At 42.3% G+C, this 144,179-nt stretch overlaps 2 protein-coding genes and 1 pseudogene across 4 annotated transcripts; 1 reads left to right on the top strand and 2 right to left on the bottom strand.

The window, feature by feature from the left end:
• Nucleotides 1-28,263: 28,263 nt before the first annotated feature.
• RAB2A (RAB2A, member RAS oncogene family) lies at nt 28,264-96,650 on the bottom strand. Of its 3 annotated transcripts, XM_040261276.1 has the most exons (9): nt 96,189-96,496; nt 84,274-84,329; nt 71,762-71,833; nt 62,018-62,085; nt 54,309-54,391; nt 53,789-53,881; nt 47,650-47,761; nt 31,615-31,683; nt 28,264-29,592 (listed from the first exon to the last, which is right to left on the bottom strand). In XM_040261276.1, the coding sequence occupies exons 2-9, from the start codon at nt 84,290-84,292 to the stop codon at nt 29,497-29,499; spliced, it is 612 nt and encodes a 203-aa protein (XP_040117210.1). In that variant the 5' UTR covers nt 84,293-84,329; nt 96,189-96,496; the 3' UTR covers nt 28,264-29,496. The 3 variants fall into 3 exon arrangements, with proteins under 3 accessions (XP_040117210.1, XP_040117209.1, XP_040117211.1); XM_040261275.1 differs by lacking the exon at nt 84,274-84,329 and having other exon boundaries at nt 96,189-96,650; XM_040261277.1 differs by lacking the exons at nt 84,274-84,329; nt 96,189-96,496 and adding an exon at nt 95,634-95,877.
• Nucleotides 62,175-63,573, top strand: LOC120878604 (annotated as a pseudogene).
• A 6,844-nt stretch (nt 96,651-103,494) lies between the features above and the next one.
• LOC120878804 (elongation factor 2-like) lies at nt 103,495-106,181 on the bottom strand. The gene is given in 6 exon segments (XM_040261685.1): nt 103,495-103,842; nt 103,844-104,479; nt 104,482-104,556; nt 104,558-105,345; nt 105,348-105,818; nt 105,821-106,181. Coding segments are annotated over 6 exon segments (2,679 nt in total).
• Nucleotides 106,182-144,179: the final 37,998 nt, after the last annotated feature.

Genomic DNA, 144,179 nt, shown 5'->3' with positions numbered 1-144,179 from the left:
ACAGCCTGAGGGAGGGGCCAGCACTGGCTTTCTCAGAGCTGAGCCCTTAGGAACATGTAGGATCTGTTAGACAAAGAAGAGGGAAGAAGTAGAGTGCCAGGCAGCGAGATCTGCTTGTGCAAACATCTGGACTCGAGGGAGTATAGCACTTTTGGAGGGCTGCAAAAAAAGCAGTTAAAAATGAGGTTTGTTCATGCAGAACAAGGCTGAGACATGACGAAACAGAGCTCCAAAACATGCATTAGCAGAGGCCTCCAGTGAAATGGAATGAGACATCACTCAGCATAATGTCTTCAAGGTTCATCTATGTGGCAGCACGGGTCAGAATTTCCTTCCTCTTTAAGGCTGAGTAATATTCCATTGTATGTATAGACCACATTTGTTCATCCACACATCCATGGACATTCGAGTTGTTTCCACCTTTTAGGAGCTACATTATTTGTTTTGTTCCCACCTGTGGTGGAGGCTTAATTACAGTAAAAAGATTTGGGAGACAAGTCTGCAGGGACGGGATGAAACCCAGAGAATAGGAACAGAATCCATTCCTTCTTTTTTTGCAAATGTGGCAACTGAAGTCTGAATAGCACAAAGTCCCAAAGAACTGGGGTCTTCTGACCTTCAGAGTGCTTTTTCTTCTAGTGTCATCTTTACCACAAAGCTAGTCTGAATCCAGCTGAACCTCACGACAGTCGAGAGCTACGGGTACTGCCAGATGCAGAGATCTGAAAGCTTGAGGGCAGAGGTCGGAACCCCATGGCAGGATGTCACACCTGCACAGACACAGAGCTGGAGGGACTGTTCCAGCAAAACTGTCAGCATGCTTCGGTCTCCTCTCTGTGGGACCTTCCTCTCCACCTTGGCTGTTCACATGCTCTTATGTGTCCATCTTCTTCCCTTCCTTGCTCTCAGCAGGATAAGAACCATCTCTGCTGAGCAGGTAAAAGATTATGTAGGTGTTAGCTCCCCGTTCCAGTGACACCCCTCTCAGGGAGATTTATATTTTAACAGGCAACTTCAGAAAATGGATAGTGTTAGGACCCAAGAGAATGAGACTCTGAGGGTGGAACAGTACAGGGCGAATGTAGAGTATTCATGTAGGAGATGCCTCTTCTGCTTGGTGGGGGGAGGTCCGTTAGAAACAGCGGGAAGTTGCCCACCCTGCCTCCTTCCCAGGCAGAGTGCAGGCTCATTCACAAACATCTTAAGGCTCTGTTTCTTTTCTTTCTCAGAATTCTTCCTTGAGAGAAAATACATCTTGTGTTTATTTAACCATCCATATCACGTGCACTATAGCTTTCTGCATGAAAGTTTTCAGTCAAACCTAGGGTAATTAACCACTGGCCAAATATTTCAAACTTGGGTGAAGGAGTCAAGTATATAGAAGTGTTTTGGTTGCCATTTTGCTACTTTATTCTCCAGGTTTATCATGGGTAATAATAACTAAATACTGTCACTGAAGAATGTCTTCCTTCTTTAGCCTTCGACAGTGAACACCAGACAAGATATACTGGGGCTTCCCTGGTTGTCCAGTGGTTAAGACTTCATGCTTCCAGTGCAGCGACCCTGTGTTCAGTCCCTGGTCTGGGAACTAGGACTCACATGAGACAACTAAGACCCAGTGCAGCCAAATAAATACATTTTTTCAAAAAAAAAAAAAGAGAGAGAGAGATGGAATCAGTCCTGAATATTCACTAGAAGGACTGATGCTGAAGCTGAAGCTCTGATATTTTGGCCACCTGATGTGAAGAACTGATTCTTTAGAAAAGACCTGATACTGGGAAAGAGTGAAGGCAGGAGGAGAAGGGGACAACAGAGGATGAGATGGCTGGACGGCATCACTAATTCGATGAACATGAGTTTGAGCAAGCTCCGGGAGCTGGTGAAGGACAGGGAAGCCTGGCGTGCTGCAGTCCATGGGGTCACAGAGAGTCGGACAAGACTGAGGAACTGAACTGAACTGAACTTTATTAACTATCTGCCTTATTTTCACTTATCCATTTTTATTAGTTTCACACACAGACATATCACCTTGCTCCTGCATTCTACATAGAGTATCACAAATTCTAGACACACCAGCATCCTCTGTACCCTTACTACAAGGATTGTTTTTTATACAGGGTGTCCCAATTTTCTCTAATATCAGCTATTACCCACCAATAAATGCAAGCATATATAAATCCTCCTTGAGGAGTCATAGTTTATGAAAAAGTAACTTATTTCCTTTATACATATACATACATATATATGTATATACATGCATATATATGTAGATACATCCATTTTATATATAGAGAGAGAGACAGAGAGAGGGGGGCTTCCCAGGTAGCGTTAGCAGTAAAGAACCTGCCTGCCAATGCAAGAACCATAAAAGATATGGGTTCAATCCCTGGGTTGGGAAGATCCCCTGGAGGAGGGCATGGCAACCCATGTGTCCACTGTCAAAAGAGTCAGACACGACTGGAGTAACTTAACATGCAACATATATATATATATAGGCTTCCCTGGTGGTTCAGACGGTAAAAAATCTGCCTGCAATGTGGGAGACCTGGGTTCAGTCCCTGGGTTTGAAAGATCCCCTGGAGGAGGAAATGGCAACCCACTCCAGCATTCTTGCCAGGAGAATCCAATGGACAGAGGAGCCTGGTGGGCTACAGTCCATGAGGTCATTCCATAGACTAACATTTTCTCTTTCATACGCACACATATATAATTCATATATAATTTTATTATTTTTGTGAAAATCAAATGTCTCCAATGACAAAGCAGAATGTGTAGGACAGTAGCAGGAACTACAAGTTATCTAGTATTTCAAGGCCTGGCAGGATACATTATCCTCACATGATCCTCACAGACACAGTGGTCAAGATAACAAATAGTTGCTTAATTTATAAATGTGGACCCTTGGTCTCAGACGTAACTTGCAGAAGGTACAAGGCTATCTGATTTAGACCTGAGTCTTTTAATTCCAAAACCCACCCTCTCTCCCCTTTGCTACCTGTTGGTCATTACTGTCTGCATATCTCTGCTGAGCTGATGGCCCAATCAGCTTGAAATCTCTGCTAAAAGCAACAAATGTAGCAAATGGCAACCTTAGATCTCAGCCTCAATGTGTGATTCTCTCAAGGAGTCACTTAACCAGGTTTGACATTTTAAAATAAGGCTGAAATGTATGTTGTTGTAGATATGCTCTTTATATTTACTTTTGTTAGGTCATGCTGTGCAGGTTTCGGGATCTTAGTTCCCCAACCAGGGATTGAACCCTCACCCTCAGCAGTGAAAATGCAGAACCTTTAAACACGGCCACTGCAGGGAATCCCCTCTTAAAAGTAGCTGTTTGTAAAAAATGTTTCACTATAAACAGTTTTTAAATAATCTTTTACCACTCTATAATTTGGAAATAAGATTTTTTTTAAGGTTTAAAAACTGAAAACCAGAACTAGCTAAAATGTAAGTAAAATATAGGATTTTTACTAAATCACAGTACATAAAATGTTTTCTAAACTCAAAATTACCCAAGCTGACATACGCAAAAGAAGCTATTTCTCTCACATTTTTTAAACCCTTACCATTTGTTTATAATAATCATTCGGTGAGTCCCATAAACAGATATGATATATGCTGAGAGAATACTTTTGTATAGAAATAGTAAATCATTATAATGCATGTTTTTTCTCCTTTAAATACTTTAAATACATTACTTGCTTTTACTTTTTTATAATTTCATTTTTTTGTTGTTATTTTACTAAAGAAATAAGCTTACCCTCCCTTCTTTTTAAAAATGTTTATTTCTTACTCAACTCCCCTCCCTTCCACCAAGGTGTAACAGAATCAACAGACTAGTTGCACAGTAATGAGAAAGCCAACAAGGATCTCCTTCAGAGTAAGGCTGTAGGGAAACAATTTGCAGTAGTTGAGATTTATTCCCCTATCCTCCCCTCCAAATATTACATCTCTCAACAAAGAATTCTTGTTGAACTTTATTGGAAAGTGTGTGGCAGGGCGGTGTTCAGAAATACTACATATCTAAACGTACATATGTTAGTATTGTGAGCTTCAAGCACAAGGAAATGAGAATTTGTTTGTTATGTGGACATTTCTTGTAAGCAAAAGAAAAATATTAGGTGTATCGGGAGTTGTTTTTTTAAAGTCAGTATCAGTAATTTCTTAACATATGGCTAATGATAATCTAAAAATAATAATAATATTAATAAACAAGGAACCAAAACTCACAGCTTAATACTCTTTCTTTCCATGCCTTCCCTCAATCATTACTGGGGCATTACTTTCAATTTAGATTCAGAGTCTGAGTGTAAAATGAGTCCATTTAACCCATTTCTGCCTATTTGCATTGAACGGCAGCCACTGGCCATGAATTTCACTTCATAAACCACACACACTATTTCTGCTGAAAGAGATTTATTGTTGTGACAAAAAAATCAGTTGGTTTAAGTAAAATCTATTGTTTTTTTTTAATGTTACTCTTATAAAGAAACCTGTAACTAAGAGAAGAGGAATTCAAAACTGAAAAACTCAGCAATATAAAATGAATCAGCCAGTAGACACCTAAGGCTATCGGTTTCCTGTGCCCCTCACTGTGTATTCTAAAAGGGTCACCCGGCTCCGACCACTACTGCCAGGATCTTCCTAGGAACTGGAAACAATGTTGAGCAGCGCACAGCCCCTGCTCTGAAGGGCAGGACGACAAGCCACCACAGGAAAGGGCTATGGTTTGTTGCAGAGGTAGGGGTGCAGTGGGCGCCCCTAATTCTTTCACACTTTGGGGAAGGAGGTGAGGAAAAGGTAGGAAGCCAGCTCTCAGAAAAGAAGGAGACTAAGGAAGGCTGCAGAAGCCAGAGCGGACTGGGCACATTTAGAGAATTTGAAAGCAGTTCAGGTAGGCTGGGACTGGGGACGGGTGGGAAGAGTGGCCGGTGGTGAGAGATCTAGCAGGAGACAGGATTAGGAGGGCCTTATAAAGAGAAGTTAAGGGGATAGGGCTTTATCCCGAGGGTGACAAACATCCCCTAAGAGATTACACGTGGGACTTTACAATAAAACATCTACGTGGCTGCAATATAGAGATGTGGGTGGGGCAAAACCCCCGGACAGGAAGATGAGTGAGCAGGTAACTACGGTAACCCAGGTGGGAGACGCCGGTGGCCTGCGCGGAGGAAGCCAGAGCAGGGCAGCAGCGACAAACAAGCGTCAAGAAGTACGGAAGTAAAGCGGACCCAGGGGTTTAATGACTCGACGATGGGGTGAGGCGCTGATGACCGAGCTGCAGCGATGCAGCTGCTGAGATGGGAGACGCGGCAGGTTTGGAGGGGAGGTGCCGAGCTCTGTGTAGAACACCCAGATGACGTTTCTGAGGCTCCCAGATTACCCACACCTGGACCTCAGGACCAGGTGAGCTAGAGTAGGACGACGCTGTGCGAGGGGACGAGACCATCGGGGGGGAGAAGGTGGCCTGGGACAGCTGCCCAGGGGGGTCCCTCCAGTGCGACCGGACAAAACTTATATTCCACTTTTTCTTGATCGCATCGAACGACAAAACATCTACGAGATTAGGTAGAGGTCATGGCTTTCATTTTGCAGGTGAGGAAAATGAGACTTCGAGGTGCAGGTTTGTTCATGTCGGCATACACCCCCTATTCTACCCTAAAAACTAACTCAGTGTGTCTTGACTGCAGAAACATACATTCTTTCTCAAATTTTCGGTAGAAGAGACTGCAGAAATTAGTTTTTAAATGCCTTTTGTTTCTTTTCCCCGCCCCCAACTCCCATGATAAAATATTGTGATCAACTTTAATAAACTTTGCCAAATATCAAAAATCTGTACCCACTCTAGAAAAACGCGGACAGAGGAAAATCTTAGGACGCATCTCACCAGTGAGTGCACAACTTCTTCAAGTTATCCGTGCTGCATAAATAAGCCCTGACAGATTCTGGCTTCACGCTCATTAACTCGGTACGTCCGTCCCTAGTTCTCTATCTCTGGGACTGGCCGGCTCGCCCTCGCCCCCGCCCCCGCCCTCTCCTCCCCCGCCTTCGGCTGCACCACCTGCTCCCGGCGCCGCCCCCCTCCCCCCTCCCGCGCCGGTTCTCACGCGCCGCCCGCGCCCCTCCCCGCCGCTCCCTCCCTTTCACTTCCGCGGAGCTGCCGAGTCGGAGCCGGTAGGCTCGGTGTCCGGCTCCCCCGCCGGTCCGCACTCCCGGGTAGCCCGCCAGCCGCCCCGCGCCGCGCCCCCCACGAAGTTCTGCCTCCCGCGCCGCCCCCCGCGAGGACTCCAGGGGCGGTCCCGGGTCGACCGCCGCTGATTGGCTGACTTCTCGGCGCCCCGCCCCCCCGTGCACGCGCAGGAGGTGGGGCGGGCCCGACGTGGGCGCGCGAAGCGCGGCCCCGAGGGCGAAGCGTCCGTGACCCGCGTGCCGAGCCCCGGCGTCCAAGCTCCGGCGACCGCGAGGTGGGGGCGGGCGGCGGCGAGGCTCACCGGGGCCGGGGGCTTACGTGGCGATGAAGCCCGCCCCTCCCTCCCCGGCAGCGGTCCCCCCAAACCGCGGCAAGCCGGGCGTCCCACAGAGTCTGGGAGCTGCCCGAGGGGCCGTCGTCGTCGCCAGCCCGGTAGCCCGGATGTCGCTGCCCCCCGCGGCGGGGCCGCCGACGCGCTCCTCGGCCCGGGAGGAGGCTCGTCTTAAAGGGACAGCGCCGCGTTCAAGCCGGAGGGGGCGGCGCGTCCTGCGCTCCGAGTGCGACCCCTGCCCCGGGGTCCGCCGCTGCGGGCCCACTGCTCCGGGCCGGGGCGCAGGCGGGGCACGGCGTCCGGACCTAGGATGGCCGTAGATGGCCGCCTGGAGGCCAGGTTTGCCTCCGACCCGAGCGTGGCCGGTGGCGCCGCGCGGGGCCGGGAGGCGGCGGCCTGTGATTGGCCGAGGCCTCCGTGAATGCAGGACATTGTCTGGTCGCGGCCGTCGCTGTCCCCGCCGCCGCCCGGGCACTGGGCAAGATGGGTGCGAGCCGGGCCTGGGCGGCCCTCAGTCCCTTCCCCGGCGGGAAGCCGGGTGGGAAACCGAACTTATACGAGGTCACGGCATCTGAACCTGGAATAAAGGCGCTGTTTCAAAGCACAAAATCATCTCCACTAGGAAATAAAAACATTTGTGTTGCCATAAAGATTTCCTTTAAGATTAAAAATATTAATTGAAAAGGGCCAATTGTTATAAAAACCGCTTAGTTTTGTCTTCAAGATCCCCTTAATTAGTATCTATGACGATTCATGTGATATTCTCTATAAAAATGTAAGCAGTATAGATGATATATACATATATATTTGTGAAATAATTCTTTTCTGTACAGTACAACTTCTCTGGGTCTTAGTTTCCTTACACGTTAAAAGAGGATACGGGGCTGGTAGATTTCCAAATTTGCTTCCATTGTTAACTGAATCCAGGAGTAAAATCCTGATACATCATCCTATGTACTGGATCATATCTCAAGGCCTGGGAATAGATGAGACCTTTTGAAGAATCCTTGAGAAGATTATAGTTCTCCTCGGACTGTCTATGAAAATAAGTGGGAGTTATTTAAGTGGAGCTGGAATCTTTTAGTGTGTAATTTTGGCATCAAGGAAAATGAGCAGTAGGGAAATGTATGGAGATGAATCAGTTATTAGCCAACTTGAAGAGCAGGGTTTACTTTCGTTCTCTGTAAGTTTTCTGGGTAATAGAATATTATAGTAGGGAACAACCGTCTTTCCTATTTTGTTTTCAGTATCAAAGCAGTCAGAAGATGGCAAAAGAGAAGACACACATGAAAAAATCGATCAGAAGAGATGTTTGGAGAGTTTTGAATAAAATTAAATCAGTATTTGCTTTAAAAAAAACTGGATAGGAAAAATTATTGCAGAGTTAAAAGCAGATACGTTGATACAAATAATATTTTGTAGCTTGAGTTTCATGCCCTTTTCAAAACTAAAAAAAAAAAAAATCAGTGTTTCCATTTAATTGAGCAATCAACAAGAATTAGAGACTTGGAAATGACAAAATGAAGGAAGGAAAGTATCCCGAAAAGAAGGTAAATTTAATGGACATGATTCATTGCAAGAGACATGACCTCATTCCTTAATAGAGGGATTTCCACTAAACCAGATTTGATGTTAAATAAATTTAGTTTACAGACTTTCCTCAAAATTATATTAATTTGATATTGCCCCCCCTTTTGGTATGGAAAAGGGAAGAGATATTGAGAAAAGAAGAAATAACAGCAAGATATTTAAACATTGTTGTAGCTTCCTCAAATGACAATTATTGCAGGCTCCTCACCCTCACCCATGGTAATAAAGAAATGAAAAAGCAAAAATCATCAGTACAAAGACTCTAGCTGTCTCCAGAAGTGAAACATGAATAACTGTGTGGATGTCTGTCAGTGAAGCAAATGTACGTTTGATAATTTAAACTTCTAGCATTTAAATTGTTGATTTTTCTAATTAAATGACTTTTACTTAAAAGTTACTAAATTTTACTAGAGATTGTCAAACAGATTGTAGTAAGTTAGAAAAGAGGAAAACAAATATATATTAATGCATATATGTGGAATCTAGAAAAATGGTATAGATGATCTTATTTGCAGAGCAGACTCAGAGACACAGGCGTGGAGAGAACAAATGTATGGATACCAAGGGGGAAGAGGCGGCTGGAAGAACTGGGGGGCTGGGATTGACATACACTATTGATACTAGGAATAAAACATAACCAATGAGAACATATGATATAGCACAGGGACCTCTGCTCTGTGGTGAATTAAATGGGAAGGAAATCTCAAAAAGAGGGGAGATTTTATATATATATATATATATATATATATATATATATATATATATATATATATAATTGATTTATTTTGCTGCACCACAGAAACTAACAGATTATAGAGCAACTATACTCCAATAATAATTTTTTAAAGTTATTAAAATTTAAAGGTTAACGTGAGTGCAATAGGTTGTTTACAATCAACACAAGCAGCAAATAATATGATACAGTCTATAAGGCATGAACTGTCTTACCAAAGAAGTTTTAGACTCTTCCAGCAAGTTTCTTCCTTCAGAGTTTTGCTTTGGTATTTGATGTGTAACTATAGGCTTGTCTGTATAGAGCAGTAAGGTTTATGGAACACTTGGTCTATGCCAAACCCTGTCCTAAGTATCTTCTTTCATCTTCACAAAAACCCTGGGAGCAGGTATAATTACCCCCATTTTAAAGATTTGGAAACTGAAGCTCTAGAGGTAGGGTAGCTTGTCCAAAGTCAGGTAGTTGGTGGGTGTAGAGCTGGGACTCAGGCCTAAAATCCTGAGTCTGCTCAAAGCTGCTGGCTCTGTCACTCACTAGATAGACTTAATTATTTCTATGAATATGATTATTCATTTTTTATGATTTCTTTCTGACAGTTATACATTTAAATACTTTTTTATTAGCCCTTTCATTCATCTTTTGGGTGACCATGTAGATACAAAATTGCCACCTGTATTTACTTTGCTACTGAAAGTCAAGCATCCCTGGCATTGTTAAAGAGAAAACACTCAGATTTCCGTCTCCTGTTCTCTTACAGACGGACATGGACATGGACAGTAGCACATGAGCAAGCCCCCTCACCGTCTGCTTTTTTGTCTTTTGTCTTTTTCTTCTCTCTTTTTCTTCTTTCAGACATACTGCTTCTCATGCTGTGTGCTAAATCTCTTCAGTCATGTCTAACTCTCTGCAACCCCATGGACTATATATAGCCCACCAGGTTCCTCTGTCCATTGGATTCTCCAGGCAAGAATACTGGAGTGGGTTGCCATTTTCTCCTCCAGGGGATCTTCCCAACCTGGCATCTCCTGCATCTGCTGCCCTGGCAGGCGAATTCTTTGACGATTCCCTTAATACCTATTGGCTTGTTAGCTACATCTAACCGGTGTCAGTCTGAGAATAGATCTAGGGTGTTCAGTTATTTAGTTAGTGTCTGAATGCTTACAAATCAGCCAGTCCTTCAGAATATAGAGAAGGGAGGAGGAATCAAGAATGCAACACAGGGACTTCCCTGGTGGTCCAGCAGTGAAGAGTCCACCTTCTAACGTAGGGGATGCAGGTTCAATTCCTGGTCGGGGAACTGAGAGCCACATGCCACAGGACAACTAAGCCCCTGTGCTGTGATAAAGAGCCTGAGTGCTGCAACTTAGACTTGATGCGGCCAAAAATAAGGAGTAGAAACATATTTTAAATAAATAAAAAGAATGCAAGACAGGAATGTGGGGGATTCAGTCACTGAGGCAAAGGGCTGTACCTTTAAGACTTTTTTCTCCTGACTTTTTTCTTCAGTCTGTACCTTTAGCTGAGAGTGGCACTTCCTTAATGACAGTCAAGGATGCAGAAGACAATCAAATGTCCTCACATTTACCTTGCTCTGTGGAGGCGCTGGTTCCATGGTTAGTGGCCATTGCTATTTTCAGCTGTAGCTCTGCCCAGGACGGGGAGAGTGGGCAGCCTGCCTCAATTCTGGCCGTCACTCATTCCAAGGGCTTGTACCAGGAGGGTTAAGAAATTAGAAATAAAATTATTCTGAAGGGGATCATTTGTGGTTCATTAATCCATGTGATTTCTGATGCTCATTATCACAGGAAATTGAGTTGACCAAGTCTGTTTAACTTTTGTGATGAAGGATCAGTGTTAGGATTTGATGTACCTGGGGGCTGAGCTGCATAAAAAGATTGTGTTCAGCTGCCCTCCACTCCCCCAAGCACCCATGGCAGCACTCCCCACTCTTCGCCCTTGGTCACCAGGCCTCCTTTGTCTCCAGTGAAATGCTGGCAGGGAAGCCCCCCAGGTGAGCAGCATGCAGGGCGGCACAGTGCCAGGCAAGCCCAACCCGCTGAGTCCCCCTGCCACCAGTGGGTGACAGGCACGGCCACCATCAGTGTCTCACCAGCTCAGATGCCCAGACAGGCAGGGGAGACCCTCTGCGGGCCCCACAGAGAATCATCTGGCTTCTTATTAGCCAGTGGTTGTCTTTTTATTTATGTGTTTGTTTGTTTTTTAACAAACGTCCATAATTAAGCTATTACTGTCTGATATTTCTCAAATCCAAGTATTAAGAAAAATATTTTACACATCACAATTGTTGTTAAATGACTAACAAGTCCCTGTGCTGTGCTTAGTCGTGTCCAACTCTTTGCAACCCCACTGACCGCAGACTGCCAGGCTCCTTCGTCCATGGGGATTCTCCAGGCAAGAATACTGGAGTGGGTTGCTATGCCCTCCTCCAGGGGATCTTCCCAACCCAGGGATCCAACCCAGGTCTCCTGCATTGCAAGCAGATTCTTTACTGTCTGAGCTGCCAAGGAAGCCCAAGAATACTGGAGTAGGTAGCCTATCCCTTCTACAGGGATAGAAGGAAGTTCCCTATGGGGGAACTTCCTGACCCAGGAATCGAACTGGGCTTTCCTTCATTGCAGCAGGATTCTTTACCAGCTGAGCTACCAGGGAAGCCCTACCTGCTCTCTCATTTCTTCCTGTCCTAGTACTTCTTAGCATTCCACATATGGCCACTGTCTTCCTGGGCTCCAGCGCACAGCCAGATTCTGGAAATGCGGCCTTCTTTCTGTGACCCGCATCCTACGCGGGGATGCTGGTCCCCGGGTGCCTTTCCTTGTCGGTGAGTCCTTTCAGTCTGCCCACACTTCTTTTTTATTTATTTATTTATTTTTGGCTGTGCTGGGTCTTCATTCCTGCATTCAGGCTTTCTCTAGTTGGAGTGAGGGGAGGCTACTATCCAGTTGTGGTGCATGGGCTTCTCATCGCGGTGACTTTTCTTGTTGCAGAGTGTGGGGTCTAGACGGTGGGCGTAACAGTTGCGGCACACAGGCTTAGTTGCTCTGCGGCATGAAGGGTCTTCCCAGACCAGGGGTCAAACCCATGTCCCTTGCGTTGCAAGGTGGCTTCTTAACTGTTGGACCACCAGGGAAGCCCCCTGCCCACACTTCTTAAAAGTCTTTCCAAAAAGCCCAAATGAGTGTGCTTCTTCTTTGCTCCGTTCTCTCCCGCCTCCCACATCCATCAGGACCTGGCCCCAACCCACTCCTCCAGTGTGGCCTGTACCTGGCCCTTTCTGTATCCTTTCTCTCTCCGACAGTAAACTCCTCCTCCTCCTCTTCCCCACATACTTGGACCCTCGAGTCCACTGCTCTTTCTGTCCCAAAGACACTATGAACACATCCTGGGCGCCTTCCACATGGGCTGTCTCTCCTGTTCACTGACCACATCACGTGTGAATTAATGTCCTGCCATTCCAAGATGGAGGTTCCCTGAAATCAAGAGACCACATTTTATTCACCTGTGTACCTTGGAGCTTCGCACAGTGTGGAACGCATGAAGAACACCAAGAAACCGCTGCTAGACCCCAGCTGTCTCCTTGATTGATCCATTCGGGATATCAGCTTTCTAGCTCTTCAAATTTTAATCACTTCAAAACTGAAGAGTCATTTATTTCAAGTATACGTATGTGTGCATGCGTAATAAGTCGCTTCAGTCGTGTCTGACTCTGTGTGACCCCATGCGCTGCCAGATTCCTCTGTCCATGAGATTCTCCAGGCAAGAATACTGTGCCTGTGAGTAGGTTGCCACGCCCTCCTCCAGGGGATCTTCCCCACCCAGGGAATGATCCCACATCTCTTTTGTTTCCTACATTGGCAGGTGGGTTCTTTACCACTAGTGTCACCTGGGAAGCCCAATTATATCTTACAATTAATATTCACATGATAGCATGCTCACACTGTACACAACAGACAGGCTCTCAAAGCTTGAGTAGATTAATATTTCTAATTCAAATGTTTAAAATTTAAGATAATTTGATTTATTAGTGGTGAGGCTTTTTATTTTTCTTTTGTAGAGCAAATAGTCATACTCTAGGTTATTTATTTTGGAAATACTACTTCTCTTACATCAGATTTACCTTAAGAAAAGTAACTCTATGTTGTACTCTACAACACTACAAGTAGATTGAACTGAGAGGTGTCATTTTACTGTAAATATAAAAATAAAGGCAACGACGTAACAGTTGTATTTTCTCTCAAGACAGCGCATCATCTGTGTGTGCTGAGCAGTTGGAGAAGGGCCGGGGCACGTGTTCCTCTGTCCCTCCCTGTACTTCTCCATCTCCAGCAGAGACGTTTTCTGTAATTGGTTTTCCACATTTGCCAAGAGTCTGTTTCCTCTTAACATTTAACATGTTTAACAGAAGTCTTGTAATAGTTCCAAAAACAATAAAACTGGTCCCAGCCATACAAATGATACACATACACAACACGTTGGTTTTTTTTTTTTTTATCATGGCTTTGGTTTTGTTCTTTTCAATAATTTTCAGTGTCAAATCATGCAACAGAAGTTAAAAGACTTCCTTCACAGTAACAAAAGCCCCCAAAGAAATGCCATCCGAGGGCTGTCTGCACAGAGGCCGTCTGGGACAGAAGGGCCTCTCACTGTTCCGCCCTTCTTCGTAATGATGAAGTGGGGTTATGGTTCAATTTAATACTGTGTCATCAGAAGGAACTAAAACTTGTTTAAGATGCATGCTTCTGATGCATTGGTAAGGCAGTCCTTACTTTGACAAAGTCCATTTCTCACACTGTCAAATGCTAACATAAAAAAGCAATGCTGTCTTCTATTTGATCCCACCCACCATCACTCCTAAGAAGGGGGTTCAAAAGTCCCTAAAACAAGTAGATGTTGGACAGGTGAAAACAGTGTAGGTTTCTTTTTCAATTATGACTTGATTGAAATATCACAAGTTGTATTATTATTAAAGCATCTTTATTTTAAGTGCTCCAAGGAGTTGGATTTAGGAAGGGCTTTGAAACCCCAGAGAGGAATCAGAGGTACTGACAAGCTGGAAACTGTGGCGCTGATAACAAAATCTCCTCGATCTCATGCAAGGGATTCTAACCCTGTCTTCATCAGTAAACTGGAATCTAAAAGATAAGACTTTGGCAATAAAAATAAATAACCCTGGAGAAGGGATGTTGTCCCCTGTCACTGCAGCAGGGAGCGTCCCAGAGCTGGCAGGGTTCTGTACGCCCTGACTCAATGCATGTCAGGGAAACCTGTTCATACATTCCCGCATCCAGCCTGGCTGTTCTCACAAGGAGCCCAAAGTTTTCTATCTGACCCCAATGGGCCGTGAACTAAAAGCCCTCTGGTACTCCAAGCCTGTTGGGAGTGACCAACAGTACAGCATCGGGGTGATCACTGGAAATGCAGAGGCTCGGGTGAACCCCGACCTGCGGAATCCGAGCCTGCATCTGAACCTGGTCCGCGGGATACCCCCCAACCTCCCAATTGAAGACCAAACAAGAGCTGGTGAGTTGGGAACCACCCCCTCTCCGCTCCCCGCCTTGGATCCTGTGGGTGCCATGTGAGCAGCCGTGGCCCAGGAGTGGGAGATTTGAGGGGGAATAATAAAGGGGTACTTACCTCACAGAGCCCCATCAATACATGGAGTTCAAATTATATCATCACTCGCAAGGTCAAAAACAAGACAAAACAAAGAATTGGCAGGCGCGCTTGTCAGCCAGTGGAGAAACATTTCAAACCTGCACCCATTTCTTAGGGTTGCTGTTTTAGCAAAGAACTGGTTGACTCTGCAAGCCCAGCTTCTTTTTTGAAGCCAAGGCGCTGGTGGGCGGGGCCGCTCCGCCCTGGGCTCTGGGCGCATGCGCGCGGCCAGGTCCAGCACAGTGGTTGGTACCCGCGGTCCTTGGCTCGCTGCCCCAGCACTCACCGCTTTGTCCTGGGTGGCACGTAGCCTCTCCTGGGGGTGTGCTTCTTCACAGGCTGTTTTCATCCTCTGGAAAAATACAGTCGTGTTGGATTAAGCTCCCCTCCCGACCCCCTAACCCTAGTGTGACCTCACATGAAAATATGCCATTTTTAAATAAGGTCACGCTCTGCCAGCCTCGGGGATGCGTAGGTGAGAATACAGGGGAGAGGGATGTGGGGGAGAGGGCAGAGCAGCCTGAAAGTCTCGCAGGGAGTCTTTCCAGCCGGACTCTATGACCGCCCCCATTTCAATCCTGTGGCCCTGGAACAAGCCCCTAGCGACCCTGACGCAGACAAAGCCTCACTTGCCACCCAGGGCCATGGGCTCCAGGATCCTGGTGGGGGGCCCACCTTGCCAGCCCGCACTGCCCCCCCAGCTGAGGAGGCCCCAGGGTGCAGGGGCACCGCCTCGTGGGGAATCATTAGAGTATAGCGACAGCGACAAGGTCGCTTAACCGCATCGCGACGCACACTTTTATTGTTCTGAGGTCCCTACACCAACCTCAGTAGTTTCAGGCTAGAGGCTGTTCACTGACTCATCAAATATTTTTTTCTTTTCCTTGGCCTCGCCATGTCACAAGTGGGATGTATTTCCCTGATGAGAGATGGAACCTGTGACCCTGCATTGGGATTGCACTGGACTGCCAGGGAATTCCCACACTCATCAGATATTTGACGCAGAGTTGGTGCAAAGCCTTGTATTCAGTGCTGCAAGATTTGAGGGTTTTGCTATTAAAAACAAACATCAAATTAAATAAATTTGGGAAATTAATCCAAGGTTGCAAATAATTTTTTAAAATTTTGCCAATTATATTTAAAAATTGCCATCATAAAAACAAGGACTTCAATTACTTTATTTTTGTTTAAAATTTGCATTTTTTTGAACAGGTGATAGGAAAAAATACTAAGTATGATCATGAAAAATAAATGTACCTCCCACAGGGGCAGACACTATTTCTTGAAAAAAGCCATTTCAACAGCAAAGAGATAGGAAGAAAATATTCTTAGAGAAAAAGAGATTTTTCAAAAAAGGAAACAGTTGGAAAAAAAATATGGATGAGTAAAAATATAAGTGGGTGAATAAAAAAGGGAAAATATATTTTTTCAATATATATTTATTTTTACAACATACTTGTATATATACAAAATATATATTTCAATACATGTTTTTACAATATGTATACGTATACATATATATTTTTTCCTTTTTTCTTCATTTTTTTTTTTACAAATATTTTTTACACTCCTCTTATGAATGAGGCATTGTTTTAGATGCAAGAGATACATCAGAGATCAAAACAGTTAAAATAGCATTCTCTGCCCTCTTGGACTTTATGTTTTGGTGAAAACTGAATCTGAAATTGAGACACAGGAGTTCAGGTAGATGAGGTTATAGGAAGAGCATGGCTCTGTGGCCAAGAGCCACCTGGTGGCCCGCGGGCCCATTAGAAGTAGCCCCCCTGACTTGCTCAGGACTCGTCAGAGCCAGGCCAGGCGGGCCAGCTGAGAGTCTTCATGTGTGGTGCTGAACAGACTTGAGAAACAGCGTCTGACAATTGGTCCAGGTGTGAGTAAAGATGCAGGAGATGGGTGTCGAGGCGGGGGTTGGAGTGATATTATGGGGCCGGGAAGAAAGTGATGTTTAATGTTTTGATGGGGTTTCTGCTCATGCAAAGAAACCAGCTAAATCTGTCTGCCATTTGCATGCTTCCTTCTTCCTTCTTCAAGCATCTGGGTGGGGCTCTAACCTAGGGAGCAGTTGAACTGTGATGATTACTAGGCTCTCCCTGTGATTCTCCCATCAGGACATCTGGTGAGAAGCATGCACCTCACCCTTCACATTTTAAAAAAATTAATAGACTTTAAAAATATATGTTTTAATTGGAGGCTAATTATTTTACAATATTACAGTGGTTTTTGCCATACATTGACATGAATCAGCCATGGGTGTAACATGTGTTCCCCATCCTGAACCTCCCTCACACCTCCCTCCCCATCCCATCCCTCAGGGTCATCCCAGTGCACCAGTCCTGAGCACCCTGTCTCATGCATCAAACCTGGACTGGAGACCTGTTTCACATATGATAGTATACATGTTTTAATGCTATTCTCTCAAATCATCCCATCCTTGCCTTCTCCCAGAGTCCAAAAGTCTGTTCTTTACATCTGTGTCTCTTTTGCTGTCTCGCATATAGGGTCATTGTTACCATCTTTCTAAATTCCATATATATGCGTTAATATACTGTACTGGTGTTTTTCTTTCTGACTTACTTCGCTCTGTATAATAGGCTCCAGTTTCATCCACCTCATTAGAACTGATTCAAACGCATTCTTTTTAACAGCTGAGTAATATTCCATTGTGTATATGTACCACAGCTTTCTTATCCATTTGTCTGCCAGTGGACATCTAGGTGGCTTCCATGTCCTGGCTATTGTAAACAGTGCTGTGGTGAACATTGGGGTACACGTGCCTCTTTCAATTCTGGTTTCCTCAGTGTGTATGCCCAGCAGTGGGATTGCTGGGTCATATGGCAGTTCTATTTCCAGTTTTTTAAGGAAATAGACTTTTTTTTTTAATAGAAAGTTTAGGTTTATAGAGAAGTTTCCATGTACTTCCTCAGCCATCCCCATATCCCCTATTAGCATCTTGAGTTAGTGTGATAAGTTGTTACAATGGCTAAATGCATACTGATATATTTATCATTAACTAAAGTCAGTGTATTGGGGGCTTCCCTGGTGGCTCAGATAGTAAAGAGTCTGCCTGCAATGCGGGAGACCTGGGTTCAATCCCTGGGTTGGGGAGATCCCCTGGAGAGGGGAATGGCAACCCACTTCAGTATTCTTGCCTGGAGAATTCCATGGACAGAGGAGTCTGGCAGGCTACAGTCCATGGGGTCAAAAAGAATTGGACATGACTGAGGAACTACTGCTACTTCAAAGTCAATGGATTACATCAGGGCTCACTCTTTGTATTGTACATTCTATGGGTTCTGATGAATGTGTAACGACATGTATCCAACATGGTAGTGTCATACAGAATAATTTCCCTGCCCTAAAAATCCCCTGTGCTCCACCTATTCATCCTTCCCTCCCCAAACCTCTGGCAATCAATGATCTGGCTCTGTAGTTTTTGCTTTTTCCATAATGTCTTATCGTTGGGACCATCCAGATATGTGGCTTTTCAGATTGTCTTCTTTCACTTAGCAATACACATTGAAAATTCTTCCAATGTTTTTCCATACTTAACAGCTCATTTCTTTTTAGCACTGAATAGTCTTCCATAGTCTGGATGTCTCATAGTTTGTGTTTCCATTAATCTATTAAAGGACATATTGGTTGCTTCTGTGTGTGTGTGTGTGTGTGTAGGTCACTCAGCTGTGTCCAACCCTTTGCGATCCCATGGACTGTGGTTCACCAGGCTCCTCTGTCCAGGGGATTTCCCAGGCAAGAATACTGGAGTGGGTTGCTATTTCCTTCTCCAGGGGATCTTCCCAACCCAGGGATCGAACCCAGGTTTCCTGCTTTGCAGGCAGATTCTTTATTGTCTGAGCCACCAGGGAAGTCTGTTCATAAAAGTGAAGTGAAGTAAAGTGAAGTCGCTCAGTTGTGTCCGACTCTTTGTGACCCTATAGACTGTAGACTATCAGGCTCCTCTGTCCATGGGATTTTCCAGGCAAGAGTGCTGGAGTGGATTGCCATTTCCTTCTCCAGGGGATCTTCTCGACCCAGGAATCAAACCTGGGTCTCTCACATTGCAGGCAGATGATTTACCGTCTGAGCCACCAGGGAAGCCCTCTAAGTTCATACATTAATGAATAAAGCTGCTATGAATATTTGTGTGTAGCGTATCTGTATGAACATAAGTTTTCAACTTATATGGGTAAATACTAAGGAGAGTTATTGCAGGATCATATGATCAGGTTATGTTTCACCGTTATGTTTTTGTTTCAAGAAATTCTTTCCTTTATATAAAATTTCAAATGCCCCAAAAAAGCAGCATCACATTTTTATCTTAAAATATTATGTTGCATGCAATCTCTTCCTTGATATGAGTGTGTCAATATTTGATATCACAACATAGAGCTAGAAATAAAATGTCCCCCTTCATCATTTTATGAGCAAGTAAATCTTTAATCTTAGGTGTTACTAAGCATTTGTATTTAATTTCTGCCACACCGTGCATCATTCAGGGTCTTAGTTCCCTGACTAGGGATCGAACCTATGCCCCGTGCAGTGGGAGCGTGGAGTCTTAATCACTGGACTGCCAGGAAAGTCCCCAGAGAACCCACCTTTACATTGTCTCAAGGTGGAAGGATGGGCCGGGGAGCCAATCAGCGCAATTTGTCTTGGTGACAGAACTAAAAGAGCCCACCTGCTGGGCAGGACACCATGTGGAAAACTCAATTAGGCCATAAGCGAGGACTCCCATAGTCATTATTTTTCAATGATTTGGATGCTAAATATGAAACAATATCTCATTATATTATCTAGTAGCATATTCATATGATGCACTCTATTTACTTGGCAAAAATGCAGTATTTGCTGCATGTTCATTTACATTGAATTGAATCAGGTGCACACTGAGTGAGTATCTGCTGTTTATTCCTCGATGACATTTCATAGCAAAAAAAAAAAAGAAAGGCTGTATTTTAGGATCATGAACCAAAAGAAGTATAGAAGAGAAAACAAATAGTCGAAAAATAAACATAAATGAGAAATGATTAAAATAAGTGGAAATCATAAAATGCCTGATTTGGTCAAATAAAAAGCAAAATGAGCAGAAATTTCCTCCCTAAAATGCACTGAATTTAAAAATGCAGAAATCAGATTAATTTTAGATTTTTGAAAACAAACTGAGCTCCTTAAACTTCTGTTTCTGGAATGAATGTCATTATCATAAAAGTCCTTGCTGCACAGATAGACATATCTTATTCCTGGATGACAGCATTTAATCTCACAAAAATGTGGATTTCTGTACCAAATTAAACTGTACATTTAAAACAATTTTAAAAAATTAAAAATTCCCCATAGAATTTTGGGAGGTTTTGAGAGATGGTGCTAACACAGAAATGTAGTCATCTGTGATATGATAAAAATGTCAGAAACAAGTCAAATACACACATAAAAACTTTTGTCTGAAGTCAAAGCAGTTAAATGGAATGAGAGAAAGAAGAACTACATAATATATGACACTGAAACTAGAGATTTTCAAGTTGCCAAAAGTGTATTTTTTAAATGAAAATTCCCGCTGTCAGTAACTGAGTACAGGAAACAGCTCTCATGGTCTGGTGGGAATACAGGAATACAAATTGGTACATTTCTGGAGGGAAATTATTTATAGAAAAGCTTTAACAAAATCTATACTATTGTTGAGTCAATGGGCATGAGTTTGAGCAAACTCCTGAAGATAGTGAAGGACAAGGAAGCCTGGTGTGCTGCAGTCCATGGGGTCACAAATAGTCGGACACGACTGAGCGACTGAACGAGAATTTCTGCCTAAGGGCGAGTGTGCCTCGTCCGGGGCAGGCCTGGGAGCTGAGGTCCTGGGAGCAGTGCTCACCTGTGAAGGAGGGGCCCTTGGCTGGGGCATGTCCTCCTGTTTCTCAGAGGGTCCCCGGTGGGCAACGAGCCTCGGGCCCCTGCAGCAGCAACACCTCTGATAACGCTGCCCATCGCAGGCATGGGGTCCTCTCCCCTTCAATTCTGCAGGTCTTCACTGTACCCCTGACATCCTCTTCCTTAAAACTCTCTTGTAACCAAATCTCTTCTTTGTGGGGTATCCAAACTTGGAGAATAGTCTCACAATTTTCTTCTTTTGTTTACATTCTCTGCAGCAAATAGATTGCACTTTAACAAGTTATAAAGGAAGGCAAAGTTTTTTGAAAAAAAAAAAAAAAAAAAGGAATTCACTGGGGACTTCCCTGGTGGTCCAGGGGTTAAGGACTTCACCTTCCAATGCAGGGGGTGTGGGTTTGATCCTTAGTTGGGAAACTGAGATCCCACATACCTGGAGGTCAGAAAGCCAAAACACAACCTGTAACATATTCAATAAAGACTTGGTCCACATCAAAAAAAAAAAAATCTTAAACGAGATAGATTGAATACATGCATTTACCTCCTCCCCAGTTAGTTAGTTATGTTGCTCAGTCGTGTCTGACTCTTTGCGACCCTGTGGACTGTAGCCCACTAGGCTTCTCTGTCCATGGGATTCTCCAGGCAAGAATACTGGAGTGGGTTGCCATTTCCTTCTCCAGGGGATTTTCCCTACCCAGGGATCGAACCCAGGTATCCTGCATTGCAGGCAGACACTTTAACCTCTGAGCCACCAGGGAAGCCTTACCTCCTCCCCAAGGTCTCAGCAAATGGCATTAAAGATAAATGGACAAGCACACAGGGCAAAAAGGAAAGGAAAGGAAATTGGCCGTGTACAAGAAATGTCCACAGTACTCTGACTGAGTAGAGGGAAGGTCTGTGAGCAGGGAGCCAGTCACTGGGGAAGGGGAGCTGGAGGCACGAGACTGGCTCCCATCATCTCCCACTGATGCTGAGCTGGGGTGCCCATCTCCATCCCTCTGAGCACAGGGTCTGGAGATGGACAGGGATGCCAGGCACCACAGAGCAGGCGAGGAGCAGGGCTGAAATCTCCAGCGAGGGGGTTATCAGAAGGGGACGGGTGGGATGGAGGATGGTTGTTTTTACCTATGCCTTCTAATACTGTTCGTCTTCCTTTTTAATTATTTATTTATTTTTGCCTGTGCTGGGTCTTCACTGCCACACAGGCTTTTCCCTAGCTGCAGCAAGTGGGGGCTGCTCTAGCTGCAGTGCTCAGGCTTCTCCCTGCAGTGGCTTCTCTTTTGGCGGAGCACAAGTCCTAGGCACGTGGGCTTCGGTAGCTGCGGCACCTGTGCTCAGTAGTTGTGGCTTGCTGGTTCTAGAGCACAGACTCAGTAGCTGCTGTGGTTCATGGGCTTAGTTGCTCTGCAGCATATGGAATCTTCCTGGACCAGGGATCAAACCCGTGCCCCTTGAATTGGCAGGCAGATTCTTATCCACTGAGCCAACAGGGTAGTCTGACTATTCATCTTTTAAAAAATCTATGTGCAAGCATCATTTTAATACTTAATAAAATGTTGAAGCCATGTTTTTGTTATTTAAATGCAGGAAAATCAGAACTAGGTTGGCGCCAAGTACTATCAGATCATCAGACTGATTCACACACACACACTTGTCCATCGTAGATGTCATCACAATAGCCACAAGGTGGAAACTGGCCAAATGCCCACCAGTGACTGAATGGACAAGCAAACTGTGGTTGATCTACTCGATGGAACAGTATTCAATCACAACCAGGAATGAAGTACTGATGCATATTACAACATGTGTGGACATCAAAAACACACTTAATGAAAAAATCGGACACAGATGGCCACATATCATATGATTTCATTTATACGAAATGTCCAGAATAGGTAGATTCACAGCCATAGGACACAGATTAAATGGTCACCAGGGGAGGGTGGAGAGGTAAGGGAGAATAACAGATGAATAGGTATAGGGTATCCTTTGGGGATCATACTGGCCTGTTCATGCCCCATGTGACCGCCAAAGCCTAGCTTCATCATAAACACAGGCGAGGCTGATTAAAGGGCCAATTGGCTCCCTTTCTTACTGTCTAAAATCCACAATCCAAAACCACATTGGTTATGGACTTAATTGTGTAGCTCCCCTCCCAAATTCGTGTTGAAATCTTAAACCCCAGTGTTTTGAGTGTGACCTCATTTGGAGATACAATCTTTACAGAAGCCATCCAGTTACAATGAGGTCATTAGGGCAGGCCTCAATCTATGACTGGTGTCCTTGTGCAAGGAAGAAGTTTGGATTCGAAGACAAACACAAAGCAATGATGATGTGAAGAGATACAGGGATGACAAGGCCATCTACAGTCCAAGGAGAGAGGCCTAGAACAACCTTCCCTCACAATCCACAAAGGGGATTAGCTCTGCTGACACCTTGACCTTGGATTTTTAAGCCTCCAGAACTGTGAGATAATGCATTTCTGTCATTTAAACCCCCAGTTAACAATCCTTTGTTATGGCAGCCCTAGCAAACTAGCAAAACCTTGTATAATGATCCTTTTTACCTTAAAAGGCACATTAGCTGCATAAACACATCACCTATCGTGTAATGGCTGGTTGCACGGAATAAACTCGCGGTCCCCTGAGACAGTAAGTTTCCAGTGGACAGGTTCCGTGAACAGGTAGTTTTGTGGCCAAAGCCCCTGACAGAACCGTCTCTGACTGCAGTCCTCAGCAAAGGCTTTCATAATTATGATTGCAAAGAGGATGCTGAATTTTAGTGCTTTAACATAAATCAGCACCAGCTTGAAAGCCAGATATGACACGAGGTATGTATATTTGTATTGGCCACTCCCAACACACACACAGGTGCATGAAAAGACACAGCCAAGGGCTCACTCTGCGGCCAGTTTCTACGTTCCTATGTGAATTCGGTATAGCAGCTCCTGGGGACTGGAATGTGGCAATTTGAATGCAAAATTGATTGTCAAATATAAGACTGCAGCGGTCTTCTCCCTAGTGACCACCTCACCCTCCAGCTAGTTGTTTTCACTCTTGTTCTGGATGCTCTGTACCTTGTTGGCAATATTCAAATGATCAAAAATGATCTCAGGATCCCAAACAACCCCTCTTGATCGGCTTGCACCCTCTTTTAATTTCTTCTCCCTTGCTTATTTTCACAACAGGAGGATGTCATTGCTGAACTTGTTTTATCTCCACTTCCACCGTCAGCATCACAATCGTAAGATCACTCTTATACACATCTGACACCTACTTCAATTTTAAATTGAATTCTGGGCTTAAGTAACATTAAAAACTGTATCTTTAATATCATATCAAGGAAGTCCTGCATTGTATCTGATTTTTCATGCAATCTCTATGTACAAATGTTTCATATTTTGAATAGCAGCCGAATGTGTAAATTATTCCAAAGCAGGAAAATGTAAAAATAATATTCTGCTTCTCTCAGGATGACTTCTACGTGTGCCACACAGTGAAGCAGGTGGTACATTTCCATGACTCCAAAGCTTCAACATGACCTTTCACCGAAGGGACACAGACAACCCGTCAAAAAATGTCTTTATTCATCAGATATAAGGGATGTATTAATTTCCTAGGGTAGCGGTAGCAGAGTGCTGCTAAGTGAAATAGCAGGAACTTATTCCTTCACAACTGTGGAGGCTCAACCCCTGAAGTCAGGAGTCGACAGGGCTGTAACCTCTCTGAAGCCACAGGGGACTCATCTGGGCTGCCAGTGGCTTGGTAGCCATCTCTCGGGCTCCTGGGTTTGAGGCTGTCTCGTCACACAGCCTTCTCCCTGTGTCTTCACATGGCCACAGTCCTGCTTTTGTATGACTTCATGTTAACTCATCAGATCTGCAGCCATCCTATTTCCAGAAAAAGACAAATTCTGAGGGACTAGGGGCTAGAACTTCAGTATATTATGGGGGCAGGGATAGGGAGCACGATTCAACCCATTGAAAGAGGATAGGGTAAACTTCACATATGTAACTTCTGAGGGCAACTCAGAAGGCAGCATTTTTGTTTGATGGATACAAATTCTTAATTACAAGAAAGTGCATACTGCACATTGTTTAGTCGCTAAGTCATATCTGACTCCTTATGATCCCATGGACTGCAGCCCGCCAGACTCCTCTGTCCATGGGATTCTCCAGGCAAGAATACTGGAGTGGGTTGCCATTTCCTTCTCCAGGGGGTCTTTCTGACCCAGGGATCGAAACTGTGTCTCCTGCATTGCAGGCAGATTCTTTACCACTGAGCAACCAGGTTAGCCCATACTGCACACAGGCACAAAGAATTATAAAGCAAGTACCCCTGTAACTCCCTTTCAGGCCAAGAAACACAACACTGCTACCCCAGAGATGCCCCGCACACCCCCTCCTTCATCAACACCCCGTCTAGGACTCATCCAGCACCCCACATTGCATCTAGTTGTCACGTTCGTCTCCTCCAATCTGTGACTGTTCCTTATCTTTCACAGCCTTGAATTTTTTCTTTGGCTATGCCACATGGCATGTGGGATCTTCCCAGATCAGGGATCAAACCTGCATCCCCTGCAGCACAAGTATGGAGTTTTGTAAATCATTGGGCCACAAGGGAAGTCCACAGCCTTGATAGTTTTGAAGCGTACTGGCCACTTACCTTGTAAGATTTTCCTCAATTTGGGTTTCCCCGTGGCTGAGGTTATACATTTTGGGCAAGAATTCCACAGCATCGTGCAGTGCGGTCATATCACTTTTCATACTATAGAGGTCCAATCATTAGTTTTTGAGTTCCTGGTACATTATGCTTGATTTTGGTTATTTTCAGAGTATGTAAAATATTACTATAGTTTTGAGTCAAACAAACATGTATATTGAAAGGCGCTACTTATTGCAAATACCCCATTCCCGTTCCTCTTTACTTGCTACTCTGAACTCAGCCATTCTCTGTAGGTAACCAGTCTCTTTAGTTTTTAGTTTATCCCTGTATTTCTTCTGCACAGATGAGCAGGTACATACATATTTTCTTCTACTGCCTTTCTTATTAAAGGATGGCAAACTGCAGACATGCTTACATGTTGCTTTTCTCACTGAACAATATATCCTGGGAATGACATGAGCGCATAGAGCTCTCCCACACACTTTATACAGCTGTGGACTGTATCTTGTGATGTTCCAGTTCACTGAATCACTATGTGTAGACATTTAGGTCATTTTCAATGGTCTTGTCATTACAGCCAATGCTGCATTGAGCAACCTTGTGCACATGGGCTTTCACACTGCTGGAAGGTATCATCCGGTATCTTCCTAGAAGTGGGAAGGCCAGGTCAACAGCTAAGTGTCTCCTGGTTCCATGGGGATTACGAGTTCCTCTCCAGAAAGGGAACATTAAGTCTGCACTTTAACCAGAACACAAGACATTTCACCGACAGAATGTGTTGTCATACTTGTATATTAAACTTCTTCCAATCTCATAGGAGAGAAATGTTATGTTTTAATTTGCACTTCTCTAATTGTTTGAAGTTTATTTTTTGGCAGCACCGTGCAGCATGTGGGACCTTAGTTCTCTGGCCAAGGGTCAAGCCTGTGTCCCCTACATTGGAAGCATGGTCTTTTTAAAATTTGGCTATGACACTTCGACACAATGGGTCTTCACTGAGCCGTGTGGGATGTAGTTCCCTGACCAAGGATCAAACCCGGGCCCCCTGTGTTGGGAGCAGAATCTTAACCAGCAACCACCAAGGAAGTTATGAGTTCTGTTTGAATTTTGAAATACATTTTAGGGGCACTTCTGTGTTTTTTTTTTTTTTTTTTTTGGTGAACTTTTTCCTAGCAGGTTTTTGTCTCTTGTCTTTCAGTTTTTAAGAGCTGACCTGATGATTTTCCAAAGCTAATGAATGAACACTAAGTATATACACTGGCACCTTATTTCCTATCCTGACTCCTAAGCAAGTGAGCCCTGTTGTCTAGTATATACCAACACGACACGAGAAACTCTACTTCTGGGGTTAGGCTCTATTCTCATTTGAATACCAAAGCACGTGTGAACTCTTTCTAAGAAACACAGGGAGGTATATAGTTAATTACATATCATGGAAGAAGGTCATCTTTTCCATTATTATGGTTTCCTTTTTGTATTATTTTTTAACTCACAGTCAAACCTTGGGTTGCCAACTTTAGTACTGTGCTTAGATGAGGCTTCACTAGCTACAAGAAAATAAATGTTTAATGTTTTCCAAAGCCAAAAAGAATTTTTGGAGTGATTAGACATTTTAGTATCATATAAATTCCTACTTTCCTATTAAGAAGAAAATTATGGACTATTTTCCTATGACAAGGCTACTTTTAAAAAGTATATATACACACGTATGTATAACCAAATCATTTTGCTGCACACCTGAAACTAAAACAATATCTAAATCAACTATCCATCAATAAAAAATTAGTAAGTGTATGAAGATACAGTTTTGCTTTCACGTATTATTTGAATTGTATATCTAATTATATGCTACTCTTTCAAAAATTTGGTCTTAATTCAGTTTTGTTAAATCCAGAAGGCAAATTATAATGCTGTCTTTATGAAGATAACCACTTTGTAATGTTACATGTTGAGATATTAAAAGTTGTATTTTTTAGTGACTGATTTTCTAGCTCTTAAAACATGTCCATGGATGCTACAAAAATTGATCAAAGATCATTTGAAGACTCAAAGTTTTAAAAGGTTCGGATCTAGCAACCACCATTACATTATTTGTGAAACAGGAGAGCAGAAGCCAGACAGTAATGCTGCTTTGTTGACTGAAGTAAAGGGTTCACCACACATTTCTTAATGGCAGGCGAAGTGTGCAGAGAAAGCGGTGTTAATGACAGACAGGCCCCTACATGCCCCTGCTGCCCAAGTCCCGAGGCAGGAAGGCTGTTATAGGGGTTGCATTTGAGGGTTCCAGCTCTTCTTAGGGCTTTCCTGGGGCTCAGATGGTAAAGAACTTGCGTGTGATGCAGCAGACTTGGGTTCAATCCCTGGGTTGGGAAGATCCCCTGGAGGAGGGAATGGCAATCCACTCCAATACTCTTGCCTGGAGAATCCCATGAACAGAGGAGCCTGGGGGTCTGGTCCACAGGGTCGCAAACGTCGGCTGTGACTAAGCACACATGCACGCTTTTCTTAGGTTATTAAAATACATGTGCTTTGTTGTTGTTTTTTTACCATTACTTTCTGTTTTTATACTTGATTTATAGAAGAATTAGAGGAGACAGCGTGGGAAAGAAATATGTTAAGCTTCTGGAAAAATTAATGGCAGTTGAAGAATCATCCTCTTCTTGGTTGAGTGGAACAAGTCCCTGTTGTTTCAACTTGTCCTGGCCACCACCGATGAGTGAAGATGAGTGAATGGGAAGATTGGGAATTTGGTAACACCACTTTCAGGGAAAAACAAGTATAGTAAAAATACTCAGGAACCTCGATTTCTCCTCACCTTTCCCTCTGCCCTCAAGGAGCTTGTTAAAACTAAGATAGCGTTAGGTGACTTCTCCCAAAAGCACTGTCAAAGCTTTGACAGAGCATTGCTGAATCTTCCAGAAAGACGGGCAGAAAGCTAAAGTCAGTGAGTAGATTGAAGATAGCTGGTTTCATTCTTAAAAATACTTGCTTATATATGTCATCAATAACAAAGAATTTTAATACTGTTGAAAAGATTTTTATCACATTCTAGCAAAATTTTTAAAAAGGGTAGTGTTAAAACATTCTGACCCTTTTAAAAAATATCCTTAAATACACATCAAAGCTGTGGATGGACCAAAAAATTAACTTCTAAAAAAGGATGTGGTCATAATAAAAAAAAGAACATTTTTATACATAGGATTTTATTTTGCACTGCTATATCAATTTCATTATAGACCAAGGGAGATAAAAGAAAAAGGGTAAAACCACCACACTGAGTAAATTACTAAAGCTTTTCTACATTTAACAGGATTTTCCATCTGGTAGATTTATTGTCATATCCCCTTCAAAACAGACAAGATGCTTACCATATTTTAAAGATTATAGGTTGCCACTGAAAGAAAAATTTTACACATTTCACTGTACATCAAGGTTGAAAAACTGTCCTGCATGAAAAATATACTTAGAAATCATGTGAATAAAAGGAAAAGAAAACATTATTGTTGAAAGAAAGATTAAAGTCCTCGCAACGTGCCATCTACACGTGGACACTCGTTCCTCCTGGAGTCGCTCAGGTGGAGGAGTCCTTGCTTCTGCGCAGCTCTCTCATCATACTGTGTTCCTACCCAATGGGATACATTAAGGCAAACAAATCCTTCTCTGAAGAGGTCTTACAGAAACTGTGGACAAATAGCAAACTTTTGGCATTAAAACAGGTTAACACGTACACAGCCTTTAGTAATAATGTACATTTAAGCATATTTCTCTTGGACTAGTGACAAGGAAAAATGAACATGCTTGTTAACAATGTCAAAAAGTTTTAAAATTCAGTGTCCAAGCAATTCCTAACGATGCTTCTGTAGCTTTAAGCTCTAAACAGTATAGAATTTATGCAAATGCATTAAAGAATTCAAGCTTGGCAAATTACACCCAAGCAGGTTATTAAACTATATATACAGAAAGTAAATGATAAATACAGAATTAAAAGAGTTCTTCTGTTTTCCTTAGAGCCTTGAAAATTGACAAACTTTTGAGGACAGTTCTATAATATTAAACATTAGGTAACCACACGTGTGGGGAAACCTAACTCCACAAACTGATTTAAAATACTCAGGATGACTCTGTAGTGTTTCATACAATTCAGTTTGTAGGTAGGGGCACGAGACAACATTTAACAAAAATAATCACATCAATTGACCTAGAAATCAAATGCAAATAGATATGAATACAATCTCCAAAATCTGTCTTTTTAAGTGAACATTAACCATTTATTCAAAGTTATACAAGAATCTGAAGGATTAAAGTCTTCTGTGACATAAAGCCATTTCAAACAGTTTCATGTCTCAGCTGAGCGGGAGGAGAGGGTGAAAGGATAGGTGAGCAGCCTCTTTTGGGCAGCAAGACCGTACAAACAGACTCAACAGCAGCCTCCGCCGGCCTGCTGTCCTCCCTGACTGCCTGCATGTGTGGCACTGGTAGCAGCATGCTGAGGGCCAATTTTAATGCCATTTGCCTGCAATAAAAGAGAAAAGGATAATATAAAGGTCAAGTTTAAGAAATCCTTTGGTTTCTTAATGGTAGAATATTACCAAACAACTAAAATATATTTAAAAACACATCTATTAAGCAAATTTTTGGCAACAATTAAGACGGTATCTCTCAGGGAATGTTTCTTTCTTTTAAAGTAATACTATGGAAATATTTCTGAAGACTATTCCTTATCACGGTCAGGTACTAGGTTAACAGAAACCGGAGTGCTGCTTTTAAGGGAATTCTCACAATGGAGAGACTGTTTAAAACAAAAGCATTAAAGGAGGAAACTGTGCAAATCTTAGGCCGCTCCCACACAGCGGACAACCTTTCCTCTAGACAGCATTTCTGCTCCATGTTGAATCAGCTGTACAGGCTAAGGGCATATGAGTGTTCTGTGTCATCAATAATTTCTATGATCCCCAAAGACATGGCAGCTTGCCAGGAACCCACACACAAAGTGGTTCTTTCATTCATCAAACTCACACTTATGTCTTAACCCTCACTCCCTCAAGTGGATTTTACCTAAAAATACAACGCAAGGAGAAAAGTAATACAGTAGCTTCAGAAATTAAGCTCTTAAGGAAACTTGACGTCACAGTAAATCTCAGATTTATAGTGCTTGGCAGTTGTTCTGCAACAGTAGTAGCCTTGGGGTTTCTGGCACTGGCTCAGTATTGACAGCAGCTGATGTGGTTTCTTTTCGCTCTTTTGACTCCTCTTTAATAAAAAGCATGCCCTATGGCTCATTGGTTTTGCCCCCTCTGGGCTGGTAGCAACTTCTTGAGGAATCAAGGAGTCAGACTTGGCAGCAGGCCAAATAAATCGCACGGCCTGTTGGCTCCTGACAGCACGTTACAATCAAAGCCGCACCAGGCCCAGTAAAGCAGTCAGCTACTATATGAAACCAGACAGACACAATGAACGTGCCCTTTTTCACAGAGGCCCAATTACTGTTCAATTTATACGGCATTAGTCTCTGAATGGCGTCGCTGCGAAATTAACTCAAGATCTACTGCCATAGAAACTTTATCACTACAGATTAAACTTTATCACTACAGATTAAAAGAAATTGAAAAATCAAGTACTTTTTGGAAACCTTGGGTGAACTGTTGCTTGTTTTAGCAAAGAACACTGAGGCAAATAAAAAGAGCCTCTTGCGTCCTGGCCAAGAGAGACACACATATAATGTCCTCCCAACACAGGGCCTTCCTCACTGCACCTGGGGGAGGTAGAAAGGGTTTTCTCTCGGAAGCAAGAAACATGGACTGGCAAAAACATTTATGTAAAAGTAAATAATAAATAATAGTAAATAATATACCCTGTTTACATAAAAATTCTAAAATAAGGATAAATGCATAGTGGGGATTTAGGTCAAAATGATGGCTTTTGGTAAACACTCAATTATTTGCTTCAAACTTTTAATATTTTATCCTAATCATGTTGATCAAATCTGACTCAGAATAATTTTACAAAAAGAGAGAAAAGAAAAGCTACCACAAAAGTGACACAACCAGCGCCAACTGCCAATTACACGTATTAACTTGGTCTCCTGAAAACACGCTATGCTGAACTGGGAGTAATTTCCAAATTGGGCATTTCCTTCTTCCGCACCAGACAACAGAGAGAGCATCCTGCACTAGGAACATTGCACATGCACATTTACACACTAGGAAATTATTCCCCAAAGCAGGCGACACCATATGGACGTGTGGATCAAAGTGGATTTTCTTCTCTTTGGAGGATTTCTATTATTTTGCACTGCTTGCAATAAATGGATAGGGTCACTTACTTTAATCTGTTTTCATAGATAAACTGATGCTTCACAAAACATAAAGATTCAGCTATTAAACAACACATAACAAACTTTCAATTACATGATTATAAACTAATGTTTAACTGACAGCACAGATTCATTTTAGGAATTTTTAAAAATATAAATTCTTGACTCCAAGTAATTAAAATTCAATTATAGATTAATTATTAGCCAATTATATGTTTATACCTCATTATTAATGTCAAAGACTCCTTCTTGGATTTTTTCATAAATTTCTTTTGCTGTATTAATAAATGCCTGAAATATAAGATAGAGAAGTTAATTTAAATTATATAAAAAGGTCTATAAAATATCATAATGTTCAACATAAGAAAATCAACCAATGTAACACATCATATTAATAAAGGACAAAAATCGTATGGTTGTTTTAACAGATGCAAAAAAAGCATTTGACAAAATCCAACACCTTTTCACAATAAAAGCATTCAACAAACTAGATATTGAAGGGGACTTCCTCAACCCGATAAGCCATATCTAAGAAAACCCAGAGCCAGTATCAGACCCAGTGGTGAAGTGTGAAAGCCTCGCCTAAGATTCAGAACAAGATGAAGATGTGTGGAAACTAACACAGTCAGTCATAAAGTAGAAACAACACACCTGTTCACCAGCTGGTGAACGAAAACCAAAATGTGGTGCAGCTCATACAATGGAATAATATTCAGCCCTAAAAATATACAGAACTGATTCATGAGACAAGGTGGATGAATTTTGTGGAGTAAAGTAAGCCCAGTATGAGAGGTCACATAATACGATTCCATTTATGTGAAACGTGCAGAAGAGGTCAGTCCACAAAAGGAAAATAATTATTGGCTGTCAGGGATTATGGGAAGGGAGGAATGGAGTGATGAAAATATTCTGGAAGACAGTGGAGATGGTCGCATGACTCTGACCATACTAAAATCCACTGAATCATACCCTTTAAAAAAGGGTGAATTTTATGATATGTGAATTATATTTCAAAGGAAAAAAAAATCATGGCTGGGGAAAGGGGAGACCAAAACATAAGAACAGCATACATGTGAAAAACACATCAACTAGATAAGCTGCATAGACACCTATAATGGAACCAGCTTATTCTTGGAGGTCACTGTTCCACATAGGATCCTGTTTGCCAGACAATGTGTTACTAACATACAGTTCAGGGGGGAAAGGATCAAAAGTGCTTATTATAAAGAGATAAAGGCAGTTCAACTTCTATGTCATGTTGAATCAAGTTTCATCCTTTTCCCACATAGCATACTACTAAATTAACTCAGAAACAGCCTACATTTATGTTAAGATAATAAGATATTTTACACATTATTCCCAGTGCTACAGAAGACGTATACAAACTCAGCTTTTAAACCACCAGATTTGAGAGATAATAGTGTTAATATTATATTCAATTAGCATTCTATGAAAATTCAAAAAAGAAGGTTGTTCTCCACTACTACTGATACAGACAATTCAAAATTTAAATAGTAAACAGGTCCATGGAGCAGAACACATCATACCTTCCGTCTTTTCTACACTGGCAACAACTGACTGCTGAACTTGCCACCAGAGCTTTTGTTTCCTAATTAACAGGACTGATATGTTTTCACCTTTAAAGGCCTTACAGCTCCCCAGAGTAATCAATCTCCTGCAGCTCAATTACTGCACCAAGAACACACCAGTCGGTGCCGGGACGTGCGCGACAGTGGCGGAGGCACAGAGGTATGAATATGCATCAGCTCTAAGTGGCTGATCGAATCATCAGAGAGGGTCATGAGAACTTGCAGCAAAATAATGAGAAGAATTAATCATTGCAGATTCACAAGGCACTCAGGAAGCCAATGTGCTTTTCATGTGTGCACACTGGAGTTAAAGTGAAGGAGAAATTGGCTTTCAGCCAACTATGAATTGATTCACATTCCTCAAAATGGAGGTTATCCTTATAAGTAAGGGAAAATCTAACTCTATTTCCAATAACATGTCAATTACAGTGATGGCCGGGCTAACTAAACATTGAAAGTCAACAGATTCATAAATTCACAGGGTTGGAATCCTTTTCAGGGGCACCCACACTGTGTACGTTTCATTAGAACATCAGACAGAACTACAAGGTCGCATAAATGAGCTATAACTTCATATAAACAAGGATTTTTATTATGAAGATCATTACATGTGCCGATGGATGTAAATAAATTGACTTTTTTGCCAATCTGTTGATGAATTTACTTAAAAAACTGGCTTAAGAAAGCTACATTTTTATTTATGCTAAATTTTCTAAATCACTATTAATTTTATTATTTAAACAGTACATTAAGCAAGCACCTTCAAGAATAGCTGTACCCAATAGATGTAGGATATATTTTATATCTGAAAGATATACAATTAACTCAATTATAATTAAATATAACAGTTATCTTTTATAATTCCTATCATCTCAATGAAATACTATTTGGACAATACTACATTTACTTGTCATCCAACTCTGATTACATATTAAAGACACTGAAATAAAAATATTTCCCACATCTTTCAGCACATTATAGAGAGGATACTATATAAATGGATCGGTTCATTTACATCATAGCAATGATTAATAGTTAATATATATTACTAAGTGATTAATGATTAATTTTAACGATACCTCAAGAGTTTAAAATCAATGTAACAGATGTAGGCAGTAGTATACCTCTTTTATGCACTGAAATTGAGTTCCCAAATATAATGACACATTAACGAAATACTGTTAAGGTTTAGTAGCGATAAAACTTTTAAGAGAAGAGCCTTGCCTGTCACAGACAGTAACTGTCCACTAAAGCTGCAAAGCATTTCAAAACTCAAGAAAGACAAGAGATACATTATCTGTTATAATAATTGACTAGAATTTTCTTTCATTGCTCATTTCACTCTAGTCACTAAAAATCAATCTCCATATATGTTTTCCTTTTTTTGCTAGAGGATAATTGCTTTACACTGCTCCTGCTGTACAGCAGTGTGAATCAGCTGTATATATACACATATCTTCTCCCTCTTGAACCTCCCTCCATCCCCCATCCCACCCCTTTACTTATATATTTTAAGGAACAGATGTAATAGTCTGAAATACCTCTAGAACATAGAAAAAATCAAAGTAATTAAAATTAAATCATTACAAAGCCTTTATATCAGGCTCATGTTTTGCTTTTTTTTTTTTTTTTCGGTTGCACTGCATTGCATACATGATCTTAGTTTCCTGACCAGGGATTGAACCTGGGGCCCCGGCAGTGAACGGGCCAAGTCCTAACCACTGGTCCACCAGGGAATTCCCTAAAGCTTATGCTTTAATAGGACAGTCTTAAATTGAAATTCCTTCCAATTTTAGACATCATTTTAACTAGTTTTACTTTTTCTATTCCCCAGGCTACCGAAGCAAATTATGAAAAGGAGGGGAAAGAAGACCGGGAAAGCGAGTGAGTGAGAAGGCTGTGTCTTGAGTGGCCGGTGGGGATGTGCATGCACAGCATCAGCGACCAAGCCAGGCTCCGGATTGGCTGCAGGGCCGTGGGCCTGTGCAGACCGGGCTCACAGCTCCTGATGGAAGAGGGCACCTGTTGACCAAGATGGCCCAAGTCATCAAGGAGAAAGAGGCTCAGGGTTTGCTGTTTAACGTGAAACAAAACATAGTTTCGAAATGCCTTCATCATTCTTACAGATTTCAACATTACCAGGCAAAGACTGTATAACAATTAACTCATCTGGAATAGTTATTTCCTTACTCTCAGAAAAATGAAGCAAGATGATGGCAGAACTCCAGAAAATTTTCAGCACTAGTTAATTAACATAATACTTTGAAAACATGACATCCTAAAGATCATTGCAGCTTTCTGCAACACATTAAGTCAGAACCACAAATGTTACATTCATCTCTATTCCATGTTTCAAATAGTCAAATCTGAATAAACAGGTTACAGGACAGGAAAAAAAAAACCTGCTGAGAAACTGATGTGAAAGGATTTCATTAGGCCTGTGAGACAACCCAGGCACATCCATGGTTAAGAAGTATAAACAGATTTCCTTACAGCCAACCTACCTTGGCGAGGCCTGGCCTGCCATGCAGGGCCTACGCCAGCACCTGAAGCCCAACTCTCTCTGTTTCCCATTAGCTCTCCATTCTTCTCTCCTTGATTAATTGCCATGTCCAGATCCTTACCTTTATTAGCCATTAACTGCCTTCTACTTCAGACACTAATCTTTCAACCCCTGGCAGTAGTTACCTGAGTGATGCTTGATAATACCTTGCCTTACTGAGGTTAAGTTTTCAGGGACTTCTATAGCACAAATTAAAATACACATAACCACAAGAAATAAAGCGTATATCCCACCTACCACCTGGCCTTTTCTAAGGGTACCTACTCCATTGTTGACTGAGCTGGTACTTCTTGGGATATGGATGAAAGGTTCGGGGATAAGGACGATGTAGATAGATCCTACTGCTGCTGAACTGAACCAGTTTAGTCAAAAGGATCTCAGCATGAGTGCTGATATTTCAGCTGCAGATACAGGAAACGTAAACCCTCTGCCCTGCCTGACAGAGGGAGGGTGTGTGCAGGGCAGGATGGGGGCAGGGCCGGCTGTGGACAGTGTGTCCAGAGTGCCTTCTCAGCCAACAACAGGGAGCACAAAGGGGAACACAGAATCATGGTTTGTTTTTATTAAGGGTTTTACATTTTTTAAGGCAAAATATTGTAAATAAATTGTCTACAACAGAGTAACATTTAAATTACTTCCTTGTGTAACATGCTGCCACCTGGTGGCTAGATAAAAGTTACAGCATCTGTTAGGTAAGAATTCAAAATAAATAGAAGTACCTCAGTTTTACTTACACATCTAGAATAGATGTTAAAGAGCAAAGTGCCCTGTAAAAGGAGAAGGCAATGGCAACCTACTCCAATATTCTTGCCTGGAAAATCCTGTGGACGGAGAAGCCTGGTAGGCTGCAGTCCATGGGGTTGCTAAGAGTCGGACACGAATGAGCGACTTCACTTTCACTTTTCACTTTCATGCATTGGAGAAGGAAATGGCAACCCACTCCAGTATTCTTGCCTGGAGAATCCCAGGGACAGAGGAACCTAGTGGGCTGCCGTCTATGGGGTCGCACAGAGTTGGACACGACTGAAGTGACTCAGCAGCAGCAGCCCTGTAAAATAAGCGACTCTTCGGTTCTCCCTGAGAACTGGGAAAAGGAACTAGAGTGTTGCTGAATTCTTACCTCCATTGCTTAATCAATGCCATGGACAATACTGGTGTTGACTTGCCAAAGCTTCTATTAACCCATATTTACCAAGTATTTACTGTATGGGCCAGTTACTATGCTAAGTGATTTACACAGGTTCTCATTATTTCTGAAAAAGATGTTCAAAGTATGTGTAAAAATGAGGAAGTTAATTTTGTGGGTTGAATCTGTACCTGTAAGCTTGTTAGCAGAACAGAAGGTGGGGCTCTGAACCAGGCTTGGGGTGGAGGGTCAAAGGCCAGTGTCGCCTCTTACCACATGCAACCTCTCTGTAAAATGGGGGCCACAATGATGCCTACACCACAGACCTGTTGGAGGAAGAAGGTTAAGCACTGAGACCAGTGCTTGGCTTGTAGGTAGACCTTGGCACAGCTCCCACCACCACAAGGATATAGCTATGGGAACCACAGGAGCAGCAGGTACATAGGAGCAGAACCCCAGTGAATTAAAACATCCTGATTAATTAAAACTAAGTATCAAAAGATAAACTGGCAACACATAATGTGTACACAGTGAGCCCTCAAGAAGAAAGTGCACTGAGATAAGACTTTGATATTATGCAGAGATAGGACAGTCTTGTGAAAAGGATATCAGACTAGAATTCAAGATGGGGCAGTTTACACATGAAGCTTCTTCAAATTCTGTGACTGATTCTATCTGCTTTAGCTTCAAGGGGAGAGGCCTCCCACACACAATGACTCCTAACATGTTTCACAGAACCCGCTGCAGGGGCCACCCCTGGGGGGATGAGTGAGGAAGGAGGCGGCCACTGGCAGGAGAACCAGGGCACGGCCCCTATTCCACAGTAGAGCCATTCTGCTCTTCCTTCTTTCATCTAGTTTCCTGTGTTCTATTAGAAGAGAGAACAGCTGCTGAATCTACTGACCTGTAATAATTCTCACTGTACAAACACCACAGACTGAGCTTCAAAAGGAGAAACAACTTGCCCAAGAACAGGCAGGCAACACTGGAGCAGAAGCAGGATGAAGATCCTGCCCACATTTATCCTCTTTTTATTAGGATTTCTTATCTTTAATACAACTCAAAGGAATTTTCATTTATTTTGCTTACGTGGCCATTACAACTGAACATAAAAAGCACACACTTCTCATATCCTTTAAAAAAAAACTTCCAGCTACCTAGAAGTTGTTTTGGATGGCTAAGTTTGTTTCCGTGTTACTTATAACACAGAGATATATTCTGTGGTTAATTTAGTTCTTCCATTCAACAAGCGTGCTGAACACCTGATTGATACCCGGCACTGAGCATGCCGTCGCATCCTCAGGTACATGCACGTTTTGATCTCAAGAATGTGGCAACACGGGACAGATGTGAACCCAAGACTGGAACACAGCCCAGAAACTTCCACAGCAGTTGTTTAGAAGAGTAATGTGGCATGACTGCTTCTACTGGTTTAAAAAAAAAAAAAAAACTGTCCAGAGAGAAAGCCCTGTGAACGAAGGCCTGAAGGATAAGTAAGCTCCCACTCATGTATTAGAAAAATCAGGGGAGGAAAGAGCACCCTGGACAGAGGGGCAGATTTTAAGCTTAGTTAACATGGAAGCTGGGGACAGTGAGCCATGGGAGATGAGGATAAAGAGGTGCCCAGGGATTTCTTTGGAGGGAATGATGCTAAAGCTGAAACTCCAGTACTTCGGACACCTCATGCGAAGAGTTGACTCACTGGAAAAGACTCTGATGCTGGGAGGGATTGGGGGCAGGAGGAGAAGGGGATGACAGAGGATGAGATGGCTGGATGGCATCACGGACTCGATGGACGTGAGTCTGAGTGAACTCTGGGAGATGGTGATGGACAGGGAGGTCTGTCATGCTGCGATTCATGGGGTCGCAAAGAGTCGGACACGACTGAGCAACTGAACTGACTGACTGAGGGAACTCTGAAAAGGGATGAAGTCTGGGGACAAAATCAGAGGGTAGCTTAGAGGAGGAGTTAAGAGGAGGCAAGGCTGGTGACAGGAAGGCCAGTAAGGAGTTTAGGACAATAATCAAGGTAAGAGGTGAAGGCCTGACAAATTGTAACAGCGGCAACCAGAATAGAAAGCAAACAGCAAACTTAGTATCTCCTCTGGAGAAATTAACAGGACTTGATAAAGAACAGGGATGAGATGATAAGATGTTTAAGGATGACTCCATTTTTGGCTTAAGTGACTGAGATGGAAGGGTATATTGTGATTCAGGTTTTAAGGAGGCAATGAAAAGTTTATTTCAGACACATGGAACTCTGCCGCTGATGGGGAAGCCTTGAGAGCTGGTGATCTATAGAGTCATGTGAGTGTTTAAGTGTGTGACACGCACACAGCAGCATGACTGTCTTCAGAAATGCCTAGCTTCCCTGGTTTAGAAGCAGAGAAACTGGATGTAACTTTGAAAAGTTAGTCTGGTTCCGATCATTCCTGAAGTTCCCTAGGATGATGGCCAAACAGGGTGTGGGGGGTGGAGTGGGGGGAAAGAGGAGAAACCTTCTAATCTTTGGAAGGGAGCAGTAAACATTTATTACACTAAAGCCCCCCCAGAGGGATGCCGGAAACTTGCTAAGGTCAGGTCAGATTTACAGTGAAAAGCCCTGTGGAGAGTACATCATTCGAAATTCCAGGCTGCATGAAGCACAAGCTGGAATCAAGACTGCTGGGAGAACTATCAATAACCTCAGATATGCAGATGACACCACCCTTATGGCAGAAGTGGAGAAGAACTAAAGAGCCTCTTGATGAAAGTTAAAGAGGAGAGGGGAAAAGTTGGTTTAAAGCTCAACATTCAGAAAACTAAGATCACGGCATCCGGTCCCATCACATCATGGCAAATAGATGTAGAAACAATGGAAACAGTGAGAGGCTTTATTTTGGGGGCTCCAAAATCACTGCAGATGGTAATTGCAGCCATGAAATTAAAAGACATTTGCTCCTTGGAAGAAAAGCTATGACCAACCTAGAGAGCATATGAGAAAGCAAAGACACTATTTTGCCAACAAAGGTCCATCTAGTCAAAGCTATGGTTTTTCCAGTAGTCATGTATGGATGTGAGAGTTAGACCATAAAGAAAGCTGAGCACCAAAGAATTGATGCTTTTGAACTGTGGTGTTGGAGAAGACTCTTGAGAGTCCCTTGGACTGCAAGGAGATCAAACCAGTCAATCCTAAAGGAAATCAGTCCTGAATGTTCATTGGAAGGACTGATGCTAAAGCTGAAACTCCAATACTTTGGCCACCTGATGTGAAGAACTGACTCACTGGAAAAGACCCAGATACTGGGGAAGACTGAAGGCAGGAGCAGAAGGGGACAAGAGAGGATGAGATGGTCAGATGGCATCACTGACTCAATGGACATGAGTTTGGGTAAGCTCTGGGAGCTGGTGATGGACAGGGAAGCCTGGTGTGCTGCAGTCCATGGGGTTGAAAATAGTCGGACATGACTGAGCGACTGAAGTGAACTGAACAGCCCTGTGGAATTCACGACACTGAGTACAGGGCTAAGGGGTCAGCAAACCCCTCAGTTTACACCCACATTCCAGCTCTACGAAACACCTGTTCTACCACTTACAACACAGCCCAAAGCAAGGAAGGTGTCATCTCATTTGGAATTCAGTCTGTAGATCTCCAAGTACCAGGAGCGGACACCAGTATTAACAAGAGGCATTGAAACTGGTCTTCTTGGTTACCGAAGTCTTATCGTCACGTGCTTCCCCCCCAAGACACAGAAATCCACTGATCCTTCAGGTTAGATGGCCTGGCAGATTACGACAACCTGTCTCTGGGTTAGCACGCTGTATTTTCAGTTATCATCTTGGCTCTAATCTTTAGTACTTTAGCAGCTAAATCAGGAATTTCCAGCCCTGATTTTTCAATAGTTTAAGATATTTTTAATTACTAACTAAACTTTTGCCTCAATTTTTTTCACATTTATGTATTTTTCCTGGTTTCCCACAAATTTCCAATCTTAACTTTAAGCAAAACTGATGAATATAGGGAAAAATCACCCATCAAATGGCTAACAGACTGGGAAGAATATCTGACACAGTGCCAACAGCTTGACAAATAATATTTCACTGACACCACAATCACCTCTGGGTCTTAGAGGGAGGGCGATAATGTCAAGTTTTGGTAATTACAACTCTGAGAAAAAGAAATTTTAATGTAGAGAGGAAATACAATGAGAAAAACAAGGTAGGAATTATAGAAGCAAATATATCACTTCTAGAGCATTTGGACATCTTCAGAAAGTTGGCCTGCTGCTTCTGGGAAGGGGTATTTTCTCTTGTCTGCCGTAACCTTTGAGGCAGTTATTCCTGGGTCTAAAAAACCCTTTCAAACCACAAAGACTCCAGGAAGCTACCAGAGGGAGCTCCCAATCAAAGGAGAAGCCAGTCTATTCAACAGTGTTTTCAAGAATCTCACAGGTTTTAGAACACTTAGGGCAAAGAAGGTTTTGGACAGAATTCCACCTACAGGTTAACAAGCGGGACCAAAGCAGAAGTTGACTAAAGACTGCAGTGAGGGGAAGGGCTAAAGAAATTAAGGAAATACTTAACCATCGACACATTTACCTGCTGTGTGGGAAAAAAATGGTGCTAGATATTTGGAGATGCCAAGATACAAAGATGGTCTAGGTTTTCAAGGACTTCTGTCCTTAGTTGAGCCAATGTGAAAAACAAGAGTCATGACGGAGTCCTGAGAGTGTGAAGATGAAGCCATGGCTAGAATGACGCAGGAATGAGTAAGCACCGAGAAGCAAGCACATCACGGGACTGTGTGGATGGCGGGTGACGGTGGAGGGGGTGGGCTGTTTGTGCCTGTCCCGTGTCACGGCATTCCATGAGGAGGAAGGAGACTCGACGACATCCTTGGAGGCTCAGGTTGGAAAGCAGGGATTTCAAGTGCCGAGAAAACTTTCTGTGGATGCACTCCCAGTTTAGCAAGAAGAGCGAGGAGGGGAGGACTGGCAAATGAAGGGCCTGTCTTCCAAGCCAAGGAGTTTGATTCTGAAGTGGTGGGGACCCATTGGAGGGTTTTAATAAAGCTGAAATGTGACATTTGATTTTCCTTTTTAAGAAAGGTGTTATAGGCAAGAGTGTGGAGGACTGAAAAATGAAGACGGGGAGTTCAGTTAGGAAGCAAGCATAGAAGAGCAGAGTGTGGAGAGATACTTAAATTAATAGGCAAAAATAGTAATACACATGTGGAGAGCAACACATAGTAACTGAGTGTGAAGAGGCAGGGAAGGGGGTGCTCTGGGATACAGGACAGGGGACTTCGCAGACTAGAGGAGAGGAGGGGCAGCAGCAGTGGAACTGGACACACAGTCTAAGAAGGGTATTCCTGGGTTCAGGTGATAATTTCAACATGGAAATAAAAGACAGTAAAGGAGTCTGGAAGGCACAGATTAAAAGAAGATTATGATATCACGAGCTAAGAGAAAAGAAAGGTTACAGAAGAGTGCGTGGTCGGAAGTATCACATATCCCCAGGGACTGTTAACGGTGAGAAGAGAAAAGCTTTGTTAGGTGAGGCAACTAGGAGGTCCAGCAAGACCCCGGCTGTGTGGCTGAAGTCAGACTGGGAACCTAGCTCTGGAAAAGAATGAGGAAACGGAGTGTGGTGCGCAGGCTGCTCACTGCAGTGGCTTCTCGTGCAGCAGAGCTCAGGGTCTAGGCCCAGGGCTTTGGCAGTTGCAGCTCTCGGGCTCTGGAACACAGGCTCAGTACACACACTTAATTGCCCCATGGCACATGCAATCTTCCCAGACCAGGGATCAAACCCATGTCCCCTGCATTGGCAGGTGGATTCTCATCCATTGTGCTTCCATGAAGTCCCCTTTTTGTGTGATTATAGATGATACTGTATTTTAAATTTTGGTGTTCATTGTAGATATATACAAATACAGTAGATTTAAAAATATGCCTTGTATACTATGAACTTGCTGCACTAACTTATTCAGTTCAATTCAGTTCAGTCGCTCAGTTGTGTCCGACTCTTTGCGACCCCATGAATTGCAGCACGCCAGGCCTCCCTGTCCATCACCATCTCCCAGAGTTCACTCAGACTCACGTCCATCGAGTCAGTGATGCCATCCAGCCATCTCATCCTCTGTCATCCCCTTCTCCTCCTGCCCCCAATCCCTCCCAGCATCAGAGTCTTTTCCAGTGAGTCAACTCTTCGCATAAGGTGGCCAAAGTACTGGAGCTTCAGCTTTAGCATCATTCCTTCCAAAGAAATTCCAGGGTTGATCTCCTTCAGAATGGACTGGTTGGATCTCCTTGCAGTCCAAGGGGCTCTCAAGAGTCTTCTCCAACACCACAGTTCAAAAGCATCAATTTTTCGGCGCTCAGCCTTCTTCACAGTTCAACTCTCACACCCATACATGACCACTGGAAAAACCAAATCCGTGACTAGACGGACCTTAGTCAGCAAAGTAATGTCTCTGCTTTTGAATATGCTATCTAGGTTGCTCATAACTTTTCTTCCAAGGAGTAAACGTCTTTTAATTTCATGGCTGCAGTCACCATCTGCAGTGATTTTGGAGCCCCCAAAATAAAGTCTGACACTGTTTCTACTGTTTTCCCATCTATTTCCCATGAAGTGATGGGACCAGATGTCATGATCTTCGTTTTCTGAATGTTGAGCTTTAAGCCAACTTTTTCACTCTCCTCTTTCACTTTCAACAAGAGGCTTTTTAGTTCCTCTTCACTTTCTGCCATAAGGGTGGTGTCATCTGCGTATCTGAGGTTATTGATATTTCTCCTGGCAATCTTGATTCCAGCTTATGTTTCTTCCAGTCCAGCATTTCTCATGATGTACTCTGCACAGAAGTTAAATAAGCAGGGTGACAATATACAGCCTTGATGTACTCCTTTTCCTATTTGGAACCAGTCTGTTGTTCCATGTCCAGTTCTAACTGTTGCTTCCTGACCTGCATACAGGTTTCTCAAGAGGCAGGTCAGGTGGTCTGGTATTCCCATCTCTTTCACAATTTTCCACAGTTTCTTGTGATCCACACAGTCAAAGGCTTTGGCATAGTCAATAAACCAGAAATAGATGTTTTTCTGGAACTCTCTTGCTTTTTTGATGATCCAGCGGATGTTGGCAATTTGATCTCTGGTTCCTTTGCCTTTTCTAAAACCAGCTTGAACATCAGGGAGTTCACGGTTCACATACTGCTGAAGTCTGGCTTGGAGAATTTTGAGCATTACTTTACTAGCGTGTGAGATGAGTGCAATTGTGCGGTCGTTTGAGCATTCTTTGGCATTGCCTTTCTTTGGGATTGGAATGAAAACTGACCTTTTCCAGTCCTGTGGCCACTGCTGAGTTTTCCAAACTTGCTGGCATATTGAGTGCAGCACTTTCACAGCAACTCTAGTTTATTTTGTACATCCCTTGGCCAGAAGACTGGAAAAGGTTAGTTTTCATTCCAATCCCAAAGAAGGGCAATGTCAAAGAATGTTCAAACTACCACAGAAGTGTATTCATTTCACATGCTAGCAAGGTAATGCTAAAAATCCTTCAAGCCAGACTTCAACAGTACATGAACCGAGAACTTCCAGATGTACAAGCTGGATTTAGAAAAAGCAGAGGAACCAGAGCTACCAGAGATCAAACTGCCAACATCTGTTGGATCAGAGAAAGCAAGGGAATTACAGACAAACATGTACTTCTGCTTCACTGACTATTCTAAAGCCTTGGACTGTGGAAAACTCGTAAAGAGATAGGAATACCAGACCACCTTACCTGCTTCCTGAGAAACCTGTATGCAGGTCAAGAAACAACAGTTAGAACCAGACATGGAACAATGGACAGGTTTAAAATTGGGAAAGGAATATATCAAGGCTGCACACTGTCACTCTGCTTATTTAACTTTTATGCAGAGTACATCATGCAAAATGCCACCCTGGATGAATCACAAGCTAGAATCAAGGCTGCCAGGAGAAATATCAACCACCTCAGATATACATATGATATCACTCTAATGGCAGAAAGCAAAGAGGAACTAAAGAGCCTCTTGAGGAAGGTGAAAGAGGAAAGTGAAAAAGCTGGCTTAAAACTCAACATTCAAAAAACAAAGATCATGGCATCAGGTCTATCACTTCATGGCAAATAGATGGGGAAACAATGATGGACTTTATTTTCTTGGGCTCTAAAATCACTGTGGATGGTGACTGCAGCTATAAAATTAAAAGATGCTTGCTTCTTGGGCGAAAAGCTATGATAAACCCAGACAGCACATTAAAAAGCAGAGACAACACTCTGCCAACAAAGGTTTGTATAGTGAAGCTATAGTTTTCCCAGTAGTTATGCACTATGGAAGAATTGGACCATAAAGAATGCTGAGTGCCGAAGAATTGATGATTTTGAACTGTGGTGCTGGAGAAGACTGTTAAGAGTCCCTTGGACAGCAAAGAGATCAAACCAGTCAATCCTAAAGGAAATCAACCTTGAATTTTCATTGGAAGGACTGATGCTGAAGCTCCAATACTTTCGCCACTTGATGCGAAGAGTCAACTCACTGGAAAACACCTTGAGGCTGAGAAAGACTGAAGGCAGGAGAAGGGGATGAGGATGAGATAGTTGGATGGCATCAATGAATCAATGGACATGAGTTTGAGCAAATTCAGGGAGATAGTGAAGGACAAGGGAGCCTGGCGTGCTGCAGTCCAGGGGGTCACAAAGAATCGGACGTGACTGAGAGACTCAACAACAAATTATTCTTGGGATTTCTACAGAGATAATCATATCATTCACAAATATAAACAACTTATTCCTTCCTTTTTGAGCTGTATGCCTTTATTTCATGCCTTTATGCCATGTACTTATATCTTCTGGAAGGAACAAAACAGAACAACTTTCTGGATTGTCACTTACTCTCGAACCCAATCTGAAGTATATGAGGCAAAAATAAACCAAGGGAACCCCTGATGCATCATTCCTCAGATCCCAGGGTCTCTAGCTGGTTGGCCTTCTCCTGACACCTTTCTGTCTTCTTGTGACTGGTTTACATATAATGCTCAGAGTTTTAGTTGTACTTAGCAGGAAAAGTAGGTGGAAAGCCAGTCTACTCCATGTGCCCAGATGCAGGAGTCCTTTGGTTACTATTTTCATGTTCAAATGATTTCCTTGGATCACAGAATGGACTTCCACCTTCTTATTTTAAAATGAAACATTTTTAGCTTTTAGGTAAGATCTCACATGTTATATTATGCAATGCTTATCTACGAATCCTTTAAAAATGAAATTTAAAAAGATTATCTCTTAATATCCTTGGCTTCTGAAAGGCAAATTAATTTACACAATTAAGAAAAGTGCTGTTCTCTCAAGAGTGTAGAAAATTCCTACCCTGATCAAATTTAAACAATTATTTTCATTATTAACCACAGATACAGAATTTTTGTAATGCTGCTGCCAAAACATTAGTGAAATATACATTTAAATGTTCAGTCAAATGACAATAGTAATTTTCTACTTATAAATAAATACCTATTGTGACTTGTTAAAAATAAGAAAATGAACACAAAGGCTTCAGAGTTAAAACTAGAAATTCAGAATTACTTTCCGGTAGATGCTGTCTTGTCATTTGACTTCATAGGACAGCTCTTTCATAAAATACAGATAGTTCTGGTTTTAAGGTTCTCAAAATCAACAAGAAAATCCACTGTTATAATCAATAAGGATATGTTTCATATGTCTTGAAACCACCACAACACACTAGCCCCTCCAGTTTCAAATCCAACACCTCCAGGAAAGGAATGCATCACTGAAACAGGCACCTTTCTGTCTATTTTAAGTTAAACAAGAGGACAGAATGGATTTCTCTCTGGGTTTGCTGTGTAAAGTAAAACATTTTCATATGTCTTCAAGTTGCAATTAATTGGTAACACAGGTAAAGCATTAGCTGGAGCCTGTAAGAAACACATTAAGGACAATCACAGAGCACCTCATTAAGTGGAGATGAGCAGGATATCTTACCTAAGAATTCTTCAGTGACAATACCAATGCTGCTGAACTACTATAGTCAACTTCCGGGTTCAACAGGTAATTAGACAAGTATTATTCCTAATAAATATGTATTCACTGTTTACTATGTGGAAGGCACAGGGCTAGCTATGGCCTAGGACCCCTATCCTTAAAGCAAGTGCTTCTCCAATCATTGCAGAATCCCTTTCTGCAGCTGCTTTTAAAATTCTTACCCAGAAGGCAGAAACTGCAGCATTACGCTGTGCAAACTACATATTTTCTTAAGTCTCATTTCTCCTTTTTATGAACTAGAGTGTAGTCATACATTTACCTTAGAGAGGATTGACTGCCTATTCCTGCATGTGTAGTAAATAAATACCATATCCCACATACACAAAGCACAGGAAAATATGGTGTGTTCAGAAAACTTCTACAGTTCAGGTTGACAACAGAAATAATTGAGATACTACAAATCTTATTAAATATGGCCATGTTGTGTATAATGTTACATTGGAGAAGGAAATGGCAACCCACTCCAGTGTTCTTGCCTGGAGAATCCCAGGGACAGGGGGGCCTGATGGGCTGCTGTCTATGGGGTCACACAGAGTCGGACACGACTGAAGCGACTTAGCAGCAGCAGCAGCAATAATACTTCCTCTATTTAAGCAGAAGTGGATGCAAACAGATACAGATGTTTAGTGTTTTGAAACACTTCCAAATTTCATTACTGTTCTTTTTTTTCCCTCTTCAGCCACATTAGAAAAGATTTTAGGGAAAGTATATACAAAGATCTGTTAAATCATTCTGACTTCAAGAGAAGGGTCAGAATATAATTTAAGAATCTGATATAACATGAATGTTACAAGGTATTTCAAAGGAAAGAAATTTTCTACTTTCAACAACTATCTGTGTCTAAAAAGCTTATGGGGTATAACCAACAAATGATTAACAAATGATTGCTATTATGTAGAATGATAAACATTTTTAAAGGGCCTTTTATTTACCTCTTCTACATTAGAAGCAGTCTTAGCAGAAGTTTCCATGAAGATAAGTCCGTGTTCTCGTGCAAAAGCTTCACCTTCTTCTTTTTTAACTTCTCTTCTAGATTCTAAATCACTGAACATGAGAAAGAAAGGGCTCAGTTATCAACCAACACAGTACAATTAGATTCAAAGTTGTGCTGACCATTCTTCCAATTAATTTTTCACACATAATAATCAACTGCATTATCCTGCGTACTATGAGAGTCAAAGTGCACACTGCTGAGCTTCAAAGAACTAACAATCCAAGCAAAGAAAGATTCTAAGTTAGAGTCCTAGAATGCTAAAACCAGAGAAACTCAAAGGGAACATCAAGCCTCAAATCCCACCTTTGAGTACAGCAGGTTCCGAAAGAAGGGAACTATCTTACTCAACATAGTACACTAGACTCCTCATCCTGCAGCCAGACTCAGAGTCTGAATATGATTAAAAATAAGTCACACAATCCTCAGAAACCAATACAGAATTGTAAAGTAAAAAAAAAAAAGTCACACAATCCTCAGAAACTACAGGAAGCTGACTGATAAAATTCAAAGTACTACTGAAACATTCATTATTATTATTCATCCTAGTTGGTTTAATTCCCAATAAAACTGTTAATGAAAGGAGAGAGAGAGAAAAATAGAAGTCTAATTTAGAAATTTTGGACAGAAGTATAGTATTCATTTTTATCATACTGGAATTGTATTAGTTAAGGTAGGGGTAAAAAGTAGCTGTCTCTTCTTCAAGTATGTTTTATTGTTTAAAAAAAAAAATTAAACTCAGTCTGCATAACTGGATGAAGATAATCTATCCAACAGGATCTGGGGACAGACCATTCATCAAATCAGACATAAAACACCTCGCCCCCACCCACCCTGGCCACTTTATGGAGCTGATATTCTAGCAGGAATAAAAAATAACGGTAGGGGTACACCCTCAACAATGATATGGCAGTGTGTGACTGTCAGCTCCCTTATCTGACAATCGTTCTTAAGACTTTTTTTTATCTGAAATTAGCCTTAAGTTACACAAAATCTTCAAGAAAATACTTTCCCTTAACTGCCCTTCATCCCATTTTATGTTTATCAGTTCAGTTCAGTTGCTCAGTCGTGTCCGACTCTTTGCAATCCCATGAACCACAGCATGCCAGGCCTCCCTGTCCATCACCAACTCCCGGAGTCCACCCAACCCCATGTCCATTAAGTCGGTGATGCCATCCAGCCATCTCATCCTCTGTCGTCCCCTTCTCCTCCTGCCCTCAATCTTTCCCAGCATCAGGGTCTTTTCAAATGAGTCAGCTCTTACCATCAGGTGGCCAAAGTACTGGAGTTTCACCTTCAACATCAGTCCTTCCAATGAACACCCAGGACTGATCTCCTTTAGGATGGACTGGTTGGATCTCCTTGCAGTCCAAGGGACTCTCAAGAGTCTTCTCCAACACCACAGTTCAAAAGCATCAATTCTTTAGCACTCAGCTTTCTTTATAGTCCAACTCTGACATCCATACATGACCACTGGAAAAACCATAGCCTTGACTAGATGGACCTTTGTTGACAAAGTAATGTCTCTGCTTTTTAATATGCTGTCGAGGTTGGTCATACCTTTTCTTCCAAGAGTAAGCGTCTTTTAATTTCATGGCTGCAATCACTATCTGCAGTGATTTTGGAGCCCAGAAAAATAAAGTCAGCCACTGTTTCCCCAACTATTTTCCACGAAGTGATGGGACCAGATGCCATGATCTTACGTTTCTGAATGTTTGTGTATGCCATGTTTTATTTAAATAATCCCTTATTTGGGGATATTTCAAGTTACTCGCAAGTTTTCCCTACCAGCATCTCTGATGATGTCTACATTTGCAAATATTATATTAGCAAGGATGTGTACATATAAGGGGTTGTTTGAACAAAAGAAAGTGGCACTTCAGTGTTCAGTTCTTCTGTTTTACCACGCACTTCTTCAGTTTTCCAGGCATAAAATCATACTATTGTTTTTGAGTTTTCACCCCATTAATCCCACTTAAATCACTTTTACTACTTAATTATCTTTCTTTCCTAAACCATTTTCTTAACTTATGCTTTCTTGTTTAGGGTATTCTAATCCTTTAACTATTAAAAACTTTCATCTTTGTAGACTCTGCTTTCTAATTTCTTGTATAATCAATTCCCAATGCCACAGTTAAGAAATATCTATGTCACCTGTCATTCTGACTAGGTCACTATCTTTCTCAAATGGTTCCACTGGCTCCCTACAGCTTAATTCACCTAACTAAAAAATGGCTTACTCTCTGTCTCCAGGTTTACCCCAATTCCCCTTATCTGATGATAATCCCATTTATCTCTGTTCATTGCCCATTCACTCTTTGAATGTCATACATTTTTTTTTCTTAGTTTCTTCCCTAAAATGTCTTTCCATAGCTAGTGTATCCGAAAGAACTACCCTTCTACAATCATTAGAAACGTGTTTGGTATACACTATATTTTGCTCTTTCTTCTCACAACTGAACTTACAGGGAGCAACCAAATTTAAGCCACCTAAGTGGCTTCCCCAGTGGCTCAGTGGTAAAAACCTGGCTTGCCAATGCAGAGTTCGCTCCCTGTGTTGGGAAGATCCCCTGGAGAAGGAAATAGCAACCCACTCCAGTATTCTTGCCTGGCAAATCTTATGGACAGAGGAGCCTAGTGGGCGACTAGTCCATGGGGTTGCAAAAGAGTCAGACATGACTTAGTGACTGAACAACAAGCTGCCCCAGTCTTGTTTTAGACACAAGGAAAACACTGGTAAGATAAAAGTGTCAAAGTTTTCTTTATTCCTCAAATATTCTCCTCTTATTATTTCACACATATGGTAGTATGAATACTTCCATATTACTGAATACAAAGACCAAAGCTTCCCTCCAATAGCCTTAATCTTAAAAGAATTTTGATATCTGAGGGGAATGACAGAATCAATCCCCCATGGATATGGAGGGACAATTGTATGTTCTCTTAACAGCAAACCTCAACTAAAATAACACTAAAAAAATTTAATCCACTCAGTATAACATTTACTTGTTATGTAACTTTTTAAAAAACAGCTTTATAGCAATAAAACTAACATTAAAAAAATACATTTAATAGAAAACTTGATGAGTTTGATATGTGTATACCCTGTGAAGCCACCATTCCCCACTGTAATTCACCTGTTCCTTCCCCTGTGTCCTAGGCAACTAACGATCCGCTTTCTGCTATTAAAGAACAGTCTGCATTTGCTAGGGTTTTATGTAAATGGAACAACATAACATGTCTCCTTTTTCCTTTTTTTTTCTCAGGTAAATACTTAGGAGTGAAATAGCTAAGTGGTATAGCAAATGTGTGTTTATTTTCTAAAGAAACTCCTAAATTGTTTTGCAAAATCATTGTATGATTTTATATTCCCACCAGCAGTATGAGAGTTTCAACTTCCTCTACATCCTTGCCAATACTTGTTAAGTTGATCATTCTCTATGTAAGTAATGTTTGACAAAATCAGAATCCCTAAAATTTAATATGCTTTCTTCTAGAGTTTTTTTTTTTTAATATCTTTAGCTCTTACATTGAGGTCTATAATCAATTTCCAGTTAATTTTTGTATATGGTGTGAGGTAAGGATCAAGGTTAATTTTTTGCACATGGCTATTCAATTGTTCCAGCTCCACTTGAAGAAAAGATTACCTCTTCTCCTACTGAACCATGGCATCTTTATCAAAAAACAAACTATATATGTATAGATTGACTTCTGATTTCTCACTCTGTTTCACTGATCTATGTCTATCTATGCCAATATCAGAATTACTGTAGTTTTACAATAAATCTTGAAGTCACTTTACTGAAACCAGCAAATCCTCCAATATTAGCTATTCTATGACCTTCACGTTTTTTTAAAAAAATTTTATATCAGCTTGTCAATTTCTACCTGCTTAAAAAAGGCTGAAGCATTTTGATTGGGATTACAATGAATCTGCAGATCAATTTGGCAAAAGCTGACATCTTAAAAATATTTATTTTCCAATCCATGAACATGGTATATCTCTCCATTTATTTATTTTTTGGACTAAAAGATTCCACAGATAAGAAAGCAGTCATCTAATAGAGGAAGTTTACAAAGACTATGGTAACTACAGTTTAGAACTGGGAAATCAAACAGCTGTGAAAAATAAATATTTTTAAAATTGTTTAGGGAATACTTATTTTTTGAGACACAGTTGACATATAACACTGTAAGTTTAAGGGATACAATGTGTTGACTTGAAGCATTTATATAACACAGTAAGACTACCACTATAGCATCAGCTAACACTTCCATCACATCATGTGCCATTTTATGGTAACAATGTTTAAGATCCTTTCACAGCACCTGGTACACAGTGCAGTACTGTTAACTATAATCACAGTGCTGTACATGAGGCACCCAGAACTTACTCATCTTCTAACTACAAGTCTGCACTCCTTTAACCAACATCTCCCCAATCCATTTGTTTACACTACTCTCTCACTATCCCTTTAAGATCTAAAGGATCTGTGGTGATGATACTCTTTTATTCCCAATATTGATAATGTATGTCTTCTTAGTCTTTTCTCAGTCTTCTCAGAGCTAGCTTTTAGTTTTACTGGTTTTCTTTTTATTAACCTCCTTATTTATTTTTGTTTACCTTAGGTTTAAATTGCTCTTACTTTTCTAGTTATAATCTTAATGTAAAGTTTAGGTTACTGATTTGAAACTCTTCCCTAATAAAAGTTTTTGTGTTATAATCTCCCTCTAAGCACTGCTTTAACAGCAACCCTCAAGTTTTCAAGGATTGTAGATATACTAAAGTGAAACTAACTGGTGAAAAACAGATACTAATGCAAGTAATTCTTGTCCATGGAAATGCAAGCTGAGCCCTGGTGGAATACAACTATCAGTCTGTGAATTTTGTTCAATTTTGTATCCATCTGTAAATTCACTTCAGCATTCCTTATTTATCAACGTGTGGTATTTTGAGTTCTCTTTTGAACCAACTGTATTATCTTACTGGTCCCCTCATTAATGGATGAAATAAATAAAAGCTTTGTTGTGTTCATTACCATATAACAGTCATGTTTTTACATTTCCGAAAATATTATCTTTTAATACTATTTTATAAACCTGAAGAATGAATTCTGTATCTAGCAATTTTAAAATACTAGTTTTAATTGTTACCACTGTAATTTTTTACTGAATTAGTGAAAACTTTCCTACACTTTAAGTTTATAGAAACTATGGTCAAGAAACTGTTTTCTGATGTATTATACTATCATTTAAAACATAAACACAAGGACATTCACTGTAATTAACAATACCTAGAGATATAAAGTAAAATAAGATTGTAAAAACAATATTAAGATGACACTAATATGTAAGTCCTAGAGGTAGGCTTAAAAGTACTAAATATGATATCTATTAAACAATATTAATAAAAGTGCTTCGGCCTTCAAGTAGAAATACACCTGATTAATCCATGTATTGCATTAACTCATATAATACATATTAAATCACTGAAAAAGGGAAAAAATGTTTTTCTGAGTTCTACACAGATCCTTATTTCTATTGCCAAGTATTCTGGATAATACTGAACTTAGCCACCAAACAAATCAGTGGGTTTTATTTTAAATTACTTATCAGATCTGGTGGCTCAGACGGTAAAGCATCTGCCTACAATGCAGGAGACCCGGGTTCAATTCCTGGGTCTGGAAGATCTCCTGGAGAAGGAAATGGCAAACCACTCCAGTATTCTTATCTGAAAATCCTATGGACGGAGGAGCCTAGAAGGCTATAGTCCATGGTGTTGCAGAGTCGGGCACGACTGAGTGAACTGACTTTCACTTTCAATCAGATAAAACTCCATAAAAATATTCTTTAAAATACAGCTTCCAACAAAAACTATTTCAAATAATAATAAATTCCAATAAAGCTTATGATCTGTATTTTAGAAACCAAAAGAAACTTCTTATATTCTAAAATTTTCATAATTTAAGAAATCAATTACTTATATTTTGGACAATGTACAAAACAGGCACTTTAACAGTGGTAACAGCTATCCATCTTCACCATTATGCAAGAAAGATTTAAAGATATAGTCTTTTTACCTTTTATTTCCAATAAGCATAATGACCATGTTGGAATTGGAATGCTGGCGGGCATCTTCTAACCAGGTTGTCAAGTGGTTGAATGTGTCTCTCCTAAACACAAATGATAATCTGATGACTATTTTCAAAGTATTTTCCCTAGTGCTGTACAATGAACAGTATACATTCCATTAAAGATTATTTTAAGCCATATACAATGATGAAACAAGAAACAGATTTTAAGTATAGTATCTGGAGTCATGGCTCAATGACTAGAGTTCAGTTTAGGAATTAAATGTAACCTCACTTCAGGAAATTCCAATGTATAAATATCATTACCAAACTGATCAACTTGGAATGCTTATTTATATAAGAGAGAAACTAAGTTACAGATTTCTGTAGGAAATTTAAATTTAATTCAAGATACAGAGGTTTTAAAGGCAAGCAGTCAGGACAAAAAGGCGAAATTATACTTTTACTACTGATATTCAGAAAAATTCTCTGCATTGACCACTGAGCGAAACCATCTGCAAGTCCTCACCTTGTAATATCATACACCAGCAAAGCCCCTGCTGCTCCTCTGTAATATGACCTTGTGATGGAACGGAAGGACTCTTGCCCCGCCTGTGAGGAGAGAAGAAAAGGTGGAGAGTTGCCTTTAATAAGCAGTCCTCTACGATTTCTTATTATTCATATGTGGAATATATATGGACAGGGAGAGAGTACATGAAGGAAAAGAAGAAATCCTAACTTCACCAGTCTTAGGAAAAAGCCACATAATACCACTACTGCTCAAGTCAACCAGACGCACATGCAATCCACACCCCCCACCCACCAAAACAAGACCTCGAAACCTTTTTTGGCAATCCCTGACAACCCAATTTACTGAACGGCTTCACAATACATGAATCATTATTAGAACACAGAATGGACTCCTAGCAACTAAGCTCTGAAGACAAATTTGAAAGGAAGCAAATAACCCAGAGCCTCACATTTGAATTCAATAACCCACTCCCTGGGGCAGCTGTTGACACTAGAATAAATAAAGTCCATTGTAAATAAATGATGAATGACATCTTTACGCCCACCATCTGCTGGTGTAAAGGTTGTTGGAAGGCCAAGGATGCAGATTTTATCAGTTATATCATAAACTGCAGTGAGCTTTCAACAGTGATCAGATGGAATTCTTTGAGCAATCATTTTATTATGAAAAACAGAAAACGGTTCTGAATTTATGAAATTCTTTTCTCTACACTTAATCAATTTTCTCTGTATTTGATATATAATGCTTGTCAAAAGGCAGGAGGGCATAAAAGTCATCTTAATACCCACTTGTGAAAACAGACTTCAGAGATACTAGTTAATTTCTCTCTTCTACTAGTGGCACTAGTGTTCTGCTTTTTAAGAAAGGCTGGTGTGGGATATGCCTTTTGCCTCTGAGTTTAAAATTGAGGCAGTTCTTATCGAAAGTAACTTCATTTTAAATCATTTCAACCTTTAAGAAAAAAAAAGGCATGTAAATTAAGTACACAACAAAGCCTGTTTTCACAATTTTTTAATTAAAAATCTACTAACTCCTTGCATTCTGAGTTCTGATCTTTCAGCGTAAATATTCAGTCCATCCCATCCTCAGAATGCACACGGACAGCTCAGGTTCTGCCCTGTTCTAGTAGTAATACTCAGGTGCTGTTACTGTGGTTCTTACTATCCTCCCAGGGCCTAGCACTGGGTCTGGCACACACCAGACATGCAGAGAACGCCTGCTGAGTGAAAGAATGAATTCTAATGTCTCAGGCAAATGCACCACACGATTATCACTCCATCCTGATGTCACATCCATACTGATGTCCACTTAAATGAGTGGACATCAGTAGGTCCTAACATACTAAGATTCAGTAAAAAAGAACTCCTCCCAGTGGAAACTAAAGAATGAGACCTTCTTTTGGTAACTTAAAAGGTAATTCTGGCACTATGTCTTGTGATAAATTAGATACTGAGAAAGCCATCACATAAAAGGGCTGTAAAAAGAGCCAACTCATTTCACAGAGTTTGAGGTTAAAACACTAGATAGATACTAGCTGGAAGTATGAAACTACTTATAATTATTTTTATATAATTTATTGGGACACAGCTTAAAAAAAAATTCTCTCAAATCCAAGTTCAAAAGGCCAGTCTTATGGGAATTTCCTCTTTAACTGCTTAGCATGGGAAAACTAAGGACTAGATTTTTAACAGATTTACTTCACTGTGAATGATATATACCAAGGAAAGATTACGTGGTAAACAATACAAAAAAGCTTAAGTATTTTATGTGTTCAAGACGAAAATCACGTTTAGAGCTCTTCTATTTCCCAAGTCTATACAAAGAGCAAACGTAAAAGTTCTTTAAATCAATCTTGGTGGGATCTTTTGTGGGATGAATTAAAATGAATATAGTTGACCCTTGAACAACATGGTTTTGAACTGTGTGGGTTCACTTATATGTGGAACTTTTTCAATGGAAAATAGTCTGAGGTTGGTTGAATCCACGGACATGGAAGAACCACGGATAGGAAGAACCATGGAGAAGAAGGGCCAACTATATATCCAGATTTTTGACCACGGAGGGTTGGCAACCCTAAGCCCACACTGTTCAAGGGTTAACTGTACATTGCTACAGGTCATACAGAAGAACTATTATGAGATCAGCACATATCTGTATATCATTCCCATTCCTCCTGAATTGTTTTACAAAGAACAAACAAGTTGCAATATGGAAATAATGTATATTATGCATCACTTTATACTAAATCAGTGGATCTGGATCTGGATCTTGCCATAATTACAAAATCAAACAAAAATTGAAGCAAAAAATGACAACATTCCAAGTGATTATTATGAACGTAGCTATGCATCTTAAAATCTATGATTACTCTGTAATAAGCAAAGATCAGTATTCACAAGTTTCTTGAGACCTGACATGTAGGAACAATATTCCATACTCTGGCCTACTAAAGACTGCAGAAAGCTAGCCCAATGGTTAATTATCTTGATCATATTAAGGCAAAGTAATCTAGTCTTTAAAAAACACTTTAATATAAACCTGTCCAAACTGTGATCAACTGATACTGTTTTAAGTGAAAAGAAAATCAATTTAGGATATATAGATGTTTTTCATCCTCTTCACTATAAGATGGTTGTTTAAAGAGATTTTAGAAGTTTGAAACTGAACAAGATATAGCATTATTTGCAGAAAGGGACTCCTAAAAGCAGCCAAGGATATAAAGATTCCCCCAAATTGGCTTCTCTATGTGCCTTTCCATTGATAACAATTTTTATAGTAACCCGTTTGGTAATTTAACTGCTCCTCCTCTTCTGTTACCTCCATTAATATACAACTCTACATGCATCAAGCTAGCATTCAAAAATCCTTACCCTGAATGTAAATCCTAACCTCTTGGGCATCTGATTTCTGTTTCTCTAGAATTTTATATTATTATTCAATAAAAGTCTTATTCATACAGCCATTTTTTTTCCTACTGGTATTCTATCCATATTCTGAATATTCTGCTTCTGTACCTATGTTTTAACTCTTTGTCTGAAAATTTTTCTCTTCTACTTCCCCACTATCTATTCCCTCTGAGGACCAGTTCAAGCTCCATAATCCTCTCACAAAGCTAGGAAGCTTGTCCACCAGAGCCGATACTTAGCCTTTCCCCCTCACAAATCCAAAAACAATTTCATGTGATCATATGGGTCTAATACTATTGATTAGATCAAATGAACACACTATGTACAGGCTTATCTTTTTTCCTCCTTAGAGCTCCTTGTTGGATAGCCTAATTCAGAATAGTGAAGTTTATTTATAGCAGACACTTAAATGTGTCATCTTGAATGATCCCAAACAGCCAATAATGTTAGAAAATTAACATTTGTGAGAATCAATACTATAGTAATACCTTTTAGTTTCATTGTTAGTCATTTATCTAACAACTCTAGCTACATGGAACACAGCTGAGAGCCAAAAAGAAAAAAGGATTTCTAAGTAGTCAACTGAGCTGTCCAGGGCCCAAACATGGAATCTCAGGTACTTCACTCGACTTAAAAATCTAGACCTGTGATCAACGACTGCTGTTATCAAGGAAAAAGATTCTGAAGTTTACATGCATGCAAGAGTAAGACTTCTGGTTTGGATGACAGCAAGATTAACAAGAATAACAGTAATTTTTAGGCTGTCTTAGTGTCAACAGCAGGAGAAGGCAATGGCACCCCACTCCAGTACTCTTGCTTGGAAAATTCCATGGATGGAGGAGTCTGGTGGTCTGCAGTCCATGGGGGTCGCTAAGAGTCGAACACGACTGAGCGACTTCACTTTCACTCTTCAGTTTCATGCACTGGAGAAGGAAATGGCAACCCACTCCAGTGTTCTTGCCTGGAGAATCCCAGGGACGGGGGAGCCTGGTGGGTGCCGTCTATGGGGTCGCACAGAGTCGGACACGACTGAAGTGACTTAGCAGCAGCAGCAGCAGTGTCAACAGCAAGGATGGACAAAAAGTCAACCAGGACTATTTAATTCTAGGTTTTTAAAGGGAATTTCATATAGAAACTTAAGAAGATTCTGAGAAGAAAAATAAAGGTTGTAAAGATCTAGGAAAGAAGAGATGTTGAATGCTTTGACAAATTTAATAATATTTACTTTGTAAAAAGACTTAAGAGGATGTAACTGCTGACTTCAGATTCTTTTAACATTATCATGTAAGAAAAACAGGAGACCACAGGTGGGAGGCAGACATTAATGTAGAGTGACTTCAAGCAAAGCATTTATGCAAGGCACAATATATGAAAAACATATTAAAGAATAATAAGTAGTTTAGTTCACACTACAGTAAAGGATTTGGGTTGCACAAGAATGTTTCTGTAAAACATCACTTCTGGAAAAGAAGAAAAACTATTAATACAGAAGTAGAAAATAATTTCCTTTTGGTTCAATTCAGTTCAGTCACTCAGGCGTGTCTGACTCTGCGACCCCATGAATTGCAGCACGCCAGGCCTCCCTGTCCCTCACCAACTCACGGAGTTCACTCAGACTCACGTCCATCAAGTCCGTGATGCCATCCAGCCATCTCATCCTCGTTCGTCCCCTTCTCCTCCCGCCTCCAATCCCTCCCAGCATCAGAATCTTTTCCAATGACTCAACTCTTCACATGAGCTGGCCAAAGTACTGGAGTTTCAGCTTCAGCATCATTCCCTCCAAAGAAATCCCAGGGCTGATCTCCTTCAGAATGGACTGGCTGGATCTCCTTGCAGTCCAAGGGACTCTCAAGAGTCTTCTCCAACACCAGTTCAAAAGCATCAATTCTTTGGTGCTCAGTTTTCTTCACAGTCCAACTCTCACATCCACCCAGCTTTTTCACTCTCCTCTTTCATCAAGAGGCTTTCTAGTTCCTCTTCACTTTCTGCCATAAGGGTGGTGTCATCTGCATATCTGAGGTTATGGATATTTCTCCCAGCAATCCTGATTCCAGCTTGTGCTTCTCCCAGTCCAGCGTTTCTCATGATGTACTCTGCACAGAAGTTAAATAAGCAGGGTGACAATATACAGCCTTGATGTACTCCTTTTCCTATTTGGAACCAGTCTGTTGTTCCATGTCCAGTTCTAACTGTTGCTTCCTGACCTGCATATAGATTTCTCAAGAGGCAGGTCAGGTGGTCTGGTATTCCCATCTCTTTCACAATTTTCCACAGTTTCTTGTGATCCACACAGTCAAAGGCTTTGGCATAGTCAATAAACCAGAAATAGATGTGTTTCTGGAACTCTCTTGCTTTTTCCATGATCCAGCAGATGTTGGCAATTTGATCTCTGGTTCCTCTGCCTTTTCTAAAACCAGCTTGAACATCTGGAAATTCACGGTTCACGTATTGCTAAAGCCTGACTTGGAGAATTTTGAGCATTACTTTACTAGCGTGTGAGATGAGTGCAATTGTGCGGTCGTTTGAGCATTCTTTGGCATTGCCTTTCTTTGGGATTGGAATGAAAACTGACCTTTTCCAGTCCTGTGGCCACTGCTGAGTTCTCCAAATTTGCTGGCATATTGAGTGCAGCACTTTTACAGCATCATCCTTTTGGTTAGAGATCATTAATTAAAATCTCTAGGAAAGAAGGGATTTGCATATTTTACTTTTCTCTTTTCTACGCAGTTTTGAAGTCTCGTTGCTTGAGAGAACATAAATCCTGAAAGTTACGAGATGCTACAGGTTGGGGGTGGAGGAAACACTAAGAAATGGTGTATGCATAAATTTGCACTGCAGAGAGAGGAAACAAGGAAGCATAAAAACAGAGGTCCCATACATGATTCTGGAACAGAGCAAGGCAGAGATTTAGGGTTTCGCATTGTGGGATGACTGTGTGCTACATAGGAAAGATGAGGAAACCTAGGTCTCATGACAGCCTTCAGAAATTCTCTCAGTGTTCTTGAGACTTCAGTCTGTGAGACTGAATATTCTTCAAGGTACCTTCCTTCAGTAATGGCTATTAAAGGTGATAGGTGAGACACTAAGACTGCAAGATTAGGAAGAAAAAAAAAGACCAGGGGCATGCGGCAGTAAAATTCCCCGTATTTTCCAGTTCATTTGCTAGTTTAGAGACATGCTGTTTGTTGTCCTAAACCTTTTGGGTTTTCTCAACTAGGGTTCAGTGAAGAATTAAGTCTTAATTGCCCTAAGGTAGTGGTGCTTACAGTGGGATACCTGGACCCCTGGGAGTCCCTGAGACTCCTGAAGGGCCCATGAGGCCCTCCATTCCCCAACTACCTATTTGTGTGAGGTTGTATTCTCTTCATCAGTTCAGTTAAGTTCAGTTGCTCAGCTGTGTCCGACTCTTTGCGACCCCATGGACTGCAGCATGCCAGGCCTCCCTGTCCATCATCACCAACTCCCGGAGTTTATTCAAGCTCATGTCCACTGAGTCGGTGATGCCGTCCAGTAGCATACTGGGCACCTACCGACCTGGGGAGTTCATATTTCAGTGTCTTATCTTTTTGCCTTTTCATACTGTTCATGGGGTTCTCAAGGCAAGAATACTGAAGTGGCTTCCATTTCCTTCTCCAGTGGACCACATTTTGTCAGACCTCTCCACCATGACCCATCCGTCTTGGGTGACCCTACATGGCATGGCTCATAGTTTCACTGAATTAGACAAGGCTGTGGTCCATGTGATTAGATTGGATAGTTTTCTGTGACTGTGGTTTTCAGTCTGTCTGCTCTCTGATGGAGAAGGATAAGAGGCTTATGGAAGCTTCCCGAGGGGAGAGACTGACTGAGGGGAAACTGCGTCTTGTTCCGATGGGCGTGGCCATTCTCTTCACAGACTTCAAGAAAACAGCACACAAGAGACTTGATGCAGAGGGCGACACAAGAATCCAGCTGTCTTCTACTAAGCAGAGTGTAAAGACAATTTTCAAAATGTAACAAAATGACACTCTTCACACTGGAAAATAGCTTTTTGTCTTGAGAAAATGGTCAAATTCCATAAAAATTGCATTGTTTACCCTAATATACAATGAGCTTAATCAGGGTTATTCTATAATCAATTAATAACGAACTGTTTAATAAGTTTCTCAGCTTTAATCTCTAGTGATAGTGATAGCTATAAGCCACATAAGCAAAGGCTCTTTGAGGTCTCTACATATCAAATCTATACAATAAAGTACTTCTCTTTTATGCAGAAGATGGGAAAATAAAGAAAATAGTCATGCAAATAACTTTCCGTGGTTCAGATGAGAAACTGCCATTAAAAACTATGTGACAGGATACTGAACTGGCATTCGATGAATGTAAACGACAGGACTGGGAGCAAAGTAGCATCAAGTGCTGACTAAATCATACTTTTAGAATAAACTAATAAACTATCAGATCAAGTGACTCTATGGTACTGACATTCATATATTTTAATTCACATGTATACTTTAGACATACTGCTTGTTTTTCTTAAAAACATAGTTTCTGGAGCATTTCTATTTAGATCCCACAGCCTGAGAATTTGCTCAAATATGTTCCCCTATACCTGACACCTAGCATATCTCTGTTGAAAATATTGCATGATAAAAATGAATCTTTTCTGTTACCACATTTTATGTCATGGTTGCAGGGAACGTCGGTGTCTAACAAACCATAACAGTCATAAGATAACATTAAAACTGAACAAAAACACAACAATGTACTTTTACAAAATGACTTTACTGAGGTCATACAAGGTATTTTCGCTATACTTACCGTATCCCATATCTGAAGTTTTATCTGTTTTCCATCAATAGTTATCATTCGAGCACCAAACTCAACACCTGAATAGAACAGAAAGTGTTTTGTTAGGCAAATTAGTGGAAATATATTTCACATTTAAGGATTTTTTTTTAAAAAGGGTATTTCTAGGCTTTCGCCTCCGCCCGGGAGGAGAGGGGATAGGAGCGAGAGGCCGCCGCTGGCCCGTGAGCCGCCGCCATGGGGAACCGCGTTTCGCGGGAAGACTTCTAGTGGGTCTACACCGACCAGCCGCACGCCACTCGGCGCCAGGAGATCCTGGCAAAGTATCCAGAGATAAAATCCTTAATGAAACCTGATTCCAACTTGATATGGATTGTAATTATGATGGTTCTCACTCAGTTTGTTGCATTTTACTTAGTAAAGGACTTAGACTGGAAATGGGTCCTGTTTTGGGCATATGCCTTTGGCAGCTGCATTAATCATTCAATGACTCTGGCTATTCATGAAGTTTCCCACAACAGTGCCTTTGGCCATTGCAAAGCTATGTGGAATCGTTGGTTTGGAATATTTGCCAATCTCCCTATTGGTGTCCCATATTCAATTTCCTTTAAGAGATATCACATGGATCATCATCGATACCTTTGGAGGCGACGGCATCGATGTGGACATTCCAACCGACTTTGAAGGCTGGTTCTTCTGTACTACTTTCAGAAAGTTTATATGGGTCATCCTTCAGCCTCTCTTTTATGCTTTTCGACCTCTGTTCATCAACCCCAAACCAATCTCTTATCTGGAAATAATCAATACTGTGATCCAGATCACTTTTGACATCGTGATTTACTATGTTTTGGGAGTTAAATCTTTAGTCTACATGTTGGCAGCCTCCTTACTTGGCCTAGGTTTGCACCCGATTTCTGGACATTTTATAGCTGAACATTATATGTTCTTAAAAGGACATGAAACTTACTCATATTATGGGCCTCTGAATTTACTCACCTTCAATATGGGTTACCATAATGAACACCACGACTTTCCCAACATTCCCGGAAAAAGCCTTCCCCTGGTGAGGAAAATAGCTGCTGAGTACTATGACAACCTCCCCCACTACAATTCCTGGATAAAAGTGCTATATGATTTTGTGACGGATGATACAATAAGTCCCTATTCAAGAATGAAGAGGCATCGGAAAGGCAACGAGGTTCAGGAGTAAATGTCATTAAGACCAAAGGAACTCCTCTCTGAAACTTGATCATAACTGAGAAAGTGGAATTTTTGCATTGTTAAATTAAGACCAACTATGTTTAGAAGCTGCCCTCATACAAATTCAGAGTATGATCTTCATGGTGTCAAGAAGCTAATCTGGCTTTAAAGAGTCAGTCTGTCTGCGCAGTGTTCAGCTTTACTCATTATATTACCACTGTGGTGGATGTTTTCACTTAGGTCTGACCCTTTGTAAGCATATCATAAAAAAAGCTTTTAAAAAGCTATTTCTAGTATGTTGTTTTCACTATAAGGATTTACTTTATTAAAATAGCTAATAAACTGAGCTATTAATCACAAAAAAAAAATAAATAAAAGGGTATTTCTAGGACATGCTATGCCAAATAATACACAGATTAACAAATACAGCTCCCATCCTTAGAAAATGTATAAGTTAAGGCAGAGGTATTCATAAGACATCGGCTAAGAATATAATTTAACACTAAGATATTTGTGGCCTTCATGTTTTGCAGGCTCAATAATATTAAAAATAACTAGAAATGAGATTCAAGAACCAATTTCTTAAAAACTATTAATGTGGTTTAACAATCACTAAAATGGACAGATGAATTTCAACATCATAGTCTTAGTTCCATCATGGGTTATCAACTAGGAAGGAAATCTGCAAGTTCATTCACTAGAGATGACCACTGTTTAAACAGATTTTCAGACATCTCACCATGAATAAATACACACAGAAGCATACAGTTTTATATAAATGGGAATACATAAATGCTGTCCTGCAATTTGCTTTTCAGTCACTGTGTCATAAACATTATTCCATACCACAAAGTACTTTTTCAATTAAAAAAAATTATATAAAACTAAACCATTATTTTTAATGGCCATATAATAGTCCTCTGTGTTATGTATCTTTAGATATACATGCATTTTATTAAGTTGGTACTCTATTGCTACAAATTTTGATTGTTTTCAAATCTTCACTAAGTAGTTAATGCTGAAATGAATTTTCTGCATATATTTTTCAACTTATGATTATGATTTTTGGCAAATTACAGGAGACAGGATTGCAGGTTAAGGAAATACAAACTTTACACTTATCAGCTTACTACTCTGGCTTTTTTCCTTGAATTTACCATCTTTTGAAAATACTCATTCAATCATCAAAATAGGAGGAGGAGAAAAAGAGGGGATAATTTCAGAAGAGCAAACAGCTGTGAAGGAGACTCTGCAAGAAGTCTATCACTTACATTACACCAAATCATTACTGCTTGGAGTGTGTTCTTTCAGTATTTAGATCAGAGTCAGGGTGACGGGGAGACACACATGGTCCCCAGAAACCAGATGTCATCCTGGCAGAAAAACAGCTTTTAGTTGCCCAGGGAAGGGCACACTGCCCAGTGCCAGAATTTCATTTCAGCATCTCCTATAATTCCCCCAACTGTGATCAGGAAGGTGAAATATAAAGGTGATTTACCCTTTCAGGATATGTAACTTGATTGAGTTTTTATTCTGTATTTTATTATTTTTTCCATGCTAGGGGCAAAGTCAATACACAGAAACTAATGGTATGTTTCTCAGACTCAGAAATACAGGAAAAGCCAGAGAAAAGACCTAGGAGTCAGGATGTACTAGGAAGAAAAATGCAAAACTGTACAATTAACCTCATATAAAACCACTACAGTGTTTACACATCTACCTATCTATATGCATATAGTCATATACCGTCTATGCCACAGGGTGGGGGGATACCCGAAACAACAATCCACCAGCTTACTCAGTGACACGAAAATGAGTGGCTGAGGAAAGAAACTAGCGGCTAAGGACGGTACAGATGCTCTTTGAAATGCCCACTATTTAAAAAGAATGTCCTAAAGTACAAAATTCTACAGATCAGCAAGATAGTTGACAACATGGAAGCCTTTTCATGAATCTATTGTAGCCACAGAGAGAAATCCTGGTTTTCCTCCCACTGTCATGGAAAAGCTTTTAACCACTATCCAAAAACCTCTGCATTGCTCAATGGGATTCAAGATTTCTTAAATCCAATATGTAACATCAAATTTGATGAAAAACAATGGCAAATTAGAAACAGACCCTTGACTGACACCATGGATGGGTAGGCAAGGCAAGCAAGGACCAGCACCCTGAGCAGAGGGATGAAGGTACTCAAACTGACTGGCAACCATTCCATCCTTTGATGGGAGGATGGCTGTTATGGTTTCTGCTTTCAAGCCTCTTAGGATGCTTCACTCCTGCCCATTTCCAAGTCCACGTCCCCAACCTCTTGTGAATTCTACATAAAACTCCAGACACTTTAATATCCCTAATAATCTAGATACTCTAATAATCCCTTTGCTTAACTTAACCCACAATTGAGTTTTGGCATATTTAGCCCTTTATTCAAAGTATATACACAGAGACTACTGATGCTTAAAAAGTCTTCAAAGATTTTGCCTCTAAAAACACACCTAATTTTAAAACCATGTTATATGAAAATCAAGACTGTTTCTAAAGCAGGAAAATACAGAAAGATTGCCATTTTAACTTCACTTATTAATAGAATCAGGACAGAGAACAAAAACAAGAAGCCAATAAACTAGTTTTAAAAGGCTACTACTATCTTATCCAGGAATGAGATAAGAAAAAACTGACAAGCACAGTTGATTACTGAAAAACTATGATTTCTGTCTTCCTATCAAGTGAAACAGAAACAAAGAATTCAAGTTTAGCTTCAAAAACATAACTCTTTCCAATTTACCATCTCATAACTGGGTTCATTTAGTGCTGGCTTTACCTTTGTATTCTATATGGCAAAAGAAAATGCTGAAATCTGAAGTGTCCTAGAAATTTTAGAAACAAAAACCCCAAACCTTACACATCTCCTCTGGACTGTAAAAATTTTAAATCGGGGTGTATGTGTTTGTGTGTGTGTATATGCTTAAGAAGCTTATTTAGAAAGTTTTCTCTTTTTTTTAATGAGATAAACCATCATCCCCTACGCCCTTGAGCCTCTCTTCCCAGATACATTTTCAATTAACAGCCAATTCTGGCTGCCAGAGAAATTATCTGTGGAGCCAAAGGCCAGGCCTCATTTACCTGACACTGTCAGGGAGTGATGCTTATTTTTTCAGATGTTACTCACTTCCAGCCTTCCAGGACAAAACACTGAGCGTAAATACACACTTTCTAAATTACCTCTGGATCGTGATCATCCTTGTAGAGTAAGTGCTTGCATCCTTGCATAGTAAACATTTATTTAGTATTTAACAATCAATACCAACTAACTGTGTGACCCTGAGCAAGTTACTATATCTCTTCTGTTTTAGTTTTTCTTATGTGTAAATCATATTAACGATACCCATCTCAAAATTTCAAGATTAAGAGTTATTACATATGTAGAATCTAAGAAATGATACAAATGAACTTATTTATAAAAATGGAAATACAGACACAGAAAACAAACTTATGGTTATCAAAGGGGATGGGGGGGTAGACATAAATTAGGAGTCTGGGATAAACACAGACACACTACTACATTAAAATAGGTAAACAACAGAGACCTACTGTACAGCACAGTACTCAAGATCTTGTAACAACCTATAATGGAAAAGAATCTGAAAAAGAACACATATATGTATATATGTATGACTGATTCACTTTGCTGTACACTTGAAACTAACTTAACATTGTAAATTAGTTATACTTCAATTCAAAATAAAGTTACCACATGCCTTAGTTACCATATACTTACTGCCTGGCACACAGTAAGTATTTTGCATGGACCCATTATTATTTCATACTATACTCCAAGATTTCTAACTAATAATGACACGACCTCATGAGGTGACTGCTGCTGACAGCCCCAGTGAAAAAGGGCCCCCTGCCAGAGCCAGGGCACGTGGAGGTGCGGAGGCAGGATGAGGCTCCTCCCTGCAGATGGCACTGCCAAAGCAGACAGCAGGGCTGGTATCAAGTTAACAGCCATAAAGAGTCTTCCTTAGACCATCTTAAAGGATGTACTCCTGGAACTTAGAAACTGCAGAAGTTCAAAACAGAGACTGGTGGCGAAGAAGGCTGATACTCCTAGAAACAAAACTATAGATACTAGCAAAAACAAAAGATATAGATATTAGCTAAGAAAAAACTGTGACTTATAGATAAGGCCAAAATGTCTACCTAGAACATGCAAAATAATTAAACAATAATAATGGTGGGGAAAACCCGTTTACAATAGCAACAAAATCCATAAAATATAAAAATAATGTCAAAGCACAAGACCTTATGTAAAACTTTACCAAAGAGCATTTTAAAAGCTGGAATAAAAGAAAACATCTTATGTGTATAAATTGCTAATCTTAATACAGTAAAAACATAAACTGTCTCCAAACTAGTCCATAAATTTAATATACTTCCTACCAAATTTTAAAAGCCTCACTAAAATTTTTGCAATTTGGCAAACAGACTAAAGTTCAACTGGAGAACAAATATACAAAAATAATTAAGAAAATTCAGAAAATTTTTTAGAAATTTAGAAAATTTTTAGGAAAGGAAAACCGTCAATCACATATTAAATAACTAGAAAGTGACTGTAAATGCCAGTATGATACTGCCTCATGAAATAGAAAAAAAAAAAAAAAAAGAGAGTCCCCAAACAGGCTGACATATATACAGAGATTTAGCAGATAACAAAGGCTAAGTCAAATAAGAAAGGATGGCTTATTTAATTAACAGTGTGGGGCCACAAGTTATGTAGGGATTAAAGAAAATAACCTACATGACCATATACCAGATGAAGTATAAATTTATAGTATGAGAAGAATATTTTAAAGAATATGTATATAATTCATACACACGAAAGGGGATCCCTTCCTTAGTAAGGCTTGAAAGTCATAACAAAAAGCATCAATGAATCTTACTAAAGAAAACTAGTAGTAGAGAGGGCAAAGATAAAACCACATAATTCAAAGAAAAGACACAGAAATGTTTCTTAAACATATTTTTAAAAGTTTAGCCGCACTAAAAACTAAAGAGTTGAAAAGTCAAACAGCGACTTTTCTCCCTCCAATTCACAAATATTACTGTCATTCACAAGCTGCAGTCAAGGCAAAAGTAAGAACAGGTACTTTAATACATCCGCGGAGGAAGAGTAAATGAGAACAGCTTTGTATGTGTGTTTATCATATATTTAAAAACTCTAGAAAGGCAAGTTTACATGGGGAATTTAACTTTCTTTGGATTTTTACAGTGTTTTCATAAAGAGAAGGCAATGGCAACCCATTCCAGTGTTCTCGGCTGGAGAATCCCAGGGACAGAGGAGCCTGGTAGGCTGCTGTCTATGGGGTTGCACAGAGTCGAACACGACTGACGCGACTTATCAGCAGCAGCAGCATTACAATCACAACCTGTCAGTATCCTTATGTTCTAAGATCAGGAAAATGGTCTTTGTGAGATCTGAACCGGATGTTCAAAAGGTTTTTTAAGCTATCTTTCTAGTTCTCGGCAATGACATTCTAAATAACTTTATCAGAAAATTGAACCCCAAATAAACAAGGTATACTTTTAATTGATCTCTTGTGGGGCACGTGATATGGGAAACAATACCACCTTTTCCCCAAGAGTATACTTTCACTTTCAGCAGTCACTTTTTAGAGGCTGATGGTTTAAAGTGGGGGAGAGAGGAAGCAAGGTGTAATGAACATGTAAATGACCTAGCTTCTGGATCAGTATTTGTCAAACTGTCCACTAGTAAGAAATAAAGTAAACATAGTGGGAATGAGTGGGCTCTAACTAAGAGAGAGGACAAGGCAGCTGAGGGTATACTATAAGGCTTAGAATTAAAGCTGGGTAAGGAGAGAAGTAAGAAAGCAAGACAGGTGAGAGTACAAAGATGGCAGAATCAATGGATTTTACATCTGATGGGGTAAATAAACTTTTAGTGTTAGGAACCAGGTGTGAGCTGAAAGGATGGCAGGGGTGGTCAGATAGGCAGTCGCATGAATCCAAGACCCTGGAGTAGTTCCAGACTCTGGTGACAGAAAGGTCCTGGGCAGGACTGTGCAGATGAGGAGCTCAGTGGAAGCAGGATCTCAGAAGAAGCGCAAATAAAGGAAGCGAGGGGCCAGGATGTGTGTGGGCGTGTGCACAGGGTCAACAATATGAAGCCTATTTCCACCTGGGGAATCCACACACATACTCACAAAAGCCACTGATCCAGTGATTCTCAGCCTTTAATGTTCATGTGAATCAGCTGGAGACCCTGCTGAGCTGCAGAATGGGAGCCAGTAGATTCTTTAACAACTCCCACACAATGCTGATGCTGCTGGTCCAGAGGAACAGCCCCTAAGCCATCCTCTGGATGGCAAAGCTGGAGTCTGGATCCTCAGTGAAATTGTGCCCAGGAAGCTATTATAGATGGCTCTTTGATTCTGGCACAATTCTCACTGAGATAGCAGTCAAAGGGTAAGGAACATTTTATATAGTCTTCCCTTGCCTTTTATTTCCTCTTTGCTATCAGTTAATAATAATTCATCATGAACCAACCTTAACCTTGTCACCTTCCTCTATTCATCAAGTAAAAGGCAAGCGTGCAGCAGGATCAAGACACTGCCTCATGCCTACTTTAGCAATCATTCTACACTCCTACAAAAAGTATGTACTAAGGACCTTCTAAATGATTTCTATGTCAGAAAAATAAATTCTCGTGATGGATGTCATGAGTATAGTAGTTGGCATCCAACCAGAAAAATAGAAACCATACTTAAGCATTTACAACAGAGGGGATTTAAAGTACAGAATTGGTTACATTGAAGGCAGGGCTGAGAAACCCAAGGAGCAGAAGGTAATGCAACCCAGAGATCAGTAACAGCCGGAAGCTGCTGCTGTCCCCAAGCCGGGGGGCAGAGAGAGAAACCAGGATTTCCAGAGCCCAGGAACCAGACCACCAGTGACTCTGACAGGCAGGGGCTTGTACTAAAGCCATGGAGAACACACAGTAAACACTGGCAGAGAGAGGAGAAGACCCTTGGCTTTTTTTGCTTTTCTCCTCTGAACTCCCAGGGCCTCCCATCAGCGAGCCCAGAGGGAAGCCGGCCGGTGCAGTCACATGAGTTATGGTTTGCTGAGAACTCCTTCCGACCTACTTCCCCATCTCTCTTCGCAGCAGAGCCTATCCTCTGACAGCAGCTCAGGCCTATCCTCCCTACAGGGTGTGCTTCAATGAAAAGGAAGACACTTTTGACAGCATCCTATAAAAAAAACAACTGGCTAGCTGTCTCAGGACCGAGTCATGCCTAAGAGGTGGCCTCAAGGTGCAGACCTATTAAAGAACAGATCCTACAAAAAAAGAGCTCACCCAAGTTAAAACGCATCATGAGAACCAGCATGAAAGAGCAACACCTGTCTTACCCATCATTAGCAGATATAATTAAAACTACCAAGATGAAAATGGAATCTGCATGTTCTTACTATAAGTAGCCAGTAAGGAAAGATGTTTAATATATGCACAAAGTACATTAGGCTTGGGTGAATACCATCAACTGATCAAATAGTCTGATTTATAAACTGTATCTTCGATTTGGTACTTCACACAGGACATGAGAATCATCTTGTTATGAACAGTGAGTTAATGATACTTATAGAAAACAAGCAGACACTGGCTGAAAATACACATTAAGCTATCAGTTGCAAACTTTAACTAGATTTCCAATTACCTTATTTATACATGGTTGACTAATCTCTATTGCAGCCATAAAAGAAGAAATCTAGATTCTTTAGCTTTCAGGGTGTAATTTTTTAAAACAGATTAAGAACCCTGAAAGAGCATACTTACTTAAAGTTTTTAGTTTTTCACTTAATTTTATACTTTTGCATATTAATGAATAATATCACTAAAAACAACCAGTAGAGCTAACAGTAATGATAGCTAAAATTTGTTGACCATCTCTTATCAGGAACTCTCATTTATTCTTCACAACTGAGGAAACTAAAAAATGCTTGATGGCAGTTTTTCTGGATTAATAATTACAGGCAGGCCTGGAGCACTTACCACACTGCTAGGCACTGTTTCAATGCATCACATTTATTAACTCACTTACTGAACGTAACAATTTTGTGAGATAGTCCTACTACTTTTCGCATTTTACAGACAAAGAATCTGAGGCATCGGGTGGGGAAGGAGTGTGTCCAGCTAGTGGCAGAGCCCTGATCCGAACTCCAACAAACTGGTCCACGGTCTCTGCTGTTACCCAGCCATCTTGAGATACACTGTCTCCCAATCTTCTGTTCCATCGTTAAATACAATCAAGATCAAGTATGATTGTCTGCTGCATTCCAACCACTCTTACAGAGTTGTGTAATATTATTTTTACTGTAGATACAGTTATTTTAAACCCAGTGATGGAGACTAAACTCCGGTACAGCAACAGATCTAGTTTCACTGATTTCTGACTCCTTACTAATGCAATGAGCCCTCTAGCATATCCATGTCCACTACCCTAAACTTGTGAATGCGTCTCATCTCTTTATAACACTTACCAATAGTAAGGTCATGCACAGGCTGAAACCTCTTGTCTGTAAACTGTAGCAATAAGCATGATTTACCAACACCTGAAAATAAAAAAAAAATTTTTAAGAGAAAAATTCACAGCAATTAAGAAATACTTCATAAAAGCACTTGGAAGAGAGGCATTCAGGGTTCCCGGTGCTCTGAGAGCAACGTGCCACGCTTTCTCAGTGCCCTACCACTGATCTGAGTGAAAGGTGGTGACCAATCCAAAACAGCCTTTGCACCCTTCATGTTCATTCAGCATTTCAACCTGAAAGATGGGAGTGGCAGGAACTCCCGGAAGACAGCCAAGCAGCCTCTACCCCAGGATTCACGCAGGGAATTGTTCCTGCACTCTTGCTTTTTCTGTAGTAGTGAAAACATTTAAAAAACACAGCACTTTCCTCTTTTTATAGTTTATTTTACCTTGGTCTCGGAAAACAAGTAAAGAAACAAGAAGCAAGTGTCTGGGATCTACTTTAGTGGGAAAAGCTGCTTGTTCTACCTTCTGGCTGATTCACTTTGAAAGTGAAAGTCGCTCAGTCTGGTCCAACTCTTTGCAACCCCATGGAGTACACATTCCATGGAATTCTCCAGGCCAGAATACTGGAGTGAGTGGCCTTTCCTTTCTCCAGGGGATCTTCCCAACCCAGGTCTCCTGCATTACAGGTGGATAGATTCTTTACCAGCTGAGCCACTAGGGAAGCGCTGATTCACTTTGGAATCGACTTTAATCTGAATGGTATTCCTTCACTCTTATCATTGAAGTCTTGAATAACTTCCCAATTTTCAAATTAAAGGCATAATTTCTATATATATCCCACTTGCCCTCTGAGAACTGAATATTCACACCACTTCCTACTCATTTTCAGGCCCATAACCTTACAGGAGACCAAATCTGCTTACTTGGTAGCATCATGCACTTATGAAACACAAAGGCAGTCACCATTCATTCATCCGTTCACTATTCAAAGTCTCTGCTGAATGCTAACTATGCACGTGGAAAACTGATGCGCTTGCTTCCTTACAGCCTAGCAGAGGGAGCGAAATTAAGCAGAACAAATGCCCAAATAATCTGTATGAACCGTAACTTAAAATAATTATAGTAACTGCCATCTGAAAGAAGAAAATAAAGTACTATGAAGAAGAGTAACAGAAACGACTTCATTTAGACTGAAGGGCTGAAGAAGGTCTTTCTTAAGTGACACAAACTGAACGGTTCAATGTCTTCTAGGTTATTCGCTCAATGAGAGAAGGACAATGAATACCTTGTCACTTGCTACCTGTCTTAAGGCAGAGAGAAGTCACTCAATAATTTTGCTGAATGACTGGCCCTAGTGTCAAGTGTCAAAATGAACACTAACAAATCAAAGATAAATTGTGTGTGTGTAAGTTATATAAGTTCTGTGTGTGTGTGTGTGTGTGTGTGTGTGTAGTGTGTTGTTGTTTTTTTTAACTTTTGTTTCTTTTAAAAAATGTTTTAAAGGGCAGCATATGAGATCTCAGTTCCCCTTGCGGTGGATGCACGGATTCTTAACCGCTGGACCACCAGAGAAGTCCTCTATATGGCTGTGTTTTAGGAAGTATTTTATTTGCTCAAAGTTTTTTGAATGTTTTAAGATTCTAGTTAACTGAAAATAACTTGGAATTTCAAATCATTTGACTTTTTTTCTCTTGTAGTCACAATTTCTCTTTTACATTACAAAAGGCACAAACCCATTAGATTTCTAATACCCTTTCAACAGCCTTGCAGGTCTAGGAGAGAAAGGAAAATTATTAAGTGTTAAAGTACAAAATAGGTGAGCAACTGAGATATGACTCTTCCGTTGTGCTTTTAAAAAGAGACTTTATTTTTGGGAGCAGTTTTAGGTTCATAGCGAAACTAAGCGGGAAGTACAGCAAGATCCCATAGCCTCCCTCCCCACGGGAGCACAGCCCCCTTCACTACCAGCCTCCTGCACCAGAGCTGTGACATCTGTCACAACTGATGAACCTGCCTTGACATACCGTCGCCCAAAGTCCGCACTTCACATCTGGGTTCATTCTCGGTGTTCTCCATCCTATGGATTCTGACAAATGTATCATGTATCCAGTTACAGTGTCACACACAACTTTCACTGCCCTAAACATCCCCACTGGTCTATCAGTCCTGCCCCCTCACCACTCATCTTCTTCCTGCTCCGCAGTCCTGCCTCTCTCTGTCACATGGCTGGAATCATACTACCGTATGTAGCTTTTCCAGATTGGCTTCTTTCACTTAGCAATATGCACTTAAGATTCTTCTTTTCTCTTCATTTCTATTTTTAGCATTCAAAATTTCCCCATATGGTAGAGAAAAAAGTTATAATTAGAAATCATAGATTTTATTACTGAGAGACCTCAAGAATCATCTCACAGTCTGGTAATTACTCTAGTGATACAAGAACCTTTATCTCACAACAGAGTATGGATTGCTCTGGTAATAGCAATACCACTTACTTTGGCCAAGTACTGACCTCACTTTCAAGACACCACATTCTTTCTTCAGGTAATCAAAGTATCTTTCAAAGCAGAGAATATATCCAAGTGCCACTATGGTGTTTCCCAGGTCTCCTTAGTAACCCACCTATTGATCATTTGTCAGGATCAGTTAAGTTTCCAGATAGCTTATCTTATTCAATATATGTTGACTTATACTATTTTAATTCTGGATAAAATACTTGGGGGTTCTGGCTCACAATCACGAACACTTTTCCAAATTGCCAAATTGAATTAGCTAGGCTTTTTCTCAGTCCTCAATTTATTTGACCGAGAAACATAATCTATTTGTGCCATAAAATATTTCTGTAAAATTTATCTACCTACAATCTCCTTAAAAATGACCACTTCTGGCTTTTTCAGGCTGTAATCATCTCCTTGGTCCCTTAATTCTGTGACAACTGCTCCTTTTCTTAAACACTGGAGGTTTCACCACCATTTTATCTTTGGTTATCTTTTCTCTTCAGCTGACAGAACTAACCTAGTCCTATAGCCCCAACATACATCTATAAATTAGTGATTACCAAACGCATCTCTCTAGCCACCATCTTAATTAATTTCATTCTCATTATATCCAACTGCCTTCTGAACATGTCCACTTTAACTCTTTCAGGTTGGGAATGCAAACTTGTAAAACCTAATCCATTCTGTTTCATGTTCCTGCCTACCATTCTTCCAACAACTCAAGAGTCACCTTTAGTATTTATCTCTGGAGTTGGTTCCCAATGGATCACATCAACAAGAAAATCTCTTAAATTCCTTTTCTACCTACAGCTAATGGCTCACCAATCTCATCAGTTTCTTCAGAAATACCTTGAATTCCATGCTTTCCCCTCTTAATCCTCAGTGCTCCAGTTCTGGCTCTCAATAAGACATAGTCTTTCTGCCTTCAACATTTGCCTCAAATCTATTTGTATAAACCTCTGAAAATTTTTGCTAAAATGCACATATATAAAATTTAAGCCCTCCAAAACAGTAAACAATGTTATTTGAGAAATTGTTATCCCAACAGACCATATTATCACACCACAGTCTAGAGAGCCTGTGGTTAAGCACAACACATCACCTTCTGTCCTCTGAAATGACACCACATTCTTTCTCTGGCATCTCTTACCAAGGAACTTGTCACTCCTTGGCAACTCTAAACTCATGCTTAGCGATTCCAATGCTTTCTTCACTAAAGCATTCCTATTCCAAAGATGCTATCAATTCCCATGCAGAACTAATATGGGGATTAGTTCCTTGGGTTTCCACAGTATTTCCTTTATGCCTCAAAATCCTGGTTAGAATCGTAGCTCTGTCACTTACTAGCTGTAACATGGGGCAAGGAAATTGACCTTCTGAGCCTCAAAATTCTATCTATAAAATTGGGGAAATTCCTATACTTTCTTTGGTGCATTGTTGCAAGAATCAGATGAAATAAATGTAAGAGGGCCCCTGTACAGTAAGAGTTACCTGTGTCCAGTTTACAAACCTTCTCTGAGCTATATATTTAGGACATGTGCCTTTTTCTATAAGCACAATATACTTGAATAAAAATTAAAACACTGTGATGATCTTTCTGATGCATCAACTTGACTAGGCCTTCCAATTACTGGGTGCTGCTGTGAAGGCATTTGGTAAGGTATAATTATTAAGTCCACCCTCAGTTTCGTATGGTGTAAGTTTCATTCTTTGGTACGTGGCTGTCCAGTCTTCCCAACATCATTTAATGAAGACTGTCCTTTCCCCACTGTATATTCTGGGCTCCTTTGTCAAATTAATTTACCACATAGGTATGGGTTTACCTCTGGGTTCTTTATTCTGTACCATCCATCTATGTCTATGCCGATACTAATACCATACTGTTTTGAGTACAATAGCTTTCTAATATAGCTTGAACTCAGGGAGCATGGTGCCTCCAAATTTGTTCTTCTTTCTAAAAACTGCTTTAGCTACTCAACCACTCTTTAATAGAAATTGCTGCACTTAACAGCTGTTAGAGTTTCTACTGTGAAGTTACCTTACCTTCTTCCTTTGCTGCTGCTAAGTCGCTTCAGTCGTGTCCAACTCTGTGCGAACCCATAGACAGCAGCCCACCAGGCTCCCCCGTCCCTGGGATTCTCCACGCAAGAGCGCTGGAGTGGGTTGTCATTACCTTCTCCAATAAATGAAAGTGAAAAAAGAAAGTGAAGTCACTCAGTCATGTCCGACTTAGCAACTTCATGGACCGCAGCCTACCAGGCTCCTCCCGTCCATGGGACTTTCCAGGCAAGAGTACTGGAGAGGGTTGCCATTGTCTTCTCCGACCTTTTTCCTTTACTCAGGGTCCAATACACTGTCCTCAGTAGGCCTCAGTGTTGTGAGAAATGACTACCTGATTACCACATCAATGCCAAACAATTACAAGTAACACTCATTAAAAATGTAGATTCCTAAAGCCTCACCCCAGAGATTCTGATTCAGTCTTTGGTTAGACCCAAGAATCTAATTAATAAACCACCAGTGATGTTTTTAGGCAATGGAGCCTTCTCCACAAGGAGGATTGGTAAAAATGCTAGGTATTCTACTGAAGTTTATTTTTCTAGTCCTAAATCAACTCCTACCAACTTCAAGATAATTTTTAAAAATTGATGAATGATCCATTTTAAAAATCATAAGACAGTTTAATTTAAAATATGTGGGGGAAGCAAAGATCCAAAGTTTCATCCAACTTTTATCCTGAAATCATAGCTACACACTGTCATCTACGATGTTGGGTCCCCCAAAGCAGAATGAACCAGATGTTCTACAAACGAATGACCTGTCTTCATGACTAAAAGTAATGCATTGAAGAACTCTATGTTTTAAAGTCACACCAAAGAACTGACAGACCTCAAACACAGACTATGCAGAGAGGTGGCAATCTGGTGTAAATATTTGTGGCTTATTTTGCAAAGAGAAAATTTTATTCTTCATGTTCACATTCCAAACCAAGAAACCCATGAAACATGACAAAACAATGAGGTCTGCTCTTTTAAATAGAAAATTAATAAACTCAGCAAGATACATCAAAAAGAACATAAGCTTTATAGTTGTGACACTAGGGTTCATCTGTATTATTTCATAACTTGTAACCTCAGACAAAATTCATTATAGACACTAAGCTCCATTTCCACATTTGTAAAATGGGAAAAAGAAAAACACAGCATTTCTACTTCAAAGGAATATCATAAGGTTCAAATTCCAAAATTTTGAGTTTTTCATATTCTGCTGCTGCTGCTAAGTTGCTTCAGTCGTGTCCGACTCTGTGCGACACCATAGATGGCAGCCCACCAGGCTCCCCCATCCCTGGGATTCTCTAGGCAAGAATACTGGAGTGGGTTGCCATTTCCTTCTCCAATGCATGAAAGTGAAAAGTGAAAGTCAAGTCGCTCAGTCGTGTCCGACTCTTAGCGACCCCATGGACTGCAGCCTACCAGGCTCCTCTATCCATGGGATTTTCCAGGCAAGAGTACTGGAGTGGGGTGCCATTGCATATTCAAAATTTTTAATGAAAACAGTAGAGGATTCTTCAAGATGAATACAGTTGAGGAGCAAAATCTCCAACCAAACTGATCTGACCCTGAGTTCACATTTTTAAATATCTAGTTTCTACAACTGAAGAAAATATTCACAATCTATAATTATCTTTTAAATAAAATGACGTCAGAGCTGTTTTCATGCTGCTGGTTTCCCACACATCATCCCCCTCACATCTGAGACAGCAATCCTCTCATTTACTGCTATTAGATACTGATCTGGTGCTGACTGGAGTGGGTTAAAGAGACATGTCTAAGTCCCAACTCCTGGAACTTCTGAATGTGACCTAACTTCTGAAGACAAAGGAGGAGACTGGACTTGCGCTGCCACAAACCCAGGAGCCCCTGGAGCCACCAGAAGCTGGAAGAGCAGCAAGGATTTTCCTTGGCGCCTTCAGAGGGAGCACAGCCCTGCCCACCCCTAGATTTTGGACTGCTGGCCTCCAGAACTGTGAGGGAATAGGTTTTTCTTGTTTTGAGCTCTGAGACAAGTTTCTTAGAATGCTTTAGTGCAAGAAACCCTATAAAAATGCACTCGTGAGGAGCAACTTTTCCTTCCTCCCTCTCCTTGGGACTCGTTGGTCTCTCGGTCTTGTTGACTCTGTCTCCAATGATTCCTACTGTGGTCAGTAAAAAACAGAGAGACTCAAACACCAGAAATATTAAAATAAGGGAAGAGGCAACAGGGAAGACAGAGCATTTATTTGAGAAACCTCTCAGTGAAGGCTAAGAGGGCAGGGAGGAAGACACTCTGGACCCTTCTATGAAATGGCTAAGCCTTCTCCATCTCCAGAGCTCTGATGGACTCTATCAGCACTGCCAGTCCAGCAACCCCTAAGGACAGGAACACATCTAATTCACTTTTGAAATTCTTCTCAGAAATGTGCTTTACATTTGGTAAACTTTTACCATTGCAGCCTCCTGTATTTCAATGTACACCACCGATTTAAGAGAGAAACAAACACTGGACTATATTTGGATCCCATATGTGACAATGGTAGAAAAAGTTGTTTCAGGTCTCAAGGCCTTGTTTGCTTATCATATCACGGTAATCATACATTCACTTTACTCAGAAAGCTACTGCAAGGAATAAAAGAAGTGGCATGTAAAGAATAAAGGTAACAAACACATCTATGCTTCCTTCCCTTTCCTGGCACAAATTCAAACTAACACTTCATTGCACACTGCGGCCACAGTGCTCTCTACACACTTCATTAAGCACCTCTTGTATCATACTTCTATTATCAATTCACACATCTACCTGCTTCCCTTAGGAGCAATAACATTCTGCATTTAGAAAACCACTCTGCTCTGTGGCCTGGCTTAGAATTAATAGATGCTCAGTGAATGCAGAATTTATGTACTGAATGCGCGCTGAAAAGATCAAACAGTGACATACTCGCATTTTCTATATAATGACAAGCCTACATTTTAAGAAGTCAATTTCTCAAAAAAATTTTTATTCCCAACAGTGGCTTTTTCAGGTAGAAAAATGATGTTGGAGAATGAAATCATGACCACGTGACATTAAGAACTGTGTCTCTGACACTATCCGCCCCTGATTTAAGTGTAATTTCCCTCTGAAAACGTGAGGTCTCCACGGAGTGTTCCTTCCTCCCACACTCTGCCTCTGTCTTAGGGACAGTGGATGGGCCCTCCACCTGCTGTTCTGTATTCTTAAGAATTCTTAGTCCACTTCCCCATTACTCTAACCCCACATTAAAGTCAGTGGTTCTTTACACCAGACTTCCCCTGTTCAAACTTCTGTTTGTAATTTCCATCTCCTACGGACTCTTAGAATTAGTATGATTAATACAACCTTCATCAGAAGAAAAATTTAACTTGGTGAAGCTGAGGGTTTTTTAATATAAGCTGAGTTTAGATATTCTTAAGAAAGACCTAGCTTGTGCAATATTTTCATGAAAACAAAGCTAGGTGCAATTTATAACTTTTTAAAATTTAAAAAATAAAATGGAGCACTAGCTAATTTACATAAAGAATAAATGACAGAATATTAAATTTAATAGCAAGTAACATAGCAGAAATGTGGTTAAAAATAGCATCCCTTTCCTTTTTCTCCTCTCACTCTTGGGATTTTCTCGAACTAGTTTGTTTTAATGGTGGAAAACGGCTTAGAGTGAGAAGAATCAGAATGAAGGAAACTGAAGTATACCTCTCAGAATCTTAGAAAGTCACAGTACATTGGAAGCAAAGGGGCCCTCTGTGCAATGTTCTCTAAATAGTAGGTTGTAACCAGTGAAATCAATTTACTGGATTACAACTAGCATTTAAAAAATGAACTAGAACAAAATAACAAATACTAGACTGCAGGGACTCAATAAAGATAGGACAAGTGCTATATGCAAGCTATTGCCATACACACACACACACACATATGCACTTACACACATATTTAAACCCTGGGCTGCAATGTAAGATGTACCTCTTATTGTGCTGATAAGACACAAATTTGGAAATTATTCTCCAGCATCTCATCCAATCGCACACCCAGGGAAAGAGCCCATCCACAACATTTATGCTAGGATTCACAGCAAACGAATCAGCTAAAGAATCTAGAACACTTCTGTTCTCTTTTAATGAATATTTACAAGGACAGGGATCAAGGAAAAAACAAGACTAAATCATCACAGTTGGGAATTTTACATAAACCAACCACCCAACCACCCACTCACCCAACCACCCAACCAGCCAAACAGCCAGCCAGCCAGCCAGCCAGCCAGCCAGCCAGCCAACCAACCAACCAACCAACCAACCAACCAACCAACCAACCAACCAACCAACGAACCAACCTTGGGTACCATGAGTCATCTACTAGGTGACAATTCTATTGCATAACCCTCTTTGTAAAGATTTTTCAAATAGGTAAAATGAGGATGACACTGTATCCTGGTTTCCCAGGGACAGGCTTAGTTACCCCTGGTGTCCTGATGAATTAGGGATCAGCCTAGATGATGAATTACATGCCTTCACTAAAGCGCTGATTCTCTAAAGTGTGCTTCTCCAGAACAGCAACATCAGCAGTATCTGGAAGCTTTTAGAATGCAAATTATCAGCTCCACCCCAAACTTAATGAGTCAGAAACTCTGGGGTGGAGTCCTTAAATCAGTGTTTCACCAAGCTCTTCAGGTGATCCTGATGTGCCCTGAAGTCTGAGAATCACGGGCCTAGCTACAGTCGACTAAAATGCTGGTCTCAGTGTCCAATCCTCTTTAGTTTTCCAGCTACAACTAATATGACACCATTACCTGCTTGGTATAACAGATAAGTAACAAAAAATAGCGAAGATATGCAGCTGTACCTCGATACAGGTTAAGTTCAAAACAGGGTTATCCTGGTTTCCATTTAGAATCTCTGGCAATCACTAAGCTTAGAATAGTGAGACTACCTGATACCTGCCTAATTCCCAAAGGACCCACTTCAATATGAACAAGTAGTTTTTACTGCAGCAATGGACTTCTATAATTGAGTTCAAGCTAACACACTCTTGTCTTATGTAAAATATATGCATGACTTTTGAGATTTTCAAGGTGAAAACAAGCTCTCTCCTCACACACAATCTTATTTGACCATAACAGTAAGCCTATGACATCAGTAAAGTAGGAATGATAATCTCATTTTTTTTTTTTTTTTGGCCACACCACACAGCTTGTGGGATCTTAGTTCCCCAACAAGGGATTGAAACCAGGCCACGGCAGTGAAAGTGCTGAGTCCTAATCATGGACTGCCAGGGAATTCCTGATAATCTTATTTTAAAGATGAAGGAACAGAGGCTTAAATGACATGCCTCAAGTTAAAGCATAGTAAGAAGCAAAATTGAAACTCAAAATAAGTCATATTTTTCCACTGTACCACCCAACCTCCTGAGTTTGTTCTTCTCCGATACATATTACTACTTGCAAATAATACCTCCTCTAAAAAGAAGCTATCTCACTCACCATGTATTAGCATCAATAGTAAGATAAAGAAAGGAAATATTCTATAAGCTTAAAGACTCTGACAGAGCAGAAATTTAACAAAGGAAGGTTTTTAAAAAGTAACAGATCAGGTGTGTCAACGTATTTTAACCTGACCATTTTCCTGACTGTTTCATAAAGTAAAGATCTCACAAATAAATTTCAATGAAGGAGCTTGAAGAGGATACTTTCTCATGATGCTATGAAAGAAAGAAGGTATCGATGTAAACGTACAATATAATCACCATACAGTAAGTTTACTGCACATGATGTCTAAGTAGTATGTAATGATGTAAATGAGTATCATAATCAAAGACTGTAAGCAGAATGATCCATTTCTTGCAGTGCTAGGTTAATAAGAAGTACATGATAACAGTACCTAAATCAAGCTCCTTAAATCCCTGCAGACTTGGTATCAGTCAACACAGACAACGTTGAGGCTAGCCTGTTGAATTGAAGTATTGATACATGAATACTTAAATTCACAATTAAATACTAATATTCTTTCTAAATTCCTATTCTTAATGGAAGATGATTTATGACCTTCCATTGTGGTCACATTTGACCTCGGCTGAGCCAATCAGATGAGCCTGTTCAGAGTTTGGAATCTTGAAGGAATGGGTCAATATCAGGAACCAGAAAGGAAGACTCCACAGTGGCTACAGAGCAGGTGCCGGGTGACTGGCGTGCACCAGCATCTGCTTCAGCAGGCTGTACTCACAGCAGGAGTCTGGCTGTGTCCTGCCTTCCCTGGTTGTGCCATTTTCAAGCTTGATTATACTGCCTTCCTATCAATTCTATGGAGCATCCTATCTTTCCAATAAAATGCTGCTCTGCTTAAGCTGACCACACCAGGTTTCTGCTGCCTGCTAGCACACACCAGGACTAAGAAAACTGAGGACTGACTGAGGTAATAATGATTCAGCTATGCAGGTTTTTAAAAAGAATGAGATAGATTCATTCGTGATATGTTAAGACACCCAAGATTTACCCTTAAGCAAAAAAAAGGTGAAGAACAGCACAATTTATATAATCATGCTGGTGGGACTGGGACGGGTGGACACACACACACAAACACACACACAGACATGTTTAAAGATGCACATAAAATTCTTAGAAGGATACACAAATCATTACTATTCTATGTAAAATGGTGGAGTATTTAAATTTTCATTTTTCACCATAAACATTCATGGTTTTTATAAAAAAAAAAATCTGAGTTTTTCAAAGGATCTATTTTAGCATCATATACTATATAAGCAATACTTTCACTAGCCCCATCCAACAACCTCCAGTGTGATGTGGCATTTAAATAACTAGCACAACGTCTAGTATGACCATAAATAGTCACATTAAATACTGGCCTGCTAAGAAAATTAGAAGCCTGAAAGTAAAATAATGCGTTGTGAAACTGAAGATTTTGATTTCCTTTTTTAACTCCTAAAAGCCACTAAGGAATAACTAATCAGTAGTACTTTTAACAAGACTTACTTTATGGCTAAGGCTCAACATTCACAGATTCACATTCAAATCCAATATGATTTTTCCATTTCTTGGGTAAACTCTCCAAGAAAGGAAACTGTAAGCCAAAATGGATGGGGGGTGAGGTGGGGGGTGGGGGAAATCAAGAAAGAAAAAAGGTTAAATGGTGGAAAGGCCTCAATAACTCCTGTCAGAAGTCTGAGTGAAGAGTTAGTTATCCCATTCAGAGATGGAGAATAAAGCTTCTTTTATGAAGCTGTACCCAGAGCATATGAAACCAACTCTTTATACCACACAATGCTCTTCACAGTGTGGTCCCAAGATTCCTGTATTTCTGAGCCTCCACAAATTCCAACAAAAAGCTCCATGGGACCACACTCTGCAGAACATTCCTGGTATAAAGTCCATCCCACCTTCTTGGCAAAATAGAAGACTGAGGAGCTAAGTTCCATTCTCTGTTCTCCATACACAACAAATACATAAACAGAGGCAAAAGCACAAACTGATTCTACAGGATTATCAGGTAGAGAAGTTCTCAAAGCGTCTGTGTCCCATTTGATCTATCATTTGTAAAATGGGGTCAAGAGCTATCTAAGATTACTGCAAGAAATGTATGAAAGCTACAGCACAGTTCTCAGCATACAGTGGGTCCTCAATAAATGTTTACTGAAAATCTGAATGTCATGAGCTGTTCACTCCAGGTAGAATGAATGAGTCTTCTCCATGCTCCTTCAGTACCCTGCATAGACAAGTCTCTATTATACCATCTTGTCATGGTGGCAAACTTGTCTCCCTCTTAGGGTAGGGCAGTCCTGGTCATTTTTCTTAACTCCAGCACCGGGAATGCCCACATAATACCTTAACTTTCTTTAAAAAGAAAAAAAAAATATTCGAATCCAATCCCCTACTGGTTGCATAAATTTCATCTTCCAAGCCCTAATGTGTCAATCAAACCTCTGCCTGAACAGCCCCAGTAACCGACCTACTCACCACTTAACACTCTTTCCATTTCACAGCGAGTCGTCTACTTGTAGTCCTGATTCTGTCTGCAAAAAGCCACAAAGGGTAAGTTGAAGCCCCTTTTTAATATGACAGTTACCTAAGTATTTGAGGTCATTGTTATATTCTCCTTTAAGTCTTTTTTTGTTAAAATGTTTCAGTTATTCTTCCTTTCCTAAATATGTTGGGAAATATGGTTGACACACCTTTGTACCACCCTGACTGGTCTCTGAGCACAGATTCCAATAAGCAGATGTCCCTCTGAAACAAGCTTCCATAACTGAACTGCAGTTGACTCCTGACTGAGCACAAGTACTACCTGCCTTGTTTGTACATTACACTTTTCCTGAGTCACACTTCTTCCTTTGTGGACTCCTACTGGACTTAGTTATGTAAAACTTCTAAGTTTTTAGACATGTGTTGCTATTTAACCAGCTACCTCCCTCTTTTATATATATATATATATATTTTTTTTTTTTTTAAGAAAAAAGTGTATAGGGCTTTCACTTCATTTTTATTAAACTCCACTTTGCTAAATTTAGTCAGCCATTCTGGATTCTGTCTGGTGTAATCTACACATTAGCTCTTTCAACCAAAGTGGAGTTTATCCAAGTTGTTGCCAATATAAAATGTAAAAATCTAGGATTGAATATAGCAGCATTCACTTTCCAGGTGGACTACATGGACAGTACTTAAGGATAGTTATTCAACCAGTTAAAAATCCACTTAGCTGCAAAACCAGAAGAAATTCTTCACCCCATACCAAAGGTCATCCTGGAAAAGTGTAACAAATATTTTTCTTAAAGGATTGGTCAATTATTTCACCAGGCAAACAACGACTACTGCTTCAGTTTATAACCTAGTAACTAATTTCCCTATTTATTAATATCTGTATCAACTAAAGCTTTTAACATAAGTGATTGTGGACAAATGTACTTTTACTTTGCCCTTTGAAACGGTTAAAACTGAACCAACAATACTTGGGCCAAACAGAGAAGATAACTTTTGATCAACAGATTCATTTATACTGAAGATTCCTGCAGATCTATAGAATTGCCTCTTTCCAAAGGGGTTCAAAATTAAGAGGAACCTTGTCAAGGAACCTCAAGGCACCATGAGTAAGTATAGGAAACAACTCTCCGTCTTACAACCTCTTTTCTGGAGACCAGTGAAAAAGAGCACCTCCTACCCAATATTTTTCTCATCCAAGTTTGGAAAAGACTTTCTTTTATAGAGTCCAGAGAGAATTTCAAGATCAAAGAACTGCCACTTTGCAGGTTAACATGTTGTTTTGCTTCTTTCAACTCAAGTAATTATAGTTTAAAGTCAACATGCTGCTAAGTCACATCAGTTGTGTCTGACTCTGTGTGACCCCATAGACGGTGGCCCACCAGGCTCCCGTCCCTGGGATTCTCCAGGCAAGAATAATGGAGTGGGTTGCCATTTCCTTCTCCAGTGCATGAAAGTGAAAAGTGAAAGAGAAGTTGCTCAGTCATGTCCGACTCTTCGCCACCCCATGGATTACAGCCTACTAGGCTCTTCCATCCATGGGATTTCCCAGGCAAGAGTACTGGAGTGGGTTGCCATTGCCTTCTCCGTAAAGTCAGCATAGTGAATACCTTTTTCCATAGGCAAGACTCTCCCTCAAACACACAACTTAATTTTAGGATACTCAACATATAAGAAAAATTATCTCTAAAATACTACCATTAATAAAGCACCCTGCAGCTCCAAAGCATCTGTGTACAAGGTTTATTTCAAGCTAACAAAAATCCTGTGAGGTAGGTAACTTAGACAGCACTACTGACATTTTCTAGATGAGAAAACTGAAGCTAAAGATGCCTGAACTTTACCAAAGCAAAGAGTAAGCAGGAGCCACCATGCCAATCCAGATATTTTTCTAATCACAAACAGCAGGCTCTTAAGAAATTTTTAAGAGTGCAGTCTAAGCTAAAATACCCAAGAGGACTTAGAATAATGTATTATTTGCCTCCTAGATGCATAGTAGTTACTGCTGCTGCTGCCAAGTCGCTTCAGTCGTGTCCAACTCTGTGCAACCCCATAGATGGCAGCCCACCAGGCTCTGCCGTCCCTGGGATTCTCCAGGCAAGAACACTGGAGTAGGTTGCCATTCCCTTCTCCAATGCATGAAAGTGAAAAGTGAAAGTGAAGTCGCTCAGTCGTGTCCGACTCTCAGTGACCCCACGGACTGCAGCCCACCAGGCTCCTCCGTCCATGGGATTGTCCAGGCAAGAGTGCTGGAGTGGGGTGCCGTTGCCTGCTCCGAGTAGTTACTGCTAAAGGTGGACAAATGTTAAGGGGAGCTACCCATCAATGTCAGTAATGCCAGAGGCTGCAGAGCAGACATAGATGCACCACTTACATTGGTTTCATCAACTGTAAATAAATGAAGGGAAACAAACTACTGACACTTGAGTCTCAAAGACAGCTACAAAGTTAGAGGAAAAAACCCCAAAACTTAGAACACTGGTGGACAACTCTACAGAGTGCACTAAGCCAGTAGCACTACCCACGTTTTACAAAGAGAAAACTCAGGAATTTAAATGAATTGTTCATTTGCACAAATAAGTTGTGGGCAGGTATCCTCTACCCAGATTGTCCTACAAGGACACTACACAAGCCTGGGAGATCTGCCTACCATACTGTTTCCTGTGTGGGACAAGTGTGCCTCCACAGCAAAGGGGCAACCTGGGACCTAGGCCGTGACCCCTGCTCGTGGCTGAACTAGGCTGGTGCCAGATGGCAGGAAAAAATTCAAATTCACTAATGATTACATTCTCCTGGTAAAAGACAACCTCTCAGACTGAATTTTTTTAAAAAAATAAGAGTACTGGACTATACAAAAAATAGACTTTAAAAAAAGTGACATAGTAGGGCTGAAACAAAGATGAGAGTTGCCAGATAACCACTCTGGAGAAATGAGAGTCAAAGATGCCAGACTGTTTCAAGTTATCAGCTGGCCACAAATGAGCAAGCTATGCAAGGAAGTGGAAAAAGTCAACATATTAACTATTATGTGAACATATTAGTTCACACGGAGGGTGAAAGAAATGATTTTTGCTATGAACAGCATTATTCAAACACTATATAGCATTGGTCAAGTTTGGTTTTTCAAATGCATATGGGGAAATTCTTGAAGACATTCAAAGAAGTATAAAAATGACAAAAAAAGATAAAAAATGAAGATGAACTATTAACCATTTATTTAGTCAGGGTCACACACAAAATCTCATTTATTCATTTCATTTTATAGATGAAGACACTGAGATTCAGAGACTGAAGAGGCTGCCCAAGCTCACAGAGCTGCTGAGGAGCAGTAAACAGACTATCCTTGTTTTATTGATAGAATATTTCTGCTCAGTTTTGCAGAGTGGAGGTAGTTTCTGTTTTAGTATAAAAGTGAACTGAGGGACTGTGTACTTCCACATCAACACAACAGACCAAGCAGCTGATAAGCCAACACAAGAGGTATGATATGGAATATGTGGGAATTAAGAGAGGTGTATGGCATGGGAGAGAGAGCACGGCCTTTGGAGTCAGAAAGATATGGGCTCAAATTCCAGCTTGGTCACTTAACTAGCTGTGTGATATGACAATCAGTCCACCTTTCTTCACTGTAAAGTAGAGCCTTCCTCATGGATATAATTGTTCAGATTCAATGAGTTGTACCCCTAGAAAAGGCCCCATATGTTCAAACAAGCGAGTGTGCATGCTGAGTCACTTCAGTTGTGTCTGACTCTGTGAGATACTACGACGGTAGCCCGCCAGGCTCCTGTGTTCATGGGGATTCTCCAGGTAAGAATACTGGGGTGGGTTCCATGCCCTCCTCCAGGGGATCTTCCCAACCCAAGGATCCATCCAGCATCTCTTATGTCTCTTGCATTGGGAGGCAGTTCTTTAACCCTAGTGCAACCTGGGAAGCTCATGTTCAAATATACTACTGGTATATTTACATTTTTCACCATACTGTATTCTTTTTAAGAGAACCAGAAGAAAATGTCTTTCAAGACTCAATTAAGGACTAAGTATATGAGTACACATACTTTTAAAAACTGATGATTACTATAAGTAAGTAGGTGAGAGAGAGTTCTCTGCAGTGCAGTTCACTTTAGACCCCCAGTTGTGTCCGATTCTGTGACCCAATGGACTGCAGCACGCCAGGCCTCCCTGTCCCTCACACCTCCCATAGTTTGCCCAAGTTCATGTCTACTGCATCGGTGATGCTGTCCAACCATCCCATCCTCTGACATCCTCGTCTCCTTCTGCAGTGGTGCTAAATACAGTGTCCACTTCAAAAAAGTGTACACAGCATGGATATTAATGCTATTTCTTAAATTTGTTTCTACCTACTGCTTCTCCTCAGCCTGCTGTAGTAGGGAGGATAAAACCCCCCACTCCCCCGCTTCAAGATACACACACTCTAATCAATCCCCAGAACCTATGGGTATGCTACCCTACAAGGCAAGGCGCCCATACAGATGTGATTAAGATCACAGACCTCAAGATGAGGAGATTATCCTCTATTATCCAGGTAAACCCAATCCAATTATATTAAGTCTTTAAAAGCAGAAAACCTTTCCAGGCTTCAATGAGAGACTGGATGACTCAAGAAGAGTCAGAAACACATGGCACAGAAGGACCTGACCCACTGTTGCTTTGAAGATGAAGGAAGGGGGCCCTGGGCCAAATCACGTGACTAGGTGGGTAGACTCAGGAAGCCAGGAACTAATGACACCAGCAAGAAAATCGAGACCTCAGCACGGAACAATTCCACCAACAACCTGAATGAGCACGGACCCTCCAGAAGGGAACCCAACCTGCCAAGAACTTGATGGTAGCGCAGTGAGACACACATCAGACTTCTAACGTGTACTGCCACATACATGAACTTATGCAGAACTTCAGAACTCTAAGATTTGCATTGCTGGAGCTGCTAAGAATATGGTGGTTTGTTATGTTAGCAACATAAACTAATACACTCTCTCTTACTTGCATTTAAAACTGGAGAAAGGGCACTTATGTAAGTCCCCTTAAATCCTTTTTGAAAGGAGAAATAAACTGGTCAATGTGTGCAGCCTAAGCAGCAGAGGCTGCCTAGCGCACATTCATCGTGTTTTGAGGCACTAGCTCTGTGCCTTCAAGAAACTTCACTCATCATCCATCAACATTCATTTTCTTCTTTATTCCCAAAGATTGGACCAGAAACACAGTAACAGTCAGCTACCCTGAGAATGGCAACACTCAAGAATGAACTAGAGAAACTTAGTGGTACATCATAGCTATGAAAAGTAGAAGAGCTTGTGGGAGAGAAGAAATAGTTACTTCACACAAAGCAGTTAAAGGATTAAAAGCTTTCGATACTGCGCATGAACTACCAAAAAGTGTAGAGAATTCCTCCTAAGAATCCACTAGGTAGACCGAGTGCCAAAAACTAATGTGATGGAGATTTCTGTATAAATTCACCCAGGATATGCCTCAGTGGTGGTAGTGTTAGTCACTGAGTCATGTCTGACTTTCTGTGACCCCACAGACTGTTGTAGCCCACCAGGCTCCTCTGTCCATGCTCCAGGTAAGAATACCAGAGTGGGTTCCATCCCCTTCTCCAGGGGATCTTCCCAACCCAGGGATTGACCCGGATATGCCTTAGCAATTACTTGAAACCCCAGAAAGCAGAACACCTGACAGTAGGAAGGAATTAATTTTAGAAAAAGTCAGGCAGAGAGGCTCAGCACTGGCAAGGACAGGCGCGCCACACACCACTGCAAAGGATGGTTTCAAAAAACACAGACGTCCAGGACTCGCTGCAGAGCCATGAAAACAGCATCTCCAAGGGTGAGACCCAAGTTGTCTGAGTTGAGGAACACTGCAGGCATTAAAGGAGAAGGCAATGGCACCCCACTTCAGTACTCTTGCCTGGAAAACCCCATGGACAGAGGAGCCTGGTGGGCTGCAGTCCATGGGGTCTCGAAGAGTTGGACAGGACTGAGCGACTTCACTTTCACTTTTCACTTTCATGCATTGAAGAAGGAAATGGCAACCCACTCCAGTGCTCTTGCCTGGAGAATCCCAGGGACAGGGGAGCCTGGTAGGCTGCCGTCTATGGGGCCGCACAGAGTGGGACACGACTGAAGCGACTTAGCAGCAGCAGGCATTAAAAAGGGTGACTGTGAGTGTATGACAGCAGAGGGGACTCTGCATCTCTTTGCTGGGTGTCCTTTACTTACAAGAGAGGAATAACAGCTAGAAATGTGGAGTCTTTTAAAACCTGCAAGTGAACGTGACTGATAAAAACAAATGGGGAAGTGTCACAGAAAACGAAAAGTCAGAAAGAGGGACGGGGGCAGTCAGTACGTGGTTGTATCTTTTGTGGCAAAGGACACAGCCTCCCAGACTGAGGATGAGCACAGAATAACAAAATGGAGCAAGCACAGCTGGGCCAGAGTGAGAGGGAAAAATAGCTGAGCTGGCAAAATTAGGATCTGCTCAAGTCAAACAGCAAAACGACAGGCTAAGAGGAGAGCTGTCGAGATAACATGGGGGAGGAGGAGCAGGGGGAGAGATAAAGGAGGAAATTAATTTCACGTTGGAGTGGGAGCAGCAATGGAGTGGGGACAGAAAGGACACGAGCACTAGACAGAAGAGTGGGGCATGACTGGAGACAAGGAGGCAGGTCCACCAGGAAAGAAACGGACAAACGGATGAGAAACCCTCGGCCTCTGTGGCTCAAAAGGAAGTCTCAGGAGCCATATAAGTATTAGGGGAAGCAGGCAGCAAATTCACTGTGGAAAGGAAAGGGAAAGGGGAGTCAAAACTCCTGAAGGACAGTAAATAACATTAAGAATGCAAAACCTTCAAGTAGACTCTGGGTGACATTAAAAGATACGTTTCGGGGACATACCTCTCATTTAATAAAACTAAACACATCCAAAAATGGGCAGAACTAGGCACTATAGTTTAGGGATGTGTTAAGTGAGACGCCTACGAAGAAAAGCTAAGGAAGGACTAATACAGAATTCAGGTGAGAGGAAGCCTTGTGAAGACTCAAGTGATGAGGCTCTGTATTTCTCTCGCATGGGTTATTTGATTCAACTCTAATCTTTAAACTGTGTTAACATATACTATGAATTTGTTTTACATGTATATCTTATAATTTCTAAAAAGTTAATGAAATTTTTCTACCTCCCAACTTCCCAGTTTGTTTTCCTACTGTGTGTTTTCCGAAACGGTCTAACAAACTTGCTCATATAATTATATAAAACGATTAGTGTTTCTGGCCTTAGGTTTTGCAACATGAAGCTCCACTTCAGATCAAGTGACTCAAAATCACTGAGGGTTAGGCCCTCAGTGAATCCTTAAAAGAAAAAAAAAAAAAACACCAAAAAACCAATATACCAGGTGACTCATAAGAATCTGAAGAAACTCAAATTAGAGTGTCCCAGAGGAAGACGTCTTCCTGCTGTTACAATTCCAAACCTACAGAGAATCAAATACTGTTCTTTCCCGGAATCCTCTGGGATTTAGCCCCTGCCCTTTTTCTAGTAATTTCAAACTTTTGACCTCAAGTCTCCCCTATCTGAATAAACACACACACACACCAGCCAACTTGATCTTCCAATCAACTCTAAACTTCTCACTCTTTCCTTCTCTGTCACATGCAAAGTCTTCAATAAAATGGCCCATGGTACAGTTCTGTTCTCAACTTGCCAGTATCACAGGGAGGTCTGGAGTGCTGCAGTCCATGGAGACACCGAGTCAGACAACAACGAATATCACTATGTTTTAAAAACATCAATGACTGAGCTACAAACGTGTACTTACAATTATCTATTAGATATCTCCCCTTTGCCCACCTGGCAAATCAAGTATTATCTTCCTCTCCCAAGAGCCCATCCACTTATCTATTAAACATATCTGATACTGAATGCCTACCCTCACTTTTAAAACAAAGTCAAAAACATTCCAAACAAACAAATAGATTTAAGACGCTGTAGCAACGGCACCCCACTCTAGTACTCTTGCTTGGAAAATCCCATGGACGGAGGAAACTGGTGGGCTGCAGTCCATGGGGTCGCTAAGAGTCGGACACGACTGAGCAACTTCACTTTCACTTCTCACTTTCCTGCACTGGAGAAGGAAATGGCAACCCACTCCAGTGTTCTTGCCTGGAGAATCCTAGGGACTGGGGAGCCTGGTGGGCTACCATCTATGGGGTCGTACAGAGTCGGACACAACTGAAGCGACTTAGCAGCAGCAGCAGTAAAGGTGATCAAAAAGTACAAACTTCTAGCTATAAGTCCTGGGGATGTAATGTACACCATGATGAATATAGTTATCAACACTATATGGAACAGCTGAAAGTTAGGAGAGTATATCTTAAAAGGTCTCATCACAAGGAAAAAACAATTTTCTAGCTATGTGTGGTGATGGATGTTAATGAAACTTATTGTGGTAATCATTTCACAACATACTTACTTACCAAATCATTACAGCTGTGTGCCTGAAACTAAAACAGTGTTATACTTCAATCGTATCTCAAATAAAAAAATACATTCAGATGTTATTAGGATAAGGTGTGTTCAGGCTTATCTTGTTTATTTCGACTCCACTGACGGTACCCATCAGGCTCCTCTGTCCATGGAATTCTCCAGGCAGGAATACTGGAGTAGGTTGTCATTCCCTTCTCCAGGGGATCTTCCCGACCCAGGAACTGAACCCAGGTCTCCTGCTTCGCAGGCAGAGTCTTTGATGACTAAGCTACAAGGGAATCCCTTCTCATACAACACTTGTCCTTAAAAGTTTTTAAGCAAAAAACAGGCAAACCAAACTGTGGGTGTGATTAAAGAAAGAAAGAAGAGAGGAGGGAACTAGTACAGGGAGCTAGGGAAGGGTGGGGTTTGTTATCCCCCTGAAAGAATGAATGAATGAACAGGAGCCGCTAAGGTAATAAAAAACTCTGACCTGACTTTCACTTTGGCTGGAGTGGGGTTTTGGGGAGTGGAGCCCAGAAGAAAGGGTATTTCAGATAGAACACAACTAGGTTTGTGCTTCTGTGTACCAAGATGAGAGGCAGGGAACGAGAAGGAGGGCAGTGATGAGATTAAATGGGAGGCAGATGCCAGAATTTAGAAGTAACAATTAAAGGTTTCTTATAATTTTTCTCTCCTTCTGCATTTGATAATTATCTGCTTATGATATTAGTCCAGGCTTGTTAAAAGCCAATTTCCACTTTATATCTAGGTTTAAATGACACATTTTCCTAAATGATTTTTCAGGAATAAGACATTACCCATGAAAAATTTTAAAGCTATATTTTAACTGCACTTGGCCCTATAGTAAGAAAAGGAGCATTTCAGCAGTATCATGATCACTTGCAGTGTTTTCATATCTGTCCTTACTTAATATATGGGGGGACACGCTAATAATGACTGTTTCAATAGGGAGGAAAACTGAAAATCAGGAAAAGGAGTGATTTTCCTCATTTTAAAAATGCATGTTTTCCACACTATGATGTTAAAAAAAAAAAAATTAGGATGGCTTTCCTACTACTGATTTACTATCATTCTTGTGTGTGGGGGGCCACATTAAGTGGGTCTACTTTGAATTAAGAAAACATGGTAAAGGGGTCTGGTCAAAGTTGATATAAACAGAAAGTGGCAGAACTTGGCTAAAAAATTCTGTCAAGTTATCAATGTATACTAATAGGAACATTATGGCCTCTTCGGCTATTCTTTCAATAATGTAATTAAGTATCTGGGGCCTACCTTCTACTAAGCTCTTCCTGGCATACAAAACCATGCAAAAACACCTTTTCTGCCTGCAAGAGATATGTAATCAAACACAAATGCCCACCCAAGTATCTACAAAACAGTCAGGAATTAATACAAAGGGGGATACATCCAGATAAGGAGGTGGAGTCACTTCCAGTTCGGATACCAGCAATGCCTAACACATCAAAAGAACTTAATAAACGCTGACTGTAAAATCATTATGCAAGGTTCTAGTCAAACTTCGAGGACAGACAAATTTGCACAGAGAGGCACCCCAAACAGAGTGCAGGAGCAGCAGTGACCAGGTAAAAGCACAGGGCCTCACCGGCAGGAGGAAGGCAGGGACTAGTAACAGTGGGAAAGAAGACCAGTGTGGGAAATCATGCTTAGACCTGGAGGTCCCTGAAGGTCAAACAAACGAATGGAAAGGGAGGGATGGCCCCTAAGAGCCCTGTCTGCTCTTCCTGGAGGGGGAGAAAGGCGGCGCAGTGAACAGTCTATTGCCAAGTGTACCTGAACCGGGTGGCGACAGCAGCAACGGCAAGGATGAATGCCTTCCCTCTGAACTGCCTGGACGCTGTTTTGGCATGAGGGCAAATTCCCAAAGAACCCAGCACCAACTTGCTAACATTTGCAGCCCCACTACTCCCAGCACAACTCTTCACCCACAGTAGATGTTTGGTAGGTATGCTCAAAGAGAGAGACCTGTAAAGGCCAATTTCAACGGTCACTACTGCTGATGTCCATGATCATCCCTTCCACTTCCCAAACCCACTCGTATTATAGTTATTGGGAATTTCCTCTTCCAATCTCACTGGTACAAGCTAAATTAAAATGTACCAGTAGGCTTCGAAACCCCACTTCCTTCAGCATTTTAAAAAGTGTATCAATTTGCTACTGAACATGTGCAAAACATTGCTTTATCCAGGATTCTGCATAAAGAACCATCAAGTTTCGACGGGGACGCCAAAAGACATTGCTGAAGCACTATTTACAGAAGAAAATCTTTCTTTTAGGCAGCAATCAACATACCTCTTGTATTACTTATTCAACCTGACATATCACTAGTACAACCACAAGCTGCCGCTTACGGTTCCAAAGTTGTGCAAAGGGTCCAAAGTTGTGCAAGAGTCATCAGTGAAATCAGACTCTGGTATATTAATAGTTCTAACACCTGAACACGTCTTAGTTTTATTATTAGATTCACAGTAATGCCAAAAAACCCATAAATTATTAAAAAGTATATTTTCAATGAGTTTGACTACTTTGTCTGCAAAATACACTGGGATGTCATTTTAAGTGAAAAATAGTTGTATGTCCTTCTGCTTCAAATGGACATTAGGTCACCTGATTAACTGGCATTTGTGGGCCTGGATTTCCTGTATCGGAAAAAAAGCCAGTATCCCTAACACGCACACGCACCCGAGAGCACTGAACGGCCTTGCATTACTATCAAATAACGCCAGTTTACACGTGGCAAAAGTCGACAGAGACAGAACTCTTCCGTGTTTTAATGACTTCGAAAAGCATTCCCCAGGCGTCAAGTAATGGGATGTTACTTATTCTGACTTGGCAGTTCAATGATAAAAATACATATACACACACACACATATATCTTTTTTTTAAATGTCTCCTTCTCAGCTAGCTCTCTCACGCCGGGGAGCGCTTTGCCCAGGCTGTGGCAGATGTAAACGGGTAGGAGAAGGTGGGATGTGTCAGGGAAGCCAAGACCCTCCTTCCATCCCCTTCTGCTCTCCCTGGGCCCCCCTTTTCCTTTCTCGGGGGCGGCGGCGAGGCCCAAGGTGAGAGGCTCCGGGCAGGGCGTGCAACCCTCAGAGCCAGGCCAGCTCCCCTGTCATCTACTCCCCAGACCGGGCGGTGAAACGGCTGCCGCGGCCCCCGGTTGCAGGCCCGGCCTGGGCCGGGGCGGGGGTGACGGGCCAGGCCGCGGCCGCTCGCAGTGCCCACGTCACCAGCTCCAGCACTGCGGAAATGGAGTGGCGGGGAGGCGCCCGGCGGCGCCCGAGGCTGCGCCGCCGCCCGACGCCGTTTGCCCCTCGGCCCCGGCCCCCGGGCCGCCGCCTCCCGCCCGGTCGGCCGCCGCGCCCCAGGCCTCACCTGTGTCGCCGATGATGATGTACTTGAAGAGATAGGCGTACGCCATGGCCGCGGCCGCTCGGTGCCAGGGCACACGGCTCCTCCTCCTGCTGCAGCTCCTCCTCCTCTGCGCCCCTCACCCCGGCGCCACTCGGCCTCGAAAAGCCAGGCCCCGCCCGCCGCCGCCGCCGCCGCCGTAAGCCGCCGGGAGTGAGGGGCCGAGGGGAAGCTGGACAAACTGACAACGACCGAGCCGAGGGAGACAGCGCCCGGCCGAGCACACTCGAACAATAACAGCCGCCGCGGCTCCTCCGCCCCGCCTCCGCGCCGACCCGGAAGTGCTGCGGCCGCTGGCGCCGCCGGAGGAAAGGGAAGAAGCCCGGCACGCCGGCCGTGCCCCGCCCCGCTTGCTGGAGCCCCGCCGGAGCTCCGCCCAGCGCCGCGCCTAGCCGGCCGCGCCCATCCTCCCGGTCCACCCAGAACCGGGCAAGGCCGGGCGCCGGTCCTTCCGGCCCCTCTGAGCGGGCGACGCCGGCGGCCGAGAGACACTAGGGGAGGGGAGGGGCCATGTGGCTCCGTCGCCGCGACGCGCGCGGCGCCGCGTCCTTCCGCTCTGCGGCGGGGACGCGGGGTACGTGGTGGAAGGCGGAGATCGCGTTCGGCGCTGGGCCTGCCCTGGGCTCGTGACCAGGGGTTTGAAAATGATGGAGCCGCTGGGACGGCGGACGGAGGGGAGGGGTTGGAGGGCGAGGGGGACGGGGCTTTGACAGTGAAAATAATGGAAGTGTAAATCTGAAACCCTAAATCAGGGAATGTGAGGGGAACCTTGGTGAACCCCTACGGTGGAATACTGCATTCTCTTAATTAAAAGAAAAAAAAGCCTGTCTTCTGCCAAGTAAAAATAAGGCACAGGACTCAGTCTATAAATATATACTTATGCAATGGCACCCCACTCCAGTACTCTTGCCTGAAAAATCCCATGGATGGAGGAGCCTGCCGAGCTGCAGTCTATGGGGTCGCTGAGAGTCGATAAGACTGGGCGACTTCACTTTCCCTTTTCACTTTCATTCATTGGAGAAGGAAATGGCAACCCACTCCAGTATTCTTGCCTGGAGAATCCCAGGGGCAGGAGCTTGGTAGGCTGCCATCTATGGGGTCGCACAGAGTCGGACACGACTGAAGCGATTTAGCAGCAGCAGCATGCTATATGTATTTATAGATACAGCTATTATATGTAATAAGTGATATATAATATATATTTGTATATAAGCTGTATTATGCAAATAAAGATAACTTTTTTTTTTTACTATTGTGTAGAAAAATGACAGGAATACATTTAAATACCCTTATGTACATAGTCTGAAATGACACAACTGGGACCGAGGGTTGGAGGGAATATAGTTGGGGGGAGATCCGATCCCTGGGTCGGGAAGTTCCCCTGGAGAAGGAAATGGCAACCCAGTCCAGTGTTCTTGCCTGGAGAATCATATGGATGGAGGAGCCTGGTGGGCTACAGTCCATGCGGTCGCAGAGTGGGACACGACTGAGCAAGCTCACTTCTACTTTTCACTAAATTATCCGAGTGCAGTTTGGATTTTCAGTGCTCATGAATTACCTATTGAAAAATGCACTCAAAAGAACACAATGACTTATTCATTCATTCAACTAACACCAAGTACATACTATATTTCCTGCACTGCTAGGCATTGGAACTAAAAGCAGAGTCTGTTCTAAAAGAGCACAGATTTTGGAAGAGGAGATGGAGAACAGGATAGTGTCAGAATAGGTTATCTAAAGTATATCATCTCTGAACTAGACATATGAAGGATGAGTAAGAGTTTGTCAAAAGGACAAAAGGTCTGGAAGGGAACTGAAATTTAGGCGCAAGAAACAGTGTGCAGAGGTCCTGAATCTGTTGAGGGAATTCAAAGTTGCCTAAGGGAGCTCATTTGCTAACCCATGGCTTCTGCCCTTGGCAGTGGAAGGAGAGCTGTTGTTAGGGCAGAAGTGACTGGGAGACAGTGGCCCTGGTTCCTATTGCCTAATACTTTCCTCTCCCTTTTGAAATCTGTCATTCTACTGCCACCTTCATGTGGGGCTGGCAGTGGTTGACTGGTATGTGGTTGAATGGCCTTTCCAAACATCAGCTCAGAGGGATTTTTCTTCAGTGTTTGGAAGTGGTTTTCAGAGATAGCACACAAAAATTTGACATGAAAAATTACCAGGCATTTCATAACCTGGTTCACTTAGCTTTGGTTTGGGAGGTGGGAGAGATGGTCTCTGCTTGAGTCCTTTGGAATTTCAAAGGTCATTTTGTCCCTCCCATCTGAGTGCCTTCACTCACATCTTTCCTGACGACAGACACCTAGAAAGTCCCCGCCTTCCAGAAGAGACTCAGTTCCCTGCTGTTCCCAAAAGTATGTTCTTTATCCATAGTCTGCACAAGACCACTCTGTGAGGATGTTACCCAAAGGACTAGCATCCTTACAATCAAAAGCATTCCCATGCAGTTACAGGAAGTGAGCAATGGGAAAAGTCACTGGTATCAGGTCATGTGGGGGCTACCAGGGGTTGGTAGCCGGATAGTTAGCATGCAGCAGTTTACTCAGTGAACACAAGGGGAACTGGGGAAAGAAAGGTCAGAATTGCATATGTAAAAAAAATTATAGAAAGGGTATGTATGGAGCTATAGAGGCGATGAAGTGTAAAGAGAAGGATTCAGGAAGCCTGCCTTTGACCCTGGCCCTACCACAAACAGATAGAAGGATTGTGGCAAATCTTTTGGCTTCCTAGAGAGTTTTGATGCACTCATCAATAAAGGGATCAAGTTACCTGAAAGGTCTATTCCAAGTCTGAAGTCCTTCAGTTTTATGTCTGTCCATCTCCAGATCTAAAGCACCTGTAAAGAGGTAGTAATCGTCTCATGAAGATGTCGTGGCCACGGGAATCAAGTGTTTGTTGTTCTTCCACAGAACTGAGAGGCATCAGTTATTGGTTCGCAGAAATTGTAACAGTCAGTGGCATCGAAAAGAACAAGGACTAGATTTTCCAAGTCCCTCCCTGAGCCTCGGTTTTCTTTTCTGGAAAATGTAAAGAATAACTGCCTCAAAATTATTGCCTTTTCAGTTTTGGATCAAATGAGATAATGTATATGAAGGTATTTTGTAAATTCTGAAAAATATATACTTAATATGAGAAACGCTTCAGTTCAGTTCAGTTCAGTTCAGTCTCTCAGTCATGTCTGACTCTTTGTGACCCCATGAATCGCAGCATGCCAGGCCTCCCTGTTCATCACCAACTCCCAGAGCTCACTCAAACTCACGTCTATCGAGTCAGTGATGCCATCCAGCCATCTCATCCTCCTGCCCCCAACCCCTCCCAGCATCAGAATCTTTTCCAATGAGTCAACTCTTCGCATGAGGTGGCCAAAGTACTGGAGAAACCCTTAGTGCTGCATAATTTTTTAAAATTACCTTGAGGAAGTAGAGGCCTTATCAGTATATAAATTCATGTTATAAAATCAGCTCCACTCCTGTCTCTCTAGTTTATGTCTCTCCGTTTATTTTTTTCTATGTGTAATTCATATTTTATTTTATTTTCTCTAAGCCTATACACCATCTTGAGTTCTCTTTGAAATAATACAGAGTATAAATAAAAACCACACAAACTTCATCTCAAACATTTTATTTAGCCCCCAAAATCCAAAGACATTTTTCAAGAAAAATTTCATAGGCAAAAATGATAGGAATAAACTGTTCTTCCCTTAAATTGTAGGATACTTCCTAGGATTTTCCATTCAGTTTATTTTCAGCTATTTCACTCCCCTGAGGATGAATTCTGATAACCTCATTCCTCAGTCTTATCTCACATGTGGTCTGAAGATCATGACTATGAAATTTAAAGATAGTCTACATTCTCCAAGGTCTCCTTGTTCAAAATTTCCACGGCATTTTTAAGTAGAGCATTACATTAGAATTTTGAATTTGCTCTTCCCAATCAAACTTTTCATGTGTTTAAACTTTCTCTGGTTTTGATGGCTCTCAGACTGTGGAAAGAGAGGTAGGGGGGAATAGGATAGGAGAAGAGTGGTTTGGAATACTGTCATCATAGGTTCTTACTTTGGTTTCCATGGTTTCCTTGGCTAGCCCTTGATGCGCTCTGGGAGCCGTGTGATCCTTGTGAAATGGTATGCACAATGCTGTATGTATTTGCATATATGTAATTTTATGGGAGAGATCCCTGGATGAGTCCATGACCCAGAAATAATTAAGAACCACGGTGAAATGCTTTCAGCCATTTCTAAACACCATGCCAGAACTAATTTTCCTGCAAATACTAATAAGCTCAGTACCAGTTTTGGAGGAAGAAAGAGGTTCAAATCCTGAATTTATCTCCTATCAGTTGAGTGACCTTGGATAAATGACTAAACTCTCTAAGCCTTAGATTCCTCATGAGATGACACAAGTGCAGTGTCTAGCAAAGTGTCAAGATCGAAGGAGACACTAAGTCAACACTGAAGTCACTTCTGCCTTCCCTTCATCCTCTGCCTGTCCTTCACCTCCAACTCGTCGGTAAGACCTGTAGGAGTTAAATAAACCCAACAAAGACACTTCCTGGAAGAAGATTAGAGTCTCTTTGTGCTAAGTCATGGGTAGTTTTGGCTTGATGAAGGCTAATGGGAGAGGTACAGTGTTATCTTAGAAGACAGAATTTTGTTCTGGGAAATAAGGGTAGATTTTACAGGAGAGCCGTCTAAACGGAGCCTCAAAGGACATTATCTTTCATGGTTACTGCTTTAAACCTAATCATTCCAAATGCTTCAACAGCCCTCTCCACTATACTTCATTCACCTTACCCATCGCGTCAGCCATTTATATTCTTGCCAGGTAACACTCTTAGTACTCCCTATCTTACTTTTCTACTTGTGACCTATTTCTGATCACTTGTCAAAGCCAAAGATGACTGTTTTCCCTCTTCCATTCCATTCTGCTCCTTCTTTAAAGGTTTACTTGAAGAGTCAAAATGGAATGATTGCAAATTCACATCCTTAATCAAAGTGTGTGCAGGTGAGTGAAGAAACTTTCTTTTATATGTTGTTGTTGTCGAGTTGCTCAGTCGTATCTGACTCTTTGCGACCCCCTGTACTGCAGCACGCCCAGCTTCCCTGTCCTTCACCATCTCCCGGAGCTTGCTCAAACTTTGTATGTAGGTTAGTTTTTTTAATCAGTGAACTTAACATTAATGATAGAACGGGATCTACGTAGGTGCATGAATGAGAGAAACAGTGAATATTAGAATAATAATAAGCTCATAATAAGCTCAACCAAAATTGTGTTCTTAAATTACCCACTTTTCTAAGTCCTTAACAGTGGCCTGGGGAAAGGCCCTATATTAGATTCCAGGAGGTCTAAATTATAGTCTTTCTTGCCACCAACAAGCTGACCCTGAGAATTTTTGTCATATACTCAATAGAAATAATAATTCCAGTTGCTAATGGAATTGCTGGGAGGTAGATGTGAGGGAACTCTGAAAAGTACGTTATTCCTGGTACAAAGTCTATATACCAAATCTCAGTTGAATGATTTTCTGCAAATGTATCTAAGTACATTAGAAGACTGACCCTTACAGAACTGCATTAATGTCAGCAATATTTTACTCTCTGCATTGGTGGGTTTTGTCAGCAGAGACTAGACCATGCAGTTACTTCAAACCCTTCCTTCTACTTATCCTTGCTATGTTCTATGTCCTGTGTTTATTGGTAGGGACCCTTATTTTGGAAAAGTCAGGATCATTATAAGAATGAGGAAACATGAGACATATACCTCATGTAGTGCGAAGAGAGAACCAATTACCACTCCCATGAGTATTTCAATTTATTTTAATCATTACCCATAAAGGTCTTTAAATTTTGATAAAGGGAAAACCATTTCTCTCCATTTTTGAGGACATGATAAGCTAGCTATGTCCCAATGGGAGGTGTGGACACAGAAAACCTTCTGTCACTGATATCTTTTGTTAGAGATGGGTGCCAGGAACTATGAGATCACATGTCAACCTTCTTCCACTTCCCCTTCCTCCTGTATCAGGAAGATCCCCTGGAGAAAGGAATGACAACCCACTCCAGTATTTTGCCTGGAGAATTCCATGGACTGAGGAGCCTGGCATGCTGCAGTCCTTGGGGTCTCAAAGAGTTGGACATGACTGAGTGACTAACACTGTCCTCCTGTATACCCTTTATCTCTGCATCTAGCGATCTCATTATCAGAATATTCAACACATGGAGTGAGAGAGGAAAACGATATCAAAGAGTCACATTTTCACTTCTAAAATGGAGAAAATAGAAGTCTATTTCTTCCAGCTTTTTGATTTAAAAAAGTTATTAAAAGAATAAATCTTTTCTTCCAAAATTGAGATTACCTCTAAAGACTCATATTTAAAAATCTGCAAGGTTAATTTAGATTTACCTAAGAATCATTGCTGCACTTTTACTCTTTTAAATTTCTCAATTTAAGGAATCTGGGGATCAATTCTCAACAATTTCTTCAAATAAATAGATTTTAAAAACTACAGTATAACCTTAAAACAGCAATAAACATTTATTCTCACGCAAGGTTTGCGCATCAGAAATCTAGGAGCAGCTTAGCTCAGTGGCCCTGGCTTGGAGGTTTCTCACGGGGTTTCAGTTAACGTCTCGGCCAGATCTGTAGCCTGCAGACACCTGAAGGCTTGACTAGGGCTGGATGGTTTATTTCCAAGGTGGCTCATGCACATGACTGAGGCCTTAGTTCTTTACGACATGGACCTCTCAGAGAACTGCTTAGTATCTTTGTGACATGGAAGTTGATTTCTCCCAGTGGGAGAGAGGTGAAAGAGTGAGCAGGAGGCCAAAACCTCAGTATCTTTCATGACCTATCCTTGGACATCACTTCTGCTGTATCCTAGCTGCTCAAATGAACAGATGGACATTTGGGTCTGGAGCTTAGGGGAGTGGTCTGAGCTCTAGGCAGAAATACCATATAGCTGGTATGGTTATTGGAGCCAAATGTTTTTTTCAAGTGTCTGGTAGAGACTTGTGGTTCTTTATTTTTGTTTTTAAACCTCTTAATGCGTTTATTTTAAACTTTTTTTTGGACATTAAGTTTCCCTCTCAACAAAAAGTATTGGTTGTCCCATCCCCTCCCCCATCCCCACCAGCCAGATCAGTCCCTGCTGCAAGGGCACTTCTGTTGCCCCTGAAATCTGGAAATAAATATCAAAAGAAAGGGCATCAAGTCTTCATGTTGAGCGATGGCACGAAGTGGGCCCCAGAAACCTGTCATGCGGAGTGTTACCAGGTCTGGACAGCCTCAAGGTGTCGTGGAGAATGTGGGGGCTTGTTGCTGTGGTCACCCGTTCCTGGGCGCGGGAGCTGTGCCGAGTGCCACCAGGTGGCTGGCTGCTTGGAGGCTGCCTGCAACCTGTCTGGGAAGTTGTCCAGGGCTGGGATGCCTTCCTTCAGGCATTTGTGCTTGAGCGTCTCCACCACCACTTGACTGGGGCGGCTGGTGTTGTTGAAGGGGTCGCCAGGCAGGATCTGCCTGTGGTCGAACACACACTGGGGGAAGGCCTCGCCACCCATATTGGACCTCAGGTCAGTAGTGAAGCCAAAGGACTCATTGACATGCAGGTAGGCCTTCCACTACAAACATGGGGGTGCCAGCCAGCTGGGTCTCCTCAAAGACGTGGCCCCTCTTCCTGTTCAGGACACCATAGATAGCACCAACCACTTGTTTTGGACACTGGATCTCTACAAGGTAGATGGGCTCCATGAGCCGGGGCTGGGCGGTCAGCACACTGGCGTACAGGCAGCACCAGGCCGTGGGGATGCTCTGGCCACCCCCACAGCGGATGGCATCGGTGTGGAGCGTCACATCGTGAACGTCAAAACACACGCCCCACATGTACTTCTCAAACAGCACCCCCTCCTTGGTGGCCCACTGGAAGCCAGCCACCACACTGTCCTTGATTTCACTGAGGTATTGCATGCTCTTGGCGATGTCTGTGAGGATTCTGGTGCCCATGCCGTCAGGGCCAAAGCACCAGATCTTGCGGGCCTTGGCCACATCCCACTTAGAATTCTCGGCCAGGTAGTGGGCTCCCTGCTTGAGCTCCTGGCGGGCAGACACCTTGCCCTTGTCGATGTCCTTGGCCAGGCCATTGGGGAAGGGCCGTGCGTTCATGTAAAGCCTATTGTGCTTGATGGGGGACTTGGACAGGCAGAGCGTGTTCGACTCCTCGCTGACAGTCTCCTGGTATGAGACAACTGGGTCAGAGTTCTCTTGATGGGGATGCAGGCATGGTCCTCCTCCACATCCTTGAGGCAGATCTCCAAGTGCAATTCCCCAGCCCCCCATGATGATGTGCTCCCTGGACTCCTCGATGATACACTGCACCATGGGGTCCAACTTGGCCAGCTGCTTCAGGCCCTCCACCAGCTTGGGTAGGTTCTTTGCCTCTACAATGACCCTGACAACAGGGCTCACACTGAACTTCATCACCCATGTGTTGTGGCTATGCTCAAAGGTGGTGATGGTGTCAGTCTTCACCAGGAACTGGTCCACGCCCACCAGGCCCATGATGTTGCCACAAGACACATCCTCAATGGGCTCCACATAACAGCCCATCATCAGGATTGTCCTCTGGATTGGCTTCAGGTACAGGTCCTCCTTCTCCCCGGAGTTGGGCCCCATGATGCAGACCATCAGGCCAGTGTACACCACCCCTGAGAAGACCTGGCCAAAGGCATAGAACCGACCTCTGTCAGAGGTTGGCACCATTTTGGAAGTGTACATCACGAGAGGGCCTTTGGAATCAAAGCTTTTAATGCCCATGGCTGCCTCATCGCCTGGGGGCCCCTCATACAGGAGCCCACAGTGGTACTTCTGGACCGTCACAGGGGAGGGCAGATGAATGGTGATCATCTGCAGCAGGGTGTCCCCAGCAGGCAGCCAGCAGCACGTCACAGCCTTCAGAAGTGATTTGCCCTCCTTATCCTTATCTTTGCTGTCCAACTTGATGTCTAGTTTTCCAGTTAGTTTTGCCATCTCCTCTTTCTTGAAGTTCATGACTGCATCAGACACCTTGAAGATGGGGTCCAGGATGAGCTGGCAGAACGTTGGTGGCAGCTTCTTATCATTGGGCTGTTGGCTGACTTGCTGAACTTGCTGGTGGGTGGATCAAAGTACCAGTCTCCCCACAGCTTTTTCATTATGTCCTCCACTTTCTTGGCCCGCTCAGCAGGCCCCAGCTGGCCTTCACCCTTGGCAACAAACTTGGCCACATACAACTCTGCAAACTACTTCAGGGTAAAGGCCCAACTGTGGAGACCAGACCCAAAGCCAACAGTACTGAGGACAGGGTTGATTATGATATTGCCCATGGGGCCGCTCTCGTCCTCGCCATAGGTGGAGATGATGATGTTGATGTTCTCCACAATGTGCTGGAAGGGCTCGTAGAGCTCCTTGGGCTCCTGCTGCAGTTCAAGCAGGGCCCGGTCCATCTTGTTCATCATTAGCACCAGCTTGATGCCCTCGGCGACAGCCTGGCACAGCACCGTCTCTGTCTGCACACACACGCCGGACCCGCAGTCCACCGTCACCAAGGTGCTGTCGTGACACAGAGTGCAGCTGTCACCTCTGAGGAGAAGTCCACATGCCCAGGGGAGTTGATGAGGTTGATGAGGAAGCCAGAGCCATCCCTGCTCTGCTTGATGAAATTCAAGTTGTTCTCTGAAGGGTTGTAGAAAAGGGAGATGTCCGTTGACTTGATGCTGATGCAACACTCTTGCTCATCCTTCCGGGTGTTAGTGAAGCAGGTCTCCCCAGACCGGGCAGAGGCAATGATACCCACCTTGCACATCAGGAAGTCCATCAGAGTGGACTTGGCATGGTCCATGTGGGTGATGACGCCCATGTTCCTGATGTTGGTCTTCTTGTCCATGATGGCCCAGATCTGGTTTACTGTGAAGTTCACCATGGTGGTGGATGGTGGTGGTTTCTCCCAGGCAGATCCAAGTGAACTAGTTTGTGCCGAGGATGGTGACAATGATGTTGGAAGAGAACCAGATCTTCTATTATATGTTATCTATATGTATGCTCTGTGTATCTATTAAGTATCTGACAATTATTGTTAAACTTCACATACATTTAATACAATTGAAAATGTGTAACAAACCACCCAAATCATCTAATCTTAACAAATCTGGTAGCTTGTAATTTATGTATTTTTATTTTTTGCATTTTACCCTGAGAGTTTTATTTTAAATTGGAGTATAATTGACTTTCAATGTTTTGTTAGTTCTTGGTGTGCAGCAAAGTGGTTCAGTTATACATACATATGTTCTTTTTCAGATTCTTTTTCCTTACAAGTTGTTACAAATATTAATATAGTTCCCTGTTCTATATAGTTCCTTGTTGGTTATCTGTTTTACACATAGTAGTATGTATATGTTAATCCTACTGATAGTATTTTTTTATTTAAATACTTATTTAAAGAAAAACAATAATAATCAGAAATGAAAAAAATGTGAGAAAGTGAGAATTCTTTTGTAAAACTTGAAAGGGCAAATTGATTTTTACAAAGATGGTGAAATGAGTATCAAAATGCTTTAATACATACAAACTCTTTAACTTAAATTTCCAAGTTCTGATAATATAGCTAAAAAAATACAAAATAAATATACAGAGAAAAAAATTTTTTTGATTAAAAAAAGGGACTGAGGCTTAAAGAGATTAAGTAATTTCTCATATCATGATAGCTAGTAAGTGACAGTGCTGGGCGAAGCTGGTTGTGTGGGTCTAATGAGAGTTCTGACCTCCGCATACAAATTTAGAAGTCATTAGCATATAACACGTAAGAAAAACATATTTGTCCTCCTCAAGGAATTGATGAAAGCTTTATGTCCATGAAAAAGGGTTATATTCACTATCCCAAGAGAACTCACAGGATGGTATATATAGTAAATCAGGCTTAGAAACCTGATTTCTCTGCACATCAAGAGTGAATCCATCTTTCAGAAATGGCTCACTTTAACCTAGTTTATGAATCTGATTTTTAAAAGTAGAATGTCAATTGCAGTGAGAAATCACTCTCCCAGAGATGGAAATACATAAAATTAATGCCACTAATTTTTTCTTATCCTAGACAAAGAGTAAAATGTATGGAAATATTTGATGACTTTAAGCAGAGGGAACATGAAACATTCATCTTATGTTTGGGATGGCCTTTCTAGGGACAAGAATCTGTAACTCCTAGTGCCTTTCATTCTCTCACTCATTTCATCAGCCCGACTATACCCTGATGTCTCATTCTGATCTGAAAACTGTATCCATTTGGCCTCCAAAAGCATTTGTAAACTTGGTCCAATGCCCTTATGCCTGGGCGCTCAGTCTCTCAGTTATGTCCAGCTCTCTTCGACCCTAATGGCCTTACTCAAGTACCAAATACTTGGATGAGTCAAAAACTCCCCTAAGTAACATTTCAGTGAAAGTGAAAGTATAGTTGCTCAGTCAAGTCTGACTCTTTGCCACCCCATGGACTGTAGCCCACCAAGCTCCTCTGTCTGTGGAATTCTCCAGGTGAGAATACTGGAGTGGGTTGCCATTCCCTTCTGCAGGGGATCTTCCCAACTGAGGGATCAAACCCGAGTCTCCTGCACCGAAGGCAGATTCTTTACCTTCTGAGCCACCAGGAAAGCTATAATATTTCAATAGAGAATATCAATTTTTATCTCCGATTTTCATTTTTTGAGTCTCTAAGACTGACTAATCCTCCTTCTGACGGACTTAGCTGATTCAATCAAATTACCATCAAGTTCTGTCCCCAGGATTCAACCTGTAGTTTTAAGTCTCTCCTGTAACTTCATTTTGCAGTATATTAAGCCCCCAACTCATGAATTACCAGCCATCTGACCTACCAAAGACATTGATCCCATCTGTACTTGAGTTCCTTAGTCTGTAGAATGGGAAAAATAGTATCAGCATCATAGGATGACTGTGCAGTACCTTGGGCACGTGAAGCTGTCTGTTATCTGTGTGTTATCACTGCATGGTTGTCATCACTGTTAACATGTTGAATTGTTAACATTAACTCTCAGGGCACAAACTTACACCTAAGTTCTTAGGTGAATGCTTGCTGCAAAACCCAATGGTTGTAATGTCTGTCATATGTAGTTCTGATGCTAAGAAAAAAATGGTACAGTGGGGTCTGTAACTTGAGCATCAAAACTGAGCTGAAAAGCAGTAATCAGAAAGATTTTTAAAATTAGGAAACATGGTGTTTTGGTGTTTTCATTTTTCTTTTAGCAGTAGATCCCATTAGTATTCAAGTAAAGTTCATGGATAACTGCTCAGAATAATGCTTTAAAAGGTACAAAAAAATAAGGATTACAGGAAAAAATTATATTAGAATTATATTAAAATATTCCCCAAATAAATTTCTGTTAGAGTAATATGTGCACTTCTTTATGAATATATTAAAAACCAAGATCTAAGAAGAGATCTAATAATGACCATAACTTAGCAGTTGGGATGTGTGTAAATGATACAAGATATTTGTATTGATTGTACTGTTAGATGACAATATACATATTCCTGTTAGTGACAAAGCCATAGATACTGCTAATATACCATAGTGTTGGCAACAATCATAACTGAATAAAATGTTGAATTTCAACTAGAGTTAATACAAATAAAGATCCCCTCATCCGAGGGGCATGTTCTTTACAGAGAGACAGTAGGACCTAAGAGCCTAAGAAAGATATTATATCAGGTAGGTTACTTGCTGTGGTAAACAACAGAAAATCAACATTTTGAGATTTATTATTGACTTAAGGAATACAGGTGATTTATAGCCCTCGCTCAACAGAAAAACTCCAGAGAGGAGCAAAAAGTTTTACATGAAAATTTCCAGAGTAAAAAAATCTATTTCTTCCAGATGTACTGTCTCCAGAGAACTCCCTAGCAGACCTCCGTTTACACTTCATTGACCCAAACTGCATACTTATTCCTGGACCATGGCCTGTGGCAGAGAAATTCCATTCCATTGGCTTACCAACCACTGGGTGAGTTCCTGAACAGTCATTCACAGGAAGCACCGTGCTCCCTCTGGACCAGTTGCTCAAGCAGAGCTTTGGCATTCAAGTGTGTGTTGGGCATTTTAGGTTGCTAGAACAACTGCAAGAGGAAGTTAGGGGTGCAGAACACCCCAAGATGCCTGAGACAGTTCTGCAAAGAGTCGCCCAGCCCCAAATACCATTGTGCCTGGTGCTAAGAAATACTGCTGTAGATACCACCCTTGAATGTCACTGGCTTCTTACAGAGCTGTGGTATAATAAGAAATACTTTTGGTTTGTCTCCATTCATGGCACATTGCGCCTAAAACCCTTGGAATTTCCCGAGTGATCAAAGAGTCCTTTGTTATTCATGTGTGTGTGTGTTTTGTGTGTGTGTGTGTGTGTGTGTGTGTGTGTGCTTGCTTAGTCACGCATACACCCTTTGCCACCCCATGCGACTCTTTGCTACCCCATGGACTGTAGACTGCCAGGCTCCTTTGTCCATGGGGATTCTCCAGGCAAGAATACCGGAGTGGGTTGCTATGCCCTCCTCCAGGGGATCTTCCCAACCCAAAGACTGAACCCAGGTCTCCCACATTGCAGGCAGATTCTTTACTGTCAGAGCCACCAGGGAAGCCATGGTTATCCATAAAGAACTTCTCTTTTGATCACTTGGGATTTTAAGCTAATGCGCTGATTTAAAGCTGTGTCCCTACATAGCCTCAGGATTGGGCTGGTCACCAGAAAGACTGAGTGATTAAAATGGTTGGAACTTTCAGGCACACCCACAAACCTCTAGGAAAGGGAGGGGGTGCTGCAGATTAAGCTGTATATAAATCTTTGTTGTTGTTGTTTTTAATTTTCTTTGGAATAGAAATTGCTTTATAAAGTTATATTAGTTTCTGCTGTGCAGCAAAGTGAATCAGCTGTATGCATACAGGTGTGTGAGCATGTGCTCAGTCGCTCAGTCTTTGCAACCCCATGGACTGTTGCTCCCCCATGGGATTTCCCAGGCAAGAATACTGGAGTGGGTTGCCATTTCCTGCTCCAGGGGATCTTCCCAGCCCAGGGATTGAACCCGTATCTCTTGCATTTCCTGCATTGCCAGGTGCATTCTTTTCCAATGTGCCACCTGGGAAGCATACATATATCCACTCTTTTTTGGGTTTCCTTCTCATTTAGGCCACCACAGAGCATTGAGTAGAGATCACTGTGCTATACAGTAGACTTTCATTAGTCATCTATTTTATACATGAAGTGAAGTGAAGTGAAAATCGCTCAGTTGTGTTTGACTCTTCGCGACTCCATGGACTATACAGTCCATGGAATTCTCCAGGCCAGAATACTGGAGTGGGTAGCCTTTCTCTTCTCCAGGGGATCTTCCCAACCTGAGGATCAAACCCAGGTCTCCTGCATTGCAGGCAGATTCTTTACCAGCTGAGCCACTAGGGAAGATTTTTATATATTGTAGTAGTAGTATATATATATATATATGTCAATCCCAATCTTTTGAACAATGAGACATTGATGAGCTTCTGGGTTGGTGAACACATGGAGATGCTGGGAGGGTCGGGCACAGGGAGAGTGCCCCTTTTTCATCTGGCTGTTCCTGAGTATCCTTTTTTTTTTTGTGAGTAGTATCCTTTTATAAAAGCCAGGTAAATGTTAAGTAAATGTTTCTCTGAACTTTGTGAGTCATTCTAAAAATTATCAGACCCAAGGACCCCTTGGCTTTCTGGGAACTCGTTTATGACTGGTGGGTCAGCAGGAGGCCCCTGGACTTGAGATTGGCAGTAATTCAAGTTGGGGAATCTGGTGGGACTGAGCTGTTAACCTTGGGATGTAATGGTTTCTCCAAGTTCAGTTCAGTTCAGTCGCTCAGTCGTGTCCAATTCTTTTTGAACCCATGGACTACAGAATGCCAGGCTTCCCTGTCCATCAAGTAGAGAGGATCAGAAGTGTAAGTGTTACCCCTCAGCCTTGTCTGACTTTTTGTGACCCCATGGGCTGTAACCTGCCAGGCTTTTCTGTCCATGGAATTTTCCAGTCAAGATAGAGTCAGAATTGAATTAAATTTGTAGGACATCCAGTTGATTATCCACTGCACCTTGTAGAATTGCTCGGAGGTGATGGAGAAAACTTTGGGGGGCGGGGGGAGATATGGATATCTGAGCAAAAGTGTAGAAAGAATGGTAATGGGTTTGGGGAAGACAACCGACTATAGCTGCTACAGATATTCTAGATTTCAGAAGTAGAGAGCCTGGGATTTAAATCCTGGTTCTTCCTTTCCAGTGCTGTGTGATCTTGAGCAAGTTAGTGAATGTTTAAAAGCCTTATTTTCTTTAATAAGTAAAAATGGAATAATAAAACCTACCTCTGAGATTTCTGAGAGGATTGATTAGAGAATGTATGCAAGTCTGTCAAACGTCCTGGTCCCTGGAAGGGATGCCATAGAGTGCCAGCTTCCTTTCTTCCTGCTCTTTTATGTCTGAATTTCCAGGATAGCTATCTGATAGGATCCAAAGGGATCAGTACCTTGCTGTTTCTAGCAAATGTTTTTGAGGTGCTAAGATCCTCTAATGACAGCACGAGCCGTCATTTAAACCATTAAATTAGGAACATTACAGATGGTCCCAGCACAATGTGTTCAGTGTCACAGATGGCTCATAACAGCAAGTCAGTAGTAATAAGCAAGAAGATACATATCAGTTTTAGCTCTGGGCTTTCAACCACTTCTTAAATGTACTAGTACTGTATAAAGTAAATAAAATATGTATGCACATGTGTGTTTGACTTTCTGTATACTTCATTTTATTTTTTTTTTTTTTGTATACTTCATTTTAAATTATTTTATTATTATTATTTTTTTGGCCGGGCTATGTGGCTTGTGGGATCTTAGTTCTCCAAGCAGGGGTTGAAGCCAGGCCACAGCAGTGAAAGTGCTGAGTATAACTATTGGAACGCCAAGGAATTCCCTCTATATGTTTCATAATCAGGTGAAGATGCATAGGAAAATGACCTCAGTTCCATTTTGTTTTTAATTGGAGGATAATTGCTTTACAATGTTACACTGGTTTCTGCTGTACAACAACATGAATCAGCTGTAAGTATAGATATATCCCCACCCTCTTGAGCATTCCAGTTTTGAAGGCATCTCCTTCAAACAGAGGTCTTTGGGCACCCTGCATCCTGCTCTCCCTGTCTGGAAGAGAACTCTCATTTTTCTTTCAGAGTCCATGTGAATGATCAATTCCTTTGGAAAGTCCTTCCGATTTTCCAGACTAGGTAGGAGCTCCTGTTTTTGTTCTCGTAGCCTTGCATTTTTGTTATCTACTGATGTATTACAAACCACGTCTACATTCAGTGGATTAAATACTCACAGGCTATGACTTCCCATGATTCTTTGGGTTGATCCAGTGGTTCTTCTGCTTTATGACACTTTGACTGTAGTGCAGAGATAGCTGGAAGGTCCCAAGGCCGGCCTATCACACTAGACACCAGCTGGGAGCTCAGTTGGAGTTGCTGATCAAGGCCCTTGGTGATCCTCCATAGGGACCATCCATTTCCAGAATGGCAACTGGATTCTAAGAAAGTGCATTCAAAGAGGCCCAGTCCCATTGAGCAAGTACTCATCAAACCCCTGCTGGTTCCATGTATATAATGTCCCAACAGTCACAGTTAATTATGTGGCCAAACCAACGTCAACATGGAAGAAGACTGCACAAGGTTTGGTTCACTGGGGGCCGAAGTCTGCCACATCCAGTGAAACTTTCCTTCATAGGACTCATCATTGTCTGCAATCATGTATATATGTATATGCCAGTTATTGTGGAATAGAAGCTTAAATGCAATTGAAATGATTTGCTGAGGCCCATGCATGCATGGATGCTCAGTCACTTCCATCATGTCCCACTCTTTTTGACTCTATGGCCTAGCCTACCAGGCTCCTCTGTCCATGGGATTCTCCAGGCAAGCATACTGGAGTGGGTTGCCATTTGCTCCTCCAGGGGATCGTCCAGATCCAGGGATCGAACTCATGTCTGCTGTGTTTCCTGCACTGTAGGCAGATTCTTTACAGCTGAGCCACCAGGGAAGCCCTGCAGAAGTCCGAGTGACCGAGAAACTAACAGGAGGTGCCACAGTGCAGGTCTTACAAGAGGGACTGGTCCTGTCCACTGTTAGCTGATCACCTACCACCACACTATTTCCAGGATAATTATAGGTATTCTGTGTTCCCTCTCATCTCAAGCCAAGGGAGAAGGATTTCAAAATTTATTTGGAGAACTTAATGTGTGATCCTTGAATTTTGATGCACCATTCCTGTGAGCATCCCAGTGCTTGCAAGCACCAGGATTGTTTGTGGGCATCAGACCCTACAAGGGGATTGGCTCAGGATTGTCCTGCCAGGCAGCCCCTCTGAATAAAGGAATCTGTACATGTCCTTGACAGACACCCAATGCTGTTTTCTACCAAAAGACATTAGCTGCATTTATCAAGTGCCTCTCATTCCAGGATATCACATACATTTTTTTCTAATGTGTAGGACAACCCTGCAAGGTATGTAGATTTTATTCATGTTTTACAGATGAGAAAGCAAGTTGAGATTGAAATACATGCCACCGTCATATAGCTGATAAATACCAGAGCTGTGTTTCCACCCTAGGTCTGTCTGTCTGCAAAATTCCAGTCCTTTCACCAGCGCCCCACTGTCACAGTTCAGGCAGACACGGAGAAGACAGCCCATGTGCAGCAATGAAGACCAGTGCCCTGGGTCTTCTCCAGCTGTGGTGAGGAGGGGCTACTCTCTAGTTGTGGGCGTGGGCTTCTCATTGCGATGGCTTCTCTTGTTGCGGAGCATGGGCTTTACGTGTGTGGCCTCAGTAGTTGTGGCTTGCAGGCTTAGTTGCCCTGAGGCAGGCGGGATCTTCCCAGACCAGGGACCAGACCTGTGTCCCCTGCATTGGCAGGCTGATTCTTCACCACTGGGTCATCAGGAAGGTCTGACGCGTGTCTTCAAAGGCTAACATGGAGAACAAGTTTGGGGTATATTTGATAGGGATCAGTGCCTATAAAAAGAAGGGGGTGGAAGCAGCGTTGGGCAGATGGAGAAGCTGCAGTGCAGGCATCAGGAACCATGTAGCAGCTCTGGGACATGTAGTGTCCACTGTGCGTCATCCTTCTGGCTGGAAGACTGGACCTGATACCTCTGCCTTATGCAGGCACAGGATGCGCGTTGCCCGCATGTAATAGTTAATTTTGTCAACTTGATGGGGACATGGGGAGCTCGCATACTTGGCTAAATGTTATTTCAGGATGTGTCTGTGGGGGTGTTTCTGGATAGCATTAGCGTTTGAACTGGTAGAGTAAGCGAGGCAGATTGCCTTCCCCATGTGGGTGGGCATCGTCCCATTAGCTGAGGACCCGAATAGAGCAAAGGTGTGGGGGAGGGGTGGATTTGAGGTCTCTGCTGGTGGTGAAGCTGGGATATTGGTCTTGTGTACTTGGACTGGGACTTACATCATCACTTCCTCTGGTTCCCAGGCCTTGTGATTTGGACTGGAATTGACACCACTGTTTTTCCTGCTTGCAGATGGTAGATCATGGGGTTCTCATCATGTGAGCCAATATCTTGTAATAAGTCAGTCTCTCGCTGTGTAATTTCAGTCTTTTTCAGGGCTTTCCTGGTGGCTCAGTGGTGAAGAATCTGCCTGCCAATGCAGGAGACGCGGGTTTGATCCCTGGTCTGGAAAGATCCCCTGAAGAAGGAAATGGCAACCCACTCCAGTACTCTTCCCTGGAGAATCCCCACGGACAGAGGAGGGTCCCGAAAGAGTCAGACACAACTTAGCAACTAAACAACAATCTTTTTCTATCTCTATATCCTATTGACTCTGTTTCTCTAGAGAACTCTAATACACCCAGGAAACATCTGTCCTCAGGCAGGGTTCTCTCTGCAGCTGCGACCAGCCCCAAAGTGGCCGACAAATGGTGTTATCTGCTATCTGCACACCCGCAGCTGGCAGCTCGTCCTTCCTGTGCCTGGCAGCACATCTCCATGTCTACCACACATCTGAGCTATTCATTTGTGGCATTTTTATTATTTGACTTAAAATTATACCTTATTAGCATTTATGTTTTAACAAAAATTATCTTGACATTCATTTACTATTTTATCAGATTTGAGCTTGTGATTTAAAATCTGACTGCTGGTTAAAATGATCACTTTCATGTTATGTATATTTTATAACAGTAAAATAATCTGTGACTCCTACACATTACCTATATGAGAGTCTAAATTCCTTATCATGGTCCATGAAACCTAACAGAGTCAGATCTGAAACTACATTTACAAGCTTCTACTGTTGATCAGTCTTGCCCCATTCTCAGCCTCCCATCCCAGACTGCTCCTGCTTCTGGACAATGCTTCAGTGATATTCCACTTTTCACTGATCCCCAAACAGTCCATCTTCTTCATCTAATTAGCGTTTTTGCACAGCCTAGAGTATTTGCATTATGCTTCCCTGACTTCTCTGCCTGATGAAATCCTACTAATACCATTCAAGACAAAACATAAAGGGGGCTTCCCTGGTGGCTCAGAGGTAGAGTCTGCCTGCCAGTGCAGAAGACATGGGTTTGATCCCTGGTCTGGGAAGATCCCACATGCTGATGGGCAACTAAGCCTGTGTGCCAAAACCAGTGAGCCCGGAAACTGCAACTACTAAGCCCATACTCCCCAACTACTGAAGCCTGCACCCTGGAGCCCCTGCTGTGCAACAAGAGAAGCCACCTCAATGAGAAGCCCATGCACTGCCACTACAGAGAGGCTCACCACAGCTAGAGAAAAGCCCACACAGCAGTGAAGACCCAGCACAGGCAAAAATAAAAATAAGTGAAATCACACTGGTAAGACAAAATATAAATATTATTTTGACTCTTGGTAAATTTTCTATATCCTTGTGCTTTCATGTAGCTTCTAAGTATTCTTGATTTACATATACATACGTGGGTATGATTGCATTACATACACATGTCACATCATTGCATTGTGTCAGGATGATTTTGGCTGCAAGTAGCAGAAAAATAGAGAGGTTTTGCTTTTCTATTGGTTCCATTCTTTTTAACCAATGATTCTATTTAATGTAAACATTGGATGTCTAGTGGCTACGTGACACATTTTGGCACCCTTCATCTAAGGTCATCTTCAGTGAAATCTGGCAAACGTCGGTAAGGCACCATGTTCCATCCTGTGTAGCATTTGAAGAGCTGAGAAAGTCAAGATGAATGAGGCAGGGAGGAGTCCAGACAACCGAGCAGTGACCTGGGTGACAGAGATACAGGATTGTTGCTGTATGCAGCGAATTAACCGCTGCTTCTCATCTGAGAAGCAAAAGGGATCGGGGGAGGATTCCAGGTGGAAGGAACACAAGTGAGGCATGGAACAGGAGTTCAGGCTGTGGTTGGGGATGATGAAACCCTTGGCTAGAGCACAGAGCATATGCAGGTGGGCACCAAGCAAAACAACTCAACAGAAATCTGGGGCGGCATCGTGGAAAGCATTGTTCAGAGAGAGCTGAGTCATCGAGGCTTTTGAACAGAAATGAGGCTTGCTCCCAGTCCTGCTCCATGACTATCTCCTGGGGAGCATCATGTCAGCCCTTGACTGCATGGGCATCTTATTCTCATTCGTTCCTGACAGCAAAGGCTCCTTTTAAAATAAAAAACAAAACAAATAAACCAAAAAAGCCCTGTCCTTGAACTGAATCTCTTTCTAATAACTTTCTCCTAAACAACCAAGCCCATGACAACAGGCTAGAATCTCTGTGTTGGAATCCCTTGCTTTTTTGTGTGTTTTTATTTTTGACTGGGGGGCCTCAGCTGGTGGCTTGGGGGTTCCCAGGTGGCCTGAGTGTTAAAGAACCTGCCTGACAATGCAGGAGATGTAAGAGACGTAGGTTCAGTCCCTGGGTCAGGATGATCCCTTGGAGGAGGGCATGGCAACCCACTCCAGTATTCCTGCCTGAGAATCTCAAGGACAGAGAAGCCTGGAAGGCTACAGTCCATAGGGTCGCAAAGAGTTGGACACGACTAAAGTGACTTAGCATGCATACACTGTGGCTTGTGGAGGTTTCATTTGCCCACAAGAGGTTGAGTCAGAGCCCTTGGCAATGAAAGCCTGGAGTTCTAACCACTGGACCACCAGGCGGTTCCCAGCCCCACTTCTGTTATGCCTATATATCTATCGATTGTCTATGCATGTGTGGTTAGCCACTCAGCCATGTCCGACTCTTTATGACCCCATGGACTGCAGCCCACCAGGCTCCTTTGTCCATGGAATTTTCCAAGCAAGAATACTGGAGTGGGTTGCTATGCCCTTCTCCAGAGGATCTTCCCAACCCAGGGATTAAACCTAGGTCTTCTGCGTTGCAGGTGGATTCTTTACCATCTGAGCCACCAGGGAAGGTGGCGGATTATCTGTCTGTCTACCCACACACGCGCGCGTGCACACACACACACACACACACACACACACACATTCTACTGGTTCTGCTTTCCCTTTCCATTTCCTTCTCCAGGGGATTTTCCCTTTCTCTGGACCGCCTGAACCAACAGCTGCTGCTGCTGCTGCTGCTAAGTCGCTTCAGTCGTGCCCGACTCTGTGCGACCCCAGAGACGGCAGCCCACCAGGCTCCGCCGTCCCTGGGATTCCCCAGGCGAGAACACTGGGGTGGGTGGACCAACAGCAGGGGATCTCAAAGTCCAGGTGTGTTAGACTCACGCAAGGCACCTTTCTCATCATACCAAAGATAGAGTGAGGCCCTTTCACACAGTTTGGCTTCAGTAACTCTGGGATGGGCCTGAAAATGTGCATTTTCACAGTCTCTTCAGTTGATTCTCACACATGTGGCGAGAGAGTCACATTTGAGAAACACTGCTCTGCATACTCTTTCTGGAGGATCTCATCAATTCTCCTGTCTCTAATGTTGTCTATGAGATGATTACTTTCAGATCTATTTCTCTTGGCCAGAACTCCCCTGATAACAGGTTTCTATAACTGTTTCACATTCAGCTACTTGTTTCTTAAGCAACTAATCTCACTATTTCCCCTATAACATCTTTTTTTTTTTTAGTTGACAAGTTTACTTTATTTTTAGTATTTATTTTTATTTATGTATGTATTTGTCCACACAGGGTCTTAGTTGCAGCACATGCAATCTTCCATCTTTGTTGTGGCAAGTGAGATCTAGTTACCTGATCAAGGATTGAACACGGGCCCCCTGCATTGAGAGCATGGAGTCTTAGCCACTGGACCACCAGGGAAGTCCCTGTAACATTATTTCAGTGAAGGACACCAACATGTATCTGTTCATTTAAAGGAAGAACCTGGGAGTCTTACAGAAACCCTTCCTCCCGCTTCTCTACTTCCTTAGTATCTTTTGTATTTTCCCCATCTTTCCACCCCACTGCCATTGCCGTGGTCTGAACCCCCAAACCTCTGGAGCCTGGGCAGTTGTAATTAACTCTACCCCCTACTAATCTCCTACCCTCCCAATCCAATCACCCCTGTTTTGCCAGATCCATTTTCTAAAATCAAATCTGACCACAGTTCAACCCTTTAATTGCTCCTACAGCCTACAGGATAAAGCCTCAGTTCCCAGGATGACGTAAAATCTGCCCTCTTCGTTTAGCCCTGCTCCCCTTTAGGGTAATGCCTCCCTTCCCTCTCAGGCTTGTGCTGTGCCCAGCTGTTTGCAGCTACCAAAACACACGAGGCTGTTCTTGGCATTTTTGTGATACTGGTTAACCTGATTCATCTACCTAGAATGTGCTCTCTCACGCAAAATACATTTCATCATCTCACAAGACTCACGAATCATCTTTGCCGTCAAGCCTTGTCTGATATTTTCAGATAAAATCAAACGTTTCCAGTCTTACTTTGATCATATCACCTGAAATACTTTTTTGCACATATTTATTCACATTTGTGGTTTGGTGGTGGTTTAGTCGCTCAGCTGTGTCCGACTCTTCGCGACACCATGGACTGTAGCCTGCCAGGCTCCTCTGTCCATGGGATTTACATGGGTAGCAGGAAACAAATGACAAATAATTTCCTATCAGATTGGGAATTAATTGTTCACTTTTATATCCTGGACACTCTGTACAGAGTCAGACATAAGGTACAGATTATATGTGTGCCTGTTGAATAAATATGAATTAAGTATAGTGGAAAGTACATTATTCTAAATAAGGTCTGAGGATCTAATATATACCATCATGACTATGGTTGATAATACCATATTGTATAACTGAACTTTGCTACAGAGTAGGTCTTAAATGTTCATACTCCCCTCCAGAAAAAGAAAAATATGTATAAGTATGTATATGAGGTGATGGATATGTTCATTAATTAGGTGGGAGAAATCTTTTCACAATGTAAATACATCAAATCTCGATGTACACTTAAAATATCTTAGAATTTTATTTGTTAATAAAACTGGAGAATAGTTAAAAAAAGAAAGAACATTGTTCTAGAAGTTCAATTACGTGAGTCTACTCCTGGCTCAACACTAATGAATTTACTGCCTAGGACAGGTCATTAATTCTCATGCACTCCAGGTAGCTTTGTGGTTTGCTGGAAAGGAAGTAGTAAAAACAGCAAAACGATGACAGAATTGGCACATGATCCTGCTGAGACTGTCATGAGCCCCTCTAAAAATTATTATTGATACTGGTTTATGTACCAATAATCCATGTTCTGTGATGTCATAAGGTTTTTAGTGCTAAAAGGATTGGGGCAAAGAGTGACTCATGGTGCAGAAATAATACAGATCTCCTCCGATCAATCCGGAGGGTATGAAAGGAGAACTCGGGGGTAATCAGAAGTCAGGTGAGGGTGTTCAGCCCTCAGAGGGATGGAGGGGGCCTCTGCATCACACAGGGTGCAACTGGTATAGCTGTGGGGAGGGGCTCCCCCTTGTCTCCCACGCACGGCACATGACCGCAAACTGCCCACCACTGATCATGAATTAGAGACCCTGGGTGGCAATTGGGTTTTCTGATTCTATGCCAGGTTTAGGGTAGATCTATTGTTTGAAAAGAACCCTGTGTTCAAGCTTCCTTTTGCTCAACCACTGGAGGAAAAGCAAATAAAAAGGAGAACTGGGATTCTCAGCTAATCATTGTTTTGATTTCTTTTCCTTGATTCAGGCACAATCCCCCTGAAAAGTTAAAAGACACTTTTTACTTGAAGCATGAATAGGAATGTCCCCCTTTCTTTGGGAGGGGGCGGGGAAAGGTGGTTTAGAATTAGCCGTTAACCTAACAACAACAACACAACACAACAATGGTAGCAGCTACTGTTTGGGGGACAGATACTGTTTTCTAGGCTTGGTACTAACCACGTGGCCCACATTACTCACTTAATATCTGTGATAATCCTATGTGATAAGGTCACTTGTTACCTCCCTTTATACATGAATAAATAGGCTCAGATGGATTAAGGAACCTACCTGAAGCCACACAGTGAGTTAAGAGGCAGAGTTGAAGAACAACCCAGATCTGACTCCAAATTCCTCCTAACTACAGTCTTCTCTGAAAGTATCCCAATCCAAAGCATATGCTCAAAAATTTATATTGAGGATTCTATCAATATATTCTTTGAATTTCATCTTTGAATTGATTGAGCAGTTATATGCATAGACATGTACATGACATAAGAAAACGTATGACAACTGGAAAATATGGGTCCTTGGATTTTTCTGATTAAAACCCCCCCAAATGTGGGACCTCCCCAGTGACTCAGTGGATAAAACTCTGCCTTCCTATGTAGGTGGCATGGTTTGATCCCGGGTTGAGGAACTAAGTTTCCACATGCCACAAGATTCAGCCAAAAAACACCAAAACCACCACCAACAAAAACCAACCAACAAACAAAAAACCCCCCAACCAACCAACTAACCAATCAACTAACAAAGATCTCTTATGATAGAAACTTTCTCAATACTGGTGAAGCCACAGGTTCATGGACTGGTGAGTCATCTGTTGAATCATTTTTACCCTCTAAAGTACACTCCATTCTCAAACACTTTATCAGTGAGAGATTAATGCATGAACTCTGAAAATCTAAAGAATTATTTACTGTACATCTTGCTTGCTCATCAGCTGTTTTCCCCATTTATGGGTCTGACCAATCATTGCTTCAGATATGTTATATTTCCAGTGATAATGTTGTTCACTCACCACTCATACAAGTTCATTTCTTCTGAGCCCTGTCTTCCACTGAGTGCTCCTTTTAAACATTGTTCTTGCGATTAATAATTTTTCACTGCCGACTGCTGTGATTCATGAGTAATAAGGCTGGAAGTTGATGACATTCTTTTTTTTTTTAATATTTATTTGTGGGCTTCCCCTCTGGCTCAGTGGTAAAGAATCTGCCTGCAATGCAGGAGACAGAAGAGACATGGGTTCAATCCCTGGGTCAGGAAGATCCCTTGGAGGAGGAAATGACAACCCAGTCCAGCATTCTTGCCTGGAGAACCCCATGGACAGAGGAGCCTGGTGGGCTACAGTCAAAATATTTTTAATTGCATTTACTTATTTATTTGTTTGACTGCACTGCATCTTTCTTGTGGCATGCAAACTAAAATTAGTTGAGGCATGTGGGATCTAGTTTACTGACCAGGGATTGAACCCAAGCCCCTGCATTGGAAGCGCTGAGTCTTAGTCACTGGACCATGAGGGAAGTCCCAGGAAAGATATTCCTATTTTCCCCTTAATGTGGGTATTCCAACACTGCCTTCTGGTTCACCCCCTCTCACTCCTATACTCTTTTCAGAGCCCGATTGTTGTTGAGATCGTAAGCTCTGTGAGCTATAGAGAAAGATCGTTCCCTGTCTAAACACTGCCTTCATCCAGACGCAGATGATTCATACAGAAATACTGGCTATACTCGTCACCCCCCAGGACCAGCTATTACTTCCCAGCCTTGGGAATCCCCACCTCCAGGCTTCAGACATTTGTGGCTCATCTTTATCCTCTTGAAATTAGGAAGCCAGGTTTCACGCTGCTGCCATCCACGACAGACCCCAAATTCCCATGGGACACCACCATAAAAATTGCTTCCAGGCAGAGCCCTAGGCTTCCCTGGTGGCTCAATGGTAAAGAATCCACGTGCAAGGCAGGAGACTCGGGTTCAAACCCACGTCTCTTAGGTCTCCTGCATTGGCAGGAGAGTTCTTTCCATTGAGCCACCTGAGTGTGTGTGTCAGTGTATTCATAATGTGTTTCTTATTATATTTTGTAGTAATAAATGGGGGCTCTCAACTTGCAGGTGAAGATTATCATTTGGTGGATCGTATCAGGAAAATATCGAGTCCTTTGGACTGCAAGGAGATCAAACCAGTCAATCCTAAAGGAAATCAGTCCTGAATATTCATTGGAAGGACTGATGCTGAAGCTGAAGCTCCAATACTTTGGTCACCTGATGCGAAGAACTGACTCATTAGAAAAAACCCTGATGCTGGGAAAGATTGAAGGCAGGAGGAGAAGGGGACGACAGAGGATGAGATGATTGGATGGTATCACCAACTTGATGGACATGAGTCTGGGCAAGCTCCGGGAACTGGTGATGAACAGGGAAGCCTGGCGTGCTGCAGTCTTTGGGGTCGCAAAGAGTTGGACACGACTGAGTGACTTAACTGAACTGAAAGGCATATCAGTCTCTGGAGGATTGGGGTAGGTATGTGTGTTTATTTTATATGAAAGTGAAAGAAGTGAAGTCACTTAGTCGTGTCTGACTCTTTGCCCCACCATGGACTGTAGCCTACCAGGCTCCTCGGTCTGTGGGATTTTCCAGGCAAGAGTACTGGAGTTCTGCTCACAGCAAAGTGATGCAGTTATACAAATACATACATTCTTTTTCATATTCTTTTCCATTATGTTTGATCACAGGATATTGAATATAGTTCCCTGTGCTACACAGTAGGACCTTGTTGTTTGTTATATGTGTAAAGTTCCTGATTATAATATACTTCTCTGGCTACTTCCCCAGCACTGGCATGGGTATGCATGCACACACACACACACACACACACACACACACACTTATACACACACACTCTGCTGTTGCTGAGAACAATCATGTCTTATGCATCTGAATAGCCCCCTGTTCCTGAAACAGTGCCTGGCACTTGGGGGTACCCAATCAATGCTTATAATTGTCAAATGGCAAAGCTTTGAAGGTTAAAAGGTGGAATCTATGTAGTTTTATTTCACCATGCTCAGCACACACTTGGGACTTGATAAATCACTGGGTGTGATCGTGATGACTTAGTGAAAACAAAAATATAGCCATGAGAAGCTATATGAATCAAGGGCACAGGTGTAATGAACAGCCGCAGAGCGGGGCTGGCCTTCACAGCAGAACAAAGCTCTCTTTACCCCTCAATGCACTTCAACAAACCCATCCAAACCAGGAAACCTCAGGGACAGAGTGGCTGTCATCTCCCTAAGTAATAGAGCCTATCTCCTCTTAACCTTTGTGACCCTCAAAAACCAGTAAATTCCTTCTTTTATCTATCCCAAATCCTTTATATTACCCTCTAAGCCAATTTTCTGTTGTACTGTATTCAATGGGAATTGAAAACAGCTGGTCACCATCTGCTGTAGATTAATTCTTCATGTACTTGAAGCCTCTAATTAGGTCATTGCTCAGCCTTCTCTTCTCCAGGCTAAATATCTTATTTCCTTTAGCCCTTCCCCAAAGGTTTTATTTTCCAATTATTCAATTGTCTTCCTAGTGTTACTCTCAACATCAGGCTTTGTGTTCTCCGCACACCTCAAGTGTAGGGGGGCTGATCAGTGTGAAGGGTTATAGGTGTTAAAGGTCACCCCTGCCACTTCTGAGGAGCTTTTTTTTTCCCCCTGTGAGTTGTTTACTTTCAGAGGGCCATTTAGAAATGAACAGCAGCCTTTGACTGCCATGCTGAAATTGCAAACAGAGGAATCAGATAGTTGTGCTTTGCTTCTACACTAACTTCAGACATGCTAGCCCATCACCTTGATGGCACACCCCTAAATATGAGATGGTCATTGCAAATTTTCAAGCAGTAACTTCACTCCTGATTACAGATGCATCACTAGAACGGCACTGTGGAAGTGCCTTGGGAGCCTGGAAGGTCAGTGACAGCTAGAGCAAGAGTTTTAACTTGACCAAGCTCAGGAAACAAGAGTCTGGTAGAGAGAAGTGTCCTCGCTCTTAAGTTCAGGAAATAGCCCACACAGGGAATGACCCAGGTGTCCAAGCACCATTCTCCAAGGCAACGGTTCTATTACCTGTCTCCCTTCCGGAATTACATATATACAAGGCATTCCCTAGTGTCCAGATTTTTTATGAAATTCAGAAATATTTCACGGATCGATTGATTTTTGAAATGATTGCAATCGTATCTTCACTTCTGGAGCTTTCTTGCTCTGTCTCTCAAAAGTGTGTTGAGGGACTTTCCTGGTGGTCCAGTGATTAAGACCCTGCCTTCCAGTGCAGGGGGTGCGGGTTCAATCCCTGGTCAGGGAACTAAGATCCCTCATGCCTTGAGGTCTAAAAATGGAAACGCAAAGCAGAAACAATATTGTAACAAATTCAGTAAAGGTTTAAAAAATGGTCCACATCAAAAAATAAAATAAAGCACGTTGGACTTTTGGTTGGAAGAAGTTATTCCCTGTTTATCTGTCCTGTAAAGAATCCGTCATTACTCAGAAATGATGACCAGGCTAGATGTACTTTGCTTAATGCTATAGGCCCTCCCTCTCAGCTGAAAGCACCAGGGCTGGGTCAGAAACAGCACCGAATTCGTGGATTCTGTTATGTAACGAGCACAATCTCTTCAAGAGGTGAATAGCATCACTCTCATTTTTGCAGATGACACAGACACAGAGAAATTGTCTTTAAATGTGTTTCAGTTCAGTTCAGTTCAGTCGCTCAGTCGTGTCCGACTCTTTGCGACCCCATGAATCACATCATGCCAGGCCTCCCTATCCATCACCAACTCACCGAGTTCACGCAAACTCACGTCCATCGAGTCGTGATGCCATCCAGCCATCCCATCCTCGGTCGTCCCCTTCTCCTCCTGCCCCCAATCCCTCCCAGCATCAGAATCTTTTACAATGAGTCAACTCTTCCCATGAGGTGGCCAAAGTATTGGAGTTTCAGCTTCATCATCAGTCCTTCCAGTGAACACCCAGGGCTGATCTCTTTTAGGACAGACTGGTTGGATGTCCTTGCAGTCCAAGGGACTCTCTAGAGTCTTCTCCAACACCACAGTTCAAAAGCATCAATTCTTCTGTACTCAGCTTTCTTCACAGTCCAATTCTCACATCCATACATGACCACTGGAAAAACCGTAGCCTTGACTAGACGGACTTTTGTTGGCAAAGTAATGTCTCTGCTTTTTATATTTATGATAGCTTAGCTTCCCAGGTGGCTCAATGGTAAAGAATCTATCTGTGGTGGAGGAGATGAGGGCTCCGTCCCTGGATCCAGACAATCCCCTGGAGGATGAAATGACAACCCACTCCATTATTCTTGCCTGGAATATCCCTTGGACAGAGGAGCCTGGCGGGCTGTAGTCCATGGGCTTGCAACAATTTGGACATGAGTGAGCCACTCAGCGTGCACATTTGGCTGCTTAGGCGGCAGAGCTGAGATTTGGTTCCTGGTCTGTTTGGTCTCTAGTATCATTAAGACCTCCTCCACATACTTGTTAAACTTCAGACCTCAGGATCTCGTCTCAGATTCTGAGTCAGGAAACGGGGCCCAGGAATCTGTATTTTCAATCCAGTATTCCAGTAGAGCTGATGCAGGAAACCCAGGTTCCATGTGTACAAAAACACTGTCTAACTTGGTCCCTAGATGAGGAAATCTAGGTCACTCTTCCTCAGACTCTGTTGTACATCTGCCCAGGAGCTGGTTGGGAAGAGGCTTGGATTCCACTTCCCAGCTACTGAGTCAGAAGCAAGGAAGGGTTGAGTCCAGATGCTGTGTTGTTACTGTGCAACCTGTGGTCTATTCTGTCGTTATTCAGTCACTCAGTCATGTCTGACTCTTTGTGACCCCATGGACTGCAGCACGTCAGGCCTCCCTGTCCATCACCAACTCCTGGAGCTTGCTTAAACTCATGTCTATCGAGTCTGTGATACCATCCAACCATCTCATCCTCTGTCTCCTTCTCCTCCTGCCTCCAATTTTCTCAGCATCAGGATCTTTTCCAAAGAGTCAGGGTCTATGCTAAGTCATGCTGAATACTGAAAACTGCTTCTGTCAGTCTCCCTGCCAGAGATTTCCTATCCCCAGCACTTCTAGATGCCTTTGTGGGAGATGGAGTCTGGTAGGGTGAAAGACAAGAGGCTGTGGGCTTAGGGGTCTTGGCTTCCTGATTGTGGAAGGAGCTCTTGACTAAGAGAACAGTTGAGGTAGCCCCGGAGAATGCCTGTTGGATGAAATGCCACTTGAAAGTCAAGCGTTGTATTTGATATCAAAAGTCCAGCAAAGAGATAGCCATTCCTTGCAGTGATGTAGCGGGCAGTGTTGCCTTGGCAACATAGCAGGGGACTTACCAAGAAGACAGACGACAGATACACAGATGGGCAGGTGTCATTTCTTGGAGAACGCAGGGGTGACAAAGAGGTTTACTAAAACGAGCAACTTGAAAAAAGACTTAGTACCCTCAGAAATCCAGTCATCAAAGATGAAAACTCACAAGTTTTGGTTCTATGAATACATTTTAAATAAAAAAAAATATGTTTTAACAGCAGGGGCAAAAGTGTCATCACAGACGTCTGAGAAATCTTCATTCTACGGACCTCCTTTGCAAGCAGCTTTCTAGTAAGTCACGTTTTGTACCGTGTGTGGGGAGAAAGAGTGGAGTGTTTGTACTTAAAAGCCAAAGCTATGCCAAGATAATTAAACCGTCACTGAAGGATCTGAAGAGGATCAATTTGATTCAGCACGGCAGTTTCTTGAATCAGTATTTATCAGGTAGGTAGGTGGTAATAAGTTTTAAGGTTCGGGTACACTTATATTTAAATTTCAGTTTTATAATATTCTGTTTAAAAACAGATCTAATTTTAATTCCCTCAATGAATTCTGACTCCTATTTATTTAATTCATTCTTACTTTGAACTAAGGAAAGTTTATTACTTGACACTTCAACATTTATACTCCATCAATTTCCCAGATACAGATAACCAAATCAAGATTATTAGGGTGAAGGGACCCTCTGGACGTCAATAATTCAGCTTCACTTGTTCTTAAAGTACCACATTTAAATTGTTTAAAGAGGAAACATATGCATTCTATACAAATGTTTATCTCATCACTTGATAAAGATCAAGCAGGGTTTTCTGCTAAGTTAGGCAGTAAACAGACGCTGATCTTATCAGCTAAGGCAGGGGAATTCCTTACATTTTTCTCCTTTGAATTGGTCCCTGAGCTCTAAGGATGCAAAAAAGAATGACACTTTACACACGTGAATGAACTCGCCTCTGAAGGCTCCTTGGGATACACGGAGAGAATGCTTCCTGTAGAGAGGTGCGTTGGGCTGCTCCTCAATCCTGCGCAATTGTACTCTTCTTCCTCCTGACTCGATGTAATTTACCTATTCAAAGTCTCCCTTTGCTTCAAAGAAATGAAACAAACACCTTCCAATCAGAGCATCTTTCTGCCTTGCGTGTCTTTGGGGGCATTAGGTACTGCCTTGGGTCCCTGTGTTCCAGGCTGCCTCACAGATCACATCTTCAGCTTTCAAGGATAACTCTCCCTCACTGCTTCTTCCTGTGAGATGTGGAGCTCTTCAAATCCAATTCTGAAGCAGGCAGACTTGCTCAGGACATCAACGAAGAAACTAGGCTCATGACTCTGTGGGACCCACGCTGTCTGTTCCTGGTCACCAACCCCCACCTCCCCCAAATCCCACCCTTTCTTTATGTCAGCACTGAGGAGGGTAGTCGGGGTGAAAACTGAGACCAGCTTTTAAGGTGTGACTGAGTGAGGAAATTGTAATTCCATGACACAAACAGGTTGGGATAAAGATGGTCAGAAGGAGATTATGACCTAATTAATGATCTAACATGCTCCGCCTGTCTTTTTAGTGAGTCTTTGTTTCTAATCATGCTGAATGGCTTCAGTCGTGTCTAACTCCTTGAGACCCCATGGACTGTAGTCCACCAGGCTCCTCTGTCCATAGAATTTTCCCGGCAAGAATTGTGGAATGGGTTGCCATTTCCTTCTCCAGGGATCGAACCCAGGTCTCCTGGATTGCAGATGGATTTTTTTCTAACCACTGAGCTACCAGGGAAGCACTTCTAATCATTCCTGTAGCCTTAAAAGTCTCAAAATGGAGCTTGTTTCTACAAAAAAAGGAATGTCTCAAATTCTGGAATGAATCTTTGTTACTTAGGACTCTTGCTTGCAAATCACAAAAACTGATTAGAGCTAGCCTGAGCAACAGGGGAGATTTTGTTTTCAGGGTGAGGGAAATCAAAGGGCAGGGCTGCAACCTGGGACTCGGGTACGTACGAGAGAATGGAGTCCATCGAGGGTCAGTCTATGCTGGCCCTTGCTGGTCTACATTCTTGCTCATCCCTTTCTCTGTCGACTGGTTTATGCTGCTTTTCATTCTCCATATTGGAAGTGTGGGCATGGCCACAGTCAAATTGTCTGGTTTTGTTTCCTCCATTCACGAGGGAGCCTGGCTGAAGCGCGCACATATCTGGCACAAAATTGAGGAGGAAAGATGGGACTTTGTTCTTGTTTCGTTGCTAAGTCGTATCTGACTCTTTGCGACCCCGTGGATCATAGCCCGCCAGGCTTCTCTGTTCATGGGATTTCCCAGACAAGAATACAGGAGTGGGTTGCCATTTCCTTTCTCCAGGGGATCTTCTGGACTCAGGCATCGAACCCGCATCTCCCGCATTGGCTGGCGGATTCTTTACCACGCCACCAGGGAAGCCCCAAGATATAAAAAACCTCCCACTTAGAACACAGAAAAAGAAGAGCCTTCACTGGTGAAGAGTCCAATGCCTGTGCCTTCTATCTCTAAATAACAGGATCCCAGAGTCTCAGGAACATCAGTGCCACCTCCCTGGTGGTGGTGGTGTGAGTTCTCTGCTCAGTGGATCTGGAGGTCCTGAGCAGGTCCTGACTGCTGAGTGCCCGTGTCCAGTGCCTTTCCAACCCTACCGTGGAGGCACATGATGTGTGTGTTCAAAGCAGCCCACTTTCTGTCGGTGCAAATACTTGGGCTTTGGGAGTGGTTTAGAAACTGAGAAATTGTGGGGCCTCCTGCACTGTTTTTTTGTTCAGTCACTCAGTCATGTCAGACTCTGTTATCCCATGGACTGCAGCATGCCAGGCTTCCCTGTCCTTCACCATCTCCCGGAGCTCGCACCAACTCATGTCCACTGAATTGCTGATGCCATCCAACCATCTCATCCTCTGTCATCCCCTTCTCCTCCTGCCCTCAATCTTTCCCAGCATCAGGGTCCTTTCCTGTGAGTCAGCTCTTCCCATCAGGTGGCCAAAGTACTGGAGCTTCAGCTTCAGCATCAGTCCTTCCCTAGGACTGAGTATTCTTGGGTTTTGTTTTTCTTTCCTGTTTCCAATTCAACTCCCTTAAATCATTCTTTTAAATTCTGGGGACTCCATTTGGTAATAACACTGGAAGAAATCCTATGTGTCTGTCTCCTAGCATGGGGGCAGGGCACGCTCTCCCTTGCCCCTGGCTTTCTCCTGGAGTGATGAGTTTCCTTCTTAATCTGCCCTGGAATGTTGCCCCAGCTTAGTCTGTGAGCTCCATCACCTGTGTCTGCCAGGGCAGACTTGGGTCTAATCCCCTGTTCCTCAAAGGCTGTCTTCGGAAGAGTCTATCCAGGTCTCAGGAGTGAAGGGTTGAACAAAGAGCAGCGATTATTCATTCACTCCACTCCTCAGCCCTGGAAACTGGACAGACTAGTCACATAGCACATATGGGCTGCCTTTCCAAAGCAGAATGCACATGGTTCTGGTGGAAGCAGTTGCATATTCTAAACAATATAACAATATCCACCATTAAATACAGTTTAAAAAGATTTAAGGCCCATCTAGTCAAAGCTATAGTTTTTTCCAGTAGTCATGTACAGATGTGAGGGTTGAACCATAAAGAATGCTGAGTGCCAAAGAATTGATGTTTTTGAACTGTGTGCTGAAAAAGACTCTTGAGAGTCCCTTGGACAGCAAAAAAGATCAAACCAGTCAATCCTAAAGGAAATAAACCCTGATTATTCATTGGAAGGACTGATCCTGAAGCTGAAGCTCCAATACTTTGGCCACCTGATGTGAAGAGCCGACTTATTGGAAAAAACCCTGATGCTGGAAAAGATTGAGGGCAGGAGGAGAAGAGGCGGAAGAGGATGAGGTGGTTGGATGGCATCAATGACTCGATGGACATGAGTTTGAGCAAACTCCAGAAAATGATGAGGGACAGGGAACTCTGGCGTGCTACAGTCCATGGGGTCACAGAGAGTTGGACATGACTTGCTGACGGAAAAATAACAACAGTGACAACAATAAGATTTAGAGACACTTCCTTGGTGATCCAGTGCCTAAGACTTTGCCTTCCAATGCAAGGGGTGAGGCTTCAATCCCTGGTCTGGGAGCTGAGATCCCAGAAGCCTCATGGTAAAAAAAAAAAAAAAAAAAACCAGAACATAAGCAACAGAAGCAACATTGTAACAAATTCAATAAAGACTTAAAATAATAATATTTAAATAATGTTCTCTCTTCCTCCTCCCAAAAGTCTGCTCACACTCACTGTCTGGTCTTCTGGGCTGAACTCTTAGCCCTGGAGTCAGAATTCACCCTCTGTGTCCTGTAACTCTGGGCTCCTTTCTTGGCTGTGTGAATGGCGGCGTTGCTATTGTTTCCGTGTTTGCCTGTGGCTCCAGCCTTGCCCTTTTCCTCATGATCTCTGATCTCACTCCAGCCCTATAACCCAAGAGATTTTGAGCATCCTCAGGCTTGGGGTGAGGGGAGGGAAACACACAGTGGGGAAACACTTCCTTGTCTTCATTTTTGCCGAGTCTGTACTCAGCACTTGGGTATTGGGTCCTCCCTACTATGGTCAACCTAACTGTGCTGTCCTTTTAAAAAAAAAATATATATATATATATATATTTTTTTTTTTTCTTTGACTGCGCTTGGTCTTTGTTATAGCACATGGGCACATAGGATCTTAGTTCTCTGACCAGGTATTGAATCCACATTCTCTGCGTTAGAAGGCAGATTTTTTAACCACTGAACCACCAGGCAAGTGCCTGGGTTGTCCGATTTTTAAAAAAGACAAGGGTGTCATGGTTTGGTTGTTGTCTCCCTCCTTCCCTCTTTAACATGTTTCTTCTTCTAAAGGTTTGTGCTAAATCACTTCAGTCATGTCCAACTCTTTGCATCGCCATGGATTGTAGCCCCCCAGGCTCCTCTGTCCATGGGATTCTCCAGGTAAGAATACTGGAGTGGGTTGCCATTCCCTTCTCCAAGGGACCTTCCTGACCCAGGGATCGAACCCAGGTCTCCTTCAATGCAGGCAGATTCCTTACCAACTGAGCCACCAGGAAAGCCCATCCCCATTTTACAGTTAAGGAAATGAAGGCTTAAAGAGTTTAAGTGGGGACTTCCCTGGTGGTCCAGTGATTAAGAGTCCTCCTTCCAATGCAGGGGATATGGGTTCAATCCCTGATCAGGGAAGTAGAACCCCACATGCCGTGGGGCAACTAAGGATGTGCACCTCAACTAAGATGAGATGCAGTCAAATAAATAAATATTAAAAAAATTTAAAATGGGATAAACTGAGAGAGTAGCAGTGACCTATAAACACTACCATGTGTGAAATACATAGCTAGTAAGAAGCTGCTCTATAGCACATGGAGCTCAGCTCAGTGCTCTGTGATGACCTAGAGAGGTGGGCTGAGGGGGTGGGAGGGAGGCTCAACAGGGAGGTGATATGTGTATACTTATAGCTGATCCCTCGGGCGCAGGAGGGCCGGGAGGAGCTACTCCACGTTCAAGGTCAGAAGGGGCGGCAGTGAGGAGATACCCCTCGTCCAAGGTAAGGAGCAGTGGCTGCGCTTTGCTAGAGCAGCCGTGAAGAGATATCCCATGTCCAAGGTAAGAGAAACCCAAGTAAGACGGTAGGTGTTGTGAGAGGGCATCAGAGGGCAGACACACTGAAACCATAATCACAGAAAACTAGCCAATCTGATCACACAGACCACAGCCTTGTCTAACTCAATGAAACTAAGCCATGCCCTGTGGGGCCACCCAAGACAGGTGCATCATGATGGAGAGGTCTGACAATGTGGTCCTCTGGAGAAAGGAATGGCAAACCATTTCAGTTTTCTTGCCTTGAGAACCCCATGAACAGTATGAAAAGGCAAAATGATAGGATACTGAAAGGGGAACTCCCTGGGTCGGTAGATGCCCAATATGGCTTCTGGAGATCAGTGGAGAAATAACTCCAGAAAGAATGAAGGGATGGAGCCAAAGCAAAAACAATACCCAGTTGTGGATGAGACTGGCGATAGAAGCAAAATCCGAAGCTGTAAAGAGCAGTATTGCATAGGAACCTGGAATGTCAGGTCCATGAATCAAGGCAAATTGGAAGTGGTCAAACAGGAGATGGCAAGAGTGAACATTGACATTCTAGGAATCAGCTAACTAAAATGGACTGGAATGGGTGAATTTAACTCAGATGACCATTATATCTACTACTGTGGGCAGGAATACCTTAGAAGAAATGGAGTAGCTATCATGGTCAACAAAAGACTTTGAAATCCAGTACTTGGATGCAATCCCAAAAATGACAGAATGATCTCTGTTCATTTCCAAGGCAAACAAACCATTCAATATCATGGTAATCCAAGCCTAAGCCCCAACCAGTAACGCTAAAGAAGCTGAAGCTGAAAGGTTCTATGAAGACCTACAAGACCTTTTAGGACTAACACCCAAAAAAGATGTCCTTTTCATTATAGGGGACTGGAATGCAAAAGAAGAAAGTCAAGAAACACCTGGAGTAACAGGCAAATTTGGCCTTAGAATATGGAATGAAGCACGGCAAAGGCTAATAGAGTTTTGCCAAGAGAACGCACTGGTCATAGCAAACACCCTCTTCCAACAACACAAGAGAAGACTCTACACATGGACATCACCAGATGGTCAACACTGAAACAGATTGATTATATTCTTTGCAGCCAAAGATGGAGAAGCTCTATACAGTCAGCAAAAACAAGACTGGGAGCTGACTGTGGCTCAGATCATGAACTCCAGATTGCCAAATTCAGACTTAAATTGAAGAAACTGGGGAAAACCACTAAACCATTCAGGTATGGCCTAAATCAAATTCCTTATGATTGTACAGTGGAAGTGAGAAATAGATTTAAGGGACTAGATCTGATAGACAGAGTGCCTGATGAACTATGGACAGAGGTTTGTGACACTGTACAGGAGACAGGGATCAAGACCATCCCCATGGAAAAGAAATGCAAAAAAGCAAAATGGCTGTCTGGGGAGGCCTTACAAATAGCTGTGAAAAGAAGAGAAGCGAAAAGCAAGGGAGAAAACGAAAGATATAAGCATCTGAATGCACAGTTCCAAAGAATAGCCAGAGAGATAAGAAAGCCTTCCTCAGAGATCAATGCAAAGAAATAGAGGCAAACAACAGAATGAGAAAGACTAGAGATCTCTTCAAGAAAATTAGAGATACCAAGGGAACATTTCATGCTAAGTGGGCTCAATAAAGGACAGAAATGGTCTGGACCTAACAGAAGCAGAAGATATCAAGAAGAGGTGGCAAGAATACATAGAAGAACTGTACAAAAAGGATCTTCATGACCCAGATAATCATGATGGTGTGATCACTCATCTAGAGCCAGACATCCTGGAATGTGAAGTCATCACGTGGGCCTTAGAAAGCATCGCTACAAACAAAGCTAGTGGAAGTGATGGAATTCCAGTGGAGCTATTTCAAATCCTGAAAGATGATGCTGTGAAAGTGCTGCACTCAATATGCCAGAAAATTTGGAAAACTCAGCAGTGGAAACAGGACTGGAAAAGGTCAGTTTTCATTCCAATCCCAAAGACAGGCAATGCCAAAGAATGCTCAAACTACCGCACAATTGCACTCATCTCGCATGCTAGTAAAGTAATGCTCAAAATTCTCCAAGCCAGGCTTCAGCAATATGTGAACCACGAACTTCCAGATGTTCAAGCTGGTTTTAATAAAAGCAGAGGAACCAGAGATCAAATTGCCAACATCCGCTGGATCATGGAAAAAGCAAGAGATTCCAGAAAAACTTCTATTTCTCCTTGATTGACTATGCCAAACCCTTTGTGTGTACCACAATAAACTGGAAAATTCTGAAACAGATGGGAATACCAGACCACCTGACCTGCTTCTTGAGAAACCTATATGCAGGTCAGGAAGCAACAGTTAGAACTGGACATGGAACAACAGACTGGTTCCACATAGGAAAAGGAGTACGTCAAGGCTGTATATTGTCACCCTGCTTATTTAACTTCTATGCAGAGTACATCATGAGAAACGCTGGGCTGGAAGTAGCACAAGCTGGAATCAAGGTTGCCAGGAGATTGGGCTGGAAGTAGCACAAGCTGGAATCAAGGTTGCCGGGAGAAATATCAATAACCTCAGATATGCAGATGACACCACCCTTATGGCAGAAAGTGAAGAGGAACTAAAAAGTCTCTTGATGAAAATGAAAGAGGAGAGTGGAAAAGTTGGCGTAAAGCTCAACATTCAGAAAACGAAGATCATGGCATCTGGGCCCATCACTTCATGGGAAATAGATGGGGAAACAGTGGAAACAGTGTCAGAATTTATTTTGGGGGGCTCCAAAATCACTGCAGATGGTGATTGCAGCCATGAAATTAAAAGACTCTTACTCCTTGGAAGGAAAGTTATGACCAACCTAGATAGCATACTGAAAAACAGAGATATTACTTTGCTGACTAAGGTCCATCTAGTCAAGGCTACGGTTTTTCCAGTAGTCATATGTGGATGTGAGAGTTGGACTATGAAGAAAGCTGAGTGCTGAAGAATTGATGCATTTGAACTGTGGTGTTGGAGAAGACTCTTGAGAGTCCCTTGGACTATAAGGAGATCCAACCAATCCATCCTAAAGGAGACCAGTCTTGGGTGTTCATTGGAAGGACTGATGCTGAAGCTGAAACTCCAGTACTTTGGCCACCTCATGTGAAGAACTGACTCATTGGAAAAGACTCTGTTGCTGGCAGGGATTGGGGGCAGGAGGAGAAGGGGCCGACAGAGGATGAGATGGCTGGATGGCATCACCGACTCGATGGATGTGAGTTTGAGTGAACTCGGTGAGTTGGTGATGGACAGGGAGGCCTGGTGTGATGTGACTCATGGGGTCGCAAAGAGTCGGACACGACTGAGCGACTGAACTGAGCTGAACTGATAGCTAATTCACGTTGTTGTACAGCAGAAACTAATACAACATTGTAAAGCAATTTTACCCCCCAAAAAAAGAGCTTAAGAAACTTAAGGTCACTTAGCTAGCAAATGATGACGGTAGCCACTCTTGCAGCCATCCATGGAATCTTTATAGTAGGACAGTCACTGTTACAAAGCCATGCTCTGTGCTTCTTGGCTTTCATTATAAAATAGGTCAGGCGTGTCCTTTTTTGGACGGTGGTTAACAGTGTCATTCATACTGTGACAGTCTGTGACTGAAAATATGTGCATTAGTTGAAAAAAATGGGAGAATATCTTTAAATCTGTAATAAAAATCACTCAGAAAATACATTTGAAAAGTCAACTTTCTTCTCAGAAATCGTTTAACATTGTATACAAATATAGCTAGAAACTTCCCTGGCTATCTAGTGGTTAAGATTCCTCCTTTCAAGGCAGGGGACATGGGTTCTATCCCTGGTTGAGGAACTAAGTTCTCGTAGGCTGCTCGTGCAGCCAAAAAAAAAAAAAAAAAAAAAGCTAGAGAGTAAGGCACACTTGCAACAGTTGAACTGTGTTCTGTTTCAATTTCCTAAAGGATTTCACAGTTGTACTTATGGATATGATTTCACATTGAAGTATTTGGATAAGAAAATGCTTGTGATTAATTACATATGGACTGAGTGTTCGTCTGTGAACTCAAAGAATCGCTGTTTTTACTTATTCCTTCTTCTCAGTAAAACAATCAAAATCCACTATATTTGGGGACCACATGTGCACATTTATGCATAAGTACTTGTTTTCCTTCCTACCGCTAAAGAGAGAACTCAGAAATCACTCCAATTAAACTTTTCCAAAATGTTATCTGTGAACTGTGATTCAGAATGCTTCACACACTCCTGTAGCACTCTGCTTTTAAGTGTCTAAAAGTATGGAATTGAAATGCAAGATTTTAATGGTTTAGTGGGAAGAAGGCGAGATTTATAATCAGAAAATTAGTGTTTGCATTTTGGCTCTAATACCTACCAGCTTTGTAACTTTCCAGCATCAGGTTCCTTTTCAGTCAGATGGGGACATGTTTTTTTTTGTGTTAGTTTAAAAATATGAAGTCTAGGGAAATAAGGAGTTGATAGAAGCAGGGGGTAGGGAGTGGGGGAAATTGGAACAGGTGATCAAAAGGTACAAACTTCCTGTTATAAAATAAATAAGTCCAGGACATTAATGTATAACTTGGTGATAATAGTAAATTATACTGTATTTATATTTAAAAGTTGCTTAGAGAGAAGATCTTAAAAGTTCTCATTACAAGAAAAAAATATTTGTAACTATGTGAGGTGATAGATATTAACTAGACTTACTGTGGTGATCCTTCAGCAATATATACAAATATCTAATCACTATGTTGTACACTTGAAACTAATATAATGTTTTCTATGAATTACAGCTCAATAAAAATCCCATTAAATATATATATATTTATATATTATGTACATACATATATATAGTAAAGAAAACCTATTGTCACATCACTTTTGGTGGATTAGATACCTGGAGAGTTTCCTAACCTCAAAAATTCTTCATAAAAATATAGTGTATCTAATCAACAAGGACCTACTGGATAACACAGGGAACTCTGCTCAATGTCAAGCGGCGGTGTGGATGGGAGTGGATCTTGAAAGAGAACTGATGCGTGTATACGCTTGGCTGAATCCCTTCACTGTTCACCTGAAACTATCACAACATTGGTAATTGGCTATAAGTTCAGTTCAGTTCAGTCCCTCCGTGTTCGTGACTCTTTGTGACCCCATGGACTGCAGGACCCCAGGCTTCCCTGTCCATCGCCAACTCCCAGAGCTTGCTCAAACTCATGTCCATCGAGTTGGTGATGCCATCCAACCATCTCATTCTCTGTCGTCCCCTTCTCCTGCCTTCAGTCTTTCCCAGCATCAGGATATTTTCCAATGAGTCAGTTTTTCGCATCAGGGGGCCAAAGTATTGAAGCTTTAGCTTCAACATCAGTTGGCTACACTCCAACTTTTTAAATTGGCTATGTCCAATACAAAATAAAAAGTAGAAAAAAATGTAGTGTATCTATATTAAAGAATAGAAATATGGAGGTCTGGGGAAAGAACAAGTATTTCCTAAAGACTCATGTCAGAAACATCCCCTGTTAAGTCCTTCACATCTGCAATGACATTAAATCCCCACGACGCTTCTCCATGGTAAATAATGTTATCCTTTACTTATAGACCAAGAGGCAAAGGCTAGGGACTTCCAGACACGCATGTACTTATTAACAGTCAGGATCAATGGTGAAGAGCATCGAGACCACCTCTGGATAGGAGAAGGAAGCTCACACAGCTGAACTTTGTTGTGGAATCTTGTGTTCTCTAGTTCTTTGACCAAGTTTGTCTTCAGTGCACAGCCCCGGACAGTGTCCGGCAAAAGCTTCCGTCCTGTCCTGGTCTGAGTCATCCTCCTCTGGGGCTGCAGATAAAGGCAGGCCCTTCTGCTAAACTTCTTCCGGTTCTTGTTGGCCCAGGTTTGTTATCTCTCAGTCCATACCTGGGGTTGTATATTTGTATCCCTCTCCCCCTGAGTCCCATCCTCAGGCAGATTTCCTTCTTGTCTGGGACTTCTTCCTTTATCCTGAGGTATCCGTTCAGGATCGTCTTACAACATTGTCTGAAAAACAGACACACGTACATAGGAAAACACCCCCCTCTTTCTTTGTGTAAATAGAAAATTATACTCTTCACTCTAAGTTTGTGAATTTATCTTTCCACCTCTTCACTTGACCTTCCCCTCTGGGTAGCTTTAGAAAGCGGGCTTCCCTGGCTGCTCAGTGGTAAAGAATCTGCCTGCAATTGCAGGAGGCACAGGAGACGCAGGTTCGATCCCCTGGAGAAGAAAATGGCAACCCACTCCAGTATTTTTGCCTGGGACATGCGCTGGACAGAGGAGTGACATGGGGCTTCACGTCCAGCTGCAGTGCTGGAGTCTGTGGGTCGCTTTATCCACTCCCTTCATGAGCGTTTGTGTGAGTGCCATCCCCCCGTGCCTCGTCACCTTTCCTTATTCTGTGTGTGAAGGTGGCTGCGCTTTCAGGCTCACTATTTCTCCAGAGAGGGTTCAATATAATCGACTAATTCTCCTGATTGCCTAATTACAGTCACACCCCAAGCTGGCCTCCTGTGATACTTCTCGAGTCCTCTTGGATTGGCGTTTTGGGTGTTTCTGATCACATTTCAACAGTCTCTTGGATTAACCAGATGACTAACCTCTTACATGGAACATAGACTTGCAGCAGGGCACTTTGGGGACAACTTCTTCCCATGTTCTGGGAGAGGGGCCCCTCCGTATTGTGCCCCCGGCTTTATACATTGTGGTCCAGGGAAAATGAGGAGTTTTGGTCCCTTTGTCCGTCAATTTCTGGTGTCTTCTTGCTGCCCCTCTTGGGAATTTTCCTCCTTCAGACAGCTGGCCTTCACCTTTCTTCGCAAATGTCAAGCGGTGCACATTTAGGTCTTGGTTTCCTTCCTTCAGAAGTCACACGTGAGGGAATTCCCTGGTGGTCCAGGGGTTAGGGCTCTGCGCTTCCACCCCGGGGGGCTTGAATTTGATCCCTGGTTGGGGAAGTAAGAGCCTCCATGCTGTGCAGCATGGCCAAAAAGTCCCAGGTGAGCCCTCCCGAGCTAACATGAGTGGCCCAGACTGACCTGTGGGGCTACTCGGGCCTCTAGCGGCTCCATCTCAGCGGGATTTCCTGACTGTCCTCTCACCTGTCCCCTGCTGCTCCCCTCCGCCGGGCCACTCTGCCTGCCTGCTCTCTTGCTGGGTCGAATCCTGGCCTCATGCCTGGCTCCCTGACCCCAGAAAAGGTTTGCCAGCTGCTCTCTGATGGATGATACTCAAGGACACGCTGGCAGTTTGGCCCCATCCCAGGATAGTCTTTGTTAAAGCCAACAAAATGAAATGTGCCCGAGTAGAGAATGAGTTACTTTGGGGAAAAAAGTTCAAAAAAGTATGTTAAGTATGTTCTTAAAAGTATGTTAGGAATAGTACATTTCACAATATTTTACAATGCCTGGCACAGTGCCCTGGGCTAATAAGTAAAGAAACAAAAGAGCAGGAGTGAATTGTTTTTCACTGTAAAGACATATCGACTGCAGTTAACTCTTCACAAACATCATGCTGAGCTTCCCCTCTGGCACAGCGGTAAAGAATCCGCCTGCAATGCAGGAGATACAGGAGATACAGGTTTGATCCCTGGGTTGGGAAGATCCCCTGGAGGAGGAAATGGCAACCCACTCCAGTGTTCTTGCCTGGAGAATCCTGTGGACAGAGGAGCCTGAAGGGCTACAGTCCATGGGGTCCCAAAGAGTGGGACACAACTGAGTAACTGAACACACACACACACACACACACATCCTGCCAAAATAATAGCGTTTTTGTTATCAGAACTCTGTGAATTAATCAGGAATTTATAAAACTTATCAGATGTTGCAGCTGTAAAGTTCATCTCCTGATTCTATTATTTTGTTGTTGAGAATACAGCAGGGGCCAGAGCCAGGTCATCTAGAATGCAGATCTTCTTGTTCTGAGTTCAAGGCTCTTTCTGTTATAATTGATGACACAGAATCACTTCCTTCAGTGATCAGCACCTCAAAGGCAAGTGTGTGGGGAGGCAGAGGTGAGCGATTAATTGGCTTAGAACTCAGCCCAACCTGAGATCAAACCCTGGTTTTGCTGGTGCCAAGTTGAGGGACCATGAGCAAGGTAATTCACCACTCTGAGTATCAGTGATTTTCCAGCTGAGAGGTCTAAATAATAATAACAAATAATGAGAATTATTACTATGTAATAAAGTAAATGGTGATAATGCACGTGAAGTACACAGAGATTAGTCAAATAATAGCTTTTATTACATATATATTTATTACATCATGATATATCCACCATTACATCAGCCTGATCAGTGGAGACAGCAAAACTGGATGGTTGGTCAAGGCTTGTGAGGATGAATAAGAATGTTGTCTATCTCTCTCTTTTTTTTTTGGCCTCACTGCACAGCATGTGGGATCTTAGTTACTCCACCAGGGATCGAACCCATGCCCCCTGCATTGGAAGCACAGAGTCTTAACCACCGGCTCACCAGGAAAGTCCCAGAATTCTCTTGTAGAACAGGGTGTCATCACATTAGCTGGTGGCTCTCAGGAAAGCTTTTGGTTGGAACCTCACTCCAGTGATACTGATCTATTTCATGGTATTGGCTCCAATCAGGTTCCTATCTGAATTCCTGAAAAGATAATGATGAACTTACAAAATAAGTTGGAAAAAAATAATTAGATTGAATGTAGGTCACGGTGAATCTGACATCCATTTTCTGGAAAATGTCCCTTTTTTTGACAATATAAACAAATCCTATATTTGTATAGGACTTTGAGTGTATAAGGGGCTTCCCTGGTGGCTCAGATGGTAAAGAATCTGCCTGCAATGTGGGAGACTCAGGTTTAATCCCTGGGTTGGGAAAATCCCCTGGAGAAGGGAATAGGAATCCACTCTAGTGTTCTTGCCTGGAGAATCCCATGGACAGCGGAGCCTGGCAGGCTACAGTCCATGGGGTTGCAAGGAGTCAGCACGACTGAACGACTAACATTTTCACACTTTTCACTTGAGCGTATGAAGTATTTTCCTACCTATGATCTCAGTATATCCTTATGATACCTTATGAAATAAGTGTGTTAGTTACATCTCCATACATGGAGCAATCGAGCTTCAATTTATTTTTATTAGATTCCCATCTAAGATGCTAATTTCAGGGCTTTCCCTCCACATGGTGACCAGCCCTGGAGAAACGATGCCTGTATGTGGCTAATGAAAGGCAGGCTTCTTACAGACACGTACTTTTCTTGCCAAGAGCCTTTTATTGGGCTGTCGTATTTCATGGTCAACAATCACAAAGACACGCGTGAGTGGAACACCTCCAGTCTGTCTAAGACAGTGTCAGTATTTTCATGTGTGTGCGCCAGGCGTGGTCTGCTTAGACCCTGTGTCACCCTTATTCTCTGCTCTGTTATCTCCAGAAACCACCCTTCCTAGGCCCCTCTGTCTTCTGACTTTCCCCTCCTCCAGGCGGCGGAGGGGAGGGAGAGGATGCCTTCTCTCCGCTTTCTTCCTTGTGAGGACTCTGTCTCCATCTCAAGCTAGTTCTTCTCTGTGGTGTTAGTTCCCCTGTCCCACTGCAGCCCTAGCTCCTGCTAATTAATAACCCTGACTCCTGGGCTCTGTACAACCCCCACCTTCCTTTGACCTGCCAGCAGCCAGTCTCAGGATGACCTCTTTATTCTATTTGGCTGTTTAGCTCTTCCATCTCCTGTGGAACCAAATTCCCTCCTTGAATCCCAGCTATTTTGTTTCTTGACCAGTTCATGCAGCTACAACATGATATTATTACCTCTTACCCTTACAACATTCCAGGGAGAAGGTTATACTATCATCTCCGTATACAGTTATGGAAACTGAAGCTCGAAAGAGACAAATGGTGTGCCAAGCCTCATATGATCCATAAACAGGAGCTCTGGGGCTTGAAGACAGCATCTCCAGCTGACAAGTGACTCTGACTGAGTGAATTCCAGTGTCAGTTCCTGGAACCCGAGTGTGTCTGTATACATCACAGCCCTCACAGCATCTCCCCAGTTACAGATGAGCACACAGAGCTCAGAAACATTAGCTCCACAAAGGCGTGAAGCTAATAAGTAGCAGAGATGGAATTCAGACCAGATCTGTCTAACTCCAAACTTGTTTTTTTTCTACCACTGCAAGTGCTTCCCCCACAGTTAGGGTATATCACCACTGTGGAGGTGTAGGGTGGTTGAAATCTAAACTCTTAGTCCCCACCCCCAGAAGTTCCAGTTCAGTAGCTTTGGGAAGGGGCCCTGGAAACAAGCATTTTGCACACCTGCCCTAAGAGATGCTGAAGCCAGGGAGTGTGGAAACCTTGGGAGGCCAACCCTGGTTATCCTCATGCCTCTTCCCGCACCTGTGACACCCCACGTGCCTCTGTGTGCCTCTCCCGCCTGCCTCTTTTCCTCATCTGTAAGATGAAAAGTTGGACTGGATAATCTCCAAGATCTCTAGGTCTATGCTGGTTCCCCTATACCTGTGTGCTGGAGGAGTGCAAGACACGTGGTGTCATCCTTCCAAGGAGACCACTGCCATGCCACTGAGCCCTTCAAGTGCACTGCTGAGCACCAAGGGTCTGGGGTTTCTCAGGGATCCCCCAGGCTCTGAGATCTGATAGGAACCCTGTGGCTTGAGAGTAAAGGAGAGCCCTGTTTATCTGTTTGCAGTGGTTGGCAAACTGGCATTTTAAAAAGGAAATGAACTGTGTGGGGTGGGGGTTTCAATTCAGGGAGATATTCGAAGACTTCAGTGTTTGCTCTGAGAGGTCATTAAATAAGTTTTGTTCCCACACCCTCTGGAAAAATGATGCTTCATTAAAATGGCAACATGAGGTGTAGAGAAAACGGTGAAACGGGGAACACTGAAAAGACACATTCACCAGATTCCACTTAAAATGTAAAAGGAGTGTAAAGAAAACAAATGGACATTTTCTTGAGGCAGCTGAGCGATACAAAACACAGGCATCTTTGTCTCCTTCTTGAAAACTTCCACAATGTGCTCTCCTTTCTTCCTCTTGACTAATCTCTGGTTCTAAGAGGTGTTGAGTTTCGGCCAAACTTTCTGCTCTGATTGCATCAAAGGCTGCCATCCAGTGAATGGCCAGCTCTCACCTACCGATCCTCTTACTCACTCCTGCCCTGCAGACGCAGGCCATTCCCCATAATTAGCTCACAGACAGAATTTCCAGGCGGGGTCCAGGAGCATCAATCACAGGATGAATGGGAGATCAGTGCGTGGGAACCGCGGGAGGAGCTGGGTGCAGAGCTCGCAGTGGTCCCTCCGACCGTCTCCCTGAGATGCTGAGATGTTTCCTCAGTTCCCCTCGGGCTACATCTGTGCTTGACAGACAGGTTGTGCTCGTTTCCACACAGACTCAGAGGTGCAGAATACCCCATCGGAGGGAGGCAGGAGAAGTTTCTGTTTTTGCTATATCATGATGTGTGTGTGTGCTCAGGCAGGTCCAACTCTTTGTGACTCCGTGGACTGTAGCCCACCAAGCTCCTCTGTCCATGGGGTTCTTCAGGCACAAATACTGCAGTGGGTTGCCATGTCCTCCTCCAGGGGATCTTCCAGACCCAGGGAATGAACCCACGCCTCTTATGTCTCCTGCATTGGCAGGGGGTTCTTTACCACTAGTGCGCCTGGGAAGCCCACCTGGGAGACTGGGCTTCTGTTTTGTCCTTGTTGCCTTCTGCTTAATGCCCTGATTTCTCAGATTTCAATTTTTCA

This window comes from Oryx dammah, unplaced genomic scaffold (assembly GCF_014754425.2).
Source record: "Oryx dammah isolate SB20612 unplaced genomic scaffold, SCBI_Odam_1.1 HiC_scaffold_19, whole genome shotgun sequence".
Lineage (NCBI taxonomy): Eukaryota > Metazoa > Chordata > Mammalia > Artiodactyla > Bovidae > Oryx > Oryx dammah.
This window is presented reverse-complemented; position numbering and strand designations above follow the sequence as displayed.

Bases quoted from the DNA above. Each gene is read 5' to 3' on its own strand.
- RAB2A (XM_040261275.1), bottom strand. From the start codon at position 96,234: ATGGCGTACGCCTATCTCTTCAAGTACATCATCATCGGCGACACAG. The intron at 71,834-96,188 runs GTGAGGCCTGGG...TTTTATTTTCAG, and splicing joins CATCATCATCGGCGACACAG to GTGTTGGTAAATCATGCTTA. The intron at 54,392-62,017 runs GTAAGTATAGCG...CTCTCCTCACAG, and splicing joins AACTTCAGATATGGGATACG to GCGGGGCAAGAGTCCTTCCG.